Source organism: Rhopalosiphum maidis, chromosome 4 (assembly GCF_003676215.2).
Source record: "Rhopalosiphum maidis isolate BTI-1 chromosome 4, ASM367621v3, whole genome shotgun sequence".
In the NCBI taxonomy this organism is placed as follows: domain Eukaryota; kingdom Metazoa; phylum Arthropoda; class Insecta; order Hemiptera; family Aphididae; genus Rhopalosiphum; species Rhopalosiphum maidis.
In genome coordinates, this window is record NC_040880.1 from 29,679,422 (window position 1) to 29,823,600 (window position 144,179).

At 26.4% G+C, this 144,179-nt stretch overlaps 16 protein-coding genes across 29 annotated transcripts; 8 read left to right on the forward strand and 8 right to left on the reverse strand.

The window, feature by feature from the left end:
* Positions 1 to 5,082: 5,082 nt before the first annotated feature.
* LOC113550480 (dehydrogenase/reductase SDR family member 11-like) lies at positions 5,083 to 16,448 on the forward strand. Of its 2 annotated transcripts, XM_026952355.1 has the most exons (6): positions 5,083 to 5,423; positions 9,020 to 9,182; positions 14,109 to 14,238; positions 14,318 to 14,600; positions 15,683 to 15,764; positions 16,314 to 16,448. In XM_026952355.1, exons 1-5 carry the CDS (start codon positions 5,280 to 5,282, stop codon positions 15,722 to 15,724), a joined length of 762 nt encoding a protein of 253 aa, XP_026808156.1. In that variant the 5' UTR covers positions 5,083 to 5,279; the 3' UTR covers positions 15,725 to 15,764; positions 16,314 to 16,448. The 2 variants fall into 2 exon arrangements, with proteins under 2 accessions (XP_026808156.1, XP_026808148.1); XM_026952347.1 differs by lacking the exon at positions 16,314 to 16,448 and having other exon boundaries at positions 15,683 to 15,858.
* On the reverse strand, positions 15,965 to 20,430 carry LOC113550477 (acyl-CoA:lysophosphatidylglycerol acyltransferase 1-like). Its single transcript, XM_026952332.1, has 7 exons — positions 20,372 to 20,430; positions 17,832 to 18,037; positions 17,312 to 17,526; positions 17,109 to 17,245; positions 16,908 to 17,044; positions 16,611 to 16,756; positions 15,965 to 16,548 (listed from the first exon to the last, which is right to left on the reverse strand). The coding sequence occupies exons 1-7, from the start codon at positions 20,428 to 20,430 to the stop codon at positions 16,315 to 16,317; spliced, it is 1,134 nt and encodes a 377-aa protein (XP_026808133.1). The 3' UTR covers positions 15,965 to 16,314.
* A 2,939-nt stretch (positions 20,431 to 23,369) lies between these two features.
* On the reverse strand, positions 23,370 to 25,728 carry LOC113550490. The gene is made up of 4 exons (XM_026952367.1): positions 25,318 to 25,728; positions 25,121 to 25,238; positions 23,922 to 24,005; positions 23,370 to 23,848 (listed from the first exon to the last, which is right to left on the reverse strand). The coding sequence occupies exons 1-4, from the start codon at positions 25,367 to 25,369 to the stop codon at positions 23,479 to 23,481; spliced, it is 624 nt and encodes a 207-aa protein (XP_026808168.1). The 5' UTR covers positions 25,370 to 25,728; the 3' UTR covers positions 23,370 to 23,478.
* Positions 25,729 to 29,678: 3,950 nt separating this feature from the next.
* Positions 29,679 to 40,206, reverse strand: LOC113547881 (myrosinase 1-like). Of its 6 annotated transcripts, none has more exons than XM_026948443.1 (13): positions 40,134 to 40,206; positions 39,909 to 40,056; positions 38,202 to 38,291; positions 37,607 to 37,857; positions 37,009 to 37,143; positions 35,204 to 35,326; positions 34,947 to 35,127; positions 34,035 to 34,274; positions 32,289 to 32,440; positions 32,084 to 32,227; positions 31,775 to 31,881; positions 29,961 to 30,151; positions 29,679 to 29,885 (listed from the first exon to the last, which is right to left on the reverse strand). In XM_026948443.1, the coding sequence occupies exons 2-12, from the start codon at positions 39,937 to 39,939 to the stop codon at positions 29,995 to 29,997; spliced, it is 1,611 nt and encodes a 536-aa protein (XP_026804244.1). In that variant the 5' UTR covers positions 39,940 to 40,056; positions 40,134 to 40,206; the 3' UTR covers positions 29,679 to 29,885; positions 29,961 to 29,994. The 6 variants fall into 6 exon arrangements, with proteins under 6 accessions (XP_026804244.1, XP_026804242.1, XP_026804241.1 ...); XM_026948441.1 differs by having other exon boundaries at positions 29,965 to 30,151; positions 38,184 to 38,291; XM_026948440.1 differs by having other exon boundaries at positions 38,184 to 38,291.
* Positions 40,207 to 44,913: 4,707 nt separating this feature from the next.
* Positions 44,914 to 50,600, reverse strand: LOC113550450 (segment polarity protein dishevelled homolog DVL-3). The gene is made up of 12 exons (XM_026952281.1): positions 50,440 to 50,600; positions 48,544 to 48,613; positions 48,308 to 48,399; positions 47,780 to 48,093; positions 46,810 to 47,059; positions 46,534 to 46,662; positions 46,341 to 46,468; positions 46,195 to 46,281; positions 45,957 to 46,112; positions 45,719 to 45,889; positions 45,476 to 45,649; positions 44,914 to 45,381 (listed from the first exon to the last, which is right to left on the reverse strand). The coding sequence occupies exons 1-12, from the start codon at positions 50,598 to 50,600 to the stop codon at positions 45,137 to 45,139; spliced, it is 1,977 nt and encodes a 658-aa protein (XP_026808082.1). The 3' UTR covers positions 44,914 to 45,136.
* Positions 50,601 to 51,068: 468 nt separating this feature from the next.
* Positions 51,069 to 60,521, forward strand: LOC113550459 (protein angel homolog 2). 4 transcript variants are annotated; one of them, XM_026952311.1, is made up of 10 exons: positions 51,069 to 51,237; positions 57,359 to 57,365; positions 57,415 to 57,491; positions 57,717 to 57,880; positions 59,080 to 59,146; positions 59,223 to 59,520; positions 59,608 to 59,899; positions 60,009 to 60,067; positions 60,153 to 60,266; positions 60,361 to 60,521. In XM_026952311.1, the coding sequence occupies exons 1-10, from the start codon at positions 51,153 to 51,155 to the stop codon at positions 60,497 to 60,499; spliced, it is 1,302 nt and encodes a 433-aa protein (XP_026808112.1). In that variant the 5' UTR covers positions 51,069 to 51,152; the 3' UTR covers positions 60,500 to 60,521. The 4 variants fall into 4 exon arrangements, with proteins under 4 accessions (XP_026808112.1, XP_026808119.1, XP_026808094.1 ...); XM_026952318.1 differs by having other exon boundaries at positions 51,074 to 51,237; positions 57,432 to 57,491; XM_026952293.1 differs by lacking the exon at positions 51,069 to 51,237 and having other exon boundaries at positions 56,686 to 57,365; positions 57,432 to 57,491.
* Positions 60,522 to 62,762: 2,241 nt separating this feature from the next.
* On the forward strand, positions 62,763 to 65,125 carry LOC113560743 (eukaryotic translation initiation factor 5A). The gene is made up of 5 exons (XM_026966798.1): positions 62,763 to 62,920; positions 63,125 to 63,246; positions 63,640 to 63,807; positions 64,476 to 64,610; positions 64,742 to 65,125. Exons 2-5 carry the CDS (start codon positions 63,139 to 63,141, stop codon positions 64,811 to 64,813), a joined length of 483 nt encoding a protein of 160 aa, XP_026822599.1. The 5' UTR covers positions 62,763 to 62,920; positions 63,125 to 63,138; the 3' UTR covers positions 64,814 to 65,125.
* Positions 65,126 to 67,722: 2,597 nt separating this feature from the next.
* Positions 67,723 to 70,777, reverse strand: LOC113547992 (heat shock 70 kDa protein 4). The gene has a single exon (XM_026948609.1). It carries the CDS (start codon positions 70,511 to 70,513, stop codon positions 68,156 to 68,158), a length of 2,358 nt encoding a protein of 785 aa, XP_026804410.1. The 5' UTR covers positions 70,514 to 70,777; the 3' UTR covers positions 67,723 to 68,155.
* Positions 70,778 to 71,176: 399 nt separating this feature from the next.
* On the forward strand, positions 71,177 to 74,715 carry LOC113549663 (polyglutamine-binding protein 1). The gene is made up of 6 exons (XM_026951064.1): positions 71,177 to 71,376; positions 72,447 to 72,595; positions 72,666 to 72,841; positions 73,762 to 73,915; positions 74,098 to 74,288; positions 74,471 to 74,715. Exons 1-6 carry the CDS (start codon positions 71,313 to 71,315, stop codon positions 74,610 to 74,612), a joined length of 876 nt encoding a protein of 291 aa, XP_026806865.1. The 5' UTR covers positions 71,177 to 71,312; the 3' UTR covers positions 74,613 to 74,715.
* Positions 74,656 to 77,862, reverse strand: LOC113555981. 4 transcript variants are annotated; one of them, XM_026960666.1, is made up of 5 exons: positions 77,477 to 77,862; positions 77,134 to 77,404; positions 75,777 to 75,957; positions 75,377 to 75,692; positions 74,656 to 75,306 (listed from the first exon to the last, which is right to left on the reverse strand). In XM_026960666.1, exons 3-5 carry the CDS (start codon positions 75,917 to 75,919, stop codon positions 74,797 to 74,799), a joined length of 969 nt encoding a protein of 322 aa, XP_026816467.1. In that variant the 5' UTR covers positions 75,920 to 75,957; positions 77,134 to 77,404; positions 77,477 to 77,862; the 3' UTR covers positions 74,656 to 74,796. The 4 variants fall into 4 exon arrangements, with proteins under 4 accessions (XP_026816467.1, XP_026816450.1, XP_026816457.1 ...); XM_026960649.1 differs by having other exon boundaries at positions 77,134 to 77,862; XM_026960656.1 differs by having other exon boundaries at positions 75,777 to 76,413; positions 77,134 to 77,862.
* A 1,163-nt stretch (positions 77,863 to 79,025) lies between these two features.
* LOC113549251 (60S acidic ribosomal protein P2-like) lies at positions 79,026 to 83,640 on the reverse strand. The gene is made up of 5 exons (XM_026950460.1): positions 83,481 to 83,640; positions 80,448 to 80,617; positions 80,059 to 80,151; positions 79,912 to 79,991; positions 79,026 to 79,088 (listed from the first exon to the last, which is right to left on the reverse strand). Exons 2-4 carry the CDS (start codon positions 80,614 to 80,616, stop codon positions 79,915 to 79,917), a joined length of 339 nt encoding a protein of 112 aa, XP_026806261.1. The 5' UTR covers position 80,617; positions 83,481 to 83,640; the 3' UTR covers positions 79,026 to 79,088; positions 79,912 to 79,914.
* Positions 83,641 to 84,088: 448 nt separating this feature from the next.
* On the forward strand, positions 84,089 to 85,561 carry LOC113549250 (60S ribosome subunit biogenesis protein NIP7 homolog). The gene is made up of 4 exons (XM_026950459.1): positions 84,089 to 84,516; positions 84,674 to 84,899; positions 84,977 to 85,117; positions 85,387 to 85,561. Exons 1-4 carry the CDS (start codon positions 84,461 to 84,463, stop codon positions 85,504 to 85,506), a joined length of 543 nt encoding a protein of 180 aa, XP_026806260.1. The 5' UTR covers positions 84,089 to 84,460; the 3' UTR covers positions 85,507 to 85,561.
* A 5,095-nt stretch (positions 85,562 to 90,656) lies between these two features.
* LOC113549249 lies at positions 90,657 to 95,521 on the forward strand. The gene is made up of 2 exons (XM_026950458.1): positions 90,657 to 91,180; positions 91,601 to 95,521. The coding sequence occupies exon 2, from the start codon at positions 91,604 to 91,606 to the stop codon at positions 95,483 to 95,485; it is 3,882 nt and encodes a 1,293-aa protein (XP_026806259.1). The 5' UTR covers positions 90,657 to 91,180; positions 91,601 to 91,603; the 3' UTR covers positions 95,486 to 95,521.
* A 2,001-nt stretch (positions 95,522 to 97,522) lies between these two features.
* LOC113560508 (NADH dehydrogenase [ubiquinone] 1 beta subcomplex subunit 5, mitochondrial) lies at positions 97,523 to 101,836 on the reverse strand. Of its 2 annotated transcripts, XM_026966415.1 has the most exons (6): positions 101,637 to 101,836; positions 101,494 to 101,575; positions 99,639 to 99,748; positions 99,121 to 99,338; positions 98,493 to 98,599; positions 97,523 to 97,844 (listed from the first exon to the last, which is right to left on the reverse strand). In XM_026966415.1, exons 3-6 carry the CDS (start codon positions 99,721 to 99,723, stop codon positions 97,706 to 97,708), a joined length of 549 nt encoding a protein of 182 aa, XP_026822216.1. In that variant the 5' UTR covers positions 99,724 to 99,748; positions 101,494 to 101,575; positions 101,637 to 101,836; the 3' UTR covers positions 97,523 to 97,705. The 2 variants fall into 2 exon arrangements, with proteins under 2 accessions (XP_026822216.1, XP_026822215.1); XM_026966414.1 differs by lacking the exons at positions 101,494 to 101,575; positions 101,637 to 101,836 and adding an exon at positions 99,817 to 99,961.
* A 370-nt stretch (positions 101,837 to 102,206) lies between these two features.
* Positions 102,207 to 108,761, forward strand: LOC113559466 (fizzy-related protein homolog). The gene is made up of 2 exons (XM_026965318.1): positions 102,207 to 102,715; positions 106,946 to 108,761. The coding sequence occupies exon 2, from the start codon at positions 106,966 to 106,968 to the stop codon at positions 108,565 to 108,567; it is 1,602 nt and encodes a 533-aa protein (XP_026821119.1). The 5' UTR covers positions 102,207 to 102,715; positions 106,946 to 106,965; the 3' UTR covers positions 108,568 to 108,761.
* Positions 108,762 to 119,640: 10,879 nt separating this feature from the next.
* LOC113559459 (peroxisomal targeting signal 1 receptor) lies at positions 119,641 to 125,619 on the forward strand. Its single transcript, XM_026965307.1, has 12 exons — positions 119,641 to 119,808; positions 119,866 to 120,003; positions 120,944 to 121,071; positions 121,136 to 121,232; positions 122,280 to 122,618; positions 122,709 to 122,894; positions 123,367 to 123,495; positions 123,567 to 123,661; positions 123,815 to 123,986; positions 124,081 to 124,238; positions 124,392 to 124,550; positions 125,340 to 125,619. The coding sequence occupies exons 1-12, from the start codon at positions 119,641 to 119,643 to the stop codon at positions 125,374 to 125,376; spliced, it is 1,806 nt and encodes a 601-aa protein (XP_026821108.1). The 3' UTR covers positions 125,377 to 125,619.
* The last annotated feature ends 18,560 nt before the right edge of the window (positions 125,620 to 144,179 follow it).

A 144,179-nucleotide genomic window follows, 5' to 3' on the forward strand; every position in this document is an offset into this window, starting at 1 on the left:
TTTTTATTATTATTGTATATTACTTATATGCTGACTCTACTTACCTGTAGTATATAGGACATAGGTATGGTTGTTTGTAAACACACACCCGTCGAGACCAAACCACCTTGGCCCACAGACCCAGTAGGTCATACATCAAGCCGTAAACACAATATGTGCGGTAAGTCGCAGACGTCATTGGTTTATAAAATGTTCTTATAATTTACAACTCCGTATTGATATGTACGAGTGTACAACAAAAACGAAATCAATATTCAGTGAAAAATAAAGAGCCAAGGGGAGTGGAATGTATTTAATAGATCGACTACGAAAAATCAAAAATGATTTATGAGTTCATAATGATTATTAAATAGTCTAAACGATTTAGGCGAGGCTGTGAGAGGGAGTCAGAAAACTTCCTAATATGCACCTTTAACCACTGTTGAAATATACAGGAAGACATGTATTCGATCAACTTGCATAATTATGACGTAATATAGTTATAGGAAATAGCTATAATAGTGACTGACTATGTTGTACTGTTGTAGTATACTTGGCACAAGTTTAATTTATTTAAATTTTATAAATAAAAAACCGGGTAGTTCACCGTTCTGCCTTAGAGTAAGTTTCGAGTGGTATACTCTTCATTATTTAGTAGATAAATGTAAATAGATGTGTTAAATTTGAATCCAATTATCTAATATGATAAATGATTGTACCTAAACGGATACGAAAAAACGATTCTGATCGAAGGAGATTGAAGGATCAACCATACATCGATAATGATAGTTTATATTATTATTATAATAATAGTGTTTTCTTTCAGTATTCGTACCTTTGTATTTTTCATATTATTTTATTGATGTATGAATCTCTTGTAAGTAAAGATATAGTAATATTACTCATACCTATAATAATGTGTTGAATATGTAAAAATAAAATAAAACATAATAATAGTATTGAGTAGTAGTCTAACGACGATTGTGATTATTTGAAGTTTTATTTTCAAGTATAAAAGTCTAAAATTAAGGAAAATCTTATAATTAGCTAATATTTAGAAAAGTAATACTGAATAAAGTAATTGAATAGCTGATTTTTCTTGAATAACATAGGACATAATATAAAAGCTGTAAAAAATATTATCATTTAACCAAATAGTTTTGGTAAAATTTTAAAGTAATGATATACAATATCTATTATTTATATAAGCTATACAACCAATTTTTTATCTAGTTACTTTTAAGTTGTTGACTGCAAGCTTCTTATGTAAATTTAATTTCTGAATAGTAAATAAATAAATGTAACCTTTTTTATAAAATGTATCTGGAAATTAAAATTTTAATTTTAAACAGTAATATACGGCTCGCATCAAGTCAGAGAACGTACTGGCATCATTAAAATAAAAATAAAAAGAGATAATATAAAACTTTTCCAGAATACCATAGTCGTATTACACTCATACAATTGATCCGATTATTTATCGATAACAGGTGTTGATAACATATTAGTAGTACAGCATAGGCGTGCGCAGACCTTAATTTCAGAGGGTGCCTACAATTTTTTCGGGCCCTTTTCTTAATTTGGACCCTCTCAAAAAGACATGAACATATATTAATAAATTATAATGCACGAATAAACATTACTTCATTATATCACATATTAATCAGTGGTATTACTAGTACCAAGAAATATAATATATTTCATTAGATAGTTGGATCTAAAATCTATTTTCAAGATAATTGCAATATTTATTTATTATTTTTACTTTTATAGTCAATAAAATCTAGCTGTTATATAATCATAATAAGTTTTACCACGCAAATTTAAAATAGTTTACGTTGTATTATTTTTTTTTATCCCGAAATATCATTTTTATTCTAATAACATTAGTTAAAATACGAACCCATATGATATATGCTATTGTATTTAAATTTTAGGGCCCCAATTACATGTCGAGGGGGGGGGGGTGCCCAGCCACACCCGGAACCCCTCGTGCACACACCTATGTAGTACAGTTCTACAGTAAGTTCTATAATATCTATTTAGTATCTTAATGCCTATGATGATACTGCTAATTATAGTTAATATAAATCCTATACGTGTAATATAATGTAATATAAATGCTGAATATGCAACATACATAATATGATTTATTACAAGAAAAAAAAAATAAGTGTTTATAAAATATTGATAATATTTAGCTAGACTAATGTAAATTTTAGTACAAACGATGTAAAATGCATTACCGAACTTATCAGTTATACAAATATATATAAAGAAGTTACTTATAACAATATTCCCTAAAGATTTTTACTTGAAACGCATTTTAAACCTCGATGTTCTAAATTGGTAAGTATAATTGGTAAATTAGCTTATGATTTTTAAAACTAGTTTAACATTTGTTTGATTCAAATTTCAAATACCTATACGACTATACAGTAAATGTATTATTAGTTTATTACGAATCTGTGACGTGTAACATACTAACATAGAGTCCAATAAGTATCGCTCAGGCAGTTGCAAGTTGGGTGTAAATATTGATAGAAAAAGAATTGATAGATTTGATAGAAGAATAAAATATGAATGATATTATAAGAGACTATAAAGACTAAGTGATTTAATAGTAATTTTTTAAAAAAGATACATTCTACTAGGTACAGACTATAAAGCAAAAGCCTATCTATTAAATTGCATTAAATAACACTTCAAATAAAATAACACATAAACAACATTTATAAGTATTTTGTTACATACGCCGCAGTTTACAAACCCTAGCTGGTCATCACTCATTACAGGCACGTATACAGGGAGTTCAATTCCCCCCCTCCTCCGGCCGTTTCCGAAATAATGTCGAGTAACGGAGAAAAAATTGTTTTATTATGTCACAGCACAATTTGTATCACTTTATTTTGTAAACCCTCCCGAAATTTTTTTTGTATAAGTGCCTGACTCATTACATAGATTATTATTATAATCGGGCCTAGTCATAAATAAAGATCGTAGTAAGAATAGATAAATTACACTCATATAACTTTTTAAGTCATTTATATTATACAATTTTTAAATAAATTGATTAATTAATTAAAAATGAAATTCCATAGTTAACTATTAAAATGTTGTTATATTAATAATATAATATTAAGATTTTGCAATACAATTTTATATATTTAAATATTAAGCAACCCTACTCATATAGTCATACATAAATCAAGAGACTCCCGTAATATATTATTAAAAATATTTTCATTAAAATAAAAATATTATTTCCATTAAAATTTAAAATAAAAATATTAATTCCATTAAAATTTAAAATAAACCTGTAGGATCACGTAAACAAGAAAAACAAGTATGACATAATTACGTATAGATTATTAGTTGTGGCACCAACATTTTTTCTAAGAAGTTAATAATATATAATATAATATTAATATATTATGGTAGGCACGGAGTACAAACACATGGTTGCTTGTGCATTAGCAGAATTTTTTAAAGGGAGGTACAGTGCTCGATTTGGGAGGGGGGCGCAGGGGAAGGAGTACCCCGACTAATTTTTCAGAAATTTTAGCGTACCCCTACTTTTATTTTTAAGGGGAACGCAGGGGACACTGCATCATTCTGAATTTTTATCAAAACGCACGTGATAACATCATAATAATTTTTCTTACCATAGATTTAATAATTATTAAGATATTTATTATTATTTAACTAATTATCTTAAATCATCACAACAAATTGTGCCACAAAATATTTGTTCCACATTATATTTGTTCTAACTACTATTGCATTCTAGAATATACGTCTTATGATAAATTATGGAACTATTTAAATAAATAGTTAAAATGAATTGTTTTTTATTTAGTTAGTTTTGAGTTTGTTATAATATTAGTTATAACTAAAATATACAATATAATATTTACAGTAATTTTTTTTTAATTTGATTATTTATAAATATTTTTCATATGATTTAAAGAGGGGTATTGGGGCCGTGGGGGCGTAGCAATACTGATCATATGACCACGTATACACGTGATGAGTACCTGCACGGCCGGGACTGTCCAACTTCCCAAGGCTTATAGTCTATAGGTTATAATCTATAAATTTTGGGAGACTGTCTACGAGCGTTCTATGTTTTGTTATCGATATTATCGATAGTAAAATACAAAAATTATTTTCACTGTCCGCAGGGGTGGATTTAAGGCACTGCAAACTATGTGGCCGCACAGGGCGGCACATTTTGAAGAGCGTTAAAATTGTATTAAATATTTATTTTGTTTTTTATGTAATAAATTTACATAATTTTTGATTTATTTTACCATTTAAAAATTTTGAATGGTGCATTTGGATTTTGTATTCGTTTATTTTTTGTAAAGCAATATTAATTTTTTCCCAGGAACTTGTCGATGACGTCGACAATTGTAATTTATTATAGCTTATCTAATTTTCTATAGAATATAGGTACAATACACTCCGAATATTTGTCTCAACACCAACTACTAACTATACCGTCGAACGTTCGTTTTCCATTTTAAAAAGAATGAAAAATTATTTACGATCAACTTATTTACTATGCTGCAAGAAACATTAAATTCTTTGGCCATATTTATTAATAATTATGGAAATTGACATATCATTATTCATTAGGATATGGAGATATCATTGAGGACTTTTCAACAATGAAACCTAGAAAAAAACAAAATCTATGAACAGTTAACATTAAAATCACCTATATATTATTACTTATTAGTAACATTTTTATTTATTTTTAATTGATTATCTATCATATTTTTTACAATACACATCTATACAATATTTGAGATTACTAGAATAATTTAATAATATTTACAGTTTATATACAATAAAAAAAAAAATAATAATAATTTAAACTTTATGCTTATTATTCACAGTTATATACCTAGTTTTTACGACCCGACTGATTAGTATTGTAATTTTTTTCCACTGCGTAAGTTTTAATTTTTAATTTCTTCTTTCTTTTCCCGATACAACGACCACCGGCCGTGAACGAGAAATGACGATGACGACGTTGCTATAATATTACTATTTGATAACAAATTACGGCACCGCGTCAAAATCCGAACCGGTGGCAGTCGCAATCAGACACTCGTTGGAACAGTCGCTAATGTGCGTGCACGCACCAATGGATTACCCGACACAAACTTATCTAAATAGTGACAATAATTTTGTAGGTGTTATAAATAATATTAAATGATATCGGGTTACACATAACGTCCACATTCAACATTTTGGAATACGTTTTTTATTTTTTAAATTGAAAAAATATAATGACTACCAATATGAACCGGTGGAAAGGCAAAGTAGCATTAGTGACTGGCGCCAACGGAGGTATAGGGATGGCGATCACTAAGAGACTGTTAGATTTGGACCTTGCAGTCGTGGCCATCGACAAGCAGACCGAACTCTTGTTGGTAAGTATCCACATTGACTAAACTGCAGCAGCTTGCTTGTTGATTCGTGATGGTTTTCTTATATATTATATAATTTATATACTAGGTATACAGAAGAAATTTTTAACCCTTTCTCCGTAATTAGTAATCTTAAAGTAAAACCACGGGGCTCTCACATTTATATTAATTAAAATATGTTAGGACGTTAAAAGTTAATCATTAAAATCAATACCTGGTATATCTCGTTTGCGCACAAGTCCCCAAAACGTATGTCATCAAAAAAATTGAATTAGTACAATAATTAGGTACTTACTTAAAAACATTTGAAGCTACTCTATGAACCTTTGGCTCTGAGTCACCACCCAACAAACCACTAATTAAGTTTGAAATATGTTTATTGTTCGTCGTATATTATTCTTTGTATATATTATACAGTATACTAAATTTGCAGCTATGTGAGATTGTGAGACAACACTGACAACGAGTCGTGTTCGTTTAAAATAAACAATATGGTATAGGTTAACTTGTATTGTTTAATTTTAGCTAAAACAATATTTTCATTAACTTTGCATTATTCAATAATATATGACAATTTGAAACAACATTATTGTTATTGATAATAAATACGATTAGAAATAACATTGGTTTGTAATTTAGTATTTAGTAAATAAAAGTAAATTTAAAATATAGGTATATATAATTATAATAATATATTATATAGTGCCTATAAAAAGTGTTTTTGCAAAACATTAATTGACATTTTTTTTTTCGACCTTTTGAAAAACGTCAAATTTCTCATAGTAAAAACAGTGGGTAGGTATTTTTTTTTTAATAAGACTCGATACTCATATAGTAGATATTCTAATCTTTCAATGGGTATCTTTAGATTTATTACATAATTATTACTTTCTGAATATCTACAATTGGAAGCCCAGTGTGTTGTATTGATACTCGAACAATTTACCTTCGACGTCCTGTTAATGTAATTTTTTCAGTGAAGTAATGATTGGAGGTATTTTTGCTATCATAATGCATTTCACTATTTAAAATTCAAAACAAGTTTTTATTAATTGTTTTTACAACAAATAGGCGAAATTTTTCTTATTTAAGTATTAAAATTTGACTAAATCAATTTTTTTTAAATATTATCATTAGTTTTTAATATATATTTATGTATTATACTATTAGTACATTCTAAAAGTTCTATCAATTACACTAATATAAATATTCGGTTGGGACACATACAACTTGTGTATTGAATTTATTGAATTTAACTAAGACACTTTAGACACCTAAACTATTTAGAAGCTTAAAATAATAAATAAAACAAAATATAGATGCCAATAGCTTTTAAATATTAATAGAATTATCGAAAAATTAATAAGTACAAATAAAATTTGTTAAACAATTGAGTACCCGCGCAAATATTAAGTTATTTATTTTTAACTCAGTGTTTAAGACTTTTTACTGTATAATATATTATTTACAAATTACAAAATACAAACAGCTTCAAAATGTGTAATAAATTAGTAACTAACTACTGTCTATCATAGTAAATAACAATGTTTAAAAAAAATAGAAAAATGGAAAGTAAAGACATAATTATATTATTTTTTTAATTTGTTATCACTTATCATATAATTTTTATACGCGAACACTATCAACACTTTACTGATACCTGTTATGACATGCCTTCTTGTTGGATAACCGGTTAAACGTAATACATATGAGTTGCTACAATATTTCATCGCAACTATTTTGATTTGCATGCCAAATTTTTATTATGTCAAGGATAAAGATTAATAAAAAAATCATTAGTAAAACACATATCAAATATGTGTTTAGGGAGTAGCATGAAATTCGTTTTGGTCCCCTGCGGCACTAGGGCTCACGCTTAAATGAACGTGTTTCTATACTTACGTAAGCCACGTATAGTATTATGTGAGCACGCATCGTATGAACCGAGGAAAAGTAAAATCTATCTCGAAAGAATCTGGTTCCATCGCTCTTCTTCGTTTCATTTTCATAATATTATATAGTGTACCGTTTCAGTGTTTCTATAATGTAAACAAGACGTCTGTTATAGAGGTTGCTACTTACTAGTTACCGCAAACAACCTATACGATTATTGACTATATATATATATTCTATATATTGCATTATTGGTACATATTAAGTTAAGATATTATGTTTTTATATATAAAGTCATATATAGGTATATGTTGTGCATTCGCAACGTGCATAAAGACTACAATAAATGTGCCGACGTTTAGTAATGGTTTAATAAATTATATATTATTTTGATCTAAAAAAACAATTATCTTCATAGAAATTGCAGTGGTACAATAGACTAAATAGGTAATAGCTTATAGGTATAATATAATAATACGTATGTATTTAATTATTTATTTTTAGTTAATTGAAACTATTATAATTTATAACACAGTAATTAGATTATAAATTAGATAAAATATGATTAAATTTAAGTTTAGACAAATACACACACACAGACACATTAATTTTATACTTGGGTAATTTTTCACCAAGTAGGTATTTAAGCTTGTTGTTTCCTACATTAGGCATACCATATAGATTAATCAATCATTGTAAATTTAAATATTTTGTAGATTACGTTATATGTTCACATATAGGTACCCAATAAATACCTATTATATGCCTATATTAGATCCGAGTACGATTAAACGGTGTAAAATAAAATAACATGTGCTTGATATGAACATAATATTATATACTGTTTAGGCAACCATTTATAATAGGTATATCAATAAAATCGGTTTATCGACTAATTATAATTATATGTATAATATATTGTATTGGTACTATACATTTGATAAATTGATAAACATGTAATTATATATATGATGGTTTCAATCAATGACGTGTTGAACAAGCGCCGTACCGAGCCATCTTTTATCCTGAGATAGAACTTTAGTTATGCGCCACCTGGGTGATGGGGGTGACACTCGCAGTTTTTAATATTTCTTAATAAGATACTAATAATATAATAAGATACTAAAATATCTAAAAATTAGTAACTAAGTTTCGAGCAATACAAGAAATACAATTTTTAGTCACAAGTATGTAATTCTGAACATTATATCTACGGATCGATGTCTTGTATTATCAATAATATTTTTTCTTAAGTAGCATCATTTACGCCCTCCCCTCTAACATCAGGCACCCAAGGCAAGCGCCTCCCGCGCCTCACCATAGTTACGGCTATGGTGTTGAAGTAGACTTTTTGAGGAACTTGTCCTCAAGATCAAAATTATTGGGTTTTTAGTTGGTCATATCAAATAGTCCGAATAATAATGGATTTAGTGAGATAAAACTTTTTAATAATAATATTTTTTAATTAAAAGCTGTTGGTGCATGGGCGGTAAAATGGTAGCTTGCATCTGTTCTGAAAATTGTTCAGCACGCTATTGGTTTCAATAATTGCGTGTTAGATATGACATTGATTTTGTACGATATTAATTGTTTAAAAAAAATTAAAATAAAAATATTATTAAAGTAATAGGTACTGATTGAAGTCTATGTAGTGTATTATTTACTTATAATATTTGATAAATATGTTTATCTATAATTGCGTATAGGAACTGAAAGATGAAAAAAAAACTACGAACCTCTACCCGTTAAACGTGGATCTATGTCACGAGGAAGAGATCATACGAGCGTTTCAATGGGTCGAAGAAACGTTCGGTGGCGTCGACGTACTCATAAACAACGCTGGTGTCGGCGGACGGTCTACACTCATAGGTATGCATTATAACTATCAAACGATGTCAACAATATAATATAATGAATAAATAACTATTATTTTTAATCAATATTGATACCTAGTTACCGCTTACCATCCGCAACTACTTTATAAGATCTAGGTTGTGACCTAATAGTTATCTTCAAAAATGCCGTCAGTAATTTAAAATACAGTTGGTAGCGCATATTGTTATGAATGTTATGATGTCGTATATGAGTGGTTCAGCCGATGCAGGAGCCATAGGCGCCCGTAAAAAATTTTCTAGGGCGGGGGAAGCAATGCTAGAATTTAAGGAGAAATATTATAATTTTACTATATAGGTAATCAATTATAAATCGACTACAAATAATCTAACCTAATGTTTTTATAATGATGGTAACCTATTATTTATATAACCAATTTCAATTTGTTATATATAGTAAATAGTAATTTATCTTAAAACAATCAATTAAAAAATAATTTTGAAAAAGCCAAATGCCCCAGCTTGCCCCCTCCGGGTGCCAATGTCAGGAGCTATGCTCGTGCACCACTACTGGCACTACTACTCTCTTGTAGTTTATTATTATTATTATTAAAATGATGAAGGTGAGAAGGAGACGTCTGCTAAGTACGAAGTTGTTCAATAATATTTTACTTAACAGAGTCGAATCTCCTATACTTTATCAACCTTAGTAAATTTTAAAATTCCTTCTCATCTTACACGTTCTAATACAATTTTCCATATTCCTAGAGCCCCCACAACTTACAAACAAAACAAACCAATCGTATATGTCAAATTACTAATGCCAACCCTACCTTCTTGGATTTTCACTGATGATTGTTGATATTCTCTTTGTACATAATTTTATTTTTCTAAAATCGTAGCTGTTCTGAAGCTTTTTATAGGTATTACTTGTTATTGTAACGGAGGTGGCACTGCCGCCGGTGACCCCCTGGATCCACCCATGACCTATACAGCTATAATATAATAATTAATACAATTGTCTCAAATGTAAAATGGCAAATCCCATATAATTAAATAAAATAAAAAATAAAAGTATAAGACGTTTACTGGGAAACACGGCACTGTAGAACGAACGAATAATTAGAATTGTGAAATTAAAGTTTATCGACTCGTCGAGAATTTAAAATAATTTGTTAAGTATAGATTATATTGTACAGCGTTTGAATGTTTAAGTGTTTAAATACGCTATTGAATATTTAGGTCGGGAGTGAGTGCCGCGTGGGTAGTATGCATAAACATACTCAGCTGGTTTTGTATCGAAAATAATATTATATAGGTACTGCAACTGCAATGTGAAATATTTAACACGCACGTGTCATAATAATATAATTATATATACTATTAAAATGTGAATGTCTATATAGCTGTATTGATTTTCATCTCTACTACATAGGTACCTATAGCTAAACCGGTGTACCTACGTCAATTGCAATATAAGTAGGTATATGAGTTTTGATGATGATGATAATAATAATATTATTTTCACACTTATTTGCTTATAAATATTGAATTACGTAGTCGCCACTTATTGGATTCATTATCTCTTATTGTACTAATTTATTTTTTCGATTTTATAAATATTTTAAAGTCAAATGTAAAATAACATTTTTGATGAAAAAAAAATCATTTCTATTTTTATTTTCATGAGTCGTTTTTTTTTCACATAAATATACCTATATATGTGTATAGTGTATACAGTATACATAATGAAATTTTTAGATAAGAAATTTTAAAATTATTGGTTAAATTACATTTTTATTACAATGTATACCCAATGGATGTATTTTTTTATTCCAATACTCTCTTTGTCTTATTGATCCATTTATTTAGAATAGGTTTGGTTAAATACTCGTAGTAGATACTCTGGACTGGAAGTGAGTCCAATAACCAGTGACTATACGGGCAGTCGGTAATTGGGCCACATTTTATCAACTTGCTTCATATAAAATATTAGATTACCTTTTACTACCAGGAAATTAGGCCACAAATTAAATCTATATTTTTAAATTGTACCTGGAGATTAGGCCATAAATGTGTAGGGCATGAACCAATTGCGCTTAACACAAAATTTTTGTTTAAGGTCAATATACCAATTTCGCTCCTTAAATTTTAGGATAAGTATATCAATAGCGCTTGTATAACACTTACTAAAATACTTGAAAATTAAAACTTATTCATTGATCAATTGATTATTGGTTAAAGTGACTGGGTATAATACAGTTTATAACAGTATCGGCCACTAGTTGGAATTTTATAAAACGAATTATAATGTATAATGTAACTGGTATTTCATTTTGAATAACTGACAAGCAAAAGATAACTTGTAAAATGCAAAAAAAAATTATTAATTTATTTTTATTATATTATGTATTAATACAAAATTATATTATGTTTATCATATGATATATCTTATACCAAAGATGTATCACAAAAAAATTGCAGGTTAGTGTTTTCATTTATTATATAATAATTATTATAAATAACTAATACATTTCCTTAGGTATTGTAAAATGTACGAAATATATACGAATATTACATACAATAGACAAGAATGTACGACAACACTCATATAGTTCGTACTTACATAATTTGTTAATATCTAGGTATTGGGTGGATATACCGTGCTAAATAAATTAAGTTCATATAAAAGTTAGTAATGCAAAATCACTGTTCAGTTTTCAGAAAGAAAAAGCGAGACGATTGTGAGATAATGGAGATTGACTCGAGAGTAGGTACTCTAAATCTGTTATTATTTTTGCCCTACATAACCATTATATACCAACGTATTATTATACTTTGGCGCCATCAATATAATATCATATAATAATAATATAATACATTAATAAGTGATACAATACCTATATCATATTATTCTAAGTAGACACCTAGATAATGTGCTGCAGGTTACCAGATATATATGTATATAAGTATATTAACTCTGTACCAACTGTAACCAATTTGGCAATTGTTGCGTCATAAAATGTTCCATAGCTTGTTTTAATATAATATAAGCACTCTATAAATGTATTATGTATACCTAATACATTTATAAATATATACGCGCCATAAAAAGTTAAATTTACCATATATAATTTATTAATAATCAGGAATAAAATTCGGTAGATTATAGCGGTGTTTACTAGTTGCGGTCAAAATCAAAAATTACGTACTCCCTAGTTGCGGTCAACCAATTAAAAGGTTACCTTCTAATTGTGATCACTGTTTGCGCTTTAATAACTCAATAGTGAGATAAAAGCACAAAAATATATTATATTATATTATATTATATTAAATATATTTCAAAAACAACAGTGATCGACTTCAGTTAACAAACTACTGTGACGGTTAATAATCATTTAAGATTACTATACAGTATATTATATAGTATAAACTTACATCTAATGGTATTTAATGGCTCTAAAGTCAACTCTAATATAAAATCATGGAACTTGTACATACCAACAAAATTTCCAGATTGGATTACTTATTCAGCTCAAATTTCAAATTAAATTTTTTAGGTACTCATTATAATATCATACTACTATTATATAATTTAAATTCTAAATTTTTAATTCATTTTATTATCAGTGTAAAAGCTCAGTCCTTGCTGTGACCGCAACTGTTATATGTGCTTATCTCAAAAATCATCCATGGCCGCAACTAGTATACAGCCGATTATAAGTAGTTAAGTAGGTAGTAGGTATTGGATACCGAAACACATCGAATTTGCCAGAGTTATATCGTTGTATGATTATTATTATAACTAGGTAAGAGATGCCTATAATATATCGTGTTAGGATTTGTACCTATACAGGTAATGGTAATACAAATTCATTAGGTAGGTAGGAACCTGAAGAATCTTAATAACTAGACTATTAGAGAACGGATTTTGAAGCAACAAAAAACTAAAGAAAAGCACTTAAAATAAAGCAAAAAGTATGCTTATACATAAAGCTCTATAAATCTTCCAAAATAGTTTTAAAAAAGTATTAAATTTATACCATTAGTTTATTAAATAATTTTAAAAAATGTATAATAATAAAATAGATTTTTACTCGCAAGTCTGTTGTTTTTCTTCTTCCACAGTTAATTTGTAGTTCTGTTAATGATAATTTATAAAAAATAAATGACTGGCGCACGACAAAAAGTTGTAAAGAAATGGCTGGCTGAACTGTGAACAGGTCCCTACTTTTATCGGTACATCGTACATCAATAAATTAAATTAAACATAAGGATAAAATTGATTATTGATTCATGTCCTGGAAACACATTATATAATATTAACAAAGAAATAAATATTAACTTTTTAAATACTTTACGTATTATGTAGGTTGTAAGTAAGTATATAATATAGTTATAAATTTATAACTTATAAATATAATTTATAATTATATATTATATATTATTATTTATAATTTATTTATCCACCGTTGTAACTATAGTGATAAATACTTGCGTGCTAAAATTTAAAAATTATGGATAGGTACCAATCGATTTTTAAAGTTATAGATATTAGGTAAACATTTTAACATTATAAATTCAATTTATTATTCTTATTTTTAAAAATCAATAAATAATTATAATTATAATCAAAGACTTCACTAAAAAAATTCTCAGTAATAAGTAGGAAACCTATGAAAGGTTAACAATAAAAAACGGAGGTATTGTGTTCGATCTTTAATGTTATTGAAAAAATAATAATTAACACTACCTATAGAAGTAGACAAAAATAGGATTTATTTATTTTATTTTAAAATAATAGATGTGTAACTATACCTAAACTATAATTAATTAATTAATTACTCTACATAGCACTGTTAATTCATCAATTTATAGTTGGCTTATAAGTAAATTATCAGTATTTATTTTAATTAGAAAAAAATCGGTTAATCTAAATTTATATTTTGTCTTTTTAATATAGATGGTACTGTATCGGAATGGAAAAGAATATTGGACGTTAATGTTATAGCGTTAAGTGTTTGTTCACGTGAGGCGGTAAGATCCATGAATAGTCGTAATTTAGAAGATGCTCACATTATTCATTTGAGCAGGTACAAAAAAAAAAAATGATAAGAAACCGTTAATCGTACATTTATACAATTTAACTCACTGTCTTTTACTGGTATATAGTAATCTGGCGCATTATGTTCCTTCATATGGTCCGTTTCACTTCTATTCCGCGACTAAGCACGCTGTACGAGCACTCACAGAAGGGTTGCGACAAGAATTAAGAGCGTTGAAAAGTCCAATCAAGGTCACGTGTCTCAGTCCTGGTCTTGTGAAATCATCAATTTTCAAGAACTCCTTGGGAGAAAGCTTTGATAAACATTTATACGAAGCATACCCCAGTATTTCTCCAGCAGATATAGCATCAACCATTGAATTTGTGTTGGCTACTCCTCCACATGTACAAGTAATATAACTCCTCACAATTTTATTTTTTATAAATTAATTTTTTTTTATAATACTAAAATCTTTTGATTTATAAATACACTCATTATGTCCATAAGAATTTTTTTAATATTCATTAAATTATAATCAATGATACAACCATACAATTCAGCTTATTTATTATTTAAACATTTAAAAATTATAAATTTTAATTTTATTGCCAGATATTTAAGTAAATAGTTTTTTTAATTTAAAACAAATTATGATAGGAAACTGTATTTATTTATTTTAATTTTGGCCATCACAGAACCATTACAAAATGTAAGTATTCCATAAAAAGTACAATAGTTCTGGAATCAAACAACAACCTTCTTTTAACTGTTGCAATTTAGGCTCATTAATTCTTAAAAACTAACACAATTTTCTTACAATGAATTTAAAAATACATTTTACTTTTACTTATTCATATAATGATATACAAAATGCTTCTATGTAATAATTTCAATCACTCAAAAATATATAATATATATATTATATAAAATACAATTAACGTAAAATAGTAGTAAAAGAAACGACAATTGTTTTAATAAATAATAATGAAAAAAAAATAGTATAAAATGGTTTTCAGAGAAAATAGTGTATATATATATATATATATACACACATGAGATTATAAAAAAAATAAAAATGATTTATAAAATAATATGTCATAATGTAAGGAAAACAATACAATTAATGGATGATTACAATCTACAAGTCTTCTGTACAGTGATTGATTTTAATTAAGTAAAATGTAAATTTAAAGTGAAAATGTATAACAATACAAGAATAAATCGTATACTATAAAATATAATATAATATATTATACAAATGTTATCACAGTCACAACACAGAAGACTAATAATTAACATGATATCTTGCAAACACATTAGTTGGCATACAAAAAAATTGTACGCATTAAAATAAATACAAAGCTTCAATTTATCATTAAAATGTATGTTAACTCTTGGAGAACCATATTCCAAAATATTCATACATCAGAAAATAATAAATATTCAATGTACAATTTTTTCGTAGTTTAATAGTTAAAACAATTTGTTTCAGGTGCAAGATATAATCATCAAACCTATAGGTTCAGAGGCGTGATTGAAATGATCCTCAAATCACAAGCACAATATATTATAAGGTTTATCTCAAAATAAAATAAAAATGTATTAGTAAATCATATTTATCATTAAATTACAAAGTCTATGATTTATTAATATAAATATGTATATATAATATATACATACTATATATATATATATATATATATATATATAAGAAAAAGAAAAAACAATAATAAAATAATGATTCTTAATATTACAATATTTTACTTGATATTTACAAAAAAAAAAAATTAAATCAATAGTTAGAAGAAAACAAAATAAACATTGATGTTCATATGATAATTTAAACAAAATATGTAACACATAAAGTAAATCACAGTTACTAAACTCGTTCGTAGTTAAGTTATTTTGTAAGTGATATCCTTATATGTTGATGTTATTTATAAAAATGTTTATTTTGTATTTTATACATCCTACAGTTCATTCACATCTATTCATTGGTTTTATTACCAGCTGTTATATAAGTTATGCATACATAAAATAAGTATATGAATACAGAAAATCTAAACATAGATAAAGTTTGTTTTTCTTCTCTTTGTTGTTATTTTTTTTTTTGTTTCTTTCAGTTTACCATACTAATCCAATCAAGTAATGAATAATCCTGTAGTGAGCATATGATGATGCAATAAAAAATAGATGTAATATAAGGAACCGTACACAATCTTGTTGGATAACAGCTGTTTGACGTGATCCTTTGTGACTAGGGAATTCACCAGTAGAATAGAATGTCTCTAAAAGACGTTCTTTTTCTTCCCAACGATCAAACAACCACTGAGTCATTTCTTCTTGTTCTCTAGGAACCTGAAAATGTCAATTTATTACAACTAATGCAATCAAAATGTTATTTTAAAAAATCAACATACAAGTGAACTGGGAAATAATCTATAGTACATATGTGTACGGCAAGCTCTTCTTTGACCCATAATAATAGTGGGTAAATCTAACGGTCTTCCTTCAGAATATGCAACTGTTACATCCAAAATCCATGCTAATTTGTCGGTATTTTCATCTACAATAATGTATTAAAAAATAATGTATTAGAGTTGGTGAAAAACAATTTTATTCTATATTGGTAATAAATAATAATAATTATAAATATTTTTATGTAATAATTTATAGTATGAAAATATATTTATATAAAAATTAACGGAATTGCTTACTGAATTCGGTATTATTGTTAGTCACACCACCATATTTTGTTTGTTTTGGTGAAAGTTCATCAATGATTGCTGAAAAAGCTCCTAATCTTGGTAACGTAACATGTTCTAATAAAGGTAAATTGTTTTTCTGCGCATACCTTTAATTAATAATTATTAATCAATATTTATGTGCTTAATAATCTCATTATTTAATTTATTTACCTTTGACTAGCTTCTCGTCTTTTTCTTAAAAATCCGCCTTCTGGAAATAAAATAATTAATTTTCGCTGACGAGGCAAATATGATCCACGAATATGAGTCCTTAATTCTCTAACAGCTTGTTCTCTTTGATCTTTACCCTAAAAAAATTAAATAATTAATAATAGATTTTTAAAATTTGAAAGAATGAAAAAAACAACACTTACTGATAAGATAAAAAAATCCTGATGTATAATAGAAACAATACCAAAATTAGTAAACTTGAATATCCTGTCCATGATCCACATAATATTGGGCAACACTCCAGCCTTGGAATTAAAATTTGTCATCAGCATTGGCACATCTGCTGTAGATTGGTGGTTAACTAACACCAGTGTACGATCATTCAAACATAATCTAATATCATCACCCATTTCAACAACTATAAAAAAAATAAGCATTACATTTAAATATGTTTAACATCTGAAATAAAAAACATATCAAATATTATAAATTTTAAAATTAGTCAATTTTATTATGTTTAAAACAACTAAAATTATTCATGAAAAAAAAACATTTGCAATCTATACTAATATTAGCACAATATAAAAATAATAAAAAATAATGAACTGGAACAAATATATATGAAGACATGAGAGAGGAGATAATCCAGCATCTCTGAAATAATGGGACAAAATTAGGGTATTTAAACAAAGTGAATTTTTAATAAAAAAAGATATTACTTACTGTCATAACCAGCTGACCAAGACCACATAGAAACCATTGCTAATAGCCAATGGAAAAATAAACCTTCAAGTTTCCAATATAGATTTGGATGAATCTTCCGCAAAGGGAAAAATATAATCATCCAAACACAATATGTTGGTATACAATAGATGTTGTTGATGAGTACAAATAATATACGGATGATTACTTTGCAGGTTACAGTAGCTCTAAAAATAAAAAATTTTCTAATTTAAAATATAACATATTTTTATAAAAATACAAAATTTAAATACTTTTTGTTAAAAGATATGACAATTTTTATAGAAATTTCAAACGAAACCTTTATTTCAACAATTAAGGTAATATGTGATAAAATGAAAGGAGAAAAATAAAATATATGAAAAAAATAAAAATACATAATTTATCGAGTAGATTAATATAGATAGAATAAGATTCAGTGAAGAGTTTCGACTTTATGAAAGAGGGCGATAATATTTTATTTAACAGTGACAAATGTAAAAATTGTTATTTTATTATTATAATTATTGTTAAAATTAATAAATAAATAAATTAGTTTAATTCCATAGTTGGACCTCAAAAAATAAATAAATAATATTAGTATATTTAAAATTAAATAAATTATTATCATAGTTTTTTTTGGCGGGAGTTTGACAATACCCGTTTAACTATCCTTTGTTGAGGATCTATAAGCCTTTGTGCAATAGTCATCGTCTACCAACTATGAAAATTAATTTGAACAGGATATTATTATATCTTAAACTTTTTTATTTAGCTTTCAACAAATTGAACAGATTAAAACAGAAATGATTATTTTCAAAACAATATTTATAATAGAAAAAAACTTTGCATATTAAATTATTATCTAATATAACTTTTAAAGTAAGAAACAAAACTAAAAAAAATACAAGATACTAGTAAAGTGTATTTAAATATATATGTGATATGTATTATATATTGAAACTAGAGAATATTTTATAAAATGTAAAATAACAATAAATAATAATAAAATACCTAATATAATCTTATTTAATGAATCAATAGCAAAACCATTGATTTCTTAAACATAATTATTTAGTAACCACAATGATTCAATTAAATTCATTAATTATTTATGCAACTTCGAAAGACAATTTTATACCTAGTTTAATTTGTAATAGTTTAAATGCAATTTTTGTTTATGGTACAATTGGTAAATAAATTACATTTTAAATGAAATGCATAATTGAAGATATGTATTTATTTTATTCATAGTAAGAGCCAGATTTAAAACTAGGTACCAACTAATAATAGGTACATTAAGAGGATTCTATACCCCTATGTGTTGTCTACGTCTTAGTGTCTTACAAACTTACAAATAAAACAAATTTGCTTTCAGTAAAATCAATGTTTTGTTGTTATTTTTAATTTTAGAGCAAATTAAACTATTATCTAACTTAAGGGTAAAAACATATGTTATCTGTCATCGGTTTTTAATATTTTTAATTTTTAAGCAAGTTATGAGTATGTTACAATACACAAACACAAAAACGCTCATAACTCGCTTAAAAATTAAAATATCATAAGAAACTGACAAGAGATAAGAGATAATGTCCTACCTTTAAGTTTGATAATAGGTCAATTTGCTCTAAAATTAAAAATAACAACACAACATTAGATCTACTGAATGCAGATTTGCTTTATGACAACATGCAGGTATAGCATGTTCTTAAAAAGAATATACAATATTTAAGTTTCTCTAATTATGATAAATAATGATATAAAGAATTTTTAAGGTCCTAAAGAAACATAAATAAATGTATATGAATATTAATACTTATTAATAATTAAAATATGTACCTTAATACAAATAATTAAAAATCATGGGGTGCCAATAATACTTAACTATAATTTAAAAAAAAATATAATAATTCATAGAATTATGAACAAGGTTATAGCAGTTTTGCAAAGATAATTAAAGTGTAATGCACAGATTTTAATACAATTATTTAGCCTTGAACATCCTACATATATTTTAGTATTTTACCTATCTATTCAAATTATTGTAAATTGATAAAATCATTAAAACTTCAATACATTTCAACCATTTTTAAAACAGTCATTTTGTATATATAAAATTTAAAAATAATCCATACAACTTATTTAGATTGGTAAATTCATAGAAAAAGTTTGGGAGTTTTGGTACCTAACACTTATTTCCATAAAAAGCAATAATAAAAATTAGTCATATACCTAAATATACAGATATAAATTTCAAGTTGTACCTAACCTAAAGTAGATAAAAAAAAAATAATTTTAGCAAATTTATTATGGAATTATTAATCATGCTTACGCCTACCTACATGGCAATAAAAGTAACAATCTCGTAAACAAGGACAGATAAATTATTTCAATTTAACATATCAATGATGACTAATAATTAATAATAAACCAATTATTTTGATAATAAGTAATGCAGAGTACAAAATATAAATTTATTCAATTCCAGATCCTCTCCTGTGCGAACATCATATTTTAAACAAGTCACAAAACTATGTACAAACCTGTAACCAAATTTTTTCAGCCGTCCGTCTGGCATCTCTATGCTTAAGTCGGTTTTCATATCGATTACACCATGCGAAAAAAAATTCAAAAAATGAAAACGGAACGTTAAACTGGAGTTGCTGAATGTAGGTGACACACGTCGGTTCGTTTGGAATATTATTTTATTAAATAAACGAAATACAAAGTCACAACAGCGTCGGATACTCGAACAGACGCGTAGACTCGCGTAAAGGGAGAGGCACTACCGCCCAATGAACAAAAAATTGGCTTGCCGACGGCCGCAGCTCACATCATTTTCACTCTTCGTACATCTGTAATCAGTGGGTGGGAGGATGACGAGCGGGTGGTAGCGCGTGCCGGATAACGTGTCGTTTGAGAAAAGTTTTTCACGTTCAAGAGGTGGTCGGGAAGGTGGGACACGGTTCAAGCAATCTCGTGTAAGGGTTGTGGAAAACTTTCGACGAGAGGAGCACTTTCGGGTGTAATTCACTACGAATGAGTAATAAGTAATGACAGTAGAATTTCACTCGCCTATCCACACTCTGACGAACGTTTTTACAAACGATGAGCAATACGCACAGACTACACAGTACTGACTAGTGAGTAGTAACACTAGTAACTACTGAGTAATGAGTGTCGATTGTCGAAAATAATTAAAACGTATTATCTACAAAATATAACATAGAGGTGCTACTAACTGTGCAGACGAAAATAAATGACCTTAACGTTAACATTTAACACACTTTAACAACCGCACGACTGGTAGCTGATACCTACTACCATGGTAACCAACCGAATGGGAACCACCGAATTTTTTATTGGCGCGATTGTTGTTGTTGGTTACAATATCTTGGTTAGTTCGTTGATTAATTATTATTAATACTTATATATGATCTAAGATTAATTATAATTATAAGTGATAACATGCACGACGCTGACATTGAACTCTATACGATAATGTTATCATGGTTCAATCACAGAATAGGAGAACTTACTACGCCACAACGGTTAAGAATGTATTTACCAATTTACCATGATAAAATAAGTCTATTTACTAAATACTAAATAGCATTAAGATCGTTGAATCCAGTATCTACTCGATACTACCTATACAGTTATTACTTAATAATTTAATATTAGCATTAATTATAGAATAGAATGAACAGATTATTAAATATTAGTCGACGCTAAATTCAAGTTAAATTATAAAAAAAATTTTAAATTATCGTAATTCAGTCAATTTTTACTTTAAAACATGTAGTTCGTACAGTTGGGAAGTAACTATAATTTTTAAAAATTCACCTGCATGATATATCTAAAAAAATTATAATTTATATTTATAATAATACGGATTTTACTGCGTGAATAATAATATAAAAATTATGTCCAAGTCCAGTATATTATATTATACGCATACATGAACAGGAGAGTAAAAGTTTTAAATGTTCATATAAATGTATTTTTAAGTACCAACTACCATTTTTTCTAATGTATAATTAGTTCGTGAACTTAAGTACCTATTACTTGAAAGAAACATAAAACATACTATAAACAGACAGTATCATATTAACTAAAATAACCAAATAAAACAATAACTAGGTATAAGCAAATACTTTAAAATTTAAATGAGTCATTAGACATTTGCTTCACTCATCAGTAATGAACTAATGACTAATAAGTAATAACTAATGTAGTAATAATACCTTTATCATGGAAATATGATCATGAAAATTCTTCATCATGTTATCAATGAACAATTAACTGAATTAACATTATTCAAAAATCAAAGTTAATTGAATAACAATTTTTTTTATGGTACCAATAATTAATAATTTTTATTTGTATTTTAAAATTGATATTTAAACCCACTCATAAAACAAACAAGAAATTTGATTAAATATGTTATGTAAAAATTAACTAAAAATATTTTTTGTTTTGCATTAGAATATAGCCTACAAATTTTAAATTAATATTTTAAATGCAATTTAAATATTAGGGTTAGCTTCAAGTAATGTAAATCAAAATTTGTTAAATAAATTCATTTAGCATCATGTGATAAACCACTTTTGTTTTATTTAATTATTAAACAATTATTGAGTTCATTATAAGAATATAGTTTTTATTCTTAATTGTATCCTTATAAGAAAATATATTTTATCAGAAAAATGTTTCCACATTTAATTTTATGTCTCTTTGCAAGGCAATTTAATTATTCTTCTCTGAGACTTAAACTTATTACTTGAGCTCAATTAAAGTTTTTTTAATATGATAATGACATAGGGACACCACATGACCAACCAATAACCATTAACCAGTCACTTGTATTCAGAGCAAACTCTATAGCAGACAACAGTTGATTTTTCTTACTAGAATATTAATATTATATATTTATTAGTTTAATAAAAAATTCCAATCGACCCTATCCAATAGTTGCATGTATTTTTATGACTACGAAGGAAAAACATATTCTCATTTCTCAGTTTAACTTTATCAAAAAGTTTGACCACCCCTGGACTCTAAAGGAATTAGACATATTTTTAGTATCCTAGCAACCGCTTAAAAGAAATAACAAACAATTATTTATGTAATAATAAAAGTTTATTAAGTATTATTTAAAATATGGCTCCATCTTTACATTACCAAGTTATTCTTTATTTTAATCGTTATTATTTTTTGTTGTATTACATTCTTGAGATGATAGTTTGTATTTTAAAAACTTATAAATTACCATATCCAGCCAGGATAGCAGTTGTTGAGTGGTTCATTCTTGCATTATTGTACCCAGTACAAAGAAGCCGTATAGCTTTGGGCAGCAAAGGAAACCTTACTGATAAAGCACCACCTATTGTTATATCATCAATACTTAACATTACAACAATCTTGGGTACACTACATTTAATTAGATGGCAAACATATGTAATTTATTTAGAATTAATTATTGGTTATATAGAATTAACTTTTGAATCAATTTGTTTTGTATTAGGATTTATTCATTTATTAACTCAAAAATCAAACATGTATTGAAATATAAGTAATACAACTTATTATTTTGTATGTATAAGATAATTTTTTTTTATAATTTGTATTATTAATAATATTCTAAAATTTAATTTGAATTTAAACATTCATCTTCTGATGAATCCGTGATTGATGAATTTGTGTCACAATCCATGTTTGACGAATTTGTGTCACTACTGTAGTAGGAAGTACCAACACCACTATCTTCTACAATTTTATCAATAAACAATTCTTGTAACTTATCTATTTCTTCATTAGCTCGTCTATTATATGCATTTAAAATTACATGTAGTTCATAATTGGATCTTTTAACTAAGGCCGTATGTAATGTAAGTAAATGAATTTTTTCGACTAAACACTTATAGTTAGGTCTATTAGAAGTAAAATCTCGCTCAAAGTCTGTTAATCCATCACAAGCTGTTTCCCAATTTATTTCAAGTTTGCTTTTACGTAATTTCCTAAAAACGATAAAATATATAAGATAATTTAAAACAAAATTAACAATAAAATATATTTATATTAAATACATACTCTTTTAAATGAATTTGTTCTTCTTGTTTACTATATACCAATTTTGGATATTCTTGTTTACAACTTATCAATTTTTCAGTGTATCTAAGGAATATGTAAATCGTAATAAAAAATATAAAATAGATTTAAAATATTCAAAATTATCAGTATAATATCATATGATTTTCATATCAATATTACAAATAAAATAAATCCCTTGAAAATGTAATTGTATTTGTATAAAAATATATGCTTCTATTATGGACATACAGAAAGAATTATTTTAACTTTTTTATTTAATATTTATGTGATATAAATATAGTTAAGTAGGTTTGTATAAAATTAAATTTTATTTTATGGTAAAATGGAACCTGTTTTATTTTTTTAACTGTATAATAGGTTCCAAATTACGAGTGAAATTTAAATTTTAGTTTTTAGTAAAACGTATATAGTTTTGTTCTAGTTTTTAGTGTAAAATTAAATTAACTAAAAAATATTTGCTTAAGAAATTTTGTTAAGTTTAATGCAATACTCACAATTCAACAAGTATAAAATAGTTGAACATACTTTTGTATGCTTAAAAAGAAGATATAGATGCTGTTTATCAATAAGTAATAACAATTTTTTATTTTTTTGTTAGAATTATTAATTATTATTTATTTACATCCTTACGTATTGAAAGAATCTTTTTAATATATTTTTAAAAATAAATTTACTAAAAAAAATTAATTTTTAGACCATTTTCAGGCCTATAGTTTTTATCCAGGGTCGGCCTGGGTACCTGAGGGTCCAGGCAGGAATTATTTTCTGGAGCTCAATAATAATTTTATACTGTAACACAGTATAGTGGCCCGGGAACTATAATACAGCAAGGGTCCAGGCAGGAATTCCGGGCCTCCGACCGACTCTGTTTTTATCCATCTACTCTAGTGTTTCACAATAAGTGTTTGTTTAATTTTAATAATTTTATGTCTATGAAGTTAATGATATTGAATTATAATAATAATCTATAATTATTAATAATATTAATATTAAATAAAGCAATAGTCTTAACCAAATGAATAATTGGGATATATGCTAAGGACTTTTAATACAGAATACAATGTAACTTTGCTAACATTGCATATATTCTATAATAAAATCAGTTTTTATAAATTATTTTTAAAAACGCCATATATTTTTACTGTATGAAGGTCCGTGGTTTCAAAATATAAACTTACTCTTGTAATACTAGTTTTCCTTGACCACCAAATAAGCTTGAATTAGAAAATATATTTTCTTTTTCTTCGTTTACCCAATGCATATTCTTAAACAGTTCTAATTGTTTTTCATGATTATCTGGAATGTAGATTTTATATTTTACTAAATAGTTCAAAATACAAATATATTAATAATTGTAACATTTCCAAGAAAGTACCTTCAGTTGGTTTTGGGAAAAAACTAGAACGGCGTTTTCGATTGTCAGACATTTTTTAATGTTAAATTAAAAATGATAATAATATTTTGTTATAGTCGACCAGGGGTAGTATTCATGCAATCAACTATGCTTTAATACCAATTATATAAATCAATGAATTCATGAAAACAATACTTTGAAACAATAATATTTATTATTAATCTTCGATGGATAAAATGCAAATTCTAATTTAAAATTACTGTTACCAAATTATTATTTACTTTGCCAATATGTATCACTAACGATCGTCTAGAACATGATATTAATTTGTGGGTTTTAGGTTAATAATAAATGGTTTTAAATTATAACTTATAAATCTAAATTTCGAACTGAAATGCATGAAATTGTAGTTTAACCAGTAACTGTTATCAGTGTTATCAACATTATTTTTATAACGGTTGACGAAGAAAAATAAAAAAATGAATATTCTGTTTGAACCATAATAAACCGTCTATAATCATGGTTACATAACATTTTAGTTCATGGTTTAAACCGCCTTAGTTTAAACACTGAAATAAAATCTAAACATTCGAAACGGCTACTTTTTTTAATAGCAATAATCATAAATAGTAAATTGTTAATACTATTTTAATTAATTGTCAACAATATGATACGAACATTCATATACTTTTTTATTTAAATATCAATAGTTGAGATAATCCGGAAGCACTACAATTACATTTTAAACCAGTGTTGCCGAACAGCATTTTTTTCGGCGGGCTACTACGAAAGTTATTTTTAGCTAAATGCGACTTGTAGAATAGGTTTGGCACATAGAGTAATTAGAGTAAGTCTTACTCTATAGTTAGGCATCATATTTTTTTGTTCCTTATGTATATATATTAATTTATAGAAGTTTCCATAGAAATATATTAAGCAGATAATGTAGGTCTCTACACTGTTTTTAATAACAATTCACAAAGATTCATTTGTATCAAAATACATTAATACAATAATATAAATTGAAATGGGCTACTATAATTTAATTCCAAAGAAATCAAGTACGTCGTTACCTAGTATAAAAAAGAAGATTCATGTTAATTCAATAGTTACATTGGTACGTTTTCTTCTAAAATTAAAATAATTAAATATATTTTATGTCAGCATATAATATAGTATTTGTTGTCTCTTTCCTACCCACGCGTTACATAGATACATAATAATTTTCTATTCAACATAACTAAATTGTTTTATCCAAAACTCCAAAATAATATAAAAGTTAATTAAACTATGTATAAAATATTATCTGTATTTTTTACGTTGGTTTTTTACATTATTCAACTGAAATTAATGAACATTTTTAGATTTTAATATTATACAGCCTTTTATAATTTATAATATTTTTATATTTTCTAAATAGTGCCATTGTATTATTGTTTTCTTTTGGATTATTTGTACTAGCCCGTGGCCAAGTGATTTTAGAGGTAATAATAATACCTTCATTTAAAAATACTTTTGTTATTAATATGCTATAGATGCATAGATGAGTATTATAAAAATATTCATTTTTTTTTGTATACCTATAAAATATAGATCAAGGTTCTGATGTTTTATGGAATTTGTTGATATATTTGTTTATTATTAATTTATTGAACTGTTTGTTCTTGTACGATGAAGTGAGTAAAATATTACAATATTGTATTTTATTTTTAATTCGATTTTTAATTGCCTACCTGATTTTCTACTTAAAGATTATTAATTTTGTTACTTAGTTAGCTACATTAATAAAAAACAATTTAATTGTGTATTTAAGCATATAGATAACACAACGAGTGACCAAAAATATGGACCAGTATTTAATTTATGTAAGACAATTAGACACGTACTATTTTGGATATACGGTGTCTTTATACATGGATCGGTGATTATAATTGGGTTGCAAAAATTAAATGTTGCGTAAGTTTATTTAAATATTTTAATGATTTTTTCAAGGGTGTAAGATCATCTTTGCAGGTCAAGAAGTACCTATCAGAGTTTTGAATTAAATATTATAAAAAAATGTGTAATTACTGGTTATCATAAACAAAACCTATATTTTATTTTATTAAAAAAAAAAAAAATATTATGTAAATTGTAGGTATTTATATAATTGTATTGAGTTTTTATTTTATACAATTTTAATTTAATTTAATGAAATTATAATTATAAAATATATTTACTTACTGATAAATTTAACGTATGTGGTGTATGTGATCAATATAGATATGCACCCTATGATGCTTTGTATAGGACACTATATGTATAACACTCTAATTAGTTACATTTTCTGACATCACACGTAATAGCTATCTTATTAACCAATAAGCAATTATAACAATATTATAGCACATTAACATCTCTAAAAACATTTAAATCTCATAAATGATTACTAATTAAGTTTAATAACTGGTTGATTGAAATTATTGAAAGTAAATCCTGCCAATTTACTTTGATATTTCACACTAATATAATTACCCAACCATCAAAATAAAAACATATTAATCCTGAAAGAAACCAAGTATATCTTAATTCTTGGTATAATTTTAAGTAAGAGCCTAACTTAGAAATCTCATAATTTCCAAAACAAAAGGAAACTTTTTAAAGCAGTCTTCTAAAATTCCAAACTAAATCTCAAAATTAAAATGTTTGGTATTTTACAATATAATAGTTAGGTCTTAGGCCTGTCTGGTCATATGTCATTCAGATTTTACGGCCAGTCAAACCCTCCAACATCTATCCCAAAATATATACTCCAAAATATATAGCTTTTTGTATACCTACTTAATAATATAATGTTCAGAAATGTAACCAATGGGTAACCATTTTAAAAAATGTTTATATTTATTTATATATAATATATAATATTTATAATTATATAATTATGTATAATATATATTATATACAGTGTGTTTCCTTTATGTATTTATATTAACGGGTGGAGCCCTATACCATAATTTAAGACATAGAAAAATTTACAATTAAATGGAATACAAAATATTTCAGTCTAGTAATCTCAGATTAATATGGGGTTTTGGGAAGAGATAAAGAATACCCAAATACACATTTTTTAATGGCTGATGAATATGTTGGTATAATATATATGACTCCAAAACCAGGCTCGGATCCAAGGGGGGGTAATGAGCCATGCCCTCCCCCCCCCCCGTAGACTAGCACACAGGTAAATTTTAGGATGTCTGGTTTTGGCAGCCGATATAATACGATATGCACATAGTATTGCCCCCCTCCCCACGTAAATATGTTCTGGATCTGCGCCTGCACTATACAAAAGTTAAATCGTAAAATTCGAGGATTAAAATGAGACTCTTCGTAATTCGACAGAATAACTAAATATATAACTTTGGCAAAAATATAAAAATATTTAAAAAAGTGGCAAAACCGGAAAGCACGGAAGCGTGGAAACACGCATGTAAAGAAACGACCATTTAAATATAGAGACTTTAGTTTTTAAATATAATTTATTATAGAATTTTGTTGGGTATTTATAAAATAAACACTTCGTATATTCAAATTGGTTTAAAAACAAACTGAAATATTAAGTAGGTATACTTACATATTATATATACGTACTATCTAGTATCCGGACTACTTATATCGATTATCGGTTGAGAATTTACTTTACTACCATTGTTTTTAACGCATACAATATTTTTGATTTTACCTCTTTGCTAAAATATTGTACTATTTCTACTAAGGTTTATTATACATTTTTATATACAAAAGCAGCGATACCTTGTGACAAATCACAACGAAATTTAGATTTTAGAATACCTATAGAAATAGAATCTAGTTATTGCATTTATTTTATACTTACGTACCATGGACACCTCTAATAAATTCTCAAATAATTCAAGAATAAATTCTTTTTTATAGTTATAATTGTTTTATGTGTATAATAGTATTATATTGTATGTTTGAAATATATCATACTATAATATGTTGTTAATTTTGTTTTTTAGTTTGAAATTTGAATTGGTCAGATTATATGTACCTCGAGTGTGTTTCTTAATTTGGAGTTTAATATTTCTTTGTAAGTTCACAACTTAACTATTATCTATCTGCCTTTATTCTTATGAAATAATATCAATCATTCTATCATATTAGGAATAATATATGCTCCAATATTTTTAATTTATTCTGTGATTTTTACTTAAATTATAGCCATTGACGTATATTGGCTAATGAAATCTTGTGTATATCATCAATTAATTAATGCAGAAACGCCAGAACAGAAAATAAAAATCAATGTTTAATAATAGTCAAACCAAATAAATAAAAATTGTATGCTAAAATAATGATTTAACTATTATGAGTACATTTACATATTTCAAGATCTTATATTTATATTTTATTTTCATCGCATCAAGTAAAATATGCAAGTATTTTCCATGAACTTATATAATAGTAATACACTGTTGCTGCAGAACAGACAAATAACTTATATATAAGCATAAGGTATATAAAAAAGAATATATATTTGTGTAGTAAAATATTATTTCAGCACCTTGTCAATAAGTGGGTTTTTGATTAACCTGCAATTAAAATAATAAGTAAAATAGCTATAACAAAGTAAATTTAAGAGAACATTATTTTTATTTAATTTTTACCTACTCAAGGCATTCAACTTTGCTTTAAAATGATCTATTTTGCTATACTATTATTTTCACAATACAAATCATCCAATACATCAGGTAAGGTTTTTGTTTGAAATAACTGCTTAAAAAACTGTAATGATTTCTTTGGATATCTAGAACGATTCTGGTCATTGAAATCAACTTTATATATTCCAAATTTTTCCCTAAAACATTAAAGTATTTTAACAGATATTTTGTTTTAAATATTATAATATTGTTATTATTTTTTAGTTTTCATAAGTAATATCGATAATTTTTTTTTTTATTACATTCTGAGATGAGCTCAATGTATCGATTTTATAATAATGTGTTTTGCTTTTTGTCTTTTATCACTTACTTTGTATCTGTAAAAATGCTTAAATTTTCAAATTTGGAGGTAGTTTATCATAGAAAATTATATTAAGGTTGGTACTTAAGGGGGAGAGAGTTAACATTTCAGTACCTTGATTATTAACTAAAAAAATAAAAATAAAAAAAAATTGTTTTTTTAATAAGAATTGTTACACTAAACCAGTTTTTGACAAAACTGATTTTTATAAAACGAATAACCGTAGAAACTTATAATTTTTACAATATTTATATTATTATTTCTTAAAAATGGTATAATTTTCAAAATAATTTGACCTTTTTGAACTATTTATAGATAATTAAAATATTCATTTTTTTTCATAAATGCTGATAGCAAAATAATTTATGATTGATTAAAAATGTTTTAAAATATATTAATACAAGGTTCTTCAAAAAATATTCTTTTACAATAACTAAAACATGTCGACAATTATAGGAGATACAATATTTTATTATAAGGTTTTTAAAGTTAAAATTTTGATCAGTTCTCGAAATAACAAATTATTATGTTTAATTTATAGTATAATATTGATATTATCATATTTAATTAGTTTTTTATGGCCCTTTGAACTTTGAAGTTTAAATGTTTACCCGTAAAACAACTGCTTAAACAAAATTCGTTGATATCACAAAAAATTGCAAACTAATTTGTAGTTAGAAATTTATAAAACAATTTCGTTTTATATCAAAATTTTAAAAATTGAACATAACATTCCTCATAAGTAGACAAGTAGTTCATACTAAAACCATAAAATCTTAAAATATATTAAAACTTAAAAGTAATTATATTTTAGACAATTTAAGTTAAAATTTGAACGAAATTATTAATTTACATGTATAATAAATAACGATGTAAATTATTTTGTTATAATTTAAAAATATTATTTGTAAATCGTAAGAACTTATAACTTTTACGTACTTACCTAAATTATATTATTATGAATCTTACTATATGCAATGACATTTATGATTTATTTTAAGATAATATTATCTATGTATATTTATACTTTGAATCTATTTTTACTGTGTTCAGTATTAACAGAAAGTTGTTATTAAATTTTGAGTTTTAGTTGATATAATTATTAATTTGGTATAAATATATATTAATATAATAATTAAATACTAATAATATAATAAATGTAGTACATTTTCGGATAAAACTATAACATCAACTTTGAACTCATCGTAATATTGTTAAAGTAAAATAAATGACTTTAATAGCTGTATCAAAAAAAATATCACGAAATTTGTTTAGTAATATAGATCGTTTCCCCCCAGAATCGTAGAATCGTTACTCGTGTACAATGATATGTCATTTAATTCAAATTTAATAGTTTAATACACCTATTACAGTGAACCATTCGATTATTCGACACCTAATATATAACAGAACAATACCCAATTGACTATCTCTTTTTAGATGATTTTAATAACTTTACCTATATCCAAAAAACCACTCAAATGAATCCAAAAATGACCAGACTTCATAACCAATCACATTACACCCATCTTCGTATATTGCATTGAGAACAGCACTCAAATAACCCTAAAAATGCGATATTTTAATTTTATTTAGGCGTATATAGATAGTAGATACCTATTATATTTTTAATCTTATATTATATTATATTTATCTAAACAGTAAACTTAATTTTAAATGTTAATTAAACACATTTGTATTATAAAACAAATGTTTTACTAAATTTCTTTTTTTTTAATTTGAATGAACTATTTAAATTTATTTTTACATAATGATATCTTATTTTAATGAATGTATCCTCATCTTCGTTTCGTCTTTTGTTTGAAACGCCGTTTTCAGTAATAATAATCTTAGGATTTCCATATGTATCTCTAATCCAACACAACAAACTACGCATGCCTTTGGGAGTTTCCTAAATATATATATTTATAAAGAAATAAAATAAAATTATATATTTTCAATTCGGTACTTACTTTTATCCACATGGGATTTGAATAAGGAAATTCTTTAATTAATGATAATTCAAAATTAGAATCTAGAGTCTTTAATGGTTGGTTCTGAGTTGACTGTAACTTTGTTGCATACACCGAAAAATAATGATTGATACCCAAAAAATCTAATGTCCCTGGATAAAAAATAAAATATTAAATTAATTGATATAATGATTTTTTAATCAAATCTCAAAAATAATAATTCACTTATTTATAATTATAGGTAGGTATACTCTGTAATTTATAATAGCTATAAGGGATCAGAGAAAATTTTGTTGACTGTACCCTAACTTAATCTATTCAAAAATTATAAACATTCCCACCAAGCACGTTTTTAGGTCGTGGCGGTAGTTCAATCAATTCGAAATATTTTTAACAAATATTATTTTACGACATAACATTGTAATTTCATAAGATTAATTACGTATATACACATATAGGATTTATTTAGCATTATCAATTAAATATAAACAATAAAACTGTTCAGTATTTTACTTATGAACCTAACCTACCTCAGAATGTGTTTCTCTGTAGCTGTCTGATTATTATACTAATTTGATGTAATAATTGTATATATATTGAAGTAAATCAACTGAAGAAAAATGATTGCATATAAGTATATTGAAAGCGAGCACAGAAATCACACAGGTAAAGTTAATGCGTAAACAGTAATATTATGCTTTTATTAAAATAACAAAAATATTTTACTCCGATCAAAAACAATCAAAAAAAAAAAAAGTGGAAAAATAGATAACTGCTATAATATTACCTATAGTCTATACTGTATACAAAGTGTCGAGTGTACCTCGTCATTAAGTAATAAGTATCTAGTAAGTAGTCATTATTAACTATTATATATTCATATGTATTGTATGTGTTGAATTTGAATTTAATGGTATATATTATTGGATATTATATAGTCTGATTGAAGACCGTTTGTCAGCCAATTTCACTTAATATATTTTATGGTATATTATAGTAATACGAAAGTATTATATTAATTATTAATTTCTATAGAAAACTTTTAATTTAAAAATATTATTGTGTGTATAAAATATTATAATTTATAATATATGTTAAATAATGTATTTTATCTATATTATACATAAGTATATTTAACACGATTGTTTTCAATCTTACGCTGAATGCTAAATAAATATAGGTACCTATATCCTATTAGGTATTTTATATGTAATTAAAATTATAGATTTTTTTTAAAACATTTATTGGAATATATACATTATATAATCTGTAATGGAGTTTATAATAAGCATATGTGCGTAATATAACATCGACATGAAAAAATGTGAATAGAGAAGTCATCCAGCAGTAACACTCGGACTCGGGTACAAACGAATAACGATTAAATGATTAGACTAATTAAAATATGTATGTATTACATACATGTTTTTTTCTTTTCTATTGTTTTTAAAAGGCCTAATCCAATAATAACACAATTTTGTAAAAATATTGACATACTGATATTATAAATATTTTGTATTATTACTATTATTAACTTATTATAGTCAAATAGTTAACCATATTATTATAATAATTTCAAATCTCATTTGAAAAATATTTTTTTAGTCGTTAGCTGCCACAAGATTATTATATTTGATGTGGTTAACACTTACATTTTTTTTTTAAATAATTCATATTATTATATGTTTCAAACAATTAATAAATATTATTTATTAAATAAGTACTCATAACATTCATATTAAATACCTTTGATTTTATGTCTTTCGTTCTCACTAAAATCAAGCAGTCGTTTCATTGATATTCCATTAGATTTATTAATTTCCATAACTCCTTGTTTTACATCTTCAGGATAGTCACCGAAAAATAACGGGTGGGCAAACACTCCAAACTGCCACATACGAGCTCGGTGGGCAGCGTAATGATCTTCTAAGGAACTTATGTTTTTTGGAAAATACCATTCCATATTTAAGCTTATACCTATTTGACCTACAATACTATTCTAATTAATAATTTTGAATAAACATAATATTATAAAATAGTTAAAATAAAACTATTTATCATAAATAGGGCTGTATAAATAGGATATAACGAAAAAGAATTTTTTTTTAAATGCTTGTGGTCTTATCCTCTCAATCTTCAAAAACTTTTTTCTTACAATTAATAATATATTTTTATATTATATAATTGAAACTTGAAAGAATAATTGAATAATTTACAATATTATGATTGTCATTAGCCATTAGCATACTGATGACTAGTGATATTTCTTTCTTGGGTAGAAAATTCCTAAATGCTGTCTGATTATAATTATATACCTTTTTATACTTAATAAAAGGACTGTAGTCGTTAGTCATTTTAAAAGTAGCTAATTAGACCTATTAGCTTTCTAAAATACCAAACCTGCACGAATTTATAATGGAACCAAGTTAAGACAATGACCAGTTTGGCCAAATAACTAGTTTTGTCCCATGTTGATTATTGATTATCGTCTTAACTTAGTCGCATTAAAGTTGGATTGATTTTAAATTTAAAAACGGATTTATTAATACAGTAAACTTTCTAATGAATTAAAATCTGTATAAAATCAATTTTCCTATACTTGGCTCCTTAAAATACGACCGATTACAGTCTCCCCCAGCCCTTAGTCGGAATACTAACCATTTTGTAATGGTCTAAATTCTCGATTGTATATATGGTAAGCAGCTGCGTGTGCTAATATTGTATGATGTATGGCCAAATAATCCCCAAAACCACTTTTGCTTAATGCAGGTGCTCCGCTTACATTTCCATAACTTTCTGATACCAAGTAAGGTTCATTGATAGTTATCCAATATTTCACCTAAAATAAAGTATGTTTATTAATTAGAAACATTATTCTTAATCGTATCTATAAATTAAAAATTTTTTTTACATACACGATCACCAAATGTTCTGAAAACTATTCGAACATAAAGAGTGAAGAACTCTACTATTTGTTTGTTACACCATCCTCCCAAATCTTGTATACACTGAGGCAAGTCCCAGTGATAAATAGTCACCTAAAATGGTTATGGCGTTTAAATGATTTTTAATTTTCATTGCTATTAGTCTATCACTAATATACTATATATTTATATATATATTCTAAAGATGTTATATGTTTTAAAAGAATTCATACATTCTGCAATGTCAATAACCTGAGTAAGGACTAACTTTAGACTATATAGCACCAAACTTTAAGGGGTGCCATCAAAATTTTTCATTTTTTTTATTTATAGAAATAGTATAGATATTACTTAGGTAATTACCTCTGTATTTAATATTAGTTTATGTTTATTGTTTACCATATATTCGTATGAAGTATAGATGCAAAACTATCCTTAGTTTTAGGTAGTCTTATTGTTACATATTTTTATTATAATATCGTTAGCTTAAATGTTTATTTTTGTAAAATAGTTGTGTGCTATCATAATAAATAATAATACAACTGAGAGTAATCTCTGTTGCAAGTATCTATTATTTATTGGCCATAGTACCTACTATATAGCTATTATATTTAATATAATCATAATAATAATTTGTTTATTATTATTTATTATCCATAGGTACTAAATATCTGCATATGCATATGCAACAAAACTTTACAGTCATTTGTGTGCTTCTTATTTAAAATACTCTCTAAAGCGGTTATCTATACTTATCTATACTAATATATAAAATGATACTATGATAGCGTTTGTTTGTATGTCCGGGATAAACTCCGAAACTACTTATTCATTTGTCGTACAGTTTTTTTTAAACTGAAGAGGACATCACAGAGAATGACATAGGCATAAATCTAGTCCGATATAATTAATAAATAATTAGTTATTATTAATTAAAATAAACATATAAATTGTATACTTATATATATTATTACGGCGGCCCGCGGGTTTCCAGTTACCTGTAACCTGACCTTTTTTCTTTTTTGTATATTTTATCGGGGAGTAGATATAAATAATTGTTCCGAGAAGTAAAATACTTTCCGTACCATGTTATTTCAACAATTTTACTATCATAGGTCCTATATATATTAGATACTAATATTGTTTTATTTAAACATTATACTAGCATGTCTGTTTAGTTAACAAAAACCACTCCAAGAGACGAGTTCTTTGGTATGACTATAATGTTTCGCTTATACTAAAATGTTAGCATGGAATTGGTTATTTAATTAATCCATACTAATATATAAAATGATGGCGTTAGTTTGTATGTTCGGGATAAAATCCGAAACTACTTATTCAATCTTCGTGCAGGTTTTTTAAATTAAAGAGGAAATCATAGAGAATGTTTTAGGCATACATTTAGTCCGATAAAGTTAATAAATAATTAAAATCTTAGGCGGAGCAGAGACCGGTATGTAGTATTGAATATAGTCATAAAAATGTTTACTTTAGATATTTTTTAGATATTAATGTGTTAATTTTTGAGTTAAATGAAGTTAAAAAAATCTGTAAATTTAAAGAAAATGTTTTTATCAATAAATTCTCAAATTCAAAATGCCTACCATTAAATTAAGTGGACAAAAAATTACTAAGCTAACAATATAATTTATTTATTTATCTTATAAATAATCGTATAATAAAAATATACATAAGCAATAATATTCAGCAATATTTTTCTTTAAGTGTCTTATTTTTTACGCAACATTAGCATTTTACAAAACTAAGTAAATAATATTTTTAGTAGGTATACTTACTACGGGTGTAATATTGTTCTCAATCAATTTATCAATAAGTCGATTGTAATATTGAATACCAGCAGGATTTATGTAACTATCTTCGCCTCTTGGTAAGATACGTGGCCAACTTAATGAAAATCGATATGATTGAACCTAATAAATGTATAATTTATTTTTATAAAAACCAATGAGAACACACGTAATACAAAGGTGCTTATTGGCGTAATTTAAGATTTTACTAGACAAAAGCAACACTTATAAATAATTTATTTCAACAATTTTCCGTTTGATAAAGATTGTAAATCGTAATGATATCATACTAACATTTTTACATTAAAACACCTAATCCTATAACTATACGCCTAGATAATGGGCGGGGCAGTGGTTGTACATTTTTCCTACACATCATAGGACATTCGACAGATAGGTATATATCCGCAACCAACGAGTTCCCAGCTATTGAAAAGTGTTCATATTTAGTATTAGAAATAACTATAGTAATTTAGTCGTTATACGAGGATATACTTGTGATAATAATTTAATTTACGGTATATTAAATTAAAAGTTTAGACTGTTTTCAGCACCTTTAGCTAATTATAGTTGATGAAATACTTACCTTCAGTTCTTTAAGAAGCTCAACGTCTTCATCAATTTTATAATAACTATTACAAGCAATATCTCCAGTAATAATTGTACGGCCTTGTTTATGGTTTACTTTATTGTACATAGGTATTCCTTTCGATATACACAAAAATGAATTTTCTGAGATCATATCTACCTTTGGAAAATTTGCATCTGACTCTAATTCGTCCATAAATAATTCTTGCTTAGTGTGAGCGATTCGATCCCATATACTCTCTGTTTTTCCTTTTCAAGTATATTACAAAATTAATTTGGATTTTCATCTTAATTAATAATTTATCTAGATATTAAGATAAAGTTTAGTAAAAAATATTTAAATTTATGATGAAAATCTCTGAAAACCAATCTTAAAGTCACATTGTACACATACTAAATTACTAAATAGTAAAAACACTAAAAACATATATTAACATTCTATCCGTCATGTAATATTAATTTTTAAATTCTAAACGATACAAAGAACGTATAGTTTTATAACAAAGTAAAATATTTTATTTTGAAGTTATTTATGTATTTTTTTTTTTTTTTTGTAATATAAGAATTAAACATACCATCATCATTCCACGCACCTTCGATTTGATATGCCGAAGAAGCAGTACCAAGCATAAATTCTCCAGGAAATTGTTTGTATTTACATTTAAAATGTTCTAATGAGAGTCCTAATGCAATAAAGTAAATAAATAGTTTAGAATGTTTAGATAATGATAATAACAATTAGATACATATGAAACACTGGTATACGAAAAACGATTCCGAACGAAAATGATCTTTCAGTCTAGGATATATCATATTATTATTTATTATCTATATTTAAATTGTAATATATCGTTATATTTTACGCGATTTCATAAAAAATTAAATTCCATACGCTCTTAAATTTTTTTCTATATTGACAATAGAATTTTTTTTTATAGTTACTTGAAGAATAAGTTATGGAAAACCTTGTGTTGGGTTTTTTAACCTTAAGTAAAGTGAAGTAAAAAATAAATGCACTATTATTACTAGAAAACGTGATGACAAAAAAAAAAAAAAGATACATCATTGTAAAATCAATACATTCGTCACTCCGTTCTGAATCTAAAAGCTTAAATTGTAGAAAGTACGCAACAGTGGCGTATCGTGAGTACTGAGTATAGTTTTATGTAGCAAACATCATACTCATATACTATTATACTGTGTGTATACACTATAGTACTGTACATACTACATAGGAACACTTCAAAATTAGCCATGATAATTTTATTTTTGCTATTTTGTAGACATTATTCCATTCAATTTTATTAGTTGGTTTAATATTGAACTACAGTAAACCACAAAGATACAAATAAAATGTTTACAACTTGTTAAACTTGTCATTTTTAATCCGAAATATGTTAGTATTTTCATTTTTCATTATTCCTCATCCTCAAATATTATAGTTGAACTTGAGCAAATTTCATTTTTCAAACCATGTGGAATCAAAAAGTTATAAATTATTAAATACAACATAAAATATTGCCATATCGGGTAATTTTATTACCTAAATCTACTAATCATTATAATGTATTGATTTTACAATGGTATATTATGTTTTTATTTTTTTTATTTTTGTGTCTGTCATCAATTTTTGGAGTAGAAATAATACTTTGATTTTTGACTACAGCCCATCTTTGAAAAAAAAATTATTTAGTTATACTAATTCGGGCTTTTTGGGGGGAGGGGGGTTCTGAAGTAAAATGAATTCTAGTAGTTTTCAAAAGCGTCATGAAAAATCCTAAAAAAGTAACGAAAAAACGCAAATTTTTAAGCATAATCAGTTTTCGCAAAATCGATTTAGAAAATTGAAATTATCGATTTTTTTAAGTTTTTTTTTTAAAATGCCGATAAAAAAATTTGGTATTCTAAAACTTCTTTAAAGTTTAATAAAAGGTTTATTATAAGTTGTACTTATCGTAGTAAAAAAAAAATTAAGTTTATAAGCATTTAAAGTTCAAATATTTAAGTAATTAGTAAGTAATTTTGAATTTAAAAATTCATAACATTTTGTGATTTATACCTAAAGTTAAAAAATCCAATACAAGGTTCTCCATAACTTTTTCATCAAATAACTGTAAAATAAACCAGTGTCAAAATAGAAAAATTTTTTGAGCGCATGAAATTTAATTTTTTACGAAATCGCGTAAAATAATGATATATTACAATTTAAATATTGCTAATAATAATATAATATATCCTACTAATTATCCTAGACTGACAAATCATCTCCATTCAGAATTGTTTTTCGTATGCAATGATACCTGTCATTGCATTCAAATTCAACACATCCATTAAATACAGTCATGCACCCCGCGAATCGTTGTAAATTTAATGAGTATTCGCAAAATAAGAACTAGAGAAGTTTGTAGATTTGTACGCTAATGATATATAGGTCTAGCTAGTATACTACTAATACAAAATAATAAACAATTTATAATTCTCAAAAAATACTATTTTTATATTATAATCAACAATGATATACTTACTATCAAATTGAAAGTTTCGATCGACCATTTTTCACTTCTAACGAGTAGATAGCCTAGTTAGGCAACAATTAAACAATCTATGCAACTGATAATTGTTATTTATAATATTTATTTCAGACTATCCTTGATAACCCCATACAGATATGGTCACATGGACGACAGTTTTAAACTAAAAAAAAAACTATTCATCAAAGTAGATCAAATGATCAACTTGAATATAGCAAGTGTACAGACGTAGTCCTTGAATTAAGACCCAAGTTACATTAATTTAATTACCTATTATATTATATGTTTTCTTGGGTTTCTTGTTACTCATAGGTACCTATATACTTTCTTAATTTCTCCATTGATTACATGATAGATCGATATGTAACCTTGGCACCTTGCATACAAAGTAATTAATTTGAGTATCTAATTCTTTCGAAAAGTTATAACTTTATAGAAAATATTAATATATTTTATCATTAGGTACAAGTTAAAGATTTCTTTATATAATTTAACATTTTACAATTTAATTTCAAACAAATAGTTAATTATTGTTATAAAAAAATTTACAATTTGGAGTTCAGATAAACAAACTAGCCGTAAACGAAATATATAAATATAATAGTAGTACCCGCAATTAAATATTTGTTACTAATAAACTAACTTCTTGTAAATTTAATTTTTATGTATTGAAATACTCCCAAAAAAAATTTTTCTGCTTCAGCACATAAAATTAAAAATGTATGGTAATATCCGTAAAGTAGAAGCTTTTTGAATTGTAGAAGACGATCTGGAGAACAGTAACGTGGTTCAACCGTCAGGTAAAATTTTTACATAGTCTGCATAATGCACATAAACTTTGATCCATTGGCATATTTACAACTTTTTTATAGTATTTTTTTTTTTTTATTTGTATTTATATAGTCAAACTATAAAACGAAATCAAATTTTCGGTTCTTATTTGAAATCATCAATCCCTGGAAGGAGGGGAGTAGAACTCCCACCCATAAATACGCCACTGCTTTGATCAAGTACTATCATCAATTTGAAGATGAGAAAAATTGAAAATTTTGGTTTAAAAACGACAAGTTAAATAAGTCGTAGACATTTTAGCTGTGACTTGTTGTCGAATATGACGTAATATACTAATAATATTAAATGTAATAACGTCTACAAATAATAGACAGTTATTTGTTTGTAAATTAACAATTGTACTTTAATTAATTTTCGAAATCTGGTTATAACGTCACGGCCGATTATGTATAAAATATTAATTCTGAACAATATTAATAAATTGACTACCTACAAACTATCATACATATTTTATCTTTGTAAACGTGCATTTAATTATAAAATGCACAGATAGATAGATATATTCTAGATTATTTAATACACATGTTATGACATATGGAGTATCAATAGGACGATAGCTATACTACAAATATTGCAGTATAGTTACTACTTACTAGCACCTGTAATATAAATTCCAATCAAAAATAGTATCTCAAATTCTCAAGCAAACCGTAAAAGTTGGTATTTACTATTTGATACCATAAAATAATATTAAAATGACTTATTTAGAAGTTTAAAGTCTATATTTATACTGTACAGTATTTATATTATGCATACCCTCACATACTGCACACTTTCTATGTACCCGTGATTTAAAATAGATTCATAAATAACTATCAGAAATGCTGCTGACTGCACCAATATTAGATTCCTAAAATTAAACTTTTAACTAAAATATTTACCATGAAACAATAAATTTGAATTTAAAAATATATAATATCAAACATACTAAAACCAGTAATAACTTTACTTATATGTACATCCAAGGTATGTTTATAAATATCCCTTAGATACATCAAAATAAAGTTTATTCTAATAGCATAAAAATGATAAAAAATAATATAATATAGCAAGAAATAAATTTACTTATTTAATCATAATCTACCTTGAAAGTCTTGTTTAATATCATTGTTAATGTAAAAGGACAGTAACACAATCTAATTTAGCCTTAACAGGAAAAAATCCATAATTAGGTAACTATATTACCTATTGATAATGTAATGACATCCTTAGTCTGAGTCATTATGGTCGTTATATTATAATAATTAGAGTAATTAGAGTAACTTATGGCACAAATAATTGTGGAAAAATAAATAAAAGCAAGAGAACTGATTTAAAATTTATACATATAATAGATTTACAAATAAATCTTTAATGCCACATTTTGAATTATATACTTAATATACTTAATGATGTGTGTATATATTTTTTAATTGGATTGTTACAGGTTTTGAATCTTTATGTGAATCAAAGATAGACAAATAAGAAATACTAAACTTAATCATAAAATATTATAATATAATATTTAATATCATTAGATTATCATTTTTTTTTTTTTTTTTTTTTACAAGGACAAGGAATTGTACATTATCAACAAAAAAAAAAAATAAGCAATACTTAATTCAATAAAAAAATACAATAAATGATTCATGAGAATATTCATAAATTATATTTATGTTTTTAAAATGAATCCTTCTGAATTTAACTAATATAAAAGAAATCTACAAATTACTTTTATTAAAACTATAATTTATATTCTTGGTTTCATACACTATGTTAATAAAAATAACTGAATATATTATAAAAATCAATGGTTCATAACTATTAGTTTTATATATAACTTGAAAAAAAAACAGATTAAATGTATACAATTTACTTTTTACAAAATGAATAGTTATTAGTTATAAGGGTTTTTTTTTTAAAAAAAAAAATTATATTTTATTGGTCTATTCTACTTTTAATCAATAAGTCTTGGTTTGGCTACAGAAAGAAGATTTATAAGGTACATTACAATAATTGTTACATAAAAGTCACTTAGACAGTATAAATAATAATTTGGCATGCAACAGTTATTTACTTATTTTCAATTTTAAACACATTAAATAAAAATAATAAAATATTAAAAGCATAAAAGGTTATGCCACCATAAAATACACAACGTATACATTGATAATTCTTACCCTGTATCAAAAAACAAAAAAATGTCTTCATATCGGAAAACTTATATAAACATAAAAATAAAGCAATTAACCAAATTTAAAAACTGAGTTTGGATTATTTTATCACAGTCTTATGTTGTAACAGTAAAATATGTGTTAAAACTTAAATGCTAATAATAAAAAAAAAAAATAATATCAATACAGTTAATGTACTTGGCAAATTATGAGGAATAAATTCCACAAAATTATATATTAGATACCAGATTTTGTATATATGAACATCAAAAGTAAATAATTGACTGCTCATAATTTATTGCCAAATGTTTAACTTTTATGTACTATTTTACAGTTAAAAATGTTAGGCCGTTTACTGTTAGCTTAATTATTATGGCTAATAGATAAAACTAATTACAATCTTATAACCATGATAACAGAAATAAAATCAGTGTATAAACTTTAGTGTCTGAAATATTATTAAGCAATTATTGTTTAAATAAAAATATATGACAGCTAAACAGAAGAAGCCATTATTGTAATACTTGTTGAATATGTTATATCAAACAAAATCAAATAATTAAAAATATTAATTTTTTAAAAGAATAAAATTATTGAAATAATATGTTGATTAGACAAAATTGTTCTTCTTCATATAAAAACGAGTTAAATAATTAGAATTGAAAACTGAATTGACATAACAATGATTTTTATAAATTATATTTACCACTTAAACCCAATTTTAGTTTTATATGTTTAACAATATTTTATTTATTTAATGTTGAAGGTGATTGAATGAAAGAGGTTACGTACAGACAATGTTGTAACAGAGGTAAGTTCAACAAATATTTTTCAAATGGTTGCACATTTGTCTGTGCACAATATGTACATATATTTTAATTTTCATAGATACAATTTAGTTTTGATATACCACTGACCTAATGATGCAATAAAAGTTCTTTAATACAGTAAGGTTGTTTCTTAGTTTTTATACAAGATTAATATTATTTTTTTAAATTTAGTTTCATAATATATTAGTAAAAAACATACAAATCTCAATTGCCTGATTATTATAAGTAATAATTTATTAGGTTAGAAGGGAAATTTAGAGAAAAATGTTGACTATAATTAAACATTTTGACAAATTCAAATTTATTTACATAGAATTCGTACCCTATCATTGGGTCAATCAATACATTAAAACAAAAATTGTTAATTTTAACAAGAAAAAAGACCGCTTCTACTCTTTTTAATGAAATTCCATAAATGACAAATTTTAGTTTATGTGACTAATTATGAAAATACAATATATTCTGAATTATCTTCTTAAAATTATAAATACTTATAAATTATAATACCAAACCAAATCAATTTTTTAAATATTAATCAACTATCATAGTGAAGATAATTAATTTTAATCATTTAAAAAATGTATATCATAGGTCATAGATATCTACTTATTGTGGTGCCTTACAATGTTATCTAAAAGAATCAATTACTAAATGTTCAATTATTTCTTGATTTAATAGGCCGTACACTATTGAAATTTTGAAATATTTAAAAACAAAGGTGTTAAAATTGTCACTTATGGTTTATCTATAAGAATAATTCAATTATGTTTTTGTTACAAAAAATAAACATAATAAAAATAAAATACAATTAAACAGATCTAAAAAAAAAAATCAATTGAATTCATTAAAAACTTTAGTCTACAAAAAATACATAATGAAATTTATCAAGAAAATTAATTTTCAATTTATTAAACATAAAAATTGTCTAGATTAAATTAGATTATATATATAAAAAAAAAAAAAATATATAACTTGAACATGGCAATAATAAATAATACCAATTTATTTCTCATACGTTTCTAATGAGGAAATAATATGTTTAGTTATTATTATTATTTTTTTTTAAACATGAAGAAGAAATGTGAATAGAACATTGAAACTAGTGTATATTATACATCATGTATCTTCAACATAAATTGTTTGCTGCCTTAATAATCATAATTTACATTACGTCTACAAAGAACTCACAAGGATTTCCCATTGCCATACGGAATGATTGTTGACTAGCTGAAAGGTCAGTAGGTACATTTGGTGGAGCCATCACTTGAGATTTTTCAGAGCCACTAGACTTATCTACAGTTGATGGGGCGGCAACTGAATTCTGTTGAGCTGTGCCGCCACTGTGGTCACTCATGGCTAACCCTATCATATTTTGTTTCATTACATCTGAACCAGATCTACTACCACCTATAAAAATAAAAAATTAAATGTATTATCGTTAATATTAAATAGAGGGAATAAATTAATCATAATACAATTATTAGGTAAAATAAAAAATTACCTGAACCACTTTCATCTTTGTCAAACAAATAACGTGGAGGTTCACCTGGGTAATTAAATGGCATTGGCGAAGAATTTGGATTAAAAGTTCCTGAATATGGCATATCCCAGGCACCTCGACTAGTAACACCTACATTATCAGTTGGTTCACCTTCTATTTTTATTTGGTCCATACCTATATTATACATTTAATTTATTACTACAGAATTTAATCAATGATAAAATATCTATAGTAAAAACATACCTGCAGAGAGTAAGTCACCAAATACGTAATAACATTGTTCAGAAAATGTGGTTTTATTAACAGTATGTTTGATGTAACCAGCTTTGAGCATGTGTGATGCATATTTTCTTGCTTCTCTGCGATCCTGAAATCCATCGACATGTGTTTCTAACCATTCAACTACATCAACACCTAAAATAAAATATTTTTTATCGAGTTAACTAAACAATATTATTTAATATTATATAACTTTACTAACCAATGAAAGAGTTAGGAATAACAATTTTGAGCCACATTCTATCTCTGATCTCTAAACCTGAATCAAGTCTAGCCATGGCTCTAACAATACTTAGCATATCAGTAGTACGAACGTCCAACTGAAGATCTTTGAATGCACTAGTTGAAACAGCATTTACTGTAAAAAAAAAAAGAAGAAAACATTAATCTATTTTTAACTATAATTAAAATAAAAAACAATGATAAAATCATTAACACACTTTCTGTCTCTGCCATGGTTGACACTAGAGAAGAACTAGTAGATGTAACTGTTGATACAGATGGTGGTCGTAAAGGATAAGTTTCGCCTAAAATTATAAATCAATGAAATGCCTTTAAGACTAAACAATATAGTATAATATTATACCTCTCATTGCAGCAGTATGAGCTACCCATGCACCAGGATCAATAGGTCGAACCGGTTCAGTTCGAGGAATAGTGAAATATGATTTTGGATTTGGATCCCAACATTTTGCCACAACTAATTTAATTGGCCTAAATCAAAGTACAAATTAATTTTATTATATTACAAATATAATGTACTAGTATAATTTATTTACCCAGGAGTTTGCACCACATCTCTTAAAACACGAACAGCTTGATCATTTGACATATTTTCAAAATTGATATCATTAACTTGTAATATCATATCACCAGGTTCAATTCTACCATCCAAAGCTACTGCACCACTAAAATTAAAATAAAACTTTTTATTGTGGATTAATAATTAATATCATATAATTAGTTTTCAGACTTTTTTATGTCTTTTTTCTGTTTACCACTTTAAATTTAAGAAAATAGTAAATATTAATTAATTAACAATTTTAAAATATTACCCTTTCATGATAGATCCTACATAAATGCCACCATCTCCGCCATTATTACTTTGTCCAACAATCGATATTCCCAAAAAATTAACAGAATCCATATTTAAAGTCACAGTAATTATATTTAATGACATGCTAGAATCAGTAACTGATGAAAATGAAGATGTACGGCACATTCCTCCTGGACCAGCAGGTCTTTGGTGGCGTTTGCGCCGTTGTTGAGTTCGGCGACGACCACTACCCGCTAAACGCTGCCATTCTGTAAGAAAAAATAATTATGAAAATAAGATCAACACTTTAAAAGAAAAATTAAAAAAAAATACTATTTTTTCATGTTTTAGTTTTTTTACTACTTTAAATTAATTAATTTTATGAAAATACTTAAAATCAAATTTTTATTGAAGAATTTATATTTATAATATAATATACTTAATTTTTTGTATGTATATTGTATTTTAAAATCCATATGTGTTTCATCACCTTTGGGGTATTAAATATGTTAAGATAAAAATGAAAAATTATTGTTATACTGGATAGGTTATTTAACATAAAAAGTACTACATTATGTAATGACTTATTTGAGAATATTTTGTTTACACGAAGTTGCCACAAATAGAATGTTTTTCTTTCATCATTTATGTTTTTTACTTTTATAAATGACAATATATATTTTGAATTTAATATCCCAAAACAAAATTTAATAAAATTTAATTTTAGAAGAAGAATAATCAATGATAATAGATATTAATAAATATTTAATGTTTAGAATAGAGTAATAAAATTAACATTTCTACTATGCTCATTTTAACTTTAAATAATTATATTATATAATAATTTATAACCAAATAAATGTCCAAGATTCAATATTTTATTTAAAAAACATAAATAATTTTTGAAATAATGAGTGCACTTTAATAAAAAAAATATTTTTTTTATAATTATAAAATTATTGTAGAATATAAAAATAATGATAATTTACCACTTGAAATGTTAGTAGCACGTCCTGTTGTTGTGGTAATTCGACTTGAAGCATCATCCTCGTCAGATTCTAAAAAGCTTGTTGTTTCTAACTCAGAACTCAGCATAGAAGATGAACCATACGGTCTGTGTTGTTTGGGATGGCCATTCATACCTAACCCATTATATTTAAGAAACTTTGGATTTGCTAGACGATGATGATTTTCACGGGACATGTGATGATGTCCAGGACGTATTGAACTTGATATTGATGATTCTGTATCAGTACATGTTCCGATATCTTCTTGATGTATTCTAGATACTGCTTTACCAGCTCTAATAATCACATACAAAGATTAATTTAAATAAATTGTAATTTGTAATAGGTAACTAACAAAAAAAAAAAATAGTTATTAACATATATATAAGTATATTTTTATTTCATTACATAATTTATTAGTGATGGTTAATAGCATTACATACATTTTTTTGTAAAATATAAAAAATATAACATAAACATGAGAAGTGCAAAATTTTAATTTATACTAACTGATTATCGCCTTGTGTCCTATGTGTATGATGACCAGAATCGGTGCCTTGCGATGTTCCATCAGAGATATTACTACCTTCTGCAGCAACCAACTGAAATGAAATATGAAATAATAATTTTAAATACTAGATTAATATATTTGTATGTAAATTAAAATACATAAATTATAACTAAGGGTACCTAAAATAAAAAATAAAAAAATAAACAATAAATAATGAAATTAAATATAAACCTACCCATGAAACAACACGACCGTTAAAGCATGGCAATGGAGAATCATCTTCAACAATTTCTTCTTTGACCACTCTGAAACATAATTTAAAAAAAAGTCAGTAAATATTTAGTTTCAATAAACAATAGTTAAGAACTAGTAAATTAAATAAATTGTGTGAAAAACAAATAATTTCAATTTTAAAGACTTAATAATAAGAAATAATATGAAATAATTTAAGTATAATTCTAAATTAAGAATAATAGTGGACAACCCACGAATAATTATATATTATGCATTCATGGTGGTATAACTAAAACTATAAAAATAAAATTGTAATCCAATAATACAGTCTTGTTAAATATTCGAATACTTATATTTAAATTCCTATTTTGTATTTTAAATACTTTTCAACCAATGTATTTTTGAAATAATTAAAACTTCATTTTATTTGTATTTTTTGTTCTAGAATACTAAATAATTTATTCATTCAGTTGTTTTACTCCAAATTCCAATTACCAATATTTAAAATCGGTTGGAACAACCAGAAATTTTTTTTAGTTATGGCTTAGTGACAAATACTGTAAAAGTACTAATCTAATATCTTGTACCTATTAAACTTTAATAATTAAAGTATTATATTTATTAACTCAAATATTTAGAAATAAGTTTGAATACCTATCTATTTACAAATAATGTTAATTATTAATAAAAATAAATGTATTAATATACAATTTATTGAACTAAGCAAAAAATATTTGTTTAAGTATTTGTATTTATATTCAAATACTTTTAAAAGGGCGTATTTTAAATACAAATGACACCAAGTACTTAAATATATATTCTGAATACATTTGAAAAGTATTCTTAACAAGACTGCAATTATCTCAATAGCTAAAGCTCTTTATGATATTTTATATAACTCAGTACTACTTAATTACTTTTAATAAGTAAAACTGGGCAGTAACAATTTTTTTATCAAATGGATAGTTATGATAACGTAAAAACTAAATTAGAATATAAATTAATTTCTTATTTTTTTTTTTTAAATATCTAACTTAGTAACTTGCTTAGAAGTTAGTTGGTAAAAATAATTATTTAAGTTAGAATAGAAGTTCAAAGTTATTTTAATGAAAAAAAAATTATTTTTTTTACTTTATTACATGAATATTTAGGTAATAACTAAATATTTTATACATCAATATATATAATATATAGCTGTGATTTAAACCATGCATTACAATATAAGTGATTGATAGCAAATAATATTATAAGAAATGTATCAATCTATTATCAAGTACTGTGTATATATTAGTTATTAATTATTATCCAGTTGGCACTCAGTAGTTTTACATTTTATGGGGTATTAATATTTTTGTAGTAAAAAAATAACTAGTTCTTTACTTAGTTATTGATTATTTTAAGCTATAAAACTAATTTGTTAAGTTAAAAAGTTTTTTTTTAATTAAAAATAACTGATTAAGTTAGCACTAGTAAGAATTTTTACTTTAAAAGTAACTTTCTAACTAGTTTGTGCCCAGTTATGGTGATAAGGTTGGAGAACCTAAGTAAAAAAAAAAAAAATGTAAAATTTTTTCATAAAACAAATTAGGAATGGGACCCTCCTAATCCTAATCGTCGATAGACTGTTGTGGCTAGTACAGTTGTTCAAATACTAGATATAAATAAATAAATATAAATATAATTTCCCCAAAGTCAAGATACGGAGTACAATTGTTGTCAGAGTATTGACAACTAGTCCGTGGGGTGGGTATATCAACAATGAATTATAATGAAGGAGAAGTTGTGAATTGAAGAGTAGCGATATAAATATATAATACAATATTATACAATTGTCGCCGTCAGCACTCAACAAACGACTAGCAAAACAATAATAACACAGTTGGTCCTTATCACTGACCCAAAGTCGTCGTCCATAGACTTGAAGAAAAACTTGTAGTTGGGACGATTGAGGACGTTTTTGAAATCGGCCAACGTAACCTTGTCAGCCGCAATCGGCAACTTGACGAGGTACGGCGTGTCCTCGTCATCGATGTGATAGATAACTTTGGTCTCTTCCATTGTCGGTTCGCGGACCCGGACCGTAATACGCAGCAAACAAACACACTCACACGATACACACACTCGGCGGCGTTATCAGCGCAGATCCACCGCGGTCGATGTTGGCCCGTGTACATAGATTTTCGTTCGCGGAGCCATCATTAAACGCAATCGAGTAGCTCGATCGGCACTCGAGAACAACGAGTACACGACGTCTCGTTTGTTATTGTTATGTTTTCACTCGGAGCGAAGAACGCACAAGCACACGCACGCACGGACGGACAAACAGACGGGACAGGAACGACGACACATAAATAATCTTTAATAAAGCACTGGGAGCTCTGGACCTCACCCCCTCCCACAACCCGCAACCGCACCCACAGCCGTCAGCACCGTCGCTCCCCACCGACGCCGCTGTGCTGCTCCCGGTATGCGGTTCACGAGTTGCCGCCGATAGGCCGCCGGAATTGATTAGCCGAGGCCCGAGAGTGGCGAGAGTCGAAAGCAATAGCAATCGCCGTCGTCGACGAGTGCTGACTGCCAAGTTACATATTCGTGCTCGAGCGGTCCGCCATGTTGCCTGCTGTTGGGTCCACGAACCGCCCGCGCTCCGCGGCTGATTATGTCGTGCCGAGAAATAGGAAATGGGATCCGGAAGGTACATCATCGTCATTCGTCACGTGAAATGTATAATCTAAACTTAAGGTTATTAATCATTGATGAGTGGTAGCAGTGATGCTGATACGACTTTTAAAGAGCGACGACGAACTTTGAAATGTCATCGATCGCTTTTGCTGACTGAGTAATCGTCAGTTGAGTCGTTGAGTGTCAATTGTCAAGCCGTCTTAGACAGACCGCTGTCATGTGGGGGAATTTAGACGTCTTGAAGGTACTATTCGGATATTTAAAATATGCCGTCGGACTCTAGTATTATACATGTTACATTTTATAAATTCATAATATTATGAAAGTTAAAAGTCTGAGAAAAAGTGGATCAAATTTCCAGCGATCTTGTTGCAAAGTGCAAATTAAAATATTTAACATATAATTCGTTTTCAATATTTGGTCCTGATAATTGTTTGGAATAAAAATATAAAAATATATGGGAGATACTAAGATATTAACCGATTACCTATTACTATTCTAATTTTATATGTTATAAAATAAAAATATTCATCGAACATGTAAGTGCAAACTAGAGCGCCGAGATTACTTATGAAATTAAAATTATTTAAATGAGCTAAGCTACTTATATGTTTAAAAAATAACAATCTGCAAAGTGCACTAAGTGCAGTCTATAGTAGCTTATATTTCATAGCTCAGAATATAATTACAGAGTAAAAAGTATAGAGCTTTTAGAAGTTGAAGCTAATGCCACTAATGAAAGTACTATTATTTTCAATGTTTTCACCTATCAAGTATCAAGTATCAGATATGTAATTTGATTGTAAATATCTTAATAGTTAATACTTACCTACTTTCACAGGCTACGCCGTGTTGCAGTTGTTATCACTTAAAATAATAATTTTGGCTTACTTTTATACAGCATAAGATCGACAACCGTTGTTATTTTTAACAACCGTCAACCCTGCATAAGATCTAAGTTTAAAAAAAGTCAGTACCTAACTAAAGAGCAACATTGATCGATATGGACTTTATAATGAGTATATCTACTTGATAATTCAATTAATTAGTTTATAGACCTATACCTAAATTTATATCTATTTTCTATGTCTAAACCTATCGTTCACGTATATAGTCTAATATACTCTATAGTTGACAGTATGTGAGTACTGAGTAGGTCATATATGTATAGAGTAACACACTAACAATACAGTATAAGCTATAAAGTAGTTAGTAGATAGTAGTCAGTAGGTACCTACGTCGTACATGTTAGTATTTTATGGTTCTACCAATAAAAATCCAATATTTTAAAAATTGTGTTGTGTATAGTAAATTATAAGGATAATAAAATAAAATAAAATAATAAATAGGTACTTAAAATGTATAAAATGAGAAAAAGTTTAACCTATGAAAAATTTTTTTTTAATCATAATAATCGTTTTAAAAAAATAATTTCGTCATCGTTAAATGTTACTTCAAGACCGTCTTGTAGTGTTAAAAGATAACTCTAAGCCAAAGATAAATGATAAATTTGTAAAGGCATTACTATACAAATTATTGTATTTGACTAATAACTTTAAACAGCAACAAGCACAATTTTCGCATGTTTTACAGGTCATATTTAATCCGGCAGTTTCTTCAATTTCTTGGTATATTCATCTTCTGAATCGAAATTTTCAAAATTATATTCATATTCAACTGATTTTTTTTAAGTTATCCCAATTATTACCAAAACTTACCATAGGCGCAATTTGGACAACCAAATTGGGGGGGCTAAATGTATATAATACACAAAAATCTGCAGGAGCTCCGCCCCCGCACCCCCTCTAAAAAAATAACATAAACATAGTATTAAATCTTATAATTGCAAACGGTGATTAGAGTGATTAGGCATAGCAAATTTATTTAATATATCTTATTACTACAATACATGTCCTTTTCTATATATATTACAGAAGCGTTTGAAAACCTATCTTGATGCATAGATGTGCGTAACCAATTTTTTATCTTCCTCATGGCTGAAAAAGACCTTTCACGTGTACTTGAAGAAATAAGTATAGTGAGTGACAAAGATAAAAAAGTATATAAATTTGAATATACTTTTAAAGCTACAACTGATTTTACTTCATCTAAATCAAAATTAAACTTTGTACATATAAGGCAGCTTTTTGCGACCAACATTTCTGAACGAAGTCATGTGTACATTTAATATATTATTATTATATGAAATATTTACCGGTAGTGAGAAGATCTAGATTATTAGAGTTATTAGACTCAGCAAAGTCAATGATATTATTCCAGATTTTCTGAAATTCAGTTTCCGCCCGTAATGACTCAAAAGTCTTTATTATTCCTTCGATTAAATAACAGCACTTCCTAGCGTTGCTAATAAATAGCTAATATGCGATTATAACATATTTTATACTCATATTACTATTATGATAACAAATTATCTACACTCAAGCTATTATACGGGCATCGAGCATTTCGACGATGTACGATGTAACATTGAATTACTTATTGTCTCATTATACAACATATTTGTACACTGACTTTCGAGATGGCTAAAAAACCCATAATACAATTTTTTTTCTTAAATTGATCATTTTTTTTTTATTAGGTACATTTTATCATGGATTTAAGAATGAATATATTTAAAAAATTAGGAGGGCTTAAATACAACTTAGGAGACTAAGCCCCCCAAGTCACTCCAAATTGCATCTATGAAACTTACTAATTTTTTTCTTAATTTTTGATGAAATTCTTCCAAAATTATCATTGAGTGTAAATCGGATTACATTTTTAGAGAGAGCTTTCAAGGATGTTTTTGATAAACCATGTTTAAAAACTATTGAAGTTGACTGGGCATAGAAGCGATAAATCCATGTATAATGGACTATTGTTCACAAATCTTAAATTCATACTTTCAACTATTCTATCCATCACCTGATTATGAATTTTAACAGTATATAGATCTCTTCATAATAATTTTATAATATTATCGATAAATATAATACTTAAAATCACACGAGCTGATAAGGTAATACCTATTTATGCATTATATTTTTATTCTTTTTCATATACTATATATTTTTAATTTATAAAATATTATCAAGCCATTTATTTTAATCTATTATTGTAACGGGCCAGTCCACCCCTGCAAATATGAGACAATTGCATCTTCAATTAAAACGAAATTAGAATATTTCAAATTGTATATATTGTTAATGCGTATTAAAAGATAAATTAAATAAAAATAATTTTCAGTTTGGCGCCCTTTCCATGCTGACGCCCTGGGCAGTCGCTCAGGTTGCCCATAACTTTCGCCGGCCCTGTCAAGACGTGTCTATTGTCTCTGTGTAACTAGTATTTTTACATATATGTATATTTTTTTAACTATTGTAAAAGAAACTTATGAAAAACCTTATATTTGATTTTCAAATTTTAGCTACATTAAAGTTTGCAATTTCCAAATTTTCTTGTTTTTAATGATTTTGATAAAAATTATAAATTTAAACACTAATTAAAAAATGCGCTTGTGTGTATTTTACTAAAAGTTAAACTTATGAGGAATCTTGATTTATAAGTTTATAACTAAAAGTTAAAAGTTGAAACAGAGCTCAAAATTTTAGATTAATGTTGTAAATATTTTAAAAATTAGGTACAATGTGTACAGAAAATTAGAGACAAATAATTTAAATAATAATGTAATGTTTAAAGTTTTTATGATTAATATTTTTTAGAAAATATTAAAATTAAAATTTTTTTACTTTTGATTTTCCTGCCAAAGAAGTGTAAAAGAACCAATTAGTTTTCGAATAGCAATCTTCTTCTAAAGTTTAAAATTGAAAATTGAAGTAGTTTTACTGCTTCTTAGTCTTAAGGTTACGGCAGACGAAAAAACAAAAATTATGCATCATTATTCATTATAAAATATCGCTAATATTGGAATCAAAATGTCCTTAAAAATATATAATCTCATAGACCATCTCTGCTCACAATCATTTTTCGTATTTTTTTTATTTTTTTTTTTTTTTGACAAAATATCATCTAAACTTAGGTGTATTTAATTATTTATCTAGCGCGAGTAAATTTAGTCCTGAAAAAAATTTATTATTTTAAAATCGGTAGATAATTAATATATAAAGTAATATACATTTACGATCGGTAAATTACGGACACATAATTACATATTTATCATCCCCATGAGTTTATTGGTACGCCATTTCTATCGGAACACGTTTTCATGGATTCTTTGATAAGTATTTAAATATTACGTATTATTGTATACATTATTGGTCTACCATTTTTAAGTCTTAACCTTCATGATTAGCTTTGCACCCGAACGTAACCCAAAATCCGAATTAACCTGAATAAATTGTAAAAACCAAACCCGTATTATACAACACCCGATTGAAAAATTCAAAAATATACACCCAAAACCAGAAACCAAAATTAATATTTGGGTTAATTCGAAACAAAATAAAAATAACAGCCATATCAGTAGAAAAATTACTGATTAATGCCTAATGGTAAGTATATATGTTTTGTTTTATTATATTTCCTTAAAAAAAAAAACATTACCATATTATGAAATTCGCATAAAAAATCTCATGTTAATTGATATAAAATATGGGTTCTTTTAACACCCGAATTAACCGTAATTAACCCAAATAAATTTACATTTAATCGTAACCTGCAGGAAAGTTCATTAACCTGAAACAACCGAATTCAATAATCCAAATTTTCTTTTAACACTCAACATCCAAACCCCGAATGAATGATTCCGGTGAAAAGCTGGAACATCTTCATATGTATATTATATCAAAACTTCATATAAGTTAAACCATTAAATTGTTCACTAATTACATTCTAAAAATGTATAGTATAGGTATATTTGCTTAAAATTTTACGTTCCTCTTGGCTCTAATGTTTGGGATGAATTTTCGATAACATCAAATCGCACAATAAATAATAAAATAGTACTAGAATTCTATAATTAGGTCAATTAGGTGCTATTGTCTTGTCGTTTACTACCAAATGTACGAGCAATAACAATAAGCATCAGTATAAAAATAGTATTTATACATTGATTTATCTTATGAGTTATGATAATAATTAAATAATTGAATCATGGACCATGGTTTAATACATATAGAACGTTACACCCACATGGCCGCATGTGTAGAAGTTTTAAAAATATAAAATATAGCAAAAACTGTTTTACGTGAGATAGAATCACTCATGAACAAATTGTTCTATGTCTAAAGTGATAGTTAAAAGATTCCAAATTAATATATTATTATAATATAGGTAGTTGAGAATATTATTTGTGAAATATAATTTTAATTTTTTTGATAAATCACTTATATGAAAAAAGTTCTTATTGTTCAAAATTCATTACTTTTGTGTTTTTCAAACTTGAATAACTTTTTTTGTAGTTCTGATATCGAAAAAATAAAAACGAATAACGATATTTCACAGCCAAAGTTTTCATTTTTGTGCATAGATAATATTATTATATTATTATCTGGTTTTATGTGGTAAAAATTTCGTTTCTAAGTTTAACGGAAGTCTTGGTTCTTTCCCGCGTAAAACAGTATTTGTAATGTTTTACATTTGTAAGACAAAGACAACACATGCACAGAGTAAATGAAATTTTTTTTTAATTTATTCTGTGACACATGCGGGTTTAGCATCCTCTAGTAGTTAATAGGTCTATAGTTTATCCATAGAGTAAGATATGAGTTTATCATACATGGGTTTTTAACGTTTTATCAGTTTTTATTGCTATCACATGGCCAATGGATAGATAGCTAATCGGTAATCCTAAATTTTTTATTTATTCTATAATGCAGATTCAGACATTCTTTGTACTAAGTACTAACTAAAGTTATACTTTTATATTAATTACATTTTTGATATGTTCTATGTTCATTAAACCAAACTATAATAGTTACTGTTAATTTAACTATACTCTTAAATTTCTATTGAAGTGTGCTGTGTCCTTAACTAGTTCAAGTATTTTTGTTATAATATTTATGTTATTCTTGTTATTTTTATGTATATTAATATTACCAACAAATTTAATAAAATATGTCTGTTGTGTCGTTTATGTCCAATTGTTAATTTTGCCTGCTGTCTTTCCACAACAGCCATGCAGTAAGTTTCTGTTGTTTTTGAAAACATTCATCTACTATCTCTCATTTAGAAATAAACAATTTTCAGGTTTCAACATGAAGGATTACATGAATTATGTTAGACCTTTTGTGCACTACCATAATCATAGTAAGTTATTACAATAAGTATTATTTTTATTATTGTAATCCAAATAAGACATTCCTAGCCATTGGCTATCCATATCTATGGATATGTAGATAATTTACAATAGTTTTAACAGATTTACACGAGGATTATAAATATTTTTACATAAAAACTATGGGATAAATTACAGAAGTAAAAATATGTTTACAATAATAAAATAATTACTATTTAATATATTTTTATTTTCAGCCAAATACAAGTCTTTTAATTTTAGTTTATTATCATATAATATACTGGCTCAAGAGTTACTAGAAAAAAATGCATTTTTATATGATTGGTCAGATGTGAGTGTGTTGGAATGGAACTATCGAAGGCAACTTTTGTTAAATGAAATTAAACAATTTAATGCAGATGTATGTATTATTTTTTAGTTAAAGGATGTAGTTTTAAATTTTTGTTCTAAGTTAATATGCTAAATATTTAAATATTTAATAATTACGTGACATATGTATATTGACATTGACAATGCACTGGTACTCTTATTAGTGGCAAAGATAACAATCACTTAACCATACCTTGTATCTTTATAAATATATTAGTTATTTATGGTTAATTTTTCTGTTACTGAACTCTTTCTGTATACATTATTATTAATACAATTTTATAAATTTCATAATGTGCATAGTTATAAATAATAAGTAGATAAGTTAAATAGTGACAAACATTTAAATAAATTTATATTATATTTTGTTGCTTTGAATATATGGTTAAAAAAGTCCCTAACTTCTTAATACAACTTTGTACCAAAATAGGTTTTCTCTGTTCTAAATATAGCCATTTTATGTTCAGAAAAATCTATTTTATTCTATGAATTTTAATGTTATTTTTAATTAACCTGTTATTACAACATTTAAAGGTAAAAATATTATTTTGGGCCCTATATAAGTTTCTTTTGACATTTAAATTTTTAATGACAAGTTATGAATATTTTAAAAATATAAATATTTTGTTTATTATAAAATACTCAGATTTTTCTTGTAAATTTAAATATTGAAATAAGATTACAGGAGGTCTTAAATTACTTTCTTACCTTTGAATTTGATAATAGATCAATTCACTTTAATATTAAATAATAATAATATAAAATAATTAAATCTCAATGTAAGATTTGTTATGTTCTACATTAAAACAAAGAACATGTGAGGGTACATTTTCTTTTTAAAATATACTAATAGAAATAATTAAATAATTTTTAATTACTTATAAAAATTTAAAAATTATACGCAAAGACTAAATTGTAGATTTTACCCTTTACAAATAATTTGAATGACACCACTTCTTCTCAAAAAGTTGTTGTGGTAATTAGGCTGTTATAATTTATATTTTATGGGTCAAGCATATCAAGTATTTAAGTTTCTTTTCAAAAAATATAAAATCTAAAACTGTAAACATTAATTGGTAATAATCTCAAATCAACTATATTATGTATTTATATTACAAAAACAATATATACCTATCTAAATGTATGTTTTTACCATTTATTAACAAAATTAAATGTATACTTAGTGTAATAAAAAATATATATAAATTATATAAAATATTTTTTTTTCAGATAATTTGTTTTCAAGAAGTTCAAGAATCTCATTTGAATTGGTTCTTTAAGAAATTATCAGATTTAGGTATATCATCTAGTATAAAAAAAAAAAAAAATATGTTAAATATAACAATTTATAAAATTTTATTATTAATATTTAGGATATAATGGTGTCTATAAAAAACGTACTCATTTTCATTCTGACGGATGTGCAATTTACTACAGAACAAACAAGTTTACATTAAAAGAAAAGGTAACTGTAGAATACAACCAACCAGGAATAGATGTATTAGATCGAGACAATGTTGGTATTGTATTGAGATTGTCACCTCGGCAATATGACGAAGAAAGTATAATTATTTCAACTACACATATTTTATACAACAAAAAAAGACATGATATTAAGTTGGCACAAGTTCATTTATTACTAGCTGAAATTGAGCGTGTTTCATATAAAGGGTAAAAATCATAATATAAATTCTCACTGTTTATTAATTGTATTCTGATAAATGGTAATCATTATATATTTTTTAATTACTTTTATAGAGTTGGTGATCATAATATTCCTGAATACCATCCAATAATATTAACTGGGGATTTTAATTTGGAACCTAATACTGCTGTGTATGATTTTTTAATCAATGGTGCTCTATATTATAGTAATTTACAAAAACCAACCCTTTGGTCCCAAAACAGTCAAAGTGGAAGATGTGACATGGGGAATGAACTTATTCCAAAGAGTTTAGGCATCACTGAATATAGTCAACATTCAGATATTTTAGAATTAAGAAAAAAAAATAATCATAAACGACAAATTAATGACGGTCTTTATTCAAAGGTAATTTAAATATATTATTTAAAAAATAAATTAATCATCTCTTCTCTACTAAAAATGTATTATTATATTATTTATTTATTTGAATAATATTTTTTTTGACAAATTTCAGCTACATCATAGTGAAAGAAAAAATGAACAACTATTATCATCATCTTTGTCAGAATTCAAGTATTTAAATTTAATATTTCAATTGTTACAAATTTGTAAATTGTAATACAGGTTTTATTTAATTTTAATGAAAAATTGTTTTTAGATTTGGAACTGGAAATGTGTATCATAACCTAAAGTTTTCTTCTGTGTATAATAACAATAATAGCTGTTCTACATATCATGACCGATGGACCATTGTAGATTACATATTTTACACGTAAGATAGTAATGCATTTAAGATATGCATTATCCTTAGATTTAATATTAGCAATACATTTAAAACAATTAATTTAATTAATGAATGGTTATAGCAATAACAACTTAAAACTGAGAACACTAATGAAGCTTCCAAATGTTGCCGAATGTCAGCCAATAATAACTATGCCAAACAGAGTATCTCCATCTGATCATCTACCACTGTTTGCTAAATTTAGCTATAAAATAAAATAATAATTTTAATATTTGATCTTCAGTGTGTGATGTTGTTTTTATTTTTCATTAATATGTATTACAATCTCTAAATTGCTTACATAACTATTCATTTAAGTTATTATATCTAAACATATAATATGCAGTTTAATAACATTCTTTATTTGAGTTTGATTACTAATTAAAATCATACATAGAACAAAGAAAGAAATTTAAAATTATATTTATTAATAAGAACTTGTAATTTTATTTTTGTTATTAAGAGGTCATCTTATCTGCACGTGTTGTCTCTATCTTATGTACAACTTAATATATTTGCATTTGGCAGAATTTGTTTTAAGCATTTAATTTTAGAATCAATTTACTTATTATAAATCTTAAAAATAAGATTGATAAAAATATTATTTAAGGAATCTCATTGACTTTTTGAAGTAAGTTATAGCTATATAAAATATCCCATGAGATACCCTACATCACCTATCATTACCTTTAAGTTGTATAATAGGTAAATTTACCCTAATATTATAACTAACAAAGTTGCTATGTTAAATGTGATACAAAGACAATACATGCAGATATGATGTCCTTTCATTAAACACAATATTATTCAATTAAACTAAATAGGCACAAAATGACATGGTTGATAAAGGTCCACTGATTTTTAAGTTATTATACATTTTTAAAGAAAAAAGCTTTTTGAAAAACAATTTTAATGGGTTATTTTTCATTAATTTTATTATTTTCTATAGCACAAATTTTCAAGATATTTTAGCTTTTTGCGAAATTTTAAGCAAATGCGTCATTTGGGGGTGGTACTACCACCGTGGTAGGAATATGCACGACCCCAGATTCTAAAGTAGCCAAATGGGCCGAGTATAAATGAACCGGATTTTCTACAATAATTTTACTGACTGTTCTAGTCATTATAGAATATATTATGTATTGTATAATATAGAAGTCTGTGGTATATCATAATATAATTTATACGTACGTACGTACTAAAGACCTGCTAAGACCGAGCCGTTCGAGCCTTAAAAAAAGGGTTAAATCGGAGTTTTTTGTTGGTAGAACTTTTCGGGCCGGGCCGGACTTAAACCAAGGTTGAATCGGGCTTTTTAAGGATTTTTTACATTTCGCTTGGAGATTTTTTGGTTTTTTTTTTTGTATGACAAATAATCATTATTTAAAATTAAAATCAAAAGTTTATAGTTCGACGTTGAAATAATCATAAATAACGAATATAATGACATTGTTGTACACGAGCTACTGTTACTTACAAACAAATTTTTGTTATATAGTTGAATATTATGAATTATAATGTTCTAGGGCTAAAAATAAATCTCAGACCGAAACGGATTTTTTTTTTAAGAGCTTAGATATATTATTTATTTTTGGACCAGGCATAGGCTTTTTCTCCGAAAATATTCTGGATTGGACAGGACCGGGCTGAGCCATAAATGTATGGCCCTTGCAGGTCTATAATTGATGTGATTTAAGATTAGTTATGTTTTAATAAGTAATATGTTAACAAAAGTGGATACAGTTTGTGTTATAATTAAAAAAATAAACTATTAATAATTGTATTTATTATTATTATATTAATTATAATTATATTTATTTAATAACTATTAAAAAAATATGTTAAATGAGAGTTGGGTTACCTAGCAAGCGCCTTTTTTTTATATGTACTTAAAACTTTTGTAGTTTTAGTACCAGTCATTATTATGCCCTACCCTAGCAAATATTTAAACGACTCCCCAGAATTTAAAGATATTTGATATTTTTTTAGTTTAAATACCTAAATTCTATAAGAGGTCGATAATATTTTTCACTGGATAAATTACTTTGCGTATTGTAGCATTCATCGTAAATTTTTGGATACTACTGTAACTTTTTAAAAATATTAATGACCCAATTTAACTTTTTATAAGCATTTGAATTTCAAATGTCGACAAAATCACAAAAAATTGTAAATTATTAATTTATTTTACGTCTTAAATTAACAAATATTATTCATGTGTACCAACAACCGGAAATAAAAATCTGAGATTTAAATTATAACCGATTTTAAGAACTAGTTTTTTTTTTTAAATAACGTGGCTACGATAGTAATTGGTGTTTTAATATGTTATGTTATTAAATTAAAAAAAAATAAATAACAATTTTATGACATGATATTGTTAGAATTATTTGAACACTATTTGGCGGGAATGTGTATTTTGTATTCCATGACTACACATCGTTGATCTTTAGGTGGTGGTAATCACACCAAAATATCGCCGACTTATCGTCTGTCTCTTTTTTGTTGCTGTTGTGTCGCCCAAACTAAAGGCTCAGTACTTTTTTTGAATTAAAAAAGAATCCTAAGCTTTTCTATATCTCCTTTTTTAACTTATATTTTTAAGTAGTATAGTTAATTTTGTTATTCGTTCTGTTAACAAAGTAAGTAAAACGTATTTATATTTTACATGTTTATTCATCTAAATTGATTGTTTAGCTATACAAATCAACTCACGAGGTTTTTTAGGTTAAATTCTGTTAACAGGATGTCATCAATACTGGCATACTGCTGACTGCAGTTCGCGATTGAATCATTTTTCAAACGAATTTCACTCTTTGTAATTTAGATTTCTTTGTGTTTTGTAGTTCTATTTTAAATAATGGCCGACATCGAAGATACTCACTTTGATACCGGAGACTCTGGTGCTTCGACCACATACCCCATGCAATGTTCAGCTTTACGAAAGAATGGTTTCGTTATGTTAAAAGTAATGCTTAATACAGCTTAATCTATTTATTATTAACTATTTTATTACTTATTAGGTGAACAATCTATTCCTTAAATTCTTTTAAAAGCTCTTTATTTAATAATTTAAATTCAAATTTTGGAAATTTAATATGTTTATTAGCAAAATCAATATTTGCATATATACTTTCTCTTCATTATTTTATTTTCTTTTAGTTTCAATTTTAATAACTTAATATGTTATATATTAACATATATACTATATATAAGTTATCATACATATTACAATTCCATGAACCATGTTTTCTTATAATATAATGTAATTATTAAAAGATTCTAGCTTGTTCATCTATTATTTTTATTTGTACATAATGCTTATTTAACATATATTTATATGAATTAAATTGTTTTAAAGGCTCGTCCATGCAAAATTGTGGATATGTCCACATCCAAGACTGGTAAGCATGGTCACGCTAAAGTCCATTTAGTTGGCCTAGATATATTTTCTGGTAAGAAATATGAAGATATATGCCCGTCAACTCACAACATGGATGTTCCATTTGTTAAACGTGAAGATTATCAGGTAATTAATGTACCTATGACTTAATTTTTCCATACAAATGGTAACCCCTTGTGTCTATGTATGATGAAAGAATTATAATTGTAAGTTTTAAATTTATTTGTGTATTTGGATGATATGGTTAAAAATATTGGAATATTTTGAAAACATTAAACATCTTAATAATGTGCAGTTTTCTAATTTTTAGATTCTGCAACGTTTAGTTTAATATGTAGGGAATGCATTAATTAATTTTACAATTGCAATGAATTGAAAATATTGTATTTTATTTGTGATTGATTATGTTGTATTGGGGAATGCTAAATTATCAATTCAGTAACTTTGAGGACAACTGAAATCTAAATTAATTATATTAAATTCTTATGCACGTGATATGAATTATTTGTAAAATCATGTATTAAAACATCCAATGTATTTGAAATGTTATGTATCACTGATAGGTATTTTAAGAATTTTTTTTTATTATAAAATTTGCATATTTTTCAAATAAAGTGAAAATTAATATGACATATTTATTTAATTAAATTATTAAACATTTGACACTAAATTATTATACTCCATTTTATTTAGTTTTTATGTCCAAAATTTATATATTTCAACAATATTATTATTTATGTTCATTGTAAAAAGTTAAATTATGTATTAAAGTATATGTATTGTGTTCTAATTAGTTGACCGACATATCAGATGATGGCTATTTATGTTTGATGTCTGACAATGGTGATTTGCGTGAAGACTTGAAGATTCCTGAAGCTGAAATTGGTCAACAATTGAAAAATGAATATGATGCTGGAAAAGAGCTTTTGGTACGTAGAAAACTTTTTTGCATATGTGTAAAATGTATTCTATTTATTATTTACAAGATTAATTTATTATTAGTCATTTTCCAATCATACATAATAAAATCTATAATTACAATATACATTTATGATTTCAGTGTACTGTATTGAAATCCTGTGGCGAAGAATGTGTGATTGCTATAAAGACAAACACTGCTTTGGACAAATAATGCTCACTAACGACCAAACGTCATATGAGCAGAACATTTCTTTTAATATATTTTTTTTTCTTAGTGGCTAAACAATTTTCAAATTCTCTTTTTAATAATTAAACCCTAGGAAAATGATAATTACTTGTAAACTGTTTTAATGTAATTAAACAATCTATCAGTCTTCAGATTATTTACACTATGATTAAAAAGATTATGGTATTTATATTAAGGGAAAATAAACATTGTTTTTACTTTTTAAAAAGTTGTTAAAGTATGAACTATGGGTTGAATCAGATTTTGAAATATAAACAACCAAGTCACTAATGTTAATTTATTGAATTGTAGTTACATTTCATCATTTTATTGTTTCCTGTTTCCTTCCTAATTCGATAATTAAAAAAAATTAAGAATTCTTATAAAAGCCAAACTTAATTACTTAGTAAAAGTCAATACACATTTTTAATTTGCTAACAAATATTTATAAGTGCTAAGTATTAAATGACAATGAGTTAAATAATTGAATATTAATTTTTAAACATGGAAAATCAATAAATTAAAAAAAGTAATTTCAATACTATTCAATTTAGTATTTTTCAAACATAATAATAATTACTATGAAACATTTCATTATGTATAAATGAAATAGACATGTATTTTAATTGTTTTAAAGCTGCATTATATTAATAGGAAAAAATGTTGAATGTTAAAAATATTATAAATCTAATATGGTACATATTACTATACTCATGAGGTGTTCATTTAATTTTTATAGTAATATTTTATTAAAATTAAATACTTATAATGAGATTTAAGACTTCGATTTGAAGGTAATATTAAATATATTATTATATAATCTAGCTATGACTTACAAGACAAAATTGAAATAATTTGATACATTCATATATTAGATGAAAATTAATTTATAAAGTTTATTACAATTATTATAGTATTTAATTGTAATATCAAAATTTGTAAATATAATATGAATAATGTACTTAAATTCTTTATTTAATTACATTTTTGCTGAAAAAAATTATTAAAAATTAAATCAATATTTTATTAGAAAAGAATTGCATTTATATAATATTTAAATTAATTAAACTTTTTCTTGTTAACATAATTAAATCAGCTATTATAACTTGTATATTTGTATTTTATTTACCTTTTTTAAAATTAATTTTATTATAGGGGGCTATCTGTTTCTAGCTTTCTAATTGTTTGTCTAGTATTGAAATTTTCCTGTATCTTATCATAAAATCTTTAAAATTTAAAATCATTATAAAAATAATTTTTTTGACTTCTGTTGTATTTTTTTTGTTTGTTTTTATCTAGTCGTTTTGCATATACATTTACTCACGTATTGTATTTTGAAACCTCTTGACCCCAACTTAATTTTATGAACAACTGTTGTTTTATTTGTTCTTAATTATATTTAATATTACAAAAAAGTAATATTGTTAAAAAACATATTAATTTTTAATTCATACTACAATTTTATAAACATACGTATTAGGTAACTAATAGTAATTGTAACCAATGATTTACTACATAATAGCTATTATAATTTATAAGGATTTATTGACTATAGTCTATAATTTAATTTGGTTGTAAAACATTACAAAAAAAAAAGGATTAATTTATTTTATATTTATTTAATAGGAATTTACTAATATAATGTGTTAAATTTAAAACTAATTTGATATTTTAGAACAACTACATTATATAAATGCTAGACTTTCAACTTAAAACTAATAGCACTTTTGAAGTAATTCTATGTGTGGGTATACTGACGAATTTTTTGTTTCGTTTGTACGATACCCGTTAGAATATTACGCCGGGTAGTAGGAAGATCGGATTGTGGGAATGTTATAAATTTTTTTGTGCTAAGTAGTCAGTCGTCATGCATCTAATATTAACGCCCGCCCACGACTTCAATCTGCTAATTTTATAATACGTGGTCCGCATTCTACCGATTGGCGATGACTAGTCCATAGTAACATATTATTATTAAAATATAATTTATTTTCCTATATTGACCATATTATATTTTTTAATTCCTATTAAAACTACAATTTATTAGACCCATTTACCGACCATATTCTTATATATGCCAACTTATTTATTAAACATTTTTCTTTACATTTATATACAATAATTAATGCATATAAATAAATATGATATTTAGGTACTCTTTTAAGCTAAGCTTATGGCGGAATAGTTAGCAATTGAATTACATAATATGAAAAATAAAATAGCTTTTTTTACAAGTATATATACATTGCAGATTAATTCAATTGACGGTAAAAAAAAAAATCATTACTTCAAAAAAACACATTAATCTCGATTGACTTTTACTTTATCTTTTTTATTTATTGAAGTTCGCCATTATAGGCGAATATTAGGTTAGGTATATTAAAATTGGACTTTAAACATTTTACAGGCGGTAAAAAATATAAGGCGTTGGATGATAAACCGTAATAATTTGTGGGATAAAGTACCTACCTAGGTTATAGATTTAAATAGATAATTATTGTAGTTTTATCATAATGTTTTAAATAAATCAAACTATTGACAGATCTTGAGCACAAAATTGCAATATTATTCTCGCTTAATCACCGCACTGTTAACTAATTGCTTTATGTCTAGCGGTACCCATTATACATTAGTTTAAATGGTATAATCCACAATTCGGTTACACTAATAGTTATTACCTATTATAGAATGGTTTAAAACAATTTAATACTTACCTAGATTTTTAAAATCTACATAAAGTATAATTTTTTATTTCATAAGGTTTTAACAGAACATGATTTTTTAAGTCGCCATTACAAAAATAGGATTTGTGAATTTGGTAAAAATGACATTCTTATATAAGAGAATAAAAACTAACCGACTAACATTAAAATTACATTAACAACCAGATTGTAAATTATTACATTTAATTATAAATTCAGTAAAATGGGACACAGTTAATAAAATACTTAAAAGATTTAAAAATACTTCAATGATTAATGTATTAATTTCAACTAAAGTACATCAGCTGTGAACATTGGTGATATTAGACAGATTAATACAGTTTATAAATTATCATTAAACGTGATGAACAATATTTTATTTTATTTAATCATAGTTAGTTAATTAATAGTTAACACAGGAGCAGGAAAAATAATGAAATATAATATTCCTATATTGTTCTAGTAAATTTGTTTTTTCAATCTATTCAACTGTAATACATTATGTTACTTACAAAATGATTTCATATTTGTGAATACAAACATATAAATATAAAGGTGGCATATTTTTGAAATAAAAAAATTAAATATATTAAACAATAGAAAAAAAGTGGTAAAAGTAACATTTTCAAGCGTCTTTACCATTTTCGACTGGCTGTTCAGTTTCCATTGGTTCTGGTTCTTTTTTCTCTTCTTCCTTAGGTGGTGGAGGTTCCACTTTAGGTGCAGGCTTTGGTTTATATAAAACTTTGTTTATACTCTCTTCTATACTATGTTTCTCTCTAACAAATTCATCTAACTTGATCGGAATGTCTTTATATAAAGGAGATGCAGTTACTTTGGCTGTCTTTTCTTCTAACCAACTTTTGGCATTATTAAGGGTTTCAGTTAACTTTTCTACTTCAGCGCTGTCCAAGTGGTTGAACTGCTCACTTCCTTTGTGAAATGCATCAATATCTCTTTCAGCTTTTGAAATTAATTGTACAGCTTGATCTTTAACAGATGGGAAAGTTGTGTACTCCACTTTACGTCTCTTGATGGGTTCACCAACCATTTTTAACAAATCCAATTTCTCTGTGTAAATATTTTTAATACATTCTTCGCCTTCTTCATATAACCAAGCTTCCAGTTCTTCCAATTGTTTAACAATTTTTTGTTTGTCAGCATCAACTATATAGGAAGCTAAATCCTCTTCACTAGAAATTCTACTTCTCATGTCATAAATGTATTCTTCAAGGCTGTTACGAACATCAATTCTTTCTTTTTCCTGACGATCGGATGCAACCATTTTACCTTCTTGCTCAATATAGTTATTTAAATCCATGGTCGAATAACCATGAGTCAAAGATTCAATACGTAAATCAATTGTTTTTGTAACAGACTTTTTCTTTTCTTCTTTCTTCTCTTCGGGTTCAGTTGGTTGGGGCTCGTTTTCATTTGCTTCCATAGGTTCAGAAGGTGGAACTTCTTCTAGTAATTCAGCCTTCTCTAAAAGTGTAGCACTACTTATGCTGAATATACCATGTAAATTAATTCTTGCTTTAACTTTGACTTTTTGACTGGCCCCGTCAGCTGTAGGTTTGACATCGCGAACCGTGAATTGACCAATATAATTATCTGCATAAGGAATAGTACCCGAGTAATGAGCTTTTACAGTAAATGGAGCTAATCTATAGAATGACAACATTTTTGAAAACGGAACAGCATGATTTTTTGGGAAAACTTCAGCACAGCCATCATCAGAGTTGTCAGCTGGATCCCATTTAAGTTCAATAGGAAAACTTTGAATATCAGTAACACTAAAATCTCTTACTCGTACAGCTGGTGATAGCATTGCACATTGTAAAGCACATCCTCGTGCCACAGCCTCATCTTGATTCAAAGTAGTACTAGGTGTTTTGCCAAAGATTTTTTCTATTAAGTTCTTAATGTATGGAATACGACTGGATCCGCCAACAATCTCAACAGAATAAATGTCATCTTTGCTCAGCTTGGAATCCTTAAGGCATTGTTCTAATGTAATCTCAACTCTATTGAATAAATACATGGCTAGTTCTTCAAATTCTGATCTTTTAATATCTGCGTGCACATCTTTGTCATCCATGAAACACTCAATGTTCATTGGCAACTTGGTAGAATTAGCAGACATCTGTTTCTTTATCTTTTCAACTTCTGTTAACAATCTCAAAAACGCCCTGGCATTAGTTCTTGGATCAATATTATAGCGGGACTTGAAGTCTTTACTGAAATGTTCAGCTAAAATGAAATCAAATTCTCTACCACCCAATTGCGAGTCAAACGTAGTGGCTAACATCTTCAGCTTGCCTTTGTTGAATGCACAGATAAAAACTTGGAGGGAAGTGTACCCACAGTCAACAAACACAACATTGCGTGGCTTTTCTTCAGGATTAGGAAGGTCCTGTTTGTAGATACCATAGGACAGCGCTGTGGCAGAGGTTTCGTTAAACAGACGTAGGACGTTGAGTCCAGCAATAGATGCAGAGTCAAGCAGTGCCTTGCGCTCGGCGTTGGTGAAATAAGAAGGAACTGAAATGACACAATCGTTTACCTTTGTCTTAAGCGATGACTCAGATATCTCTTTGAGTTTAGTCAGCAACATGCCAGTGATCTGCTCCACGCTGAATGTTTGCTGTTCATTTAGGTAGTTAACGTTAATGCCGATCTTGTTGTTGTCACATTTAACCACGCCGAACTGCAGGTGCTTGAGCTCCTGTTGGACGAATGGGTCGTCCATGGACCGGCCCAGCAATCGCTTGAAGCCGTGAACGGTGTTCTTCATGTTGGTGACCATTTGATTCTTTGCGGCCACACCGATTATGCGGTTCCTGGGACTGAACGCCACGCATGATGGCGTGGCCCGCAGGCTGTAATCATTGGCGATCGTTTCGATGCCGCCAGCCCGGGCCACGGCCACATAACACGATTCATTACCGAAGTCTATACCTATTACGGACATTGCAGCCATTGGATTGTGGAAATCTTACGGTAAGGAATTATCACGTGGATGTGATGATCGGTATGTGTGCGCGCGCCGTGAATGAGAAATAAAAAAATGATCGGCTTTAGCACTAAAGCGCGGTAGTTGGAACGCGGTCGAAAGAAGATTGAATTGATAACCAAGTACACTGACTGAATGCTTAGCACAGCACACGCGATTCGGATAGCCGGCAAACGTGAATCGATTGAGGGAATATTCTAGAACGTTCTACTCGTCGGATGACAAACAGTTTTGTGCCGGGTGGTGGTCTGGTGGGGGTGTATCGGGCGGCACATAGTCGCTTCGGTGCAGGGAGACAAACGTGCCGCCAATAGCTATTGAAAAAAAATTTACACAAATACAATTGTAATTTATTAAAAACAAAAAAATTGATGCAAATTAAAACTGTACAATTTTACGTGGTTTGGACTTTTTTTTTAGATTTTTAAAAATTTGTAATTAAAAAAAAAAAATTGTGCAATTTTAATTTCAAGGTTATCAGCTCTTCCACCGTTTTATCACACTACAACGAATATTATCACATATTTGATATAATTTTTGTTTCTGTTTGTTGATAACACGGACTACGATATCTTGTCCGTGATCATAACTAAATTTAATGTGATATTCAACACTCATAATTTAATTTAAATATTAATAATTAATCATAAGTCAGGAAATTACTAAAGAAATTTAAATATCAAGTTCGAAAAATGGTGTTTTAAAAATCATATTTTTATTTTTTTATTATTAAATTGTTTAATAATATACATTTAAACTAAACACAATGCCTTTGCCTCCTGCTTTGGCTAAAAAGTTGGCAACCCGAGGAATACTCACTGAAAACGAAGGTAAACTGTGTGCAAATAATATATTATTATATTATACAAATCTTTTTTTTGTTTTTTGCTTTATTTTGAAGAATTACAATCTATACAATCTATTCATCTGCACAATAAGTAATATACATATTTTACATGACAGTTAGATGAGTTTTTTAAACTTTTTTCATATGAAAAACAAATCACACATTTGTGACTCTTTTTAATATTTTAAATGCTTAGCTTCAAGTCTCAACACCAATTTCTTTTGAGATGTCTGGTCAGGTTTCCGAAGAGTATGAGTTTGATCAGTTGGTTGGCATTATCTTGCATTTTAGTATAGTTGGTATGGAAGCGTTTAAGAAAAGAACAGAAGTTTTGTTGATTGAAATTAATTTAAGGATTAATTTGAGATAAACCATAGTGTGCCAATGATTGTACATTGACAGATATTTTGGAGGCCTTGTATAGTTTTTTTATTTGAATCCTTAGCTGAGCCCCAATTAACATTATCATATTCCCATAGTGATTGAACAAGTTTTATAAAAAATAAGTTTGATTGGTACAGTTAAGTTAGAATGAATAATTAGCCTTTATAGATGAAGTTTGGAATTGAGATTCGTTTGTTCGTCTTTAAGATAAAAAGACAAAGTTAAGCATCTGTCTAGTGTAAAGCTTAGATACTTATCTTCTGTTAAATGAGGAATGATTATGTTGTTGGTTGATACGGGTATGAGATTGGAACGGGAAAATGACAAAAGAGAACTTAGTTTAGTTAACTATGAATATAATATATGAATTAATATATTAATAAATATATTATTTTAAGAAAGGTTATAAAAATTGATCAAGACCAAATTTTAGTTTCTTATCAAAATAGTATTAGTGTTTCTTGGTTTTCATAGGTAAAGTATTGATAATTCAACTATATATTTATTGTTTCCTCTTAAAAAAAAATGTGTTGATGAATATTATTGAACTTATTTCATTTTAATTTCAAAATTTTATTTAAACACTATATTTTATGACACAACAAAATATTATTGTATACCTAAGTACTTCATATGAACTTTGTTATTAATATTTGTATCTTACTTTAGCTAAGAATAATACAAAAGAAGTTGAAGAAGAAGTAATTGCAGAATGTTATGATGATATTGATGAAACAAATGACCACTCGGGTTCAGATTCGCAAGATAGTGATGAAGAAAATGATAAACCAGATCCTAAAGTCTTGGATAAATTTAAAGTTAGTTTAGGTGATTTTATAGTTAAAATAACAAAATAATTACATGTGTGCGTCTTATTTTATGTGATAGGGTCATCATGGTTGTCCAAACAAGTCAAATGTATATCATGAATGCACTAAGTTTTGTGAACAGCGATGGAAAAATGGTATAAAACGACCAAGAAATGGATATTTAAAATCTAGAAATGCTATGTTAGAAAAGTTTCCTTTACCTAAAAATTGGCATGAAGTTTATGATCCTGGAACGTAAGAAATATTTACTTGATTTACTTTTTACTATCAAAACGCTTTAAGATCCATTGATTCCAGGAGTTGAAAATGTAGGCAACCTAGTAAAACTTCGAGACATATTTTACTAAAAATTAATGAATATAAAAACATTAACTTTTTTTTTCAATATACATTTATATTTTTATACCACAAGAATTATTGAGCATATTTAATTCCCTTAAATTAGTCAAATAGTAATGAAAGATTGTTTACAAATTTAGTGATTTTACTATACCACGCCACCACAGCCTTAAATACGGCCGTGTTAAATGCCTGCTTACAGATTTTAAATTAGGCAATTAGGCTCCCTTGTATGCAGTTAGAAAACCAATGTATTATAAGAATTAAAAATATATCATACAAAACATTTAATTTAAATAAAAATTTGTGTTGGTATAATAGTTATTTTTAAATAAATAATTTTAACAAATAAAATTAAAATGTAAGTACACTTGTCTCTCGATTTATTTTTGTCCTGAGCATCAATTTTTAATTTTTGTCTATCTATTTTTTTTTTTTTGCTAATCTAGAGCATTTAAAATTTACTGGGTATTTATTACCATTATTATTAATACTACACTTGCCCATTTAAAATTTTATGTTTCTAATCAAAATAGCAAATGATGTTGAATTAATATATTTATATAATACTGATTTTTTGTTTTGATCTGTTATAGTTAAATTTATAATTTACACTCAATTAAGAACATCATAATTTTGTATTATTCAATTCTTAATATATAAGATAATATTATATTTCTAATTACAAATTGAACATAAAAAGATAAATTTAGTTTTTAAAATTTTTGATTTTCTATAAAAATAAAAATAACTTTTTTTCTTAGTACAGTTTTATTAAATTAATAATATTAATTATTTTGTCTATTTTTCTTTAGTGGCAGATTTTATTACTGGGATGTAGTAAATGATTCAGTTTGTTGGTTACCTCCTAGTCATCCTCGTTCAATTGTTACTGATTCTGTTGCACAATTTCGGTTTGAACGTCATGCTATAATGCAAAATATGGATAAAAAGACTTCAGACTCAGAGGTAAGTAATTCAATGATTATATCTATTGTAGTCTTTGACATCATTATTACATTACTATATCTATATAATAAATTTAATACATTAAACAAGTAACTATTTCAGAAAATATTCGATTAGTTTAGCTTTTACTTTTGTAAATATATAGTATTAGGTTTTTTAAATATTACTTGATTTAATTATAGAGTAGTAGTGATGATAGTGAAGATGAACGGCAAAAAAGAAAAAAAAATCCTATGCCACCACCTGTTCAAGAAATCCGTGCTAAAGAAGTGAGATATGATCGTGAACCAAAACGTAAAGACCCTCCAAGAAGAATAATAAAACATAATGATCTCGATCCAATGGATCCAGCTGCTTATTCAGATATTTCCAGGTAATATTCAACATCAATAAAGTAAAAATTGTTTATGTGTTAAATGCTATTAGTAATTTCGTGAGTTAATTATTAGATTAATAAGTATAGTTTTTATGAACTATTTTACATTTATAAAATATATATTATATAATATATACTTTTATATACATGATGTATACATATCAAATATTTATTTATAGGGGTTCTTGGAGTGATGGACTAACTGTTGAAGCGAAATCTGGGGTAGACACAACTGCCTCCGGACCATTATTTCAAATGCGACCATACCCTAGTCCAGGTGCAGTTTTACGAGCTACGTCTGGCCAAACTAAGCGTAAATAAAATAAAAAACTGTATCTTTTGTCTTTAGTTTTTATATTTTACTTTAAATTTTCAAATTAAAATTATCAATATAAATAAAATAAATGTAATAATTAATACAAAACAACCATACATTCTTCATTTATGTTTTGCATGACTCATCAACTTCAAATTCAACAAAAGTATATTTTGTTAATTTAAATTTTTAAGAATTACTACTTCCTATTTCATAAATTACACATGGAGTCAAATTTAAAAATGCTGAACTAATTAGAGATAAAATTTTTTGATTAATGAGACTTTCAAATAAATGATTATTCAATGTGTGTATTATGAATGTTGGGTGCCACTGATCCTTCTCAATCAACATTTTTATTTTTGTAAGTCCCTTTTCCAAATTTTGATATGAAAAATGATCTGTTTTATTTTTGTTTGTAATTATAACAAATATACGAGCTTCTATTGTGTTGTAATATAAACATTGGCCAACTTTAAGATGCTCCTTATAGTCTTTATAGTATTGTGACTTAAAGCAGTATTTTTCATTGACAGATTGAAAATTATGATCCCAATACACTGGTAAAGCAGTTGTCCGAGAATATAATATAATATTCAGTTTTTCAAATTCTCGCTTTTCTATGTCTTTGATATTTTTATTAATTTTTATAGTACTTGGATGTTCAACTCGGAGTGATTCTGACTCTCTTAACTTATTCTGTAAAACATAAATACATAAGTAATTATTTCATAGAATTGTATATTATGGCTTAATAATATAAAATTACATGTGTAAAATGACAAACTTTGATTGCACATTCTGTGTTTTGAAATAAATTTTCAATAATGCCTCTTACTCTTGACCAATCTAATTTGTCTAGACCACAACCAATACGAGGGATGGCTAATTTTTTGACACCATGTTTTACAATAACATCACGTAATTTTGTAATGGCTGCTGTTATAGTATGATATGTTGGTTTACTATTGCTACGTTCTTTTGTAATTAAATAGTAAATAAATCGATCATTTTGTTGTAAATACGCTACTGTACCAACATCAGGTCTTTGGTCCATCAATTCACCAACTCTTCCAAACATTTTCCTAAACCATATTTAATAAATATATAAATTAGAAATATTAATCACAGATAATATTCTTTTATCATTAAAATTATTATTCAATAACTTGAAATGTATGGCGATACCAGCACTCATACGCATATCTTTGGCCACACAATGTCCTAGAGAATATTCTTCAGGCATATCAAATAAATATATATCAACTTCTTCAATAACTTTGTCTCTGACGATTTCCGATTTGGGTTCCATGGATATGAATTTCAGATATTTTTTTTTAAGTATTACTTCTATAACATAATATGAATCAAAATTTATTTAATAATATAATGTCTACTTATAGTGTCGGTCTGGTTCATTACACATAACATGCATTGTAATGACCAGTGTCTGATCCAGGGGGGCTAAGGGCCTCGGTCCCCCAGACCTCTTCGACATTCTTTTTACTTACAACAAATATTTTAAATTATGTGATAATTTAATAATTATAATTGATTACATAATATTTATTTGGAAACCGTTGGGAATGTTATTGCCATTATTGGAATAAAATCAGATAAAATAAACATAAACATCATTATAATGTATTATGTATATATGGCTCAGAAGTAATTTTTTAGGAGGCCCCTCTCCAAAATTCAACTCTGGATCTGCCACTGGTAATGGCATAAATTCATTTAAGTTGCTCCAAGTAAATAAAAAATCTCACAGCTGCCAGGTAGTTTATTGAACCAGATAGATAGTACCTAATAAGAATGTATTTTACACTAGATTAAAAGTTAGTAAAAATCTATCAGTTATTTCAGATTATGAATGATGTCGGTTTAAACTTGTAAAAGTTATTAGTTTTGTTAAATATGTACTAATTTTTTATTGTAATAATATGATACAATAAAAATAATAAGTAATGAGGTGATTAACATCCCTCTTCAATAGTCTTTTTACAGTAAATTAATTCATTATATTGGATACATAACACATTAAATATCTAGGCAATTCAATAGTGAATCTAGGGGCCCTAAGCTCTCCAACAGTTTCTTTTTATTTACTCAAAAATAAGTGCCGATTAGATTTTGTATAGGTATTATAGGTACCTAATTAACATAAAAGATTCCTTATCCGACCATAATAAAATTAATGACATTCCCTTTATAACCATTTCTACCATATTCTTAGGAACACGTGAACTAGAACATTATAATGAATATATTATATTAGAAGGTTTAGAAGTAATTCTTTAGGAGGTCCCTCCAAAAATTCAACCCTACATCCGCCACTGAGGCAATTAATAATAATTATAACATTAATTGTACAAGTTTAGGACTACAATAATGTTTAATTGATGTAGCGTCTAAAAGGTGTCGCTTTAATAATACAATATGAATAATTATTGGTAAGTATAGTTTAACCTTCATTTAATAATTTATTAATTACTATAATTATGATTAAAATTTGTAGTTACTTACCTTATCTAATTCGAAGAACCAAAATGATGATGACGACAGATGGACAATATAGGTAGATTGATAAATAAATAGAAACGAAAAAGTTTTAGGAAATTATTGTAGGTATAGGTACACTATTTGCTTTACTAGGTATAAATAATGATTATTTGTAATTAATCATATAAAGTAAGAACTCTGAACGGTCTGAACTACCAAGTATGCAGGCTGATATACTTTCATACCGTACAATGTAGGTGTTACAGATTGGATTAAGCAATATTGTACTGCATGTCTGAAAAGTGAATACCAGGTCCGAAAATTAAAATCAACAACGGGCAACAGTACAGGTTTTTTCAATGATCACCATAAAATAGTATTAGTAAATACTAATAATTGAATGGTCTCTCAACAACACCAAGTCACTAACGACATCAATTATTGAGAATAGAACATAGAACAAACATTATAACATAACATACATTATTTATAAATTTCGATCAGTCTAAAAATTCTCAATAATCTTTAGGTATTACCGGTTATCATGGACTATATTTTATATCATAAAATTTATTTCTATAAATAGTAATACTAGAATGGATGATATAATGAGCCCATCGAGTAATTATTATGAATTGATTTGGGTTCTATAGGTTTTTGATAGTTTATTAATGGTTTTGGACACTTTGTGGCGGTAACCAGTCGGATGCGGTTAACCACAGTCAACAAGAAAAATGTGAATTCAAATCACGATGTCGGCTCACCCTTACATTTTTATTTATCAAAACAGTAATCTTCAACATAATATGAAAGCTTTCTACACTTAATAATACCTATTATATGAATATTTAATGTATTATGTATAAACAAAAAATATTATCAAATAAATCTTAACACAGATTAAAATGTTTTATAGCTAATATTTTTCAATTAGATTATTATTTTAAATGGCGTTTACAACTGACTTGAATAATTATTCCTATATATTATAGGCAAAAATAAAGTATTAAAGTTAATATTAATGTTTATAAGCACACACATTTCCCCAAAAATTCTGAAGGGTGTAACCAAATTGTTACAGAATTTATATTTTTGGACACCAATAATTGTTTATTTTTTTAGGTAAATATTCTTAAATGGCTTAATGTAGTTTTAAATATTGAGTGGAGCATACACAATTGATAATTATTTGTTTAGACATAGATAGTCTTGGTAGAATATATGATTGGATCTAGAATTTTGAGTGGGATTGTAGATTCCAAAAAGTAACTTGGTCAACAATTTTTAAAATAATCAAGGATAAGTACCAAGTAGGCAACTGCTTTGCTGTGCAATTCCAAGCTTATATTCACTATTTACCAAGAATAACTGTATTTGTAATACGTAATTTATCTCACCAACAGTTGGTTGAATTAATTTTATACTCATTTGAAAACATGATTGTGTAAGAAAAAATAATAAATAGCTAAAAGTTTGTCTTTGTCACAGTGTTTTCTTGATGATTAAAAGTTTGATAAGTAAAGGAAAAGAAACATTGATGGGTATTCCAACAATAAACAATTTAGCATGCACTACAAACAGACATAATGTTTACCATATGAAACTATGATAATTAATATGTGATAAACAATAAAGTTTATTATATTAAATCATAAATGTTGATCATGTAATATATTTTAAGGTACTTATACCACTAGAACACATAAGCACCTATTAGTATATTATTTAATTTTAAAGACAAAATAGTCAGTTTTTAATTATTTATTTAGTTTAGATGTTAGCGGGACGACCCTAGTATTAAACTTCAGAAGCTTATCTTTTTACATTATTATATCAATTGGACCAATAATTTCCATAGGATATATAGTTAATTATAACTAAGTATTGACTAAAGGAATAAAAAACTAAACCACATAATTAAAACAATTGTTTTATTTAACCATCAATTTTTGAAATATAAAAGAAACAGCCAGAAGAATCTGAAAAATAAAAATTTAATATTAATACAAAATATGTAAGAATTCACTTAATTGTTAAATGCAAAAAGCATTTTACTATTTTGGAATTAAGATTAAATACTCAGAAAATCATTTAAGTACCCTATATAGACAATACATTATTGTGTCATATAATAATAAAAATTACTGTTGGTCAGAAATAAATATATTCTAAAAATCAAAAATGTTTAAATATAGTTTAAAATAATAACACATCAAATATAATAATTATTTTCTCAATTAAAAGTGATATTGATGTTCACATTTGCCTAAAATTAACAATATATATGTGTATAAAGACAATCTCAAATCAAATGTTTATTTACTTTTACATACCCTTAGGAAGGTTTATGTTATTAATACAACAATAACCCGCTGAAGCCTGCATAACTTTTCATAGAAGCTCAACACACAAAGTTTAATATTTTATTTGTAGAAAGTACTGAATAATTATAGTTTAAAATAAAACACTGAAATGTCAATTCACTTGTCAGAACTTTATTAATGAGTAAGAAACTAACATTAATCTACTATAAAAAGAAAATCTAATATTTATTAAAAATTAAATTACAACATAAATGTAATGTACTTAAAATTGTTTATTATTATTTAAGTATTTTAACAAATGTACACATTTGCCTAATACAGCTTATATATATATTTATATAGGCTATCTCAAATCAAATGTTTATTTTATTTAGCACACCCTTAGGAAGGTTTATGTTATAAAACAATAACCCGCTGGAGCCTGCATTACTTTAGTTTAAAACTAAGGCAATAAAAATTTAACAGGTTTAACACTTACATCTTAGTTGAATAGTCCGAAACCCATATCATCATCAGATTCATTATCGGATTCTTCTTTCTTTTCCTCTTTCTTGTCAGCTATAAAAATAAAATTAAGAAAAGTGAAAACTAAATGATAAAACAGCTAAATAAAAAATGAACTCACCTTTTTCTTCAGAAGCTGCTGGTGCTGCCGCTCCAGCTCCGGCTGATGCTGCTACAGCAGCACCAGTTGGAACACTGGCCAATTTAGATCTGCCTATTTACAACAATAAAGCAAGTTATTATTGATTATAATATATTTTAAAATAAAAAATTTGGAAAAAAAATATTTAATTATTGTTTTAAATCAGGTTAAAGACATTTGACATGGAAAAATAATTCAGATTAAGCACACTAAAATGCATACTACTACATTTTAACATTGAATAAAATTAAAACAATTTATGTTATTAAGTTGTCTTAAATAACTAAAAATAAATCAAAATTAGTAACTAATTAACTTATAATTTGTTTTCAATCCATTTTCAATTATCATAACAATAATATACTTACCACTTTCAATAACTTCATCGACATTTTTGCCTTTAAGTTCTTTGAGAACGAGACCAGCTTTAGCTGTGTCAGATTCAATACCGACAGAACTTAGAATTTTTTCGATTTCATCATTAGATGGTTCTTTTCCACTGAGGGAAGCTAACAGGTATGCAGCCACGTAACGCATTCTAAAATACAATAATAAAAATCAATTTCATTGAGAAAAACGTTAATATAATATATAATAAATTAATAATAATTTGTTATTGGCATTCAGATAATATTGATCATCAATATAATATCAGCTGAATGATGGTATTAAAATTATTTATCGTTAATCACTGATAAAGGTTATATGAGACTTATTAAATATTTAATTTTATAATATCATATAAATTATTAATGTACAGATGGGCTTGAAGGCTTGTTGCTATAAAGCAATGTCCCCGGACATCCGATTATTGTACTATTGCAGTAAGTTACCAATTTCTGATCAGTGATATTTATATTAAAATAGTCAATCAGATAAATCTGCATAACACGAAAGATGACAAAAATTTTTAGTAAGTATATAATGCTTACACATATATTTAATTCATGAAGTAGTTCAATACAAAACTTAATTAAATTAAAAAAAAAACTCATTACCTAAAATTGCTTTCAGAAAATAAGATTCATCAATTTTTATCAGCCGAAAGATGGTATTAAAATTATTCATCATTAGCAAAATTCAATTGTTAATTTAGTATTATGAAGTGTACGACACCGATCATAATTATTAGAATATAAATTAAATTATATGTACAGATGGGCTTGAAGGCTTGTTGCTATAAAGCAATGTCCCCGGACATCCGTTTAATGTACTATTGCAGTAAGTTACCAATTTCTGATCAGTGATATTTATATTAAAATAGTCAATCAGATGAATCTGCGAAACACAAAGGATGACAACAATTTATAGAAAGTATATAATGCTTACACATATACTTGGTTTAAGAAGTAAGATAATATAAAACTTAATTAAATTGAATAAAAAAACTCATAACCTAAAATTGCTTTCAGAAAGTAAGATTCATCAATTTTTATCAGCCGAAAGATGGTATTAAAATTATTCATCATTAGCAAAATTCAATTGTTAACTTAGTATAATGAAGTGTATGACACCAATCATAATTATTAGAATAAAAATTAAATTATATGTACAGATGGGCTTGAAGGCTTGTTGCTATAAAGCAATGTCCCCGGACATCCGTTTAATGTACTATTGCAGTAAGTTACCAATTTCTGATCAGTGATATTTATATAAAAATAGCCAATCAGATGAATCTGCGAAACACAAAGGATGACAACAATTTATAGAAAGTATATAATGCTTACACATATACTTGGTTTAAGAAGAAGTAAGATAATATAAAACTTAATTAAATTGAATAAAAAAACTCATAACATAAAATTGCTTTCAGAAAATAAGATTCATCAATTTTTATCAGCCGAAAGATGGTATTAAAATTATTCATCATTAGCAAAATTCAATTGTTAACTTAGTATAATGAAGTGTATGACACCAATCATAATTATTAGAATATAAATTAAATTATATGTACAGATGGGCTTGAAGGCTTGTTGCTATAAAGCAATGTCCCCGGACATCCGTTTAATGTACTATTGCAGTAAGTTACCAATTTCTGATCAGTGATATTTATATAAAAATAACCAATCAGAGAAATCTGCTGAATATTCTATTTTTTTTTTTGTACCAAAAGGATTATACAAAATATTTATAACCCTTAGAACTACTTTTGGTAAATAATTTTAGTTCAACATAAAAAAAAAAAAAAACAACAAATTATACAAATACTATTTATCTCATGTATATTAAAATATATTAGAAAGGTAAAATAATAAATAGGTGTTAAGTTACAGTAAAGTTTTTAACAATATTGTTTAATATAATTTATCAGTTAACACATTAGCATCAGGTTTCAGACCCGAAAGATGGTATTAAAGTATTGTGAATCATCATAAAAATATTTAAAACTTGTAATTTGACAATTTATTTTAACTATAATGGTAAATATACCAATAAATCTCAGTAAACACATTAGCATCAGGTTTCAGACCCGAAAGATGGTATTAAAGTATTGTGAATCATCATAAAATTACAAATTATACATACTAGTATCAGAGTAAAAGTTAACATCAGAATTCAGACCCGAAAGATGGTAAATAAAGATAATCTCATCATTTAATAGTATTCAAAATTATAATTATTATCAGAACTTTTGTAGTTATGTTAAATTGTTGCTTTTTAAGAATAGTGTCATCAGAATAAAAAAATGTTATCATCATATACTTTCAGCCGAAAGATGGTGATATTTTATCATCACGGACACATTTGATTTAAATTATGAAAAATAACATCATAAACTATTAATGAACTTTACATATTGAAAAATATAATAAAGCAAAAAGGGGGACCATACAATGATAATTGAAATGGATGTCATTCGACAGAACGTGCAATTGATTAAATACACCATACAACATAGTATGGTATCTACTAAATTGTAGATGTAAAACTTAAATTATTTGTTTCTCATGCGTTTTAATTGAACCCGCCAAAATATATAGCAAAAGGAAAATTACCAAGTACTGCCTGACTTATAAACCAACAGCCGAATAGTACAATTCATGTCCTGGGGCCATCAATTTGAAATGTCAAATTTCAATGTTTGTGAACACATTTTAAACAAACATTAAACATGTCGAATAAAATATTATTAAGCTATTAAAATTCAGCATCAGATTTATGTTCCCAGCCAAATCTACCGTGTACCGTAGATCTATCGACGAAAAATATATCCCGATAAGTAGAGCATATACTTTGACAAAGAGATGTAACCAAAATTAGGTGATCCTTCACACGTGGTATTTAAGTTCGTCGCGTCGACAGATTTCACAGGCGAGAAAGTAAGGTAGAAGGCCAAAGGTATTAATGCCAAAAAATATTAAGGGGAATAAAACATTATAATTATTAAAAATTATACTTACTTAAGTCTGTTGGACACGAAACGTGATCTGGATGCTGGCAAAAAGGTGGAAAATAAGGTGCCTAGACGAAGACTCTAAGACAGATTTTGAGAGACTTGGTATTTGGTAAATGAGTACAAATTCTATAGTATGCAAAGACTGGGAAACAGCTATGTCAGTGTTGCCAAAAAATAGAGGTTATAAAATGGTACCAACTTAAACAAAGTATGGGTCTCTGATAAATAACTCAAGATATAACTAAATTCGTGGTTTTGACTTTTGAATTCAAACCCTAGTAATATAATAAATAACAATATAACAATAATATCTCAAATTTTTCTTTAAAATGCAGAGTAATAACATGAACTATGAAATATTTATTGTTTAATAAGCTACTTAAATAAGATATAATTAACATTAACAATTAATTAAAAATCAAACAATTCTAGCTATCTTATCTTTGTATTTTATTTTATATATTATATGTCATATTAAAGTTTTCCACAGAAGTGATGAATTATTTTAATTATGGTAAATATTTACTTTTACAATAAATAAATGAATAAATAAAAATAAAATCAATCATTTTTTAATCCATGGAAGTTACCGAATTTACCATATTATTTTGTTCTTAGTTCGTAGTTGTATCCATGGATTTATGAATATTTTATCAGAGAACGTTCTGTGGTTATATTATTACATGTGCACCGTACACGCGGTAAATTCAATAATTTATGATAACAGTTACACTGTATAAAATAGTCTACACTCTACACAGTACACATTTTAGTTTAATTGTTTATCGATATAGGCAACACAGCATGAATTAAAAGATTTAGAAAATATAATTCACATTTAATATTGTTATTGATTTACGTTTAAAGTTAAATAATTCACTTTTATCCATCATTCGTATTTGTTCAGTTATGATCTTATTTGTAGTTTAGTAACAAGTTAGGTTACTAATTTAAAGTTAAAAATATATATAAAACAAATTTACAATGAAACAATTGACAGATGACCGAATGAAAGTATTTTTTGAAAAATTGTCAAAATAGTAAGTTAATTTATTTGCAGCATGCACTAAGTTTTTATTACCTATTACATTTAATTAATTCCGTAGTAGATTATTAACTTTGAATAGGATATGCTTAAACATAAATGAGTTCAAGAATAAATATAAAATGTTTGTATATATTTTGTTTTAAATTTAGCATTGGCTCAAATATAAAATTATTAATTGATCGTTCAGATGGAAAATACTGTTTTCGTGAAAAGAAAGATCGAGTTTATTACGTGTCTGAAAAAGTATTAAATATGGGATCCATGATGAATCCTGATAACATAATTAGTATAGGCACATGCTTTGGAAAATTTACCAAGTCTGGAAAATTTAGAATACATATAACATCTTTAGATTATCTGGCTCCATATGCCCAGGTAAAATATTAATTTTATATAGAATTTCATAAAATTAGTATATGAATTGCTTTTATTATACTGATTTATACTTATAGCATAAAATGTGGATAAAACCTGCAGCTGAACAACAGTTTCTTTATGGTCATAATGTTTTAAAGTCTGGTCTTGGGCGAATTACAGAAAGTACTACCCAATACCAAGGAGTTATAGTATTCTCAATGAGTGATGTTCCTTTGGTAAATATAATTATAATCTAAGTTACACTATTCTTATGTTATATATACAGATTTATAAAACAATTTGTTGATACTACCATGTAGCCAAACTATTACATGATAATAATATTAAAACAAAATTCCATTGGGAAAATTCCTCAAAAATATGAATTTTGTTCAAATTCTATTAGAATTTAGCGAATGACTTTCGCATGTCATGTCATTTCGTATTTGTTGCTTATTTTTTTTAACACAAGTATAATAAATTCAACTATTTTATTTCATTTCAGGGTTTTGGTGTCGCAGCAAAAAATACTACTGAATGTAAACACACAGATCCACTATCCGTAGTTTGTTTTAATCAAGCTGATATCGGTGAATTTATTCGATGTGAAGATGATTTAATATAATACATTTACTTGTATTATTATTATTAGGTATTTTTAATAAACAACTTATTGACATTCTAAATTGAAGTTATTTTTTAAAAATATATTTACAATCTGTTAGGTATATAATATGTATAATTATTAAATAACATGGACAAGAAAATTAAATACAATGTCATGAATCACATTAAAAAGAGATCATCTACTAATAGAACTTTAGAATATTGAAGTTAAAATTATGTTTAAACGTTGAAGTACTCATTGTTATTTTGAATTTTAAATTAATTTTTTAAATCCAATTTGTCTAATATTATTTTATGGTTTATACTTAAGGTTAAAAAACCCAATACAAGGTTATCCATAAGCTTTCCTTCAGGTAACTAAATTCCAGCACCAATATAGAAAAAAATTTATGAGCGTATATGAAATTAATTTTTTACAAAATCGCGTAAAATAACAATATATTACAATTTAAATATAGCCAATATAGGTAATAATAAAATATATTATCCTGCTAATTATCATAGACTAATAAATCATCTCTGTTCAGAATTGTTTTTCATATACAATGATACCTGTAATTGTATTCAAATTTAACACATCCATTATATTGACCTACTCTCCATCTCTACTTCACAGCAGAGCGAAACCCACTTATCTACCCTTTTTAGATTTAATAGTTTCAATAAAAATACTTATGAGAAATCTTGTATTATATTTTCAAAAACTTTGACCAGTGAATAATTTTTTTATCAACAATTATTAAAAAAAAAAATTAAAAGAATTGCATATCTATAAACAGCTTAAAATAGTTTAAAATTATATCATATATCTAAAGATAACGACAACATAAACATTTTATGTAGTTTAATTTAATACAGTTATTGCTTTTTATAAGTACAACAAAAAAACAAAAATTGTCTGGAATAATTATTATACAGTGAATATTCGTTATCGAAAAATTTTAAATTCAGTCTTAAAATTATTTAATTTTCCAGTGGACATTTTGGAAAATTGTTACAAGACATAAATAACTTTATATTAAATTTTCAAATCTTAGATGTAAACAGAAACTTTTTTTATGAATTTCTAACTATAAAATTTTAAATTTAAACGCTCATTAAAAAACAATAATTAAAAAATGTCGATATTTTTTAACTGAGAAATATACCTCTTGGTCACTTAGTAACCTTTAATTAAATTTTGAATCATACATTTTTTATCAACATTCACAGAAAAGATATCAAAAATAAATGTTCAAATAAATAGTCCAAAAAATTATATCATAAATGAAAAATGATAGTGTTAGTTTGATTATTCATTTTTGAATTATAACAAAACGAAATGATTTTAGTCAAAATCTGATTATCGTAAACACTTCTATTTTTCCTTAATTTATTGTTTTTCTCAATTATAAAAATAAATACTGGAAATTTTGACATCTCAAAAGTACAAACTACATCCAATTTTTTTAATTTAAGCATTTTACATATTATGTATTTGTACAAAAAAAAGTTATTAAGATTCATCTTAAACTGTGGATATTACTAAATGCTAGTAATTGGTCACACTCGCATCCAGTCGCATGTGTTATCTTCGTCATACAAACGTATAATATTATGGCAAATTTTCGTTTAGTAAAAGATCAATTTTGTGATTAGCATGACAAAATAATTATTTTGTTTATTTTGTCATGGTCATTAGCTTAAATATTAGAGTGAATGGTTTATACGATATTTTAATTTTTAAGCAAATTATGAACATTATTTAATAAATATTTTACATACTCACAATTCTAAGGAAGCGTTGAAGGGCCAACCTTATGTTTTTTTTTTTCATCTCATTTTTATAGATTATCACAACTTATTATTATTAATATAACTCGTAATTATCACATAACGTAACTCAAAATTACGCGTTGACACAAGTCGTTATTATGGATTATCAGAACTCATTATTATAAATTATAAATTAGAATTCGTAAAATAGAAAAAATTTGGAAATGGGGTTTGTGGGTGCTTTTAAATTTTTGATTTTTTGTAATGGGACACATCTACTACAGTACTACCTGCTCTGATATTCTAAAATTAAATATAAATACATGTAGGTACTACGATGTAAGCTTTACTGTTCAAATACTTAATTAGAAGAGGATATCAAACAAACCTGAGTCGAAAACCAGCTAGGCCTAAAAATATAGTATAGAAAGAATAATAATAATGAAGGAATTACACATCGTAAATTGGGGAATGACCCAGAACTGAGAACTATGAACTAAGTACTTAATACCCCCAGCTTATTTTGAACTAAAAATATTTTTTAAAGTGTAATTTTGCGTTTATAAGAACGAGTTTAATAAGTTTGTATTGGTAATGCACAAACGCCATGGACATACATACTTACATGCTATATATATATTAGATATTTGGGTTTGTGATTTTAGTACAGTATACATATGTATGTGTGTGTTATCTATTTATAAAATTATAACGCATTTGGATTTTGGAAACACGGGACCTAAACCCACCATCACCTATCGGCTTGTCAATATTTATTATATAATTTTTTTTTTCAATTTGGTTTTTACTAATTAAATATTTAGTAAATATATCCATGGGCGTGCGCACGGGGCGAGCCGGGGTTCGACCGAAACTTTTTTGGGGGCATAATACATATTCAAATTTATGTAGGGTATATATTTAATAATTAGTTATAACAATATGTTCGAGATCATGAAAATATTATTTGTTGTAAATTGTAATAATGAAATAATATTAAAAATATTTGTGTACCACTACAACAATTTTATTAATTTATTCATATAACATATATCATATAACCATACATCATTCTATTTTTTGTACATAATTGTATTTATATCATTTTATGTTAAATTTCAAAAATATATGTCTAGAAATTAACACATTAATATTATGTGTAAATTCAACTTGATTCTATTTACACAGTTTGTAATTTACAATTAGAATGTGTACTAATGTGTTTAAAATAAAATTAGGGGCACTGTCCAAGTATTAGGGCATTAATTGTTCCAGGCTCGGCCGGAAATTGAAGTCTGCGCACGCCTATGGATATATCCTACAACACAATTTGGTCGAAAAAAATGGTCTTTTAGTAGTGATGTTTTACAATGTTTTAGAAACTTCATAAAAAAGTTTAAAAGCATAAATTATGATATTAAAATTTAAAAATATGACTAGGCCTTTACAAATTAATTCAAGATGCAATAACTATACCAACCTCATCAGCAACACGTGAAAGATCATTATCGACAATGCGCCGCATTAAGACGATTAGGTTACGCTTACGCACTAAACATCATGTATGGTCACGATTTAAGAAAGTTATCTAAAATAACTATCTTAAATTGTGAATATGATGCAGAGTAGAGTTACTAATCTTTCATTTTTATACTTAGGAAGAATTAACAAATGAGCGAAAACATTAATATGTAATTGATAAGTTTGCAAAAAAATCAAGAAAATTAGATTTAAAATAATTTATTTTTAATTTGTAATCCTTTTTAGTTTTCCTATATTGGCTATACCTATAATAATATTAAACCATATTATTTTATACAGATTTATACCTATAAACATATTTATAATTATATTTTATATTTATAAATTTGGGTACAATAAACCTATTATTTATAATTAATATAATAAATCAGGGACGTACACAGGGAGGTGTTTTGGGTGTTCAAACATCCCCCGAAATATACTTGGGTTTTTGTATGGTGATTTACTTATTCAATTTTAATGTTAATTTTGTTTTATCAATGTTTGTATTTTAAAAAAGTATTTTAAGTATACCTCATTTTCGTAATTTTTTTTGCATATTTAAAAAAGTTCTATACTTTTTAATAATTGATTTTCAAAAACACCACCCAAAACTTTTTTCCGCGTACATCCCTGTATTAAAATTGTTTTCGTCGATTTCATATTTTAAAGGAAAGTAGGTATGTCGGTTATATTAAACAAAAAAAGATTGTTCATTGAGAATTAGATTCACTGCAGGGTACTACGATTTTTTTTTAATGTAGTAATTTATTATTAGGTACATTACACTTTATAACATTTTAGCACATTTTCGGCGAGCAATAGATACACTTTTTAATTGTCTCTTTAAAGTGCGTTAACTCATAAAAATACCATCATTTTTATGTAAAAATTCCAAGATTTCCGAATAATTGAGTCCCATAAAATAGTTTTTAATCGTTTTGTTTAAATCCATGGTAAAGTAGTAAGTAATATGATTGGCGACAATTTGAATCGATTATTAAAATTTGAAAGCACCCACAAACCCCATTTACAAATTTTTCTTTTTTACGAATTTTAATTTCTAATTCATAATAATGAGTTGTGATAATCCATAATAACGATTTATTTTAACGTGTAATTTTGAGTTGCGTTATGTGATAATTACGAGTTGTAATTGATAATAATGAATTGTGATAATCTATATTCTATAATAATGAGATAAAAAAACATGAGATTGGCCTTTTAACGCTTCCGTACAATTCACTTAAAAATTAAAATATCGTAAAAAGCCGACGAGAGAACACAGATATGTTCTCATCTTTAAGTTTGATAATAAAAAATATTGTCCTTAATATTTATTATATTTATGTATTCATAATTTAAAAAATTTAAATTATATTGTTTACTTTCTAGTTTTCATAGAATCTTATTACTCATCTAGTCATCTCAGCATCTCACACATCTTTTTTCTATGAACTATACAGTGTTGGGAAGGAACTCCTTCCAAAAGGAACGGATTCCTGGAACGAGTTTTTTTTGTAGGAAAGAAGCTTGGAACTGCTTCCTTTAAAAATAAAAGAAAAAGAATATGAACAAATTCTTTATATTGAGGAACGTGAACGAAAATCATAGTTCCTCTTGGCATTTTAAAAAACTAATTTTTTATTTAATTTAGTTTATAAAAATTAGATAAAATAAAGACAAATTAAATCTATATTATTAATTACTATACATTTTTATTTTTTTTTATATTAATTCAATTGTAAGTATTCAATTCCTGTTTAGATTCATTTTTTTAAATTCTAATAATCATTTATCATTTTTATCAATAATTTATTGATATCAAAAATAAAAAGGTAATATTCTAAAACCACTAGATTGGGTAAGTTAAAAAAAGTGGAACGATAATTGAAACGAGTTCCTATTATAGAGGAACTGAATTTGGAGCGAGTTCCTTCTTTGAATAAGCAACAGGGATCTGGAACAAATTCATATATTAGGAACTGAATGAGGAACGGAACGAGATCCACTAAAAAAGGAACTTTCCCAACACTGGAACTAGACAGCGCTAAAACACTAAAACACTATAATTATTGTACTAATTATTGTAGTGCCTTGGTCATTCTTATTAACAACCGAAACGCTATGCATCGCTAAAGAACAATACTCGAATTCTTGTACTTGTTATCAAAACTAGGTATTGTTATCAGTTTATTGTTAAAATGAGTCGCAATAAAAAATGGCCGTTATTCGAAAGCCGAATTCAACTGTATTACTAAACTGATAATTATAATAAAAACGCCGAATGTCGAATATGAATAATATGATGGCTGTTGCTGATCTATAGTCGGTACTCAGTACACAATCCGACAATCGTCACAATCTGGTTGACAGTTTGTCACCAAATTTATGTTGTAAGTTTTTTATTTTATTTTTTCATAAGTAATATGTAAGCATTTATCTTTTTAAATTCATTGTTTTACTTTAACTAGTGTTTATTTTCTTGGTAATTTATAAAGAAAAACAAATTTTATCACATTTGTTTTCAATAAGTTTAATTTCATCAATATTAGCCATTAATTATTAGGTAATTTACTATTTATAAAATATTGATATAGTTATTATGCACTATGTTATAGTGATAATAAAAGATAATCCATATTGCATCTGATTTATATTTATTTAATTTCTATGCATTTCTTGAAACAGTTATTAATATTTTTAATTGATGTAATTATACTTAATTAATTTTTGGTTAAAAGATGAACATTTAACATTGTTTAAGTAATATTAAGTTTTGTACTAATTTATGTTTAATATTTATTTTTCTTTAGATAATGGGTGAATTAAAGAAAATTTTTCTTCTAATACAGAATAATATAAACCAAGATAATTTGAAAGAAGCTCTTGACATCTTTAATATTCATTACAATAATATCAAAGACGTTAAAGGATTTCAAAACTGTACAGTTGGCATTTTAAGTGTTTTGGCACAAAAACTTCAATCTGAATTTACTTTTACCGATGAAATTAAACAGTTTGGAAAAAACACTAATGATGTCATTCAGTTTGCTGATCGTTGCTTCAAAACGATCAATTTGTCTCAGTTACAACCATTACAAAATAGTTTATATGTCATTGTCAAATATTTACTTATGAATAATCATGTGGCTGAAGCTGTCCATTTTGGTAATTATCTTTTAAATAATTTATCTCCACCATGTGATATACTGAAATATTTAGTTCAATTATTTGCACATCATATTCATAAGACATGTCCCATTGATGATGATTTGAAAAAGTTGAATGTTATACTTATATGGGATACTGCATTAAACTTAGTGAAACGTCATACTGGAAAAGAAATTGAGTATGCATTGTCTTCATTACTAACACTTGTCAAAAATATGAATGGATTAATATTACATGAAGGGTGTACTATGGATGTAGTTATATTAGATATGACTTTAGAATCAGTGTTATCTTTTAGCGGTATTAGGAAAAAAAATGATCAAGAATGTATGATGAATTTATACTTTATGTTAATTGAAAACATTGTAGCTGTAATGCAAAATATGATGCGACACAGACAGATGCATGTACATCACTTAATCAAGCATATCAAATTAATGATTGATGTTTGTTGTTTAAATAAAGTTGAAAAAGAATCATTGTCATTTTTGATATCATTATTCAAGTTCATTGACAACTCTATTAAAAATGGACTTGATTCAAACTTTGAACTTAGAAAAATGATAACATTTGTTGAAAGTTATGAACCAACTATGATATTACCAAACACAATGTTATATCACGTGTTTAAGGCTGCCATTATTACAATTACAAAATTAAAGAACTTTTGGTATGAAGGATTGATTATTAATTCTTCTGAAACAATTTCACAAATGCTTGTTTTACTACACCGTTTAGTTTATATAAGCAAACATAGTTCAATTAGTCAAATATGCTGTAAAAGCAACAATTGTGATCTCAATGAAGATTCAACATCAGAAATGAGTTTAATTAACATAGTGTTTATCATGATGCGACACATTATTAATACTAATCACAAATTTTTAAATTCTGAAGATGTTTTAAAGTGGATGGAACTGTTCACTTCTCTATTTGATAGAGTAAATAAATCAAACTGCTCAAATAAAATTGCTTTCATTGAATTTTCGTTGACAAGTGCTTACAATCTTTGTATTTCTACAACTTCTGGTGAGTTTACACATTTATGCTTAGATTTCCTTGAAAATTTATGCTCAATGCTAAATCCTTGTGGAATTGATTCAGAACTCGTTGCTCGTGTTGCAATCCTCCTGAGTCGGTGTTTGTATAATAAAAATAAAAATGACGAAGCTTTAAGGTGTATTGCATATTGGTGTGTGCGTACTCGTTCTGAACTTACTGCCCAACAATGGGTTTATTTTAAATGTAAGGAGGAGAGAAATAATATTATTATTAAAGAAACAATTTTAAAAAAATTTGAAAATGATATTGATCTAAAAAAGAAATGGCCCGATTATAGTTTGACAAAATCTGATTGCATTGAAATAATGTGGTTAGAATTAAAAGCTCATAATCATCAAAGTAAAATTAAAAAAGATACTACTGCTGTGCTGGAACTATTTGAAGAATTAATGTGTCATAAACTATCTAGAGAGCTCAAGTGTCGTGTCATAATTACTACTGCTTACATAATATTACATTCAAATAGTATAAATGGTTTAAAAAGAGTTATTGATGTATTGGAGGACTGCATTCGTAAACTAGAAATTGAAACATCGATGGAAAAAAAGAGTATGCCATTAATGTTGGGTAATTTATATTATGCAAATTACTTGTGCTTATTAAAACATTTGCAGAACCTTGTCAGCAAAGAATTGGATTCGTATACTGAAGAGAGGTTGGAACGTGGTATGGAGCAACAAAATATTATTCAATATGAACCTATTTCTTGGATATTGCCATTAAAAATAAAACCTAAACTCTTTAATTGTTTGAATTGGGCCGTTAAAAATTGGTCTGTTTTAACAAATGATACAATCAAAGATGAACACGATGTCGAATTACTTTTTAGAAGTCTTAAAGAAGTTGCTTTCATATTCAAACTGCACGGTGATTTAAAAGAAGTGGAGGTATGGAAACTATTATACAAATTAGCTTCTAATAAGAAGTGTCACAAACATACTTTTATAGCACTTATGGAATTATCGAAAATTAGCGAGGTAGATGTGTTAGAATTATCTAATTTAGCTAAGCAATTGCCTAAAATGGCTATTGATTATAAATTGGCATTAGCAACTTCTCTTTTAAACCAATCAAAGTTTAATGATGCACAAATACTGTTAGATGGTATCAATGATAGAGAACTGAACAATAATATTTTATTAATGGCAGAATATTCTTACCTTAAAAGTCGTTTGTGCTTTGAATCTAGAAATTTCAAAAAAGATGAATGTCTTTCTATTTTCATTGATGCTTATAATCTTGCACATGGTCTTATCAAAAGGCTAGATTATTTTTATGAATATTTGGCAATGCATTTTGTAATATTAAGCATATGTTCATATTTGAATTTAATCTATATAAATACTTTCAAACCTGTTGAAGCTCGTTGTTTTTTGAAAGTTCAAATGAATATTGTCCTGAAGTCTGTTCTAACTAAAAGAGCATTAAATGTGTTTTTAATGAATTGCTGGAATGAACTAATGTGTTGTAATTTTGAAAATGCTAATGGACAATTGGAACATATAATGACTTTACTGGATTTTAAAGAAGAAGAGTTGGATTTTAAAATGCAAAAATTAACTGTAAACTACTCTCCAAATAGATATTCCTCTCCATTGTCTGATTATAGGTGCTCTCAAATCCCTAGAACAAATAAAATGGCGTCACCTTCGTTAAAACGGCTGAACAATAAACGCACACAAATGAATGTTACTGAGTACTGTGACAAAGCTGTCAATAGCAATGGACCTTTAGATCCAATAATTATGCATTCTGTTATTGAAGCATGTCTTCTTAAAGCTGTTTATTGTTCTAAAGCCAATCAACAAAAATTAGCTGAACATTATTTTAAATGCTCATTTAAATTATTGGAATTATCCATACCACAATTTAATAAAAATGAAGTGTATAACATCTTAACAGTTAGACAAAAAACTTTAGCTAAATATCATTATGCAGAACACCTAGTTCTTTTTAATGACCCATCTAAGTCTTTGGTTTATCTTGAAAAAGCTAAAGAATCTTGCCATGATGAATGGTTATCAATGTACGTGAATGAACTAATTATTTCACTTAAAGTTGATAACATCATGAGTTATGCAATCTCAAATGTTATTCATTCACCTGTGGCAGAAAGACGTGTACAAGAATTAAAAACACCTATGACTACTAAAGTACGAGTGAATGCAAAATCACAAGGGGTTCCTAGATTTGTTACTCCAGCTGTAAGAAAATTAAGATTGACTCTTGAAAGTCCCAATTCTAGACAAAATAAAATAAAATCACCTCTGATAAAAGGGACTGAAAAAATTAAAAACGATTCAACTGTTAAGAAGAAAATTGGAAAAGAAAACATTATAAAGTCTACAACAAAACAAGACATTGAAATAAAGGTTAGAGAAAAAAGAAGTACAAGAAAAAAAGAAACCACTGAACAACCACCATCATTAATTATTAAAAGGCGTACTAATAGATTGAATATTTAGATATAATTGTAAATTTTGTTCCATGTACTATTTTGTAATTTTTATTTGAAAATAATTTTTAAAGTTAATATAATGTGAGTTTAAACTATAAATATTGATTATATAATTAGTAAATATTTTTTTTAATGTATTAAATTTGAATTTGAAAAAAAAATAAAATGTCAAAAAATTAATTATTAATAGTTGTATGAATTAAAAAAATATGATAACATTTCAAATGTACTAATATACTATAATTATAAGAATGTAGGTGTGTAATATAACGTTAATTGAAAATATGCATTTTATCATTAAGCTGATTTTGGAAATTTTGTTATACTAGATTTTGAATTTTACTTAAGTTAAATACTCCAAAATAAATTCTAAAAGATGACGTTCACATTCAATATATTATGTGCAAAACTATAAATATTATGGTTTATTAAATGTACATTGTATTTATCATTCAAAACCTCTAACTATAGCTCTATATTATAGGAACAATAGAAACAGTAATTTAAGATTCTGTTAATAGTTGTGTAATTGTTATCTCTACGTGAATTCTCTCATTCTTCCTTAACCTTCCTAAATTTAGTGAAATGTATGTATCTTACCTAAAAAACTTTATTGGGGTACTATAGTTTCATTCAGCTCTTCTACTTTCCGTAAAATTACAGAATACTTTCATACCATTTTTGTTATATTATGTACCTACTGAAAACTACTAGATATCAATAATTTATGTATGATCATACATAATAGTAAATGATTTAATTGTTTTATTAAAGATACATATTTTCTTTTAAAAATTAAAAATTTCTCACGTATACTATATTATTAAAATATATTAACTATTTATTGTATTATATGATCCATTAAGGTAAATTTGAAATAACAGATAGTGTGATTACTGTAGAAAGATTACATTTTTTAAAGTTGATAATAATATACTAATATTTCATTTTTTATGTACTAATGACTAATTTTTTGATTAAAATAAAATATAGCATCTAGGAGAATTATGAATGCAATACTAAAATTATGTACCATGATTGAAATTTATTCACATAAAAGAAATATATTTTATATAGTTTTTATTATACTATTATACAAGTTTTAACTTATCATACTCCTCAGTTTCACTTATTCAATGGATGAAAAACTAAGAAAATTATAATATAAATATTTTGTGAAATGTAAGGGCTTTATAGTTAATTCAATATGAATTACTACAAAAACAAAATTAATTTTGTTAATAACTTGTTATCTATTATTCTATTTTTTTTTCCAGTTTTTCCAAATTATTTTAAAAAATATTAAAATTAATACTTTTAATTTTATTTATACCAAATTTTCCGTAGAAACCAAGTTGATCGTTGAAGATAAAAATATTGTTTTGTGGTTAATTTTATAATATGCTTAGTAAGTATAAAAAAAATTAAAAAATAAAATAAATAAAATTTATTATGGATATCTTGACAGTTTTTTGTTTTAAGATCATATTTTTGAAGGATATATTTAGAAAATTAATAAAAAATTAAATACTTAAATATTTAACAATATTTATTTGTAAATGTAGGTAAACAATTATTTAATTAAACTGAATTTATCATAATAATAATAGAGATTAATTTTTATCTTTAAATGAATAGTTTAGAATGTTTAGATCACAATAGAGTTGGACTTAAAGTTACTTTGATTAATATTATGGATAGGATGTGACAATTATAGTATAGTAGAATAATTATTTAGTTTATTCAGTACCTTCCTACATTTATTAACTCTTGTTTAGAGTTAAACATGTACTTCCTAGTTGCTTGTTTAATTTTTCTTTATTTTTAATACATTATACATTTTTTACTGCATATTTGGCAATAATTTTTTAATTTTTGATGCCTACATATAATTAACAAGTACAATTGATGACTCTTAAGTGCATTAGTCTTTGTAACCACAAACAAATAAAAATAAAATAACTAAACATGTTTGATAAATAAATATATCTATCAAAATGAACATTATTTTAACTTATAAGTAATAGGTAATAATATGAACTGATTACAGGATGTACAACATTTGTTGGACCAAAATAGGCCAGACAATTTTTATTATCTTTGAACATATGATATAAAATATAATATTCTATCTGGATTTTTCAAAACATATTATTTATGTTTATAATGTTTTTATTACCTACTATAAAATTAACAATTTCTAATTTAATTATTCAAACGTACATAATTAGTTAAGCCCTTCAGATTCTTGACGATCCATAGCTTCTTTACTAATTCTGTGATGGTTAGCAGAGATAGGTCGATAATAAAATGATTTGTAATCTGATCGATCCTTCATCATTTCATTAATTTTGTTTGCTATCATTCTGAAAAATTATATAAATAATAATATATAAAAAAAGGGAAATAAGAAATGTTTCTCTAATAATATTAAAAAATAGGCAATCTAGTAAAAAAGATAAAATTAATAGAAGTTTTAACAATATTTTTATGTTAACTGTAAACATTGAATTATCCAGTTCTAAAAATGATACATTGTACCTTCATCATTATTTTAAAAAAATAAAAAAATAAAATAATATTTTTTTAAATTTAAATTAAACAAAGGACAGCGTTTTTTTCTCATAACTTTGAAAATAAGAAAATTGTACATTAATGTGATTAATTAGTTGGTGGTAAGCTGTATAATAATTTTCAGTAGCTAAATCAACTAAGAGCAGGCTTCTTGCACAGGATATCATAATGGGGGGAGGGGAATTGAAAAAAATGTATAAAATAGATACATCAATAATTATTTATTCATCATAGTATGGTGGGGTGAGTGGGGGAGTTGAACATCAAAATCCCCCAATATGCTTACCAACAAGACAAGGGATCCTTTTTAAAACTGTTCATAGTTTTTGAAATAATGAGTGATAAGAAAATCACCCCGTTTATGTAATATATATATATATTTTAAATTTTTAATCATCTATATTTTAATAAATTTCAATAAATCATGAAAACATTTTTACCTGACTTTAAATTTTTCATCTTCTTCATATAATGTATGTAAATATTTTTCATACTGCTGTTGTGGACTGGGATAAATATAACGTGCCATCCACCGGGTGATTGGATGCTAAAGCATTAGATTTTAATTAGATATAATGGCAAAATTAAAATAACTATTTTCTGATGATTTAAAAAAATAAAAAAACGAATGATACTTATTTCAAATAATTTAATAATTGTAAATAGGTGAATAAACTATAATTCTAAATTAAAAGAAACTTCATGAGGAACAATTAATAAATCTAATGTTTATAAGACTTTATTGGGGTCTGAACATGTTGCAGTAGTGGCAGTAAAATTGTCTTAGTGGTGCCACAACTGTAGTAGTAAGTATCTATCTGCATTATTAAAATTATATGGTTATCAAATATTAATAGATAAAATTATTATATAATAATATAAATAAATAAATAAAATATTATTATATTATAAGATTTCATACAAATTACAAAATATTTTTTAGGTTTTTTACAGGATATGAAGCATTAATCATATTTAAAATATGGGTTAAACAATTTTATATTTTATATTATATTTAACAATATTATTATTAGTAATACAATTTATAAGAATAAATTATTTACTAACCCGATAGTATTCCCAATGTGCAGGTCTATAGCCTTCAGGAATTGGAGCCAATTTAGCTGGTCCAATAAAAACATTAACACCAGTGATAAGTAATGTTAAAGGAATAACACCAACCAAAACATAATAATGAAGTAAATCCTTGAACTTAGCCCATTGCCAACGAGTTTCTCTTATACCCATCAGATGATGGCCACTCATGTTACGAGTCGGTACATGAGCTAAAATTCCATAAAAAATAATTATTCAAATATTTTAATTCTAGAATATGTTACAAAAATGATTAAAACTTTTAAAACTATTATAAAATAAATGTGTACAATTAAGAGCAAGTTAAACACAAGATAATGGGTGATCTTATTGTCGCATGTAAAAATAGATCTAACTATAAGTTACAATAAGAATACTATAAAAAAAAGTTAAATTTAAGTATTTCGAAGAAAAAATGGACAATGGTATAAAATATTTTGTCAAATAAATACTTATAATACAATATTTCACAAAATAACTTAAATTCTCACCAGATGATTTTAGCATGTCAGTTTTCTTTGTACTCAAACATTTGGTGATCGCAGATCCCAGCTTCAGTGAACTCCAAACAGCCATTTTACCGGCGTTAGTTTAACCAATTCTACATAAAAACAGACAGAAAACTGATTAAATAGAACAATTGAGAACAGTATTACAGTAAGTTCTTACATGCTACTTCAGGATCTTTTTAGTTTTTACTACGTAAAATGTCACGGGTACGGGATGAAAATTTTACTTATGATAAGACAGTCGACCGACCGACCGCTGATTATCAGATATCAAATAATATAATGTGCCCTTCAAACACTGAGATAGATAACATAATATACGTATAGTATATGTTATTTATCTCAGTGACTTCAGATGGGGCAAATAACGTTGCATATAAATGTATAATAAATAATAATACCATGATAAAATAATATTTTGTCATGTAATAATACCACCAAGTACATGACAAAATAATATTTATTTTGTCATAACCAAAAAGTTTTTTTAAACATTATTTTTTTTTATTTATTTATTCTATGGTACCTAGTTTCAGATATAGTTTATTTCTTTATTTTTATCGTAATACTGGGCACTGGCGTCCAATGACTTTAAAAAAAAACTGCCAGAAATTTCCTACTAGGTTTTTTAAATGCTAGACCTACTGTATTTTTAGAATTCTCAAAATTTAGATATATAATTAATAAGTTAAAATTATAAAAATCTGATATTATTAAAAAGTTTTCACACTTTAACCAGATTTATTTTTCATGTAAATTTAAACCTACATAGTGAGTAATAAATGAAATATCATTTCTGCGATTGTGTGTGACTGTGCGAGCATCGCATAAATACCACAAAATCCATCTCCAGGGATCTCAGTCAACTTATTTACTTATGAATACCTGTAACAACTCTAACAATAAAAAATGATACGGCAATACCTCTCAAAAGTCAAAATCTTGAGTACTTTAGTCTCCTACTCTGCTCACTCAAACTTTAAAATTTAAATACTTATAAATTTATAAGTTATAACTCATTAATTTAGTCCGAATTTAGATTTTTATGTAGCTAAGTATTTTTCAGAATATGAAATAAAAATTGTATGTTATTTAAAACAGAAAAAAATTAAAAAAATTAAAGCAATAAAAAAATATTATTATATTTTAACTGTAAATGTAATTATACAAAAGAAATATTTTAAAAAAGAAATATGGATTAAAAAGATAGAATAAATAGTAATTCATGATCAAAGAATCACCTTATATGTTTTGTCTTTAATAATGTATCTATTAAACAATTTAAGTATGATTTATTTAATAAAATATATAAATCCAACCACAAAACATCACATATAAGCAATGTACAATTGAAAGTCAGTATTAAATACTAAATGTAAATTACCCAAATTGTACAATATATAAGATTCATGATGTATATAATATGTAGTTATTCAATTAACTCACCTATAAATTATTATATACACTATACACATATTATACATCATAATATTCTCTCAAGTATGAATACAGTATTGTGTGTTACAAGTCATTGAGAAACATCTTTAGACCCAAAAGTAAAACTGAGGTTAAAAATAAACACATAGATTAAGCAACAAAGGACAAAATAATATAAATACAGTGATATAATATGATTTATTAAATCAAAATCAGTTATCTAATCATTTTAATCATATAGTCTATAAGAGTAAGTTAATACTGTGTGTCGGAACAAACGTCACTGCTCTATAATGGCTGACTGAAAATCTATAATACATATACAGAACTATTAAAGTAAAAACCACTATACATGTAATACATTTTTTTTAAATATAAAATGAAATAATGAAATACATACAATAATAGTGCATGTTATTTATTTTCCAATGTCAACAGCCCAGAACAAAACGACAGCAAACACAAAAAGACAATCAGATGGCCTAAAACTCAGAAATCAATTAATTGAGACGTTAAATTAAGTAAAAAGTATAGAATACATACCCAATACGTCGATCGGCGTTCACGATTCTAATCGCTTGTTCTAATTATACGAATAAAAATGATGTACAAACAATTATCCGACACGTTTACCATGGAAAAATAAAAAAACGGGGGTGAAAAATGCTGGTTAATACAAAATTTTGGGTTGAAACAGAAAAATGTTGACGAAACATTCCAAAAAAACATCAATATAACGAAAACTACAACAATAATTGTATATTTGTATATTTATTAAGTAATATTTACTATGATAAAAAATTAAAACTCCTAGTTTGATAACGACGTAACGCGAAAGATAACGGAGCGGCATCACTGCGATGAAGTTTTCCGATTGGTCGCTCGTAGCGCTCCACGGACAACTCGACATGTCGTGTAACATGACGGAGAGGCGGCGACCGAACAAACTGATCCCCATTGGGCATCACGGCCCCGGCAGCGGTACGATTATTCTAAGATGTGGTTACACTGTGGCCAAAATTATATAAGTGAACGGAAAATCAATAGGTAGTGTGTACTCCAGTGACAATATAAAATAATGATACATGACGTACTACACTGCATCAATTCTGCCTATGACCGTCGTGTAATGAATGTTAATGTTGGACGTTTGATTTCCACTACCGTTACCGTCACCAGTCACCACTCACCACACTACCACCAGTCACCGCCGTTACCGTACACGAATTTTTATTGTTCGGTCGGCGAGTGGCGAAACGTTATCTGCGTATACCGATCGTCGATTTGTATTAAATTTATACGTTTTACGATCTCTGATCTCGGCGATTAGTATTTAGTATGTCGATCCGTCCTCTAGATCTAACTTGTCGTCCGTTGACGTCCGTTTGACGCGTTATCTGACATAGCCAAATTATACGTTACTAGTACCTTCCTAGATAGTCCACGTAGTATAAAATAAATAAATTAATCGTTACGTATTGTACGCGTCGATCGAACGGAAACGAAAAAAATGTTCCAGTGAGCCGACTCAATACTTCGACTTCCGATAACTGCTGAGGGACGACAAAGCGTCGACAACTGTCTTCGAAGCCTAATTAAAACTTTTGTTGCCATCGAGATCTGTGAGTAATTATTCAATAATAATAACTATAATATTATTAGTAATAATATGATCATCTTAAATTTCGTTAGTTATCGAATACTTCGTTTTTACCTACTTATATAATGATTTGTCAATTTCGACAAAAGGCTATTAGAAGATAATTATTATAAAGCATCACATCTGCGTTTGTGATACTATGGTTTGAGTTTATTTTATAAAATCCAAAATCAAACCAGTATATTAGTATATCAGTATATTGATATTATTTAGACACAAACTTATATTTAAACAATGGACTTAGATAAGCGTGCAATTAAATAGACATTGTTACCTTTTTAGTTGTCTAATTAAAAAATATAGGTACTTAGGTATCCACAACCCTTGTCAACATTTATTTTTACTATAGAAAAATGTATTTATAAAATTATTAGTGTAGACCCCTAAGTTTTATTTTTAAACATAATTCTGTTTGTACTAATACAGATTTGTTACTTCTTTATTTCAACTTACATTATTAGAAAATAATGTATTTCAATGGTATTGTTTCTATTGCACACTAATGACTAATTTTTGTGTTGGTTAACTGTTGCAAATTTACTTACCTCCTGCTGTCTGGCAACCCATTATTAATTATGAATCTCCCACAGTTATTTTATCATGGGTTCTTTTGTCCTCAGACTTAAATGTATTGTAAAATGTTGAGTATTTGTTACAATGTAGTACTGTTCTATAATAAATATATTAAATTATACAATTGGAATGTTTGAAGCTTGTTTCGTATAGTTTTTGAACAGTGTTATTATTTAAATTTGAAAATCGAATTTTCATTAAATAATTTTTAATTAATTATAAAGATAATATAAACATTCCAAATATTTTAATAGTTATTTTTTATCATAAATTCTCAAAGCTATTTAGGTACATTAATATATTATTTGAAACATTGACTACAACCTAAATACTCACGATATTTCTTTATTTTAACTTGAAAACACAATATTTTTTTGTATAGATATAGGTTATATAATAATATGTTAATTCTTTTTATTTTATTTTTCATTTATAATCTGTGAGAACTTTGTATACTATGTTTCAAATAAACATTTTTTTTTTTATAGTTAACCTATATATAGGTATTTAATTTAAATTAAATTAGTATAATCCTATCTACAGTGTTTAATACTATTGTAATAAGCAAGGCAATAAGTAATTAAGATAGCTACCTAAAAAAAAACTTATTCTATGATAAAAATTGCTTATATATTCATATTATACCTACTTAATATCTCTTATTTTAGATCAGTTAATATTTTTTTACTTAATTAATATACTATTTTAATTATCCCACTTTCAATTTTAAAAGATTATCTTTTTTTATTTAATTAAATTTGATTTTAAAGAAAAAAATGAGATTAAACTAGGTATCAATATTTTTAATCATTTTTAAATGTTGTAGGTATTGGAAAAACATATTGTCAATATTTATGTTTTTAATGACTTCACATATTTTTAATTAATTTTTTTTTCTAGTTTTCTCAAAAAATATTAGTGATATTTAAATGTTAAATCTTTGAATACCTAATTTGAGAGTTTTATTATATATTCGTTAATATAAATTTTAAAATTAAATAGAATAGTAATACTTAATGTACCTTAAGTTAATTAACTAATGATTTATATCAATTAAGGATTATTATAATTAGTAGGTAATTTTATTAAGAAGTTATTTTTTAAAGGGAACTTGAGTAATCTTGAACTAGTAGTTAGTTATGACTTAATTGATTATTAATAGGTTTACAGAATATTAAATTGAAATTTTATACTATTTATTACTGATCATTTTAATTACCCTAATATAAATTATTTTAAGTTACCTAATGTTGAATTAGGTAACTATATAAAAGTTAAATTTACTTAATAACACTAATTTAACAGGTTTTAAAATGTATATTTTTGTGTAGTATTCATTTTATTTTCATATTTAACTAATAAGTATTCATGTTCTTACTTAAATTTAGAATACTTATTTATTTAGATTAATTGAGAAAAATTAACCTTCTTTAATGTTATAATCAATTTAATGATGACGTGTAGATGTGTGATATTGAAATCTTGCTAATAGCCTTGATGTCAATGTATTGTATAATATATATAAGTAGATAATAATGTCTTTGGTAATTTAAAATAGAATCTAAATTGTCTGTTAGGTACCTTAGAATCAAACAACTTTTAAAAATATAATTCTCAATTTGGTGTTATTATTTAAATTAAATATAATATAATATATAAGTATTAATTAGGCCTATAATTTCTTTTTTTAAGAAATAAACAATAGTAATAATAATATAAACTACCTAAAATTATAATCTTTAGTTAAATTTAAACATGATATTTTTTCCATTTTGCTTATCTTGGAACTTCATGATTTATATAACATTATTAGTTATTTGAAGATGTACCTATACTGAGTGCGCTGAGAGAGCGCAAGTCGGCGGCAAAACTCGTTATAGTAGGCGCATCTCGGAGTACAACAAGTCCACTTTGTGGGATAAATTAGACCTCGAAACCACGGAGCGACTTCATTTGGATGCGCAGCTGACTTGCGCTCTCTCGGCGCATTCAGTATACTTTTTGTTATACTATTAAACCATTTTGTTGCTCATGCGTTATAAAACTAAAACTTGTTCTTATCATTAATTAAGTTTAGATGACACAGTCAGAAGAAATTAAAAAAAAAAGTTGATATTGAAACTAAATCTGACACATATGACATAGACATGAACAGTTAAATTAGGAAATATTTATTATTATCATAATTTCTTTAAATTTTATTTATAATTTAAAAAGCCAATCAAATAGCATAACATGTATATAATGTACATTTTGCAAAAAGCAAGAAAGGTTCATAGTGTATTTTTGTTTTTTTGTACTTAACCACTACACTACTTAAAAGAGAATAATCAGTCGGTTGACTGATTTTTGTCCATTTTTGAGTATCTCCCACCAAGGCACCAACAACTCTTATTATTTGGCAGTCCTCAAATAAAATAATGATAATATTACTAATAAGGAATATTAGTTGTAAACATTGTTTTCGGGAAACGTCATTTAGCAACGTTTAGTAAGGTGGGAGAAATTTGGCCTTGTCATTGCCAGAGTGGTTTAAAAGTTTTATTTACTTATTCAATCTATTGACTATTCTAATAGGTACCTTTTAATATGTAAAAGTATTCATCATAAATTCTGGAAATTCAAGGCATTTTTGATTTAATGATTAATACAGAATTTTCACAATTATGAAATAAGTATTTTTTTTCTTAAACATAGAAAAAATATTGATCTCTACAATTTTTAAGTTTTATTTCAAATTTTAAATTAAATTAAATTTTTTCTATTGTAGGCATGTTTTATTTAACAAACATGACTTGATTTTCACAATTTTAAAATAAAAAGGTTCTAGATTAAGCGATCTATGCTTTATAATCTGATAATAAGGATTTAATGTATAGGTTAGGTATTCATATTTTTTTTTAATTTTTTTTGTTTTATCTACTTAATATTTTTAATATTTCCCTCTACTTTTTTTGTAATGTTAAATCAATTAAAAAGGTAAACCAAGCAAAAGACTATAGTAGCAATTTTAAATTAACATTTGTAATTTTATATTTTTGACAACTAATACAATATAAAAAAAACTATGGATTATATTTCAGAAATACAATATTAACTATTCTTATAATATGTGAAGATAAAATAACTGGTTATATTTACTATTTGTTAATATTAAACCATCAAGTAAAATATAAAATATTTTGAAACAATGAGTTACATATAAAAAAAATGTCTTATTGTTTGTGTTATATATTATTTAAGATAATAATAAAAAAATAATAATAAATATATAAAAATATTTTTAGAATTTTTTCACTTCATATCTAAACTATAATATTTTGGCGATTATGAGACATCAATTTTTCTATTATAAAATATTGAAAAAATAGTGATAATAATAAAATTATGATTTTCTTTTTAAATTGAATGGTAATAGGTAAGGTAATTATTTTTCTTTAATAAGGTAAAATTAATTAATATATTTAGTAGTTGTTTGATATTTAACTTTTAAATGATTAGTCTTTTGTATGTTTTTATAAATACAAAATAAATGTAAAACTATATTAATAAAATAATTTATTTAAAACTTAATATTACATTTTTGGGAATTTATATGGTATTGGAATTTATTTGTTAGGCATATATAAACACATAGAAATGGATGAAGGAATGGATCCGACATTTGCAATGAGACTGAGGGCGCAGCTGTCCAGGAGTCCTGACTACGTTGTTTTGAAAAATCGTCAAATGCAAGTAGCTGCTGAATCCAAGTCACAATCTGTGGAGAAAGAAAATACATTATTGGGTTTTAAAAGACTTGAAGAAATGGAAGTTGATGATGATCCAAATCAATTAAAATCTTTTAAAAAGTTTAAAACTGATCAACCATGTTCATCTGTTCAAACTTATGATCAATTTAATGGTTTTCGAGCTGATCGATTTATACCTTATCGGGAGGCACATAACCTTGCTGCAAGGTTTAATATTATATCAGATATTAGATATGGTTTAGATTATGGTAAGAAAGATTTTCAAAGTGAAGCAGCTAACAAAGATAATGCTTACAAAGCCATTCTTCACAATGAATTGCTTGGATCTAGTGTTGGTGAAATAAGTATTCAAGATAAAAATCGTGATCGTTTAGCTACTAAACGAAACTTGTTCCAATACTATTCCTCTAGTCCTGAACAAGTTGATAATATTCAATCACGTGTTCCTTATTCTTTATCTCCACTTGGTTCCAAAAGTCAAGAAATTTTACGATCGCCACGTAAAATACCTCGAAAAATTTCTAGAGTACCATATAAAGTCCTTGATGCACCTGAACTGCAAGATGACTTTTATTTAAATTTAGTTGATTGGTCATCTTCAAACTTACTTGCTGTTGGGCTAGGAAGTTGTGTTTATTTATGGTCTGCAACTACAAGTAAAGTCACAAGGATTAGTGATTTGTCATCTGATGGTAATGTTGTTACTTCCGTAGCATGGAATGACAAAGGCAATTATTTAGCCTTTGGTACTCAAGAAGGATCTGTAGAAGTATGGGATATTGCTGCAGAAAAGCAAGTCAACAGTTTAACTGGACATGCGGGTAGAGTCGGTGCTATTGCATGGAATGGCGATGTTGTATCATCGGGAAGTCGAGATCGTAACATATTTTTAAGAGATATGAGAGGTCCAAGTTTATCCACATGTAGGAGATATGCTGGTCATCGTCAAGAAGTATGTGGACTAAAATGGTCTCCAGATAATAGATACTTAGCATCTGGAGGAAATGATAATAGACTATATGTATGGAATACACATGCATACACCCCACAATTGACATATCATCAACATACTGCTGCAGTAAAAGCAATTGCTTGGTCACCCCATCAAAGAGGTTTATTAACTAGTGGTGGAGGCACTGCTGATAAATGTATACGTTTTTGGAACACACTAACTGGACAACCAATGCAATGTATTGACACTGGATCACAAGTATGCAATCTTGCTTGGTCTAGAAATACTCAAGAGTTAGTTAGTACACACGGATATTCTCAAAATCAAATAGTTGTTTGGAAATATCCTTCGATGAGTCAAATTGCCAAACTCACAGGTCATACATTCAGGGTATTGTATTTGTCCATGTCCCCAGATGGAGAATCGATAGTAACAGGAGCTGGAGATGAGACATTAAGATTTTGGAATATATTTTCAAAAGCACGTTCACATAAAGAACCCAAGTCAAAACTAAATCTTTTTACAAACATTCGATAAGCTGTGTGTATTATTATAATTGATCCAAAAATTTAATCATGTCTTGATCTCTCTTTCTTATATATTTTATATTTTGTTTGCCTTTTAGCCATTTTTCAGTTTGTTACCCATTGAACAAACTTAACTATTTTTATTTTATTTTTAATTGTAAACAATTTAATTTTGTTTTGATTTTGCTTTTTCAATATTTTCTTTTTTTAAAACAATTTTGAGAACTATATAACTATATTTCTGTAATTTTTTTTATTTTGAGATGTACTAGTGATAACTTTTAATAAATAATTAAATGCAATAGGTATATACTAAAACCTGTAGGAATAATAAAAATAAAATGTGATAAATTAATGTCTATGTATAGTTGGATTTCTTAGTTATTTTTAATATCATTATAAAGTTGGTTAAAAATATTTTAATTTATATTATTTTTGAACAATTCTAATAATTTCATTTTTTTAGCAAGCATTTTTTTCAAATATTTGATTACATGTTTTCATTTAAAGCCAAAATTAAAAATTGATTCTTTTACAGTTCTATAGAAATAATCATAAATAATATACTTAAATGGTTGAATTACTATATTGTTCACAGTATTATTATTATAACCACGTTGAAATACCTTGATTAATTTTATGTTAATTTAAATAGTTTTTCAATTTGGTAATGTTAATAATTATTACACTTAGGTACTTGTTTTAAAATTGTATGTTAATTATGAGAAAAATCTGCTTTCTTAACTAACCTTACCTAACTATCTCTTATTCCTAGCTACCTAACTCTTATTATATTCCATTAATAATTAAAGAGACCAGTATTTAAAACAACTACAAAAATTGACCATTTTCATCATTATAATTATTCATAACATTATTTAAAAAATTAATTGCGACAGATTGTAGAGTTCTTTTTATTTATTTATAATTTAACATCAAAGTTCTTAGGTAGTTCATAAAATTTGATTAAATTTTAATACTTTTACCAAATATTCTTATTTTTAGTTATTATTTTTACAGTGTACCTACCTAAATAACTAATATTTTGTTTTCTTATTATGATAATGTATAATATAAAATTAAAATAATGTGTTCATATCTCATTTTCTCTTTGTAAGTAAATAGGTACACAATGGTACTTTATAGTCATATTTTGATACACTTGTAAATAATGTTAAGATAAATAAATAAAATATTGTTATTTTATTAAAATACATATCAATTGATCTAACAATTAAGTAAAGCACAGTTGTTAGATTGATTGATGTATAATTGTTTATTATTGTGCACAAATGTTATCAAGTATTTATTTTGTAAAGAGTATACATTTATTATTTTGGGTGATTAAATAAAATTTTAACTAAATGTTTATTTTTGTATTTATTATATGCCTAATATTTAATTATTACACTTGTTAATTTTATCTTGGTTTTGATAATTTTCAAGTTCATGTTCATGTTCAATATTCATGTTTTTATTCAATTTTTACTATTAAAGAAATGTGATTTTTAGAATAACTTTGTTAGTATACGACGTGAATGCTGCATCAAATAGTAGGTAAATTTGTTATTAAACATTCACTTTAATTTATACTTATTTATGTAGAATTAACTTTAAAGCAGCTTTATTATTATACATTTGAATTACATAATATTTTCTAGTTTGTGCATATTACAACTTCAGCACAACACTGCGCCTTGTCTCTTTCAACAGTCGATGAATCCATTACTTCATCTTCCTTTCTGTAATAATGGTTTACTTTGGTTTTTGTTTAATACATTATAAATATATTCAAAACATTGTTTTCAGGATATTTGTATGCAATTTTACAAGTAACTGATTATAATTTAATATATTCAAGTTAAGAAAATGACTTGGTGGCCAACTTGTGCATAGGGGCATAGTTTAGTTATACAGCACGCTAACTTAGTGATAGTGTAGCCTAACCACTGATTGACAAAAACTGGTCGCTGCTAGGTTGGCTTTTTAACTTAATTTATAATGATAAATGAGAACTATAATTTTTTGATAATGTGCATGCTATAACAACGCTATTTAATTTATTTTATTTTTTTTTTTTAATAAATTATGTGAAAATTGTGAAGTACAATTTTATAATTTTTTTCTTTTTATAAATCAAGATCAACATTTATGTTGTTAAGTTAATCAAAGTTTTTATTAAAAAAAAATCTAAAAAGTACTACTGTATACATAATATATACATTTTATTTGTGGTATAATTTAACAGTTGCCCGTTATAGTTTAATTTTCAATATAATATTATGTACATTTTATTAAATTTATATTAGATTTTAAAAGTTCTAACCATCTACTGCAATATACTTTGGAAATATATGTACCTAGTTTTAACTATTCAAATGCTTAGTTAAACGGTACCTAAATTATAATATTTACTACATACCTTATCTATCTTTTAAGTTACTATTTATTTGGTTTGATTTGTATGGTGGTGTTATTATATTATAATATATACATTTTACAGCATTGTAGTACTTACTATATCTAAATCATTTGATTTATACGCGTACAATGACCTTATAAATAGCATACCTACATGATGAGTATACAAATTAGATAGCTGCTGCATTAGTACTTGGATAGCAATATATATCCAATATTATGTTCTCTAGATCCTCAGAGGTACTTTAGGAATTTTAGGTATCGACATCAGTAAGATTCAAAGATAGATATTGACAGATCAAATACGCATTATAATAATATGATTTACACTTGTACGGCGGGGTGTAAGAGTTGTAAGACGTGTATATTATGTTAAACAGAACAAATATCGAAATCTATTTTTATACATTATGTACGGGTAATATAAGTGGTTAGGTTACACAAGTCATACCGTGTGTATGGACTTTAGAGTAACTCCTACTCGTGAATCGAGATGTACTCCACTGACCGCTCGCTTCTGTGTGGTAATAAATGCCGTGTACACTAACGTTGACTTGTTTAAAGTACAATTTGTAAACAAATTGCTCCTGGAAACATGGTATAGCCGTATAGGAATAATCGTAGGATCACAAATTCGCAATATTCCTACCATAAAACATACACATTATGCATGTGTTAAAATAAAAGCTCTCACATATGATCGTCACTATATTACCCTCTGCCACACTCAAATGCATTACTACACGCTGAGACAGAACCTACAAAAGTTGACACGTCTGTTAGTCCAATAATTGTCAATTGTAAACATATTAGCCATTAGGTACCTATATTAAATATATTTAATATAGTAAACTATAAACCTTACCTAACCTTATGCAGCTGTTTGAAGGATTTGGGTACCTGTAGTTATTACGTAGTAGGTGTACTTACTACTTAAAACCCATAGGTAAGTACTAGCCAGTAGCCATTATACATAGTTTCGACCACCGTTCACTCGCTAATAAGCCATTTATTGTCTATTCGTACCTATTTGTATTATAAATATCGTATGCATGCCGATGACTAATGAGTAATAGTGTGTTGAGCGTCGTTCGACAATATAATATTTTGAATTCGTCGGTCGATCATAATATAGTTGTTAATTTGTTATCGGTTCTTCGTACAAGTTTAATATTATGATGACATTGCGATTTGCGATTTGCGATTAATTAGCGATGCGAGCAGGTATATACGCATTTATTTATTATTATTATTGTCTCTGGAACGCGCATAATCATAAACGATCATAATTATTATTTATTTATCTGCCATCTGGTATAAGGTTATCGAACTCCATTATTATTACTTACCTATTAGTTAAGTGAAGTACTCAATATTCCTATAATGTATGTACGACAAACCGTCTGGAGAAAATTTCGTTTTCGTGTACGTACCTGTCTTCTGATGAAAGTAATTACTAATTAGATCTAATATCTATTCATCGCTGATACATTTAGATACAATATTATCTTATAATTACATGTAACAGGTAGACAACAAGTAACAAGATTATTATTACCTAATAATAATTGGTATAGCTGCAATGTGTAATCAGAATAAATCGTATTTAAAATTTTCTTAGGTACACTTAACGAATAGGCAATTATGCACTAATACTGAGAAATATCTGATTAATGTTATAAATATACTTATTTTAATTTCGCGTGTTGTTTTTGCCGTTTTTGGTGTATATTTAAAAGAAATTAGAATTATTTATTTTTAACGTTTTATGCAAATTACTAATCGATTTATTATACGTCTTAATGCTAACTGCCGTAATCAAGGTATAAATATAGCATATAATAAATACACACGCTCATTCGTGTGTAAAATGTCAGTTATTTTAATCGAATTGAAAAATCCATAAAACTCGTTGCAGATTTTACATTGCTATATTATATATTATTTATGTAAGTATGTACGTACGTACTTATAAGTTATAACCACCTATTATTTCCGCTGCGTACGTACGATGAGGATAATGACACTTGTACAGGTCACCGGGTATTATAATGTATGTAAAATTATTCGGTCAAATAATTGCAAATTAACTTGCCAATACAGTAATATTGCAATATAATAATTTATCTACCTAAACCTAACCATCATAATGTATCACGTTATTATAGTCATTAGGTCTTATAAGCTATGAACATTAATAACTAATAAGTAACATTTAATATTTTGTGCGAGTTATGCAGTGCACGATTTTGAAAAAAAATTAACAAAATAATATCAATTTTAATAAAAACTACGAATTCTTCTTGTACAATTACGAGTATTTGAATCATATAATTCGATAATCGTGATTCATGGTAAATGTAGCTAATTCTATGTTTTCCAACACCAACCTAAGCAAGGGCGTTGTTAAAGTTTTTTTATTGTTGGTGAAAACATATTCGCAAGTCATTTAAAATCATTACCAGACCACAATCTTGGGCATTTTTTTGGTGGCAAGGGATTAAGAGAGAACATACTTCCTCTGCTTTCTATTTCTTTGCTTTCTCTGCTAAATATATAGGGTCGGCCTCCATTGTCCTACACAGTAGCGTAATAAAAAAAATTGGGCCCCCCGCAAAAATAAAAAATGGGCCTCTAAAATATTTTTTAGATAGGTATTAGTTTAAAAATATTAATCTGATGTAGGTAAATCACTTATTTTAATTAAAATGTTGATATGATATAAAATAACAATATTTATTTAATATTACACAATTATTACTTAATGTATAAATAACTAAATTTTACTGAATTACTTTATTTAAATTTCTACGATCTTCTAGCATTTTTTTTGGGCAAATTTGTCAATTAACATGTTTATGTCTAAACTGCGCGTAGATTAACACTAATTTAATTTTAAAAAAGCAATTATTCAATTTTTTTTTCACGGCAATCAAATTTACTTTAACCAAAGGCCCGAAATTACTGTGGTTCCCCTCTCAATAACGCGGGGTCTACGGACCCCGTAGTCCTACACCTCCATAATGCTCTGTTGACTCTCCCTTACCTTTCCTTATTATGACACAATATTTGATTTAAAATACTTATAGGTACATATATCTGTGTATATCGGCACTTGTATTTTATTTTTTGCAAGCCAAAGAAGACTTTTAAAAAAAGTTAGTGCGAATACACATTTCGCCCCTCTCCAAATGATGACCTTGAACCTAAGTGTTATATTGTCATAAGGATACCGTCATATAGTTTGTGTACCTAGTACCTATTTATATCGTTTATAAAATTATATAGTATGAATGTATGATGCGACGTGCATATATTATTATAATGTACCTACCAATATAATATATTACGCGTATGGACGTGTATGGTAATCGGTAAACAAATGATACGCAATGTTTTTTTATTTTTTTTGTTTTTAAATATTTATTATACAATTAATAACATATTTTATTTTTACAATAAGTATAAGTGATATATAAGAAGGATATAGTAATAGCTAAAGTCTGGAGGGAAGAATCCATTCTTAATCAATTTCCTAAATGTTATTTATATACTACCCGTCCATTTATAATGTAAAACTACCTAATAAAGTTTTTGAAAATATTTTTTTAAATAATCATAAATGGTTAAAAGTAACTTTTTTTCTGTTTTATAATTCTTACTATTTTCTGTCGTTATAATTTTTGTTTTATGTTTTGTTTTTTTTTAACGACAGCATGAGGTTTTATTTGCTTTTTCTAAAGCTGAAAATATTTTGAAGTACTTTTTTATATAAAAATTGAATTTTTAACGAGGAGTTTATGATTTATTCGTGTTAATAGTTTATTTGGAGTGGTATACCAGTAGTATAATAATATATAATATGCAAGAGTACCTCGCAAAATGTTGACTCACTATTTCGTTCATTTAAACTTTAAATACTAAAATATCGTAAAGCTATTAGTAATAAATTAATTTTCCGAAATTAATTTTTGTAAATTGAAATTATCTGTATAATTTTCTGCTTCGAAATATGAAATCAAATAAATATGAATTACGAAAAATCTCTTTTACTCCCTTTTCATCGTTATTATTTTTTTTAAAACTATTAAAGCTAAAATTAAAATGGCCAATATATACCTAATTTTATTGTATTCTTGTATAGCGAACAATTTCTCTTCAACGATTTTCTAAGGAGTTGTAAATATGAATGACCTTCTCAATCATGTAATCATGTAAAAAAAAACATTGTATCATTTATTGATATTGTTCTATTTAATACACGTACTATACATTTTCAATACCTAATAATGATAACAAAAAAATCCATTATGTACAAACTTTAATCCGTATAAAAAAAGGTTGATCAATAATTTTCGGATGCTTTTAGTTCTAGTTATAAATTATAATAGTTTATTGTTTTTTTTAACCTTGTATTCAATTTTCCGGTTGTATAAATAGAAATTGGCATTATATTATATTATATACCTAAGTAAAAACTATAAAAAATATAACTGAAAATAATTTACCTATGTTTATTTAAACTATTTAACCGATATTACGTATTGAACAATTTGAATGTTTTTCACACCCAAGAATTGTTTATTAAATTGTTATTAGGTGTCTATTAATTAAAATTACCCTTTGCATCAGCTAAATTTGGGCGATTGGCAAAATTCCAATATGTACCTATGTATTTAATTAAACATTTTTTTTTTATTTGAATATAATTTTTAAATTACTTAAACACATATCGTGAATAAATACATAAACATTTTTATCTTTTTAACACAAATCTGATCCAAAAAACTGATTTAATGTGTGAAACATTAAATATATTTAAAACACCTATATTTAAAAAAAGTGTCAATATTAATTTTGAATACCAGGACTTGTGTGTTGTGTCTTATTCACGAGTACACGTCTATAATATATGCCTGTATATGCTATGCAATAAGAAGCAAATGAAATTCAATTTTGTAAATGATGAAACTATGAAAGACTAGTAGAGAGACGTACTCAACTTACGTTTTTAATCGTATGTCTAATAACAATCAAAAATGTCCGTCATTTAGGTACCTACAAATAACTGTCTTTATGTATGTTGCGATTACTTCTCAAAATGTTTGTTTTGATGGATAAATGAACATTTTGTACTATCTATTGTTTTATTTGCATACCATGAACACTTATTACGTTTAAAATAATTCAGGAAATATATTTTACAAGATAAAATAACATTACATTTTTTAAAACTATCCTAAGAAACATTCAGTCCCTGTATTATACATCATGAAAATTAAACAAAAATGAAGGCACATTATCTCAAATAATTTGTCATACATTATTAACTATTAAATTTATATACAACTTACAATTGACACTAAATGTTTCAAAAATTCACAAGGCCTTTACATAGCACAACAATGAAACTATAATAATATATTTTATTATAGTTTGACAATTTATTTATTTCTGTTAAAAATGTACAATAAAACTAGAGGGCTACCTAGCTCTGTCCACCTCAGTAACGTAACTATATAGTATGGCAAGACACGTCATGCTCCGAGGAACTGGACTTGGAAGAGCCCTTGACCTTCATAAAAACAACAATTTGAATTTTGTTTTAAAATTCGTATCATACCGTTATAAAGAGTGAAAAAAAAAGCGAAACATAAATTTCATATAAGAGTATGGGCTGTGCTGGGATTTTATACATTATTAATTTAAATAAAATGTAGACAATGAAAAATGAATTAAAGAGTTACATTAAAATTTATTTTATCAGTATGAGTGTTTGACAATACTGTTAAGTGTAAGATATAGTTTATATTATAATGTAAAATTAAATATATTAAATTAACTATAATAATAAAAACTATCGTTATTTTTTTTAATTTAAAAATTGAAGAATTTTTGTAGCATTAATAGATGAGTGCCATTGGTGCCAACATTCACTTAATACTGCCTCAGCGACTCTGATTTATAGTTATGCTTCTGCCCTCACAGCCCAAACAGTTTAAATGTATAACAATAAATTATGTAGTGTATACATTTTTTTCTACCTGAAAATTGTATGAACTGCCAGCCGTATTTATTTTGTTCTATGTGATGTAAGTATGTGACTGTACAGTGTTCTACAACCGCTTTGATGGCCACATAAATCATAGGTAATATTATAGATTCTATAATTGATAAATCGTATTCGGTTTACCGATACTTGTTTTTTTTTCGTGATGAATTAGTTATATTATTGATAGCAAATTGTATTTTATTATCGACTATTCATATTATAATATATAGAATCTTTAGGTTTAGCCTATTCTATATTGACTATATTATGAATTATGATATTCACGTATAGGCTATACCATTTTGGTTAAAACGCTGGATTGCATATTTTCATTCTCCAAAAAGTACCTAATTTTTAATAAGAATTTACCAACCAACATCCTAATTATTCAATAATAATTATCATGTTTTGCATAATACACCTATATAATTATATAAATTTACAATTATTACCTAGAAAATTGTATTTAATGTGATAATATAATATAATTATATATTTATATTGTTATCCAATGTAATTTTTAAAACTTCTTTTAATTTTTTTATTTACCCGCATTGACTCACCGTCATACACAATCTTTAGAATAGCAGTAGCCATGGCTTAAATATATCTAAGCTATATGAGTATAGTGAATATAAAATTAACTGATTATAAATTCCAGAACGGCATCAGACAGACGTATTGTAGTTATTGTACTATTAGTATAGTCTAATATAGAGAATAGTGACCGTATCTGTACAATTTATTAGGCACCTATTCAATTGCCATCAAAATGTTATCGGTGAGTCGTGTCAACGTCCATCGACCGTCGTCAATTATTATTTTCATTGTAATTTTATAGAAACCTCAATATAGTACAACTCTGAAATGAACAATAGTAATAATAAGTAATACCATGGTCCAGGGACTTCATGAAATATGAACATGTATACATGTTTATATTGTATACATTATACTGGAGTGAAACATGAAAATAAAATGAACATAGTCGTTGGTTGAATTACAGAATATATTAAATTTAAATTTAATGTAATTTATTCTGTGGGTGAATTTAATTCGTCTTTTTCATACATAATGGTAGAAACCACTTGTGAAGTTGGTTAGGTATTGTAAAGACTAATAAAATGTTCTTAAAATGTAGAGGGTGTTGAAATGGTTGCAATCAAAATGGGTTATTGAGTTATTCTATTTTCTGTGTCGGCATCGGGCTAATTTACGGCTCATAAGAGGTTATTCTTGAGTAACTACGGTCACTTACTATATACCTACCTATTATAATTGCTTTATTAGCAATTTACTTTTAATTTATTTCATATTTCTAAAATAAAAATTACTATTTAGTAATTATAGCTACACAAACATCATTACTAGATTTTACACACCATTTTTTAATGCAATTTAATTGTTATTTTATTTGATTCCACTTCAATATAGATGGCCGATTTGTCATACAAAAATATACAATTTTAGCAATAGTCCATGCGATATCATTATACCGATCATAAAGTCAAATCGAGTGAAATTATATTTACCTGTAAGGATTATTTCAATAATTATTAGTTGAAATATTAATGCAAATTATGCATTTATATGCATAATAATGAACTTCTACAATTTTGAACTCATCGAGCATATTACGAGTATATACATCTCATAATCTTGTATAACTGGTCAGCAGAGTATATTATTAAATTAATAAAAATTATACCGGTATTACATATATTTTGAACCGGTGTCACAAATTTCCTTATTTTATAGTGATGTTATTTTTATGGGGAAATTTATACCGGACTAACAAATGTCTAGTACTAATCTAAAAACGGGTAACTAAATGTTTTAATTTTTATTTTTATTTAAAATATACAATCTATACAAAAAGCGTATAATTAGTATTCTTTTACTAGTTGGCGTTGACATGAAAGATGATGATTAAGGTATCAATCATTAGCGACATTTAGCTTAATTAATTATTTGTTTTTTCTTTGTTTTATATTTTTTTTAAATTTAAATTTATTTTTTTGTTAGATTAAATATTATTATGCTTGTAATATTTTCTTTTAGATTTTTTTTACCATGCCTAAAAGCTGAAGTCGATAAGTTCATAGTGTAATTGTTCTTATGGAGAACTTTATAAATTAGTAATTTGATTTTTAGACTGGTTCTATTATTTTTAGATAAAACAGGACTAAATATATCTGTATGGGCATTGCGAGTAAACTATCCTTTAATTCAAATTTATTTATTTTATTGAACCAAATAAATTAATTAATTTTTCATACAACTTGGTATACACGGAATATAACGGTAATTCTGTGTATATTTTTGTTTATATTCTTAGATTCTAGCGATTCTATAGGTTTTAATTTGGAACAGGTCAAAGTATTGAAAATTTTTCTTGTTATTTTACTGAATTTTTAACCTTGTATTAATTGTATTATAGCACTAACAATTAATTCAAGTATTAATTAAATATTTTAACGACGCCTGGAGTTAATGTTTGAAAAAAATTATACTGAAATTGTGTATAACATATTCTGAAATTACATTTAATAACTATATAAAAATTAAAAAATAATTACCTACATTATATTATGTATTTTTTAGTTCAAAATGTCGATACGTGACTTAGTTGAAAGTGATTGTGGTGGTTCAAATTCTTTAGTTAAATTATCCACGCATTTTGTACAAGACCATGCATTTAAGGATCAAGACCTAAAACAATCAACGCAAACTGCTGAAAGCAACGATCAACGTTTTTTAGAATCAAGCACAGGAGAGGTAATTTAAATATTATTAATAAATCGAAGATTATTGTGTACAATTGATTGTTTTTAGTTAGCAGATCAATTTTTTAGTTCAATGGAAAATGATACTTTCAAAATGGACGACCTTTTAGCTAATATGAGAGGCATTGAAGGTTGTAGTAGTGAAGATGCCTGGCCAACACAATTTACAAAAAGAATTGAAAAACAGGTACCAATTTTATGTTTAATTTGAATGACTATTTAAAATGAGCGTTTAAAAAATAATAATTTTATAATGATACTATGTATCACTGTATAGTGTATAATATTACATTATAATTAATAATTATTATTATATTACATTATTATCCATACAGGATGTATAACTTATATTATAAGATATAATTATTACATCAACTATTAATTATTATTATTAAAATGCGATAGATCAATAAAATTGGCGTAAATTAATTTATCTATAGATTAGCTAATTAAGCTAATTACTATTATTATTACACACTACAGCTGTTGATATTAATTATTATATATCGTCATGCCGATGGCTATAGGTTGAATACAATATTATAAATTATAATTGATGTATTAGTAACCCTATGCTTGGTATTTGCATGTTCATATTTTGGTTACAAAAATTAATTGTAAAAGAAACAAAAAATGAGTAATTCAAATAAACCTGACTATATTTGTGCCAATAAATTTATTATTTTATCAGGCTCAAGGCCTGGCTATAACTCTCCGTAGCTATACCCAAAAATCGTCATTTATAACTGTAAAATATTAAAATATTTCAATATTTCAATAACGAACGCTGATGTATCTAGACTTACCATAATATATAGGCTTGTTAACTTTAGGTATTATAATACCTAAAGTTAACAAGCCTAAGTATGCTTACAAGTTACAATACTACTCATTAATTATAAACTTATTATAGGTCCCTCAAACATGAAACTACTCATGTAATAATGTTCAAATCTTTTCTATACTTATGTGTATAATTTCAAAACCACGAGTTCAATAGACTTGGCTATGAATTGCTTACTTGCTCACAATTTCATATACACACACAATACCTTTTATTAATATTCTATATAATATGAATTTTAGCTGTAGTTGATTATTTTTCTTAAATTGTGTTTATATTTTAGGACCGGTTGTTCGATCCAAATATTTGGAGCTCTAAAGACAATAAAATGCTAATTAAAGATGAAGTTGATGATTTTGGTTATAATTCTGAATGGGTAAAAGAAATAGAGCAATCTTATCAAAACCAAGAGTAAGTTATTTATTATAATTACCAAGTTTACATTTTTTTTTTTTTGCTTACTTTATAATTTTAGGATTAACGTTATGAAATCTCGTTTCGATTTCGATAAGAGTAAAGAAAATATGAACATCTTGGATGATATCAATTCTACATCAAGCCAGAATTTTATGGTAATTTTGTTAATAGTACATCACACGTCTATAAATAATTTGTTATTAACCATTTTCGCGGGTATTAATCACGTTAGGTTAAATAATCCTAGTTAAAAAAATCAAATTTTCACCATTAAATTAGAAGAACTTCAACAGTGCAACAGTTGTAAATACAGTTATTATTTTTTCGGTACCTATTACAAATACTAAAAAAAATTATTATTTTAAAACCAGTTGTTTTTACGTTTAATAAACTTGAATATCGTTTTTTTTTTAAAACGCAATACTAAAAAAAGTTTTTAAACAACTTTATAGTGCACTATAAAAGTTTTTTTTTTTTTTAATTTAAATTTTAAACAAGAATATTTCTCCGTATAATTTCATAATTACTCAGCAACATATCATATTAGTAATAACCATTCAATACTGACCACTTATAAGTTACTTTGAAGTTTTAACCAGTTTTATTTAAAATTTAAATTATCTTAAAATATAAAAATTTGTCTAAATACAGCCCCTTAAAATACAAATGCGTGTCCTCTTTATAGTTCATAAATAAAGCGTACATCCAATGTCGATGATTTGCTTAACATTTTTAAGTTAAGTTCATACACTTCATACTAATAATTTTCATAAATTGTGTATTTTAACACATAAATTAATAAATTATACATTCACGAGTTTATTCAAAATATAAGATAAGGATCAAAGATAATGGTTATGATGTTAGGTGTAAATATAAAAAAGAATACATTAATAATATTTATTATTTAATATATTTAATTGTTATTTTTATATCACATTATTTTATGATGTACTTGTACATATTTTTAATTTACCTGTGTACTAAAAAAAATTAATTAAAATAAATCTAATTTTTATTTTGTTTTATCCTTTTTTTTTATTTTGTCAATATTTTAGTATTTATTTTATAATTGGTGTTATTTTTTGGTCGGTGATGTAAAAAATACGAGAAACTCAATATAAATAAACTTTTAAAATAATAAACTGTAGTATAAGTTATAGTTATGTTATTAAAACTGCATATTAATATTTTTTTTTCAGGAATCACAAAGTAAAATGTCTTTTGAAAATAGTTTTGATATGCCTATCAATCATTTTGGAATGGAGTTGTATGGGAACCCATTACTTGCCAATCAAAATTTTCAGCAGTTTAGTGAATTTGACCAGGAATTGGAAATGAATAATTTATTGAATACAATGGTACCTAGTACATCAGGAATAGACAAACCAATTATGGTTGCAGAAGAATCTTCAAGTTTGACTGATCAAGTGATCGAAGCCAATAAAAGTGAAAATGATAATGAAATTAGAAATGATCAGTCAAACTTTCAAACATGGTATTCTGAATTTGAGGAAATGAAAAATGCTGAAAGAAAAAAAGTAAACATACATATTTTTAAATCTTAATTAAAATATATCTTTGTTTACTCTTTGAAAATTATTTAGAGTATGATGTTTGTTATTGTATAGGAATATAGTTTCACACCAGATAATGAGATGGACTCAATAGAAAATCCATTAACTGAGGGAAAGCGTCGTTTAGAAAATGGTGAATTACCATCAGCTGTTTTGTGCTTTGAAGCAGCTGTTAAACAGGATCCTTCAAATCCGGAAGCTTGGCAACTTTTAGGTACTACTCAAGCTGAAAATGAACAAGTAAATTCATATTTAATATATATTATTTTAACTAAATATAAAATAAAAATAAATGGTTATTTACTTTAAAAATAAGAATGAAATGTTAACTTAGCCATGTACATTATTGTTTACTTATTCCAATTTCTGATAAATTTTTAAAATTATCCTTTTTTTCAAGGTCTCAGTTAATATTAATTTATTACATCATACTAGTATAGTATACATTTATATTATAATGTACAAATATTGAACTTTGAAGTTATAGCGACATTATCTGGTTTATCTATAAAAAATAACATTATAATATTTGTATTGTCAAATTCTACTTTTTGTATCACTAGTTTGTGGGTTATTAATTAATTAAATTTTAATTGTATGAATTGTATTATATTATTAAATTTTATATGATAATTATTAATTACCATTAACTATACATATTATATAGGTATTTAATTATTGTTACTAATAGTAAATATATACATATTTTTAGGATCAGCTAGCTATAAATGCATTAAACAAATGTCTTGATCTTCAACCAGAAAATTTGACAGCTGTACTCTGTTTAGCGGCATGTTACACAAATGAAAGTTGCAATTTACAAGCTTGTCGTATGCTTATGGTAATAATATTATCTTTAGTTACAATTTAAAATAAATATTGATTTGTAAAGATGAATACATTTGTTTTAAGGAATGGTTGAATCAAAATCCCAAATACTCAGACATTGTAAAATCAAAACCAAAACTAGAAGAAGACTCGTTAATAATGAAATATCTGTTTACTACGTAGGTATTTCTTATTGAATGATTTATTTATATTTTTTTGAAGTTAATTTTTACTTAGAAGATATTTAAAAATGAAGAATATTAAATGTATTAAAATTGTAACAGCTCAAATTTTTCACAGTAATAGGGTTATAAATTTTTTTTATTTTTTAGAAAATTATATGAATCTGTAAAGGACATGTACATAGAAGCAGCTCAAAGAAGTTTAGAATTAGGAGATATAGATGCAGATGTCCAAAATGGATTGGGTGTACTACTTAATCTTAATAATGAGAATGATAAAGCAGCTGATTGTTTTAAAGTTGCTCTACAAATTAGACCTAAAGTGAGTAATTATATTTTTAAGATAAAGAATTATTATACAACTTTAAAAAAAGAATTTTATTACCCTTATTTTTAAATTATATTACATTCTACAGGATGCTCGTTTATGGAATCGCTTGGGTGCAACTATGGCTAATGGTGGTAGATGTGAAGAAGCTATAGAAGCGTATCACAATGCTTTACAATTGTGTCCTGGTTTTGTAAGGGCTCGTTATAATTTAGGAATTACTTGTATTCATCTTGATACATACAGGTTATTTATTTATTTAATTTAATAGCACTGTATAATATTTGTTGTTTGTGAATTTTTAGCCCTTCTAACAATATGTAATTTTGTTAAAAATTATTTTTTTACATTATTACTATTATTCAAAATACAATTACATATGTTTATATAATATAATAGGGAAGCCATAGACCACTTGTTAGAAGCGTTGAACCAACAAGCTTCAGCTGTGAGTACAAATTTTCAAAGTCCAGCCTTATCTGATACTATTTGGAGTACATTACGTTTGGCTATTTCAATGGTGGAACGTCCTGAACTATTTAAAGCTGTTAATGAAAGGTAAACATGCTATAGCTATACAAATATATAATTAAATGAACATAATATACGTTCAAGGTGGCAAGTGGCCTAATAATTGATTGTACACAGATCACGGACAGTTTTAATAGCTTATAACAATTAATATATTGAAATGACTCTCTTATAGTTAGTAGTACAACTATTACAGACACATATAAAATATATAATACAAATTTGTAAGTATTTTATTACACATTGTTGGATTACTCACAGAATCTGTTAAATTTTATTTTCACTTGGAGACCTTTTTTTTAAAGTTTGTGCTGCAAACAGCATAATTTTATACTAGATAACTTTTATTTAAATAAAAAATATTAGCCTAAATTTTTGGATACTGTTAAAGGACTCCTTGATATTTGTTGAACTTTATTTCAACAACACAAACTTAAAACAAAATACAACAAATTTTTTGAGTGGTCTAACTGTTTCCAACAAAATGTGCTTGACATTTTGTACATAGGAAATATTTTTGCCAATATAAAGTTATGCTATTGGAGTATTGAGTATAATAGCTAGCAATACAGAAGTTATAAAAGCTTTCTAGCAAAAATAAAGTCTAACAAATTTGTTAGATTTATCTCATATATGTGCATTATAGCTGTGGTGCTAACTTATTGTGAGGATAAAAATGATTAAGTAATTTAAAAGTTAAAACCTTAATCACTATTTATTATATACCTACTTTATTTTCAAGTTTCATTGGATACATATTACATATGTCTGAAATTTAACTATATCTAATATTAATTTGATTATTATATGTTATAGGAATTTAGATTTATTGAATGAAGAGTTCCGTAATTAAAGATTATATCAAAGTACCTAATACTCTAAATTAAAATTAAATGCAGATTAAAAGGTATGTTTGTTTTGTTATATTTTGTTTTTATTGTTTTTGAACAGTGGTTGTCATATTTTTTTAAACTGTAAAAAATGTATTTGATTTTTCTCCACATGTCTATCTTAAGTATGGGTATGGCTTTTAAAATGTAAATGTTATATTTTATCTTCTATATTATTATAGAGCTGAATTAGTACCAATATAATAATAATAATAATAATAATGAACATTTTGTATTATCGTTAATATTATAATTCAACCACAGAATTAATTAATTAAATTTATTTTGCAGTTCAATTAAAATATCCAATAATAATAAAAATTCGTATTTGATATTTATGTGAAAATATTTGTTAAGTTTATTGCTCAAAAATATGTTATACTTTTATAATAATTTAATTTGTTTATAGTTTTCAATAAATGTACCAGTGTAGTAATCAAATAAAGACATATATTCATTTTATGTTTTCTATTACCTAATAATTATATTACTTTTAAAAAAAATATGTGTTAAGCGTGTTCGGTACCTATTTCATAAAACAAAAATTAAATAAACAATAAAAATATTGAAGAATAAATATTTGCTATATTCAATTGTTAAAGATGTGAGTATTTATTTCTAAAAAAATAAGGAAAAATTGGAATTCAATTAAAATTAATTTTGTTTTTTTTTTATTGTAATTAAGAAATAAGAAGCGGTAGTCACTAGTCACAAGTCACTTACAATTTTCACTGAATATTATATTAAAATTTTCAGAACATAGTATAATTTTCCAAATGTTTTGACTCCTTTTGAGTTTTTTAATATATTTTAAAATTGAGTTTTAAATTTTGAGTTGTATAAGTTAATATAATAATTAAATACTAATAATATAAACACAATATTTTAAGGCAAATAGGGAAGGATCTACACGTCCGCAATATCAAAATTTTAAGTTGCATTGATAGTGATAGACCGATAGATAATATTTTATGTATACCTACCGCATCATGGATATATTTAAGTTATTTAGCGGACAATTTTTTATTTGGACTCCGTGGACGACAGGAAACAGAAATTCTAAACACACTTCTGATAATAGTATAATACATTCAACTACCTCTTTAAATTTATTGTTTTTATCTTAGTATTCATTCAAAATCCGCACCTAACTTATTATTTAGGTAAACATTTATACCCACTCTTTGTAGTCTAAATTAAAAAAAAAATGAGTTATTTATATATAATGTAACATAACTATTTAAATAATAATCAATTAAACGATTTTAGTATTTTAGTTACTTAAATTGTAAAATGATTTACGTGTAATAAGTAATAACTTTAGATATCTCAAGCTACCTAATTTTTAAGAAACGCGAAATCATCAAATTATTCAAATTAAATCGTTTACGATGAATTCAGCCACTTCAGGTAAACCAAAAATGTTCTAATTTAAAATAACTGTGAATCTACTTTTCGAATTGAAAAACCAAGTAGCAACAAATACGTTGATATTTTTGAAAAAATAATAACAATTTTGTCCAGAACCACGACACCATAAAATGTACAGATTACCTTAAAGAATAACAAAAAAATTTTAAAATAAAAATGAGATATAAATTGTTTGTACATTATAATATAATAAATTAATGTTCTCATATGCATATATATATACGGTGTTATATAAGCTTCGTACATATATTACACGTGAAAATTAACACACCAATAACAATAACCTACCCCTAGGGGGGTTCTCCGTGGTCGATTACCCATCATCGTGAACTCATATAATAATATAATACTACGGTGGCAATTATTTGTAGGTACAAGTGTGGTACAACATCTGTCCGATTATTCGGTCTTTCAATAAAATATACAGTCTGGAAGCGATACATAATGCGGATAATGATAATAATAATAATAATAATAATAATAGTATGTATAAGTATACTTTTAACGACAAATAGTAGGGCCGAGCTGGAACTAACAATAATAACAATAACTACACATACATATCGTTATAACGAACGCCCGCGCACAACAACACGGTTTCGTACTTTCGTGTATTACAATGATATTGATTAATTAACGGGCATGCCTCTTGGAGGTATAAATATAAATACGGAGAAGAGGTTATAGCAGACGGACGCGTGATAATTATTGCCTACGACGTGCGCCGTACAACGGTGGAGCAGCTGCTACGGCAAACGGTATTACAACAATAATAATAATATTATTATTACACGATATCGTTTATTACAATGTAGTTATCATCAGTTGCCGCTCTGCGGGCAGTCCGACGAGAGGCCGTTTGGATAAGTTCGTTTTGAGGGTTGAGAGTCGTACTCAGTGTCGCAGACTGTGCACGGATTACTATCGGCCGCACGGGATGGGTCATCGAGACTTGAATAACGATAAATCGCGTTGTATTTATACCGTGTACGAAATGCGCAAGTATACTTTAGAGGCAGTGCTGTAGCGGAGGACTAGACCGACGGCATAATCGAGACTTTTCCCGGTAGTGAGCAGCGAGTCGTTCGTGTACAAATAATAATATTAAGAGATATTGTTATGGCTGTAGAAAAATGTATAATGAAAAATATTGATGTTGTTGAAAATAAGTGATAAAAATTTTTGTAAAAATGATGTTTTTTTATCAAGTGTAAAATATGACGTATTATTTTGTTTATGTACTTATTCATACTTTTAAAGCAACATGTTCTATTAAATTTCAAAATAAGCATGCATTTTACCCTAAAAATCGCTTAATAAAATATCGAACGTACACAAGATAGTGTGCATATCAAATATTGAACAGTTTAGGGCCACAAGAGATGTTAAATTTTAAATTTATAAGCGAACAAATAATGAAAAAACCTAAGGTCTAAACTTTGATGACAGTAAAAATGTTTCGATTTGAATTTTTTGAGGTGGTTTCTGGTAAAAAATCAAGTTGGTACTTTGAGAGTCAAAAGTAAAAAAATGGGGGTTGAGCATGTTTGACAAATAACTATATATAGTATATACTCAATATAATAAATAAGCTACACATTATACGTATATATTATTATTATTTATTTAAACATTTTCATTTATAAATATAACTTATTAAAATATCATATTTGACGCAATAACTAATAATAATTGTTATAGTATAATATTATACATAAATGGTTGTTTCCGTAAGCTAGACTTGTTGTAAAGACAATCATGCGGACTTATTCGAACTATTTCATTATCTATTTATTTATATTTAATAATTGTCGATAAAAGTTTGTATTTTTATATAAGTTGTATAACGTAAGAATAATGCTGGGCCTTGGGCAATTCGCTTGTGGAATATTTGTAGGTACTATATTGTGTATTGTTTAATAAATATTGTAGTTATATTTTTTTGCTGATCAAACTAAAATACTAAACTTTGATGTCAGCAATGTCAATATATTATATAATATATCCATCAGGTTCAATAATTTTGTCCAATAATTGGTGTATAATGCTTACAACAATAATCTGTACTCTGCGTTTAGATACTTATGTATTTTCCAAAATATATCTTAGTATTTCAATGCAATTATACGAGTACTACAACAGTGATAATACATCATAATTGGGTTTGTTGTGAAGATAATACAATAGATATTTAAAAATAATATAATATTTATAAATATATATATATTTATCACACGTTAATATCCGTACAGCGTTTGGCATATTTTTCATAGAACAGCGAAGACCAATATAGTGAAGGGTAAGTATATCTCAGATTTCAGAGATATAATGGGGTTTTTGATATCATTATATAAATACGTCAATTCTTCAACCGACGAGAAAAACGTAAAACTCTAATCCATAACGGTTATAGATTAACGGCTGATCGAGATTGAAAATGTGTCTTGAATAAATCTACTCAGGAAAACGAGAGACAGCAATAATGATTTGTCTGCTGCCTCGGGTGTCAAATGCATGGAACTTTAATGCAATTATGCAGCAGTGCAACACTGCCTGGTGTATGTAAACATAGCATGTATTCTAATTATTGTTGTTTATCAAACCACATTGTTGTACCCTTAAGGCTTAAACGCATATATAATATTGCGATTACCAATTTCCATCACTATAAAAATTATATATAATGATACGTTTAAGTAAACGCTATAAGTCAATAACGCATCTATTGAGTCGGTTCTCGATATTTTATTCGGAATATCGCGAATATAAATTATATTAACTATGGGTAATTTGAGTCGTTAGTATAACAATTATTATAAAGACTTGAATACGTTTAATGCGTGCATAAAAAGTACTGTACTAACACTTATAAATTGATTTAATATTTTTCTACACACAATTTTATAAGAAATTGTTATAAATATAAAATACGTATTATATATATAATACATAATAATAATAGTTGAATTTACAATCTAAAAAAATGATATTTATAGTCACAATATTGCTTGATCTACCGTGTTAAATGTTAATGAGTATGAATTCGGCGCAACGGCGCACTATTTATTTTCTCTTTCGATTCACGTGTAACATAGAAAATTCGTGTAGAATCAACCTTTTGTTGATAACCAAAACTGAACTTACTTACTTATTATTAAACTTAAAGTTAACTGATTTTTAATGGTATGAGTCGTATGACAGCTTTCTGCAGTATATTTGTTATTTTTGATTCATGATTTCTTGATGAAAGTATTGATTTTATAATGATTTTTTTCGTGTGTCCATAATACAAGCAAATAGTAATTGAAACAATTAATTGATCTATAACTGTATAGATTTTTTTTTATATATATATATAGAAAATTGGATTGTTTGTATTTTTAAAAGGAAAAAAAATAAGGAAAAACAGAGTTTTACATTTTACGCAGAATTAATTTTCGAAAGAATCGATTTTTTTTTATTGGTTTTACTCAAAACCTAATACAACCATTATTACTCGAATAAGTCACTAACATGATTAAATTTTAAAAATATTTTGATTGTTTTTGATCTAATAGGCATGAGAAATTTTTGATTTTCGTTTCAGTTATTGTTAATAAAACATTCTCAAAAACTTAAGATGGATGAGTCGAGAAAAAAGTAATTATATTGTCAGTATATAATTATAAAAAATTAATAAAATTGGGAAAAAGGACTGAAAATGTGGAGTATAGAAATATGCCCTTAAATAGGTACCATTAACTAGCATATAATGATGAGTACAATAAACAATTTTTTATCATAGTATAAGTAATCGATACTAACTTAAATTTAAGTCCAATAGGAAAATGTATCCATTAATCGCGAGTCCAATAAACGGTGAATTTAAGTGGTATTGGATGCTCGTTAATAACAAATTGATTGACTTCGATGTTAAAAGAATGCTTATGAAATTTTTTTTTTTAAATCCATGTGATCGTGGCTCGTATAGATCATAATATTACACGCCGTTATAAAATATGGTTATAACTATATAATAAACCTATTGTACCAAATACCGATACCTATACGTGTACGGTTTCCACACTATACGATATATATATTGTATACATGCGTGTAAATTTTAAATTATATGTATCATGTATACAAGTATATGAAATACCAGCTATATGCACATTGTGTACGTTAATATTATGTATAATACGCTAGTGCAGCACCGTACGACGAGTGGTATTTAAGCAGGTATGTATATACTATATAGATATCCAATACGATATAATAATAATATTCGAATAGCCCGAAACCGTGTTTTACGAGTTCAGATATTAAGAAAAGATAATACAAATAGAATAATATATCCTTTCACAACTGTGCGTCTTACGCCCACGACTGTATCTATATGATTGTACACACGCGTATATATTGCACTTAAAACCATGACACATTTTTTTTCTTCTGTTGACTGAGCAATAATGATTTATTAACTTTTTTTCGTACCTATTTATAATATTAATATAATTTATTATTATTCTTCAACATGTTTTAGCAAAGAGCGGAACTATTCATGTATCAATATTTATATTATTATTATAGGTACCTACATGTGTGCAATGCATCATCACTTGTTACTGAAATGCTTATCCTAAGCATTTTTTCCTATTGTCAAAAATAAGATTTTGATGTCTGGTACTGAGAAATGGCAGCAGGTATCTGGGTATAGTAGATGTGATTTTTAAGCTAAAAAATATTTATACTTCAACATTTTATTATATTATGTATAACTTGTGTATGATTAAAGATAGAATTATAAGAACGTTGGAATTGAAAAGAGTAAGTATATGTGCTATGATAATTCTTCGTACATGAATAGTGATGATTAGGGAACGGATTTAAATGCTTTAAAAAACAAGAAAAATGCCTTAAAAAATACGATTTAATGCACTCATAACAGAATTTTTTTTTTAAATGGTCTTAAAATTAATTTTAACATTGAAAAAATTTGTTTAATTATAAAAAATTTTATTCTTAGGCTTAAATTATTCGTATTATTTTAAATCAATTTTCATTTTTTTATCACTTTTAATCATCTTCTAGTTTTCCTATCTTCTTTTTACTCTGAAAATTATTTCCAAAAAATGAATATACAATTTAGATAGATACATTCGTTATACGTTTACCTTATGTTTCATAATAGCACTGACGCACTGTATAATCAGGCACTGCTTAATTTTTAGCTAATTTTATCAATTAATTTATAAAAATGACTTAAAAACAAAAAATGCATAGTAAAGATTACATTTTTTTTTAATTCTTTGATGTATGAGATGAACTTTGTGATTGAAAAGCAATGTTTCCGGATATTCAGAAAAAATGCAATTTGCATTTAAATCCGTTCCCTAGTGATGATGATTCCTTGTAACATACACAATCTACAGTAATATCTATGAATAAAGGTTGCCTTGTAATGCAACTTTTTTAATTTGGTTCAATGAGTTCTATCAGAGGAAGAAAAAATCATTACCTACGCTTTTCGAAAACACTACTTTATCATAATATAGCAGACGATGGTATCGAAATATAAAAATAACTACACTATGTACTTGCAGTGATAAACTAAACGAATGGATGTTGTAATTTATGTGCATTAATGAATAATATAAAATGTATTATATTATAATTATTTTTCTCCGTGAGTGAATATGACGTGCAGCTACAGATACGTAGTTATTCACATTCGAGCATGTACCTATTAATAATATAATTTTGTAATACATCAATTTGTCCCACATTGAGTTAACATTGTTCATATTATATAATATTATGTAAAAATAATGGATTTTGATGAAATTATTTATTTATATTTTTACAATAACATTAGATCGGGACCAGAATAAAAAAGCATTATACTATTATTGAGTGGCAAATTTTGAATATCGTAGTGGATAAAAAAACGAAGGCTATCGACATTTTTATGGCCTGTCAGACAGGCACTTTAATTATACTAATATCCTGATGCAGGTCGTCCGCGGGTTTACTAACGTAGTAACGTCGATTTTTTTTGATAATCGATTAATTGTTATTGTTTTCCACTATTTCATAATATAGGTAAATAACAGTATAAACCAATAATTTGTATATAATTTTTAATTGATTACAGTTTTTAACTACTGTTTGAAATACATGTAGTATTATTAAATTTGAATATAATAATTGTATTTTTAAAATTTTAATTTCACGCCAAGGCTATGCCCCACTAATAGTTATATTTATTTTGAGTTTAGTAAGTATTTAAACAATGAAATTATGTTTTATGTTTTTATTTAATAAAATTACATTCTATTTGGCCCACTCCTTTCAACCTAACCTAACCAGTTTTTGCAGGTTTGTAATATATACATATAGTTATTATATTATATATTTATATTCGATACGTTTCAGTATGAAATGTTATTATTTTACAATATTTTGTTTTTTACCGTACTTATATTGGAATATAAATACAACTTAACGGAGCTAAACATAAATACTTCACAATAATCAACATTTTATTATTTAGTTATAAATAAAGATTTTACCTCTAAACAGTCTAAACTCTATGTACGTTTGTAATAAAATAATTTAAACATAATATTTGTATAGGGTTATATTGTGTTCGAATAGTTGCATTTTTAATTTTATGATATAAATTTATGACATTTTTAAAAACGAATCCATTGGCCACGTAGTTTTATGAAGATAATAATATAAGAAATATTCTAGTTACTATACAGTTACATAAACAAGGCATTACAAAAAAAAAGTAACGTTACGAATTTTTGAAAGCAAATAAATAGTATAACTATCTGTGACGTTTGTTTATTTGTATAATTTATATACAATTTGATTCATTTAAACAACCGATATTTTATTTATTTGTTTACTAAACGTGAATTTCTCAACTGTTATAAAAAATTAACTGTTATGGTTGTTACTTGAGGTTACTGATTAATGGATTGAGAGATTCGTGTTGTATTTTATCACTGCAGATTTACGACATTAGAATATGGTTATTTTACTATTATATAATATTATAGTGTTAGTATTAAAGTACGATAGGTAGTTTAATATTGAATGTTTTATAATAATATAATATTTATAGGTGGTACAATACATGTTTGGACATGTAGACATGTATGTTTATAGGTACCTACAATCTACATACGTGTATATATTACAAAGTTACGGTCGACTACTGCAGAAAATAGTCTGAAGATATAATTTAGGTTTTGAGTTTATGTATAAGTCGTGGGTGTTTAATGTTAATACACATTTCTATATTATAAACACATTACATGTAATGTGCACTTAAATAATAAATGTTGTGTGTGCACATAGCCACATAGGACGTAGGAGGATCTATCTAAGGGCCTCTAGCCCCTATTTCATGTATTAATTTTTTTTTACAATATATGTATATTGTATATACTATAATACTATATAGGTTCTAAATAATAAGACTTCGATTTAATTTTATGGTAAATAATAATGTTGACATTTTGTCTTATAAAATATCAAAATTTTCGTCTAATATATTTTTTTGTTTGATGGTTTCAATTGTTAATGGTAACACTTGTAATTTTCTGTTTGCTAATAAATAAGTTTCGTGAAACATATTTAAATATTTAATAGTCGTCAATTATTAAGCCCACCGCACACCAAAACAGCAAAACTGTGTTAGTCATTTTTAAACTCATCGTGGGATTAAAATATTTGATTTATTGATCGAATGGTTTATAAAGGGAAAAATTTAAAACTACATTGTAATAGAAAAAATTTAATTTGTTTGTTTTCTAATAAATATTCAGTATTATAATATAGTATACTAACATATTTATTTTACATGTATGTTGTTATTCATAGAAAAATTGATAAGAAAGAAATAGAAAATATTTTCAAAAACTTAAATACTTTTCGATGTGATAACAGATAATTCGATTAAATAATATTAATGTCAAAATAAATCGGTTAAATGGACTAATGTGGAAATATGCTCTTTAAAATTTATATTGATCCTATTAACCATGTGTAGTATAAGTGCAATAAAAGATTTTTTCCAATGATATGATAGCAAATTTAAAAGTCTGGACCAGCTTATTCGAGTCCAATGGGTGAATAAATCCGTTGACAGTAAATTCAAGTGGCGAGTGGCGTCTATTATATTTTACTACCTAATGAAATAAATTTAAAGAAATAGAATAGCCGGCTCAAATAAAATATTATAATAAGTAAATAATAATAATTTAATAAACAATGAAATAAATTGAAATAGTTTTATAATAATAAAATAAAACACTTTATCATGTTTTCTAGGTATACTCTAGTGCTAGAAAGTAATTAAAGAGGACTTAAAACCAAAAACTATATGCTAAAAAAAAAGTTTAAATTGTATGATGCATTGCAAGGTATGCATATACGGTGGTACACCCTACACAAAAATAAAGTTCTTCGCATGTGACGCTTTTAGATTCTGCACGAAGCGAGTTGTTATATATAATAAACGTATATGATACAGTCATACAGGTAATCCGATAATTTAAAATATTTTTATTTTGTGACTTATGCTACGAAATTCAATACATAATAATATATGTTACTAGTATCTAAAATTGTATAGCATATTATATTACAATAATTATTTTTTTATTGTGAAGGAGAGAGTTAACTAGTTGAGATTTCTAAAAAATATTTCAATTTTTGTACCTCCTGAACATAAAGGCCTATTTCGACTATGAATTATCCAGTGACCAGTACCTATACGATTAGTTCAGTAGGTTAACTGAAAGAGTTACTGTCGTTACTGAGATCAACTGAGAAGGAAAAAATAGTTGACATTTCATGGAATCGAAATCAAAACCGGATGAGGTGTCGTTTACTCTTTTGGGTATCGGATATATCTATTTGGTCGGGTATTTAATTTGTTTGGAACGATGACTGATGGAAATGCAGTGAGGTATTAGCTAGGTGCCTTCCTATAATACGGATTTGAATACGGGTGGCAAATGACGACCGCAAGGTATTACTACGGTGAAAAACAACGCCTTCTTTCGTGATAATTGATAGTCGGGAAAAAATACAAAATAGTTACCTCTCTCTCTCGACAAACGTAAACTGTATCGACTATAGGCCCATAGTATATATTATAATATGTGCTTGCTATGGTATTATGCAGAAGCGTCGTTACAGCGGTTACACGGTATGTATATAGTATAGCTAGTGCTTATGTAGTATACGGCGTAGGTACATGTGCGCCGCCGCCCTATTATAATAATATAATATTATATGTACTCGCGTGCCCAGGTATAGACAGGACAGGTATATAAGGCATACCTACACAGCGCGCACCAGTCCTACCGATAACAATTTATAACCAACACACTTTAAAATAAACACAATGAGGCTTTATAACCGAAGAACGTAATAAAACGAACAAAGAAACGCGATAGGATATTATAATACTCCATACGTGCGTGCACGCAGCGCGTACACCACCGGCCGAGTCTAATAACGCGGCAGTCGTATTATAGGTACATACGTGTGTGTGTGTGTGTGTGTGTGTGTATATATAGGTGTCGGCAATGCACTATAGTCAATGCTGGTGTAGCTGGTCGCATGTAACATGCATCTATAGAATGGTACCTATATACACACAACAATAATTATACACATAAGGGTACGCTTGCGCCGCGAGATGCAGAACTTGCAGCAATCCGCCGTGATGGCTTGCGTATATTTAATATACTTGATGTCTTGGTGTATGCACGTACATACCTATGTACGTTTCTACGTGGTATGCTATACTATTGTGTATACGGATTCAGTGGCAGGAGGGATTAGGGATTTGTAGATATTTCCTAGATATCTGTTCGATCAACTTTTATGCATCTGGTTTATAATAATATATTCGGATATTCCCTAATCCCTATATACCGTAGCAATAGACAAAGGTGTAGTCGTGTGGGTATTGATTTGTACATTATTAATATACTTACGCTAAACATTTTATAAGACATTTGTTGGGACACTCCCCAGTCGGGAAAACAATTTTTTTTTTTGGAAACGCTACTGTCCGGAATACAGCTGATCCTATTTATGTATGAGAGAATTCATCTCCCTCCCGTAAAATCGCGATATTTATTTTTCTAATCAAAAAATCGATAGGTGAAGCTGGTTTCTTTTCAATCACGACATTTACATTCGTCTACTGCTATTATGTGGATATAGCTAGCATGTCCGTTCACAATATTTATTCACACTCACGACGAAACAGTATTTATTTTTCCCATATATTATGTAATAATTAAAATATATTATTTTGTTCGTCATACTCGATAAATCCTAATCCGCGAAGTGTAAATCCGACTTCACGTGTAGTCGCGAGAAGAATTTAAAATATACACGTGTGCGATAACAATCGTTTCACGCTTGCGGCTTATATTTACGCGAGCAGGACATAACATTTTTGCTACCTATTTAAATAAAAAAATAAAACTCGTTTCGTTAATTTACCAATTTACTTGCACTGCAAATGTCATAGTCATTAGTAAGTAGCTTATTGCATGCGTTCATATATTATATTATATTATACGAACTTATGTGTGTATGTATATATACAATATTTTATTTACAATTTATATGCTGATAAAATTGGTTTTTATAATGAAATGCAATTACGTTTCTATTCTACTGATTTATGAGTGTATATTCGCATGCTATAGCATGAAAATAGCTATGTTTTCTACCAGTGAGAGAGGCACATTTTTTTCGAAGATTGGACAAAAATAAATTGTACACATACCTCACAGTACCTATACACTACTATAAGTGGACAAAAATCGCGTCCGCACATTAACTATTCGTTTATAGTATAGCGGTCTCTCAGTGGCCTTAGTATAATGTTAAGTTAGATAGTTGGTATAAAGTCTTTATGCTATAAGATTTTGCCTTTACGTTTATATTCAAAATCATCTTCTGTTTCTTACTCTTAACCCTTTGTTTTCAACTATATAGAGTCGGCCACCCTTGTCCTACGCACTCCTACACCGTAATTCAAAATTTAAAATTACTATAGCATCCAAATTCATTATTGTTGACCTATTATGATTAATATACAAAGTTAAATAACTAAAAAACTATTCGCTCAAATTTTGATTTTGACATGATAAAATGTTCATAAACATTTAGTGATTAGTAATTGCACACAGTGATTTACTGTTTAAAAATTACCTAGGAAGGTTTTTATCATTTGAACAACAAAAATTTGTAACTACACGACACTTAGTAGCACAAAATAATCTCTAGAATTTAAAAATACAGTCTGTAAAGTATATATAAAAATTTCAAAAATAGATTTGACTATGTCATTGAAGCAGAAAAAAGAGGTGTTCGGTGAATCACTCTGTTTAGATACACACGATGATAATATAATATATTTCGTTTCAGAAAATTATTGAGGGTTTCTACGGTTGTGGACTTGAATGTCATATTATATTGGGTGCTGTCCAGAATTCGTTTTAAATACTGTAGATATTATGTATCGTCGTATATGGCACATAACGAGTTCAACGCGCGCAGTGATGACGGTCGCCGCGGATACTTGATCTAATAATCCGACTACCCGAGCAACGGCATGCCACGCCGAGGTGTACGCCGCGTGTCGAGACTACTAAATTACTTGGACGAGAGTTCGGTTCCCACGGAAATTACGTTCATATGAATCACAGAACTGCCGCGGCGACTACTATGTACGCGCGCGTAATTACGACGCTGTACACATAATATAAGGTTTTTGTGCGCGTGGGATTACACGACTATATATATAATACATATAATATTATATTAATGTTAATATTTTATTATTTTGTATACGCCATCTCGTTTTACTCATGTAAAATTGTCGTTACGCGTATTAAGCAGTGTAATCGCGAGCGCAATTATAATTAGTCTATAGAGATGGATGGGAGCGCAAAAAAAAATTGTTGTACTTGTGCTTATGTATAATATATATATATATATATATCGAGTGATCCACTCAATTTTTTATTTTTTATTTTCATTAAGTATGAGGTGTCTATTGAAACATTTGTAACAAAAAAGTATGGAAGGTCCATACTTGTGATGGGGAAATAGGTATATAAAACAAAATACTTAATGATAAGTTTAAAAATGGAGATGAAAATATATTCTATAAAGAATAGAAAAGAACAATATAGATCATTCGTCAACCATAAAAGAAGTAGACAAAAAATTGACTGTTTTGGTCATTAGAACGTCAGACGACTTAGTGGGTTAGAGGGATACCCTTTAATAAAATCGGTAATTGAAAATATTTTTTCTATATTATAAAAATGCTTTTGATAACATTTTTCAAAAATTAGTCGGGATCAACTTTTTCTACATTAATTATTCTCATTGGTAATTGGTTATTAAACCCGATATACCTGCCTATTCTCAGTCATATAGGTATTATATGTCTAGTATTTTTTTATAATTGCATTTTTACTTATATGTTGATACGTTGTAAGTTATCGTAATATGATTTATACGTATATCTAATACCTTATGTGTTCGTATTTCTTTATGAATTATATTTGTTTAACTTTGACACAAAATATGGATACTAATGTCTAAAATATACTATATAATAACAACTAACAAGTGATACACTATAGAATATCTGATTATATATTATATATAGGTACATTGCACACATGCGTATATCCGGTATAAATTTTAAACGAAAAATACCTATAAATACAATTTAAATATTTTATAATATTATACACAATGCCGATTTTGTTTGGAGAAAATATGATACGCGCCGTTATTGGATTAATCGTCTAGTTCACTTTTCGGTGGTCACCATAATTTTCGAAATTACCATAAAATGTTTGGTGCACAAGAAACGAGTTCTTTACACGTGACTATCCAAAATTAATATACAAATTATATATATATATATATACGAATACGAGTATATATATATATATATATATATATATATATATATATATATAGCTCGGTTTGTTGTTTCTCGTTTAAGTCTACCGTTTATTGATGTAGTGGCTGCTGTTGTTATTTGCAAGCACTAATGGTTGTATGTAAGACGAAGAACAATCGAAAAAATTTTGAAATGATGTTTTAAGTGCAAATATAATATATGTAGTATTACGATGGTTTTTAATACATCTAAAAGTACGAAATTGGTTTTTTATCTCCCTGCCATATCAGTATGCCACTCATAATACTATAATAGCATTTATGATATGATCAAATATTAAAAACATATAAGTATAAACATTATTATGTATATGTGTTATTTTTAAAATTTATATTAAATTTAATCGAGTCCGTTTATTTATGTAATTTTAATATTATTACCAACACCGAATTTAAAACCACAGTTGTGGTTACTCGATGTTGATAGTTGCGAATAGACTTTAATACGCGCGGTAGTTAGGTATACTCAAATATAGTCTAGTTTCGTGTTCCTTTAACAGAATTAGGAAATATGTATTATTTTATACTGAGTTATAAAATGTATGCGGTTTCATTAAACACACGCTATATCACTATTCACCACATGAATAGTACGGCATTAATAAATTAATGGCCAAAGTATAATATGCACTGTTGTCACTACTGCAGATATCTGTATTGAAATAAAATTTATTTATACAAATTTAATATAACATATGGAAAATAAATGTATTATATATTTATTCCGGTGATGCAGTCTGTAGAGGGCTAAAAGATTTAACATCATAAAATGTTAGGAAAAATTTAAAAATTCTTTAACATAACTACAGTATTCACTGAACGACGTATAATTAAGACGTAATTGAATGTATATATTAAAATTGTAATTTGTATGAAATTTGCTATAAAAGTCTAAAATGTTATACATGTTATATATCAGCATACCAATTTATGAGGAATTTTATAGTTAATCCACGCCTTTATACATAAATATTATTGACCCTCTCCTATCAAGGCAAAGTATATTAGTTATGCTATTGATTTATTCGTAAATATCCATGGTTTCGAATATATAAATTGCAGTACATACTCTTGTTTGGTTATGTAATTTAAATATTTTTAGTCGTTCTAACGATTTAATTTTTATATATTTATGAAATGCTCATAAACTTATAAAAAAATATTATTAGTTAGATACTTATGTATTGTGAATAAAACGTTAAATATATACTATAACGATAAAACGAGCGTTGTAAAAGTTAAAGTTTTTCGCCATAATTTAATGTTAACATTAAAATAGTATCTATTCTATAATCTATATGTATTACAGTCATTTATATATTGCCTAAAAAATGATAAGCATCATGCGGAGAATCATCTATACTCATTTACTCTACTATAGTCATTCCATTCTGTTTTCTGTGTTTTTTTTTAGTTTCCAAGTATCAATATCGGTACTATGCCCTTCCAGAGTATAGTACTAAATTTTTATTGATTTTTTTTAAATCAACGTTTCGATCAATAGTCGTTACTATAGTTGATCTGCCGAAATCTACATAACTCTGTAATCAATAAAACATTTCAATCTCATTAAAATACATTGTTTGGACATGTATATTAACACCTACGTATGTATATAATATCTCTATCGTTTAATATACATAAGTACATTTATGTATACGACAAGAACAAATATAAAAAATAATTTTGATGTTGAGCTCTAGACGAAACTCGGAAAACTTGGCGCCAATGGCTATATATGATTTTATCATATATGCCTATATTAACATAAAGATAATATTATATTTATAATCTATGGAACATAATATTGTCGGTCACGCATGATACAAAAAGGACAAAATAAATATATTTATACAATACAGGGTGTATATCATCGACCACGGTGATTGTCCTTGTATTATAATACATAACCACCCACCCACAGTATTATAATATTTAATATATATTCCTGTATCCATCTCATGTCTATATTTTACAATATATATGTCGCATCCCTATCGCGTTATAATTGTTTGTATATACTTATTAAAAATTAATAATTCAACTTTTAAAATGTTTTTATTATTAAGTTATCCATATACATCACGAGCTAGGCGCTAGAGTCTTTAAAATGAACAATTTAGGTAAACCAAAAGGTAAATAATATTAGCAGTATATACATACATCATGTAAAAAAGATCATTCAGGCTCAAATGGTCTAAATACAACTTTTTTGAGTCTTATGTTGTGATACTTTGTCTATATTGTGAATGAAAATATATTTTTGGGGAGGTCTTGGTATTCAAATATCTTGTAATTTGTTGAGTCCCAGGGCTAGGTTAGGGCTCTAGGCCCCCTGCCTAGAGATAACACTGCAGTTTACAGTGCGTGATAACAGCGCGCGCTGTTTATCGTGTATATATAATACAGAGAGTATAGGATTAGGACATAAGTAAATACATTAGTCCAACTAGTCCAAGTTTATTATTACTGTAAAGGGAGATAGTGGCAAGTGATATACATATATATATATGTGTGTGTGTGTGTGTGTGTGTGTGTGTTATATACAATACAGCAGCCACATATATGCTTATATTATAATAACATGAGATTTATTTCAGCCACAGTCGTTCGACCGAAACGCAATCGTGCAAGTCTTCGATCTATACGTTCGCGTGCGATATATTATTACAATCGCTCGTGTATATGTATAAATCCACATGCGTGTTTTACACGATATTGTTTGTTTACCGCATCATATGATATCCAATACTTTTTTTGTCGGCATTTATATAATATTGCGAATAGATACTTCAAGTAGCTGCAGATATTATTGGATACGAGTTTATACTGTATGAATAGGTATTAGGTACATATAAATATAATATAATATCTATGTACTATATACATTCGATACTGTTGCAGTTTCCGATCTATATATATATAGTAGGTACATCGTACATACATATTATATTATATAATCATATATTTATATACTGGGGGACTCCTTTAATGTAAAAAATGCATTATTTTATAAACTATTAACATCTTTCAAAAATATTCAGTTAAGTACATCAGTTTAAGTCGTAAAAAACAACATTTTTCTAAAAAAAAAATTATAATGTTTAGTATTTTTTTATCATCATCATAACTTTTTTTTTTTTTATTGACAACGTGAATTTTAATTTCTTATTTCGAAAACAGAATATTTTTTGGAGTACTTTGATATTTAAATTAATTTTTGGATGAGTAGCTTATGTATTATAAGTTTAGATGAGCGAAATGGAATAGTAAAGGGGTACCCAGAAAAATGTTGGTCATCTAAACTTTAAACACTTATAATAATTAATAAACTACTTCTCCAAAATTTGGGTCTTATATATTGAAATACTCCGAATAATATTCTGCTTATGAGTATTATATGAAGTTAAAATTATATGATGTCATTCAAAAAGTAAAAAACGTAAAAAATGATAACGATAAAAATTACTTATAAATTTTAATTGGTTATAATATTTTTACCAAAAATGTTCTTTTGTATAACCATTTAAAACGATGTAATCGTAATATTTTCAAAAATTTTAGTGTTTATTGAAACAATGAGTATCTTAATATGTTAAATGGATCAACTCCTTTATACCTATAGAACTATATATAATAATCATGTTTGTTTTAGGTTCAATATATCTCAACAAACCTATTATACAAGACACAAGTAGGTACTTATATACATGGCTACATAATAATTTTAGACTTTAGTAGCGATTGGTTTTTTGTAACTGCGGTGCTCATTATTATTATTCTAATCTCTACTTTATAGTTTATACATAATATTATGTTGTATTGATAATAATATTATACCATTTAAAGTCATTATTTTATACACACGTCCTATGGTTACTATTATATTATTATATTCCGTATTTTGGTTTGCGATGCATGGAACTAATTACTATACAAATATGTATCAAAGTTTGATACAAGTACATGACTCCAACTAAATGTTAAGTATATTATAATATCCTGCAAGTGTACATCTATATAGATACATTATATATACGTATATCATACATGGATTATTGGCTTAGCTTAACTATCTACTTTTAATACACTGTACCTACACAAGAGTGAACAAATAATGGGATATTCTATGAGTCTACGACGATGCCTTCGAGACCTTAACTTTTTAATGAAAATTAATTCCAGTTTCTTACGGACAAATTCCTGAATAATAACAGTTGTAATTATGTACATGCCGTGGATCTATAATATAGCAATACATTGGTTGCATCACAACATTTTTATAGCCAATAACATCGATCAACCTCATTTTTGCCTGGAG

Excerpts from the sequence above, each read along its gene's own strand:
- LOC113550480 (XM_026952355.1), top strand. The coding sequence starts at position 5,280 with ATGACTACCAATATGAACCGGTGGAAAGGCAAAGTAGCATTAGTGACT. Across the intron at positions 5,424-9,019 it reads AGCAGACCGAACTCTTGTTG|GAACTGAAAGATGAAAAAAA; the intron begins GTAAGTATCCAC and ends AATTGCGTATAG. Across the intron at positions 14,239-14,317 it reads CACATTATTCATTTGAGCAG|TAATCTGGCGCATTATGTTC; the intron begins GTACAAAAAAAA and ends ACTGGTATATAG.
- LOC113550477 (XM_026952332.1), bottom strand. The coding sequence starts at position 20,430 with ATGAAAACCGACTTAAGCATAGAGATGCCAGACGGACGGCTGAAAAAA. Across the intron at positions 17,246-17,311 it reads AGGATTTTTTTATCTTATCA|GGTAAAGATCAAAGAGAACA; the intron begins GTAAGTGTTGTT and ends TAATTTTTTTAG. Across the intron at positions 16,549-16,610 it reads GATTATTTCCCAGTTCACTT|GTTCCTAGAGAACAAGAAGA; the intron begins GTATGTTGATTT and ends TGACATTTTCAG.
- LOC113550490 (XM_026952367.1), bottom strand. The coding sequence starts at position 25,369 with ATGTCTGACAATCGAAAACGCCGTTCTAGTTTTTTCCCAAAACCAACT. Across the intron at positions 25,239-25,317 it reads TTTCCCAAAACCAACTGAAG|ATAATCATGAAAAACAATTA; the intron begins GTACTTTCTTGG and ends TCTACATTCCAG. Across the intron at positions 24,006-25,120 it reads GGAAAACTAGTATTACAAGA|ATACACTGAAAAATTGATAA; the intron begins GTAAGTTTATAT and ends CATATTCCTTAG.
- LOC113547881 (XM_026948441.1), bottom strand. The coding sequence starts at position 39,939 with ATGGATGTGTTGAATTTGAATGCAATGACAG. Across the intron at positions 37,858-38,183 it reads AGGTGCGTGGAATGATGATG|GAAAAACAGAGAGTATATGG; the intron begins GTATGTTTAATT and ends ATACTTGAAAAG. Across the intron at positions 31,882-32,083 it reads TTAAAATAAGATATCATTAT|GGTTATTTGAGTGCTGTTCT; the intron begins GTAAAAATAAAT and ends TCGCATTTTTAG.
- LOC113550450 (XM_026952281.1), bottom strand. The coding sequence starts at position 50,600 with ATGGAAGAGACCAAAGTTATCTATCACATCGATGACGAGGACACGCCG. Across the intron at positions 48,094-48,307 it reads AGGACACAAGGCGATAATCA|AGCTGGTAAAGCAGTATCTA; the intron begins GTTAGTATAAAT and ends TGTGATTATTAG. Across the intron at positions 45,890-45,956 it reads TATTCCTAACTCTTTCATTG|GTGTTGATGTAGTTGAATGG; the intron begins GTTAGTAAAGTT and ends ATTTTATTTTAG.
- LOC113550459 (XM_026952293.1), top strand. The coding sequence starts at position 57,245 with ATGTTATTCTTGTTATTTTTATGTATATTAATATTACCAACAAATTTA. Across the intron at positions 57,366-57,431 it reads CTTTCCACAACAGCCATGCA|GTTTCAACATGAAGGATTAC; the intron begins GTAAGTTTCTGT and ends AACAATTTTCAG. Across the intron at positions 59,521-59,607 it reads GAGCGTGTTTCATATAAAGG|AGTTGGTGATCATAATATTC; the intron begins GTAAAAATCATA and ends TTACTTTTATAG.
- LOC113560743 (XM_026966798.1), top strand. The coding sequence starts at position 63,139 with ATGGCCGACATCGAAGATACTCACTTTGATACCGGAGACTCTGGTGCT. Across the intron at positions 63,808-64,475 it reads TTAAACGTGAAGATTATCAG|TTGACCGACATATCAGATGA; the intron begins GTAATTAATGTA and ends TGTTCTAATTAG. Across the intron at positions 64,611-64,741 it reads ATGCTGGAAAAGAGCTTTTG|TGTACTGTATTGAAATCCTG; the intron begins GTACGTAGAAAA and ends TTATGATTTCAG.
- LOC113547992 (XM_026948609.1), bottom strand. The coding sequence starts at position 70,513 with ATGGCTGCAATGTCCGTAATAGGTATAGACTTCGGTAATGAATCGTGT.
- LOC113549663 (XM_026951064.1), top strand. The coding sequence starts at position 71,313 with ATGCCTTTGCCTCCTGCTTTGGCTAAAAAGTTGGCAACCCGAGGAATA. Across the intron at positions 71,377-72,446 it reads AATACTCACTGAAAACGAAG|CTAAGAATAATACAAAAGAA; the intron begins GTAAACTGTGTG and ends ATCTTACTTTAG. Across the intron at positions 74,289-74,470 it reads GCTTATTCAGATATTTCCAG|GGGTTCTTGGAGTGATGGAC; the intron begins GTAATATTCAAC and ends ATTTATTTATAG.
- LOC113555981 (XM_026960666.1), bottom strand. The coding sequence starts at position 75,919 with ATGGAACCCAAATCGGAAATCGTCAGAGACAAAGTTATTGAAGAAGTT. Across the intron at positions 75,693-75,776 it reads GGTATCGCCATACATTTCAA|GAAAATGTTTGGAAGAGTTG; the intron begins GTTATTGAATAA and ends AATATGGTTTAG. Across the intron at positions 75,307-75,376 it reads AAGTTTGTCATTTTACACAT|AATAAGTTAAGAGAGTCAGA; the intron begins GTAATTTTATAT and ends TATGTTTTACAG.
- LOC113549251 (XM_026950460.1), bottom strand. The coding sequence starts at position 80,616 with ATGCGTTACGTGGCTGCATACCTGTTAGCTTCCCTCAGTGGAAAAGAA. Across the intron at positions 80,152-80,447 it reads CGATGAAGTTATTGAAAGTG|GCAGATCTAAATTGGCCAGT; the intron begins GTAAGTATATTA and ends TGTTGTAAATAG. Across the intron at positions 79,992-80,058 it reads AGCAGCTTCTGAAGAAAAAG|CTGACAAGAAAGAGGAAAAG; the intron begins GTGAGTTCATTT and ends TTATTTTTATAG.
- LOC113549250 (XM_026950459.1), top strand. The coding sequence starts at position 84,461 with ATGAAACAATTGACAGATGACCGAATGAAAGTATTTTTTGAAAAATTG. Across the intron at positions 84,900-84,976 it reads ATCTGGCTCCATATGCCCAG|CATAAAATGTGGATAAAACC; the intron begins GTAAAATATTAA and ends TTATACTTATAG. Across the intron at positions 85,118-85,386 it reads CAATGAGTGATGTTCCTTTG|GGTTTTGGTGTCGCAGCAAA; the intron begins GTAAATATAATT and ends ATTTCATTTCAG.
- LOC113549249 (XM_026950458.1), top strand. The coding sequence starts at position 91,604 with ATGGGTGAATTAAAGAAAATTTTTCTTCTAATACAGAATAATATAAAC.
- LOC113560508 (XM_026966415.1), bottom strand. The coding sequence starts at position 99,723 with ATGGCTGTTTGGAGTTCACTGAAGCTGGGATCTGCGATCACCAAATGT. Across the intron at positions 98,600-99,120 it reads CACATTGGGAATACTATCGG|CATCCAATCACCCGGTGGAT; the intron begins GTTAGTAAATAA and ends CTAATGCTTTAG. Across the intron at positions 97,845-98,492 it reads GATGAAAAATTTAAAGTCAG|AATGATAGCAAACAAAATTA; the intron begins GTAAAAATGTTT and ends ATAATTTTTCAG.
- LOC113559466 (XM_026965318.1), top strand. The coding sequence starts at position 106,966 with ATGGATGAAGGAATGGATCCGACATTTGCAATGAGACTGAGGGCGCAG.
- LOC113559459 (XM_026965307.1), top strand. The coding sequence starts at position 119,641 with ATGTCGATACGTGACTTAGTTGAAAGTGATTGTGGTGGTTCAAATTCT. Across the intron at positions 123,496-123,566 it reads AAGCTTGTCGTATGCTTATG|GAATGGTTGAATCAAAATCC; the intron begins GTAATAATATTA and ends ATTTGTTTTAAG. Across the intron at positions 124,551-125,339 it reads TTTAAAGCTGTTAATGAAAG|GAATTTAGATTTATTGAATG; the intron begins GTAAACATGCTA and ends TATATGTTATAG.